The 144,179-nt window shown below is 39.6% G+C and overlaps 1 protein-coding gene across 3 annotated transcripts; it reads left to right on the top strand.

Annotated features, from left to right (window-relative positions):
• Window positions 1-28,642: 28,642 nt before the first annotated feature.
• LOC125080471 (ATP-dependent translocase ABCB1) lies at window positions 28,643-138,772 on the top strand. 3 transcript variants are annotated; one of them, XM_047694335.1, is made up of 28 exons: window positions 28,644-28,820; window positions 29,192-29,262; window positions 35,625-35,676; window positions 47,661-47,832; window positions 61,069-61,120; window positions 63,531-63,722; window positions 64,130-64,301; window positions 74,422-74,546; window positions 83,626-83,797; window positions 86,112-86,225; window positions 86,369-86,479; window positions 87,134-87,259; window positions 87,370-87,573; window positions 87,903-88,073; window positions 95,996-96,157; window positions 96,978-97,160; window positions 98,284-98,430; window positions 100,685-100,792; window positions 105,538-105,615; window positions 108,476-108,559; window positions 115,160-115,363; window positions 122,091-122,191; window positions 123,424-123,564; window positions 126,992-127,148; window positions 127,641-127,838; window positions 134,369-134,575; window positions 136,992-137,138; window positions 138,175-138,772. In XM_047694335.1, the coding sequence occupies exons 2-28, from the start codon at window positions 29,198-29,200 to the stop codon at window positions 138,376-138,378; spliced, it is 3,849 nt and encodes a 1,282-aa protein (XP_047550291.1). In that variant the 5' UTR covers window positions 28,644-28,820; window positions 29,192-29,197; the 3' UTR covers window positions 138,379-138,772. The 3 variants fall into 3 exon arrangements, with proteins under 3 accessions (XP_047550293.1, XP_047550291.1, XP_047550292.1); XM_047694337.1 differs by lacking the exon at window positions 115,160-115,363 and having other exon boundaries at window positions 28,643-28,820; XM_047694336.1 differs by lacking the exon at window positions 28,644-28,820 and having other exon boundaries at window positions 29,192-29,261; window positions 35,623-35,676.
• The last annotated feature ends 5,407 nt before the right edge of the window (window positions 138,773-144,179 follow it).

Below are 144,179 nucleotides of genomic sequence, written 5' to 3'. Positions count from 1 at the left end.
ACAAACCATAAGTGACTCTTAATCTCACAAAACAAACTGAGGGTTGATGGGGGGAGGGGGTTGGGAGAGGGGGTGGGGTTATGGATATCGGGGAGGGTATGTGCTATGGTGAGTGTTGTGAAGTGTGTAAACCTGGCGATTCGCAGACCTGTACCCCTGGGGACAAAAATATATGTTTATAAAGCTGTTAAAAAAAAAAAAAAAAGAAAGAAAGAAAGGATGAATCCCCAAGTTTTGTAGTAACATGGACGGGACTGGAAGAGATTATGCTGAGTGAAATAAGTCAAGCAGAGAGAGTCAATTATCACATGGTTTCACTTATTTGTGGAGCATAACAAATAGCATGGAGGACAAGGGGAGATGGAGAGGAGAAGGGAGTTGAGGGAAATTGGAAGGGGAGGTGAACCATGAGAGACTATGGACTCTGAAAAACGATCTGAGAATTTTGAGGGGGTGGGGGGTGGGAGGTTGGGGGCACCAGGTGGTGGGTATTGTAGAGGGCACGATTTGCATGGAGCACTGGGTGTGGTGCAAAAATAATGAATACTGTTATGCTGAAAAAAATAAAAAAAAATTAAATACCAAAAAAAAAAAAAAAAAAATCTACTCTTCTTAAAGTGTCTCATACTTACTTGTAGCAATAGCCATAGTGATACAAATCACACTTCCATTTACTATGAACATACTTATTAACAAAGCCAAACACAAGGTTAATTGTTAGGCTCTCCCTCAATGCTCTCTTCGGTAATCTCAGTATCCTTCATCCCTACCAGTCAGCTTTTGTAGATCTGTACTTTCTGTGGTCTATATTGAAAAATCATTTTTTCCCAATATAAAATTAGATTAAACATATCTTTTCAAATTAACAACCTTGGAAATTCTGACATGAGCACTTGCCCTTCTCCTTCCTCCTTTGATCACTTCTACAATCTTTTCGGGATTGTCTTCAAAATAAATGGAGAATCTGAACATTTCTCATTACCTCCACTGCCACTCCTCTGGACTGACTTGCTGCTTCTGCCTTTGGCCTCCAATAGTTTCAATTCAACTGGGCAGGCAATGATGGTTATGTTACTGCTCTGCTCGAAACTTTCCAAGGGTTTTCTCTCTCACTCCAAGTGAAAGGCCCTATGGAATCTAATTATATTTCACTCTTAATTCTATGACATGGTATTCTACTACTCATGCCCCTTGGTCACTCTGCTCTGGCCACACTGGCTTCCTATTGCTCCTTGGACATTCCAGGCATGCCTTGGGGCCTTAGGGCCTTTATTCTGCTGTACACCACATGCCCCCAACAGGAACAGGGCCCATTCTCTTTCTTCCTTCAGTCACCTGCTCAGCGAGGCATCCTGATAGCCTATTTGAATCACAAACCCCGTTCTTTGGAATTCCCATTTTTTTTCACTGTTTTGTCTGTCTCTGTAACAGCTATCCCCATCTTAATACTATATATTTTCCACTCATCTATTTGTTCCTTTTCTATCTCTTCTCACTAATACAAAAAAATTTCACTAGTACAAAAATTTTTGTGTTTTGTTCATGGATATAGAACAGTATTTGAGGAGGAGGGTATGTGCTATGGTGAGTGCTGTGAAGTGTGTAAACCTGGTGATTCACAGACCTGTACCCCTGGGGCTAATAATACATTATATGTTAATAAAAAATAAAAAATTTAAAAAAAGAACAGTATTTGACATTTGATAGTTGTTCAGTCATGACTTTTTGAGTCAGTGAAATCCTCAACTTTCTTTTCCTCCTTTTCTCCCCCTTTTTTTTTTTCATTCACTCATCATTTATTGATTGTATTCTGGGTATTTTGCTGGTGTTACAAAAATAATAAGGCAACATCTTCCCTCGAAGTGCTTGGACTGTGATAGGCAGTTGAGAGTCATCGAAATGTGTTAGAGTACCCAGGTTAGATTTGTTTTTCTATCAACTTTAAAAAGGTCTGGTGCACTATGGAATTTGAAAGGGAGAGGATTGAGATTCTCAATTGAAGGCCTTCTTCATTTCTAGGCCTCCCGTTACTTCCATGGAGTGAATGCACAGCCCAACCTTATTCATTCATTAAGTCAACCAATATAGATGAAGCCCCTATTCTGGGCACAGGCTTAGTGGGATTATAGAAATAGACATGACACAGAGCTCTTTCCTTAACAAATTTACTGTGTAACCAGAGAGATAAGAAACAAACCAGCAATACTAATAAAAGGTGAAACCAATAGTATAATTGTTGTAAATATCTAAACTGGCTGACTTTTAACACATGTCAGTTTGCTTTATTTTAGATTGCAATACTCCTCTTACTTAAGATTCACCTTGAGAAATATCGTTATTTGATCTGACGCTTTGCAATGCAAGGTCATGCGTGAATTTTGAAATGCCATAAACTAGGAAATGTTGTAAGCTACAGTACATAAATATTAGTCAGGTTTTTTTTTCTTTCATCATATCATAATTTTATTTTTTGGTTTGGGGTAAAGAACTAACTTTATAAAGTAAAAGAAATATTAGAGTATCTAGAATAGTTTGGTTAAAATAGTGAGCAAGTAAATAGAGGATATTAGATATTATCACGAAGCCAAAGGATAGAAATAGAAGTCAAGTTTTTACAGGTTAGTAAACAGAAATAAAGCTTTCAAAAAAAAAAAAAAAAAGGAAAGAAAGAAAGCTTTCAAAGTTGGCAATTTCCCATTTCAGAGCTAATATTAGATTGAAAGAAATTCAAATTTTATTTGAGGGTAGAATATTTAAAATAAAGTTGCTGTAATGTAATTCAGATAACTCTGGGAAATAAATTACAAAAACATAAAAAATAAGAGAAGAAAAATAGAAAAGAAAGTTTATTGGGAATAGTTGTGTTTGAAGTGTTTGCTCTGTTCTTAAGAGCTGTAATGAAGTTTTCCTACTGAACCTGGATATCAGATTTTCCTCTGATGGCTCAATTTTAAAACCTACATGTAATGACTCAGAATAAAAATATACCAAATACCTTAAAGCACAGAAAGCAAGATATATTCAATATATGTGGAAGTATTGATGAGGAAAATGGAAACAATTAGTACAGCCATGAAAGCCTATTGTTTTTGTAAGTGCTGGAAGAACCCGGTGGAGACCCGTTCATGTGAGGAATATCCTCACTCAAGGTGCCTCTTTGCCCCTAGGGACAAATAACTCTCCACTGTGCACCTAGACATAAGATATTTGATATTTCATTTAAAATGAAAGCTAATGTAATAATTTCCACATATCCTCATTTACTGTGTCCATAAAGCTTGACATGCCTACAGGTAGAACCCTCAAATTTAGTCTTATATTTCAATAACTCAGAATAAATTTTCAAAGGGTACATGTCTCCTAAAACATTTGTTACCTATGTTTTCCATAATATATATTGTACTAAATTTAACTATAAAAAAGAAATCTTATTACATGACAAGACTTTATTTATTCTACTAATTGTGAATTTCTTAAAGCTAAGTGCAAATTTGTATTCCTTTTTATCTGCCACAAAAATCTGTGCCACAGAGCACAATGCTTTGCACATAACACAGAATCAAATATTTATATAGAAAAACTGACATTAAATAGACTTTCAAAAATACACTGACTCTTCATTTTAAATAATAGTCCCTTATATTCTGGTAGTACTTTACAAAATTCAAAAGCTAAAGCACAAGTTTTTCTTTCAGTATGGTTTTACTTCAAGTTGTCATATTTATAGAAATATATCAGACACCTCATAAAATAATAGCACATGCTTATTTTTTAATTTTGAAAGATATTCACTTTTTCTTTACCCAAATATTCAGGGCTTTTTCCTGTGCAAATATTATCATACAATTGTAATCATATGCTAAAAACAATTCTATATCCTGTGTTTTTTACTTACTTGTATGGCAAACTCTTGCTATGTTATTTCAGAGTCCTTTTGTGTCTGAAAGTGGTCATAAACCATTTTCTTTGTATCTTTATTATAGGATAATTAATTAATTTCCAGTATATTACTTGTAATTCAAATAGTACTGTGATAATCACCATTGTCATAAAGGTGATTATTTAAAAAAAACTTTTTTATAATTAACATATAATGTATTATTTGCTTAAGGGATACAGGTCTGTGAATCATCAGTCTTACACATCTCACAGCACTCACCATAGCACATACCCTCCCCAGAGTCCATAACCCAGCCACCCTATACCTCCCCCCAACCCCTCAATAACCCTCAGTTTGTTTGGTATGTCTCTTTCCCTGGTCCCATTTTGTTTCATTTTTTTTTCTCCCTACCCTTCATGCCCCCTGTCCTGCCTCTCAAATTCCTCATTTCAGAGAGATCATATTATACTGGTCTTTCTCTGATTGACTTATTTCACTTAGCATAATACCTTCTAGTTCCATCCATGTTGTTGCAAACGGCAGGATTTCAGGGGTTTTGGTGGTTGCATAGTATTCCATTTTATATATATATATATATACACACACACACACACACCATTTCTTCTTTATCCATTCATCTATTGATGGACATCTAGGTTCTTTTCATAGTTTGTGTATATATATATATATATATATATATACACACACACACACACCATTTCTTCTTTATCCATTCATCTGTTGATGGACATCTAGGTTCTTTTCATAGTTTGAAAACTATGAACATTGTGGACATTGCTGCTATAAACATTCAGGTGCATGTGCCCCTTCAGATAACTACATTTGTATCTTTAGGGTAAATACCCAGTAGTGCGATTGCATTAACTTTTTGAGGAAACTCCGTGCTGTTTTTCAGAGTGGCTGTACCATCTCGCATTCCCACTAACAGTGTAGGAGAGTTCCCCTTTCTCCTCATCCTTGCCAACATCTGTCGTTTCCTGACTTGTTAATTTTAGCCATTCTGAATGGTGTGAGGTGGTATCTCACTGTGGTTGTCATTTATATTATCCTGATGCCGAGTGATGTTGACCACTTTTTCGTGTGTCTGTCGGCCATCTGGATGTCTTCCTTGCAGAAATGTGCCCATTTCTTGATTGGATTACTTCTTCTTTGGGTGTTGAGTTTGATAAGTTCTTTACAGATTTTGGATACTAGCCCTTTACCTGATATGTCATTTGCAAGTATCTTCCCCCATTCTTTTGGTTGTCTTTTGTTTTGTTGACTGTTTCCTTTGCTGTGCAAAAGCGTTTGATATTGATGGAGTCCCAATAGTTCATTTTTGCCCTTGCTTCTCTTGCCTTTGGCGATGCTTCTAGGAAGAAGTTGCTGTGGCTGAGGTCAAAGAGGTTGCTGCCTGTGTTCTCCTCAAGGATTTGGATGGATTTCTGTCTCACATTGAGATCTCTCATCCATTTTGAGTCTCTTTTTGTGTGTGGTGTAAGGAAATGGTCCAGTTTCATTCTTCTGCATGTGGCTGTCCAATTTTCCCAGCACCATTTGTTGAAGAGACTATCTTTTTTCCATTGGACATTATTTCCTGCTTTGTCAAAGATTAGTTGACCATAGAGTTGAGGGTCTATTTCTGGGCTCTCTATTCTATTCTGTTGAGCTATGTGTCTGTTTTTGTGCCAGTACCATATTGTCTTGATAATTACAGCTTTGTAATAGAGCTTGAAGTCTGGAATTGTGATGCCACCAACTTTGGCTTTCTTTTTCAACAGTCCTCTGGCTATTCAGCGTCTTTTCTGGTTCCATATAAATTTTAGAATTATTTGTTCCATTTCTTTGAAAAAAATTGATGGTATTTTGATAGGGATTGCATTAAATGTGTAGATTGCTTTAAGTAGCATAGACATTTTCACAATATTTGTTCTTCCAATCCATAAGCATGGAATGTTTTTCCATTTTTTTGTGTGTTTCTCAATTTCCTTCATGAGTACTTTATAGTTTTCTGAGTACAGATTCTTTGCCTCTTTGGTTAGGTTTATTCCTAGGTATCTTACAGTTTTGGGTGCAATTGTAAATGGGATCAACTCCTTAATTTCTCTTTCTTCTGTTCTTGCTGTTGGTGTATAGAAATGCAATTCATTTCTGGGCATTGATTTTATATCTGGACACTCTACTGAGTTCCTGTATAAGTTCTAGCAGTTTTGGAGTGGAGTCTCTTGGGATTTCCCCATCAAGTATCATATCATCTGCAAAGAGTGAGAGTTTGACTTCTTTGCCAATTTGGATGCCTTTAATTTCTTTTTGTTGTCTGATTGCTGAGGCTAGGACTTCTAGTACTATGTTGAATAGCAGTGGGGATAGTGGACAGCCCTGCCATGTTCCTGACCTTAGGGGAAAAGCTCTCAGTTTTTCCCCATTGAGAATGATATTCGTTGTGGGTTTTTCACAGATGGCTTTTATGATATTGCAGTATGTACACTCTATTCCTACACTGTGGAGAGTTTTGATGAAGAAAGGATGCTGTGCTTTGTCAAATGCTTTTTCAGCATCTATTGAGAGTATCATATGGTTCTTGTTCTTTCTTTTATTAATATATTATATCACATTGATTTGCAGATGTTGAACCAATCTTGCAGCTCAGGAATAAATCCCACTTGGTCGTGGTGGAATAATCCAGTACATTACATTAAAATTAAAATAGTACAATAAATAAATAAATAAATAAATAAATAAATAAATAAAAACAAAAACAAAAAAATTAAAACAGTACATTAAAATAATGTACTGTTGGATCCTATTGGCTAGTATTTTGGTGAGAATTTATGTGTCTGTGTTCATCAAAGATATTGGTCTGTAATTCTCCTTTTTGATGGGGTCTTTGTCTGGTTTGGGGATCAAGGTAATGCTCACCTCATACAATGAGTTGGGAAGTTTTCCTTCCATTTCAATTTTTTGGGAACAGTTTCAGGAGAATAGGTATTAATTCTTCTTTAAATGTTTGGTGGAATTTCCCTGGGAAAGGGACAGTAGGCTCTAGTTTGTTGGGAGATTTTTGATGACTCCCTCTTCAATGTCCTTACTGGTTGTGGGTCTGTTCAGGTTTTTTATTTCTTCCTGGTTCAGTTTTGGTAGTTTATACATCTCTAGGAATGCACCCATTTCTTCCAGAATGTCAAATTTGCTGGCATATAGTTGCTCATAATATGTTCTTATGATTGTTTGTATTTCTTTGGTGTTGGTTGTGATCTCTCCTCTTTCATTTATGATTTTATTAATTTGGGTCCTTTCTCTTTTCTTCTTGATAAGTCTGGCCAGGTGTTTATCAATCTTATTAATTCTTTCAAAGAACCAGCTCCTAGTTTCATTGGTTTGTTCTACTGTTATTTTGGTTTCTATTTCATTGATTTCTGCTCTGATCTTTATTATTTCTTTTCTCCTGCTGGGTATAGGCTTTCTTTGCTGTTCTTTCTCCAGTTCCTTTAGGTGTAGGGTTAGGTTGTGTACTTGAGACCTGTCTAGTTTCTTGAGAAAGGCTTTTATTGCTATATACTTTCCTCTCAGGACTGCCTTTGTTGTGTCCCAAAGATTTTGAACAGTTGTGTTTTTCACTTGTTTCCATGAATTTTTTCAATTCTTCTTTAGTTTCCAGGTTGACCCATTCATTCTTTAGAAGGATGTTCTTTAGTCTCAATGTATTTGGGTTCTTTCCAACTTTCCTCTTGTGGTTGAATTCTAGCTTCAGAGAATTGTGGTCTGAAACTATGCAGGGAATGATCCCAATCTTTTGGTACCAGTTGAGACCTGATTTGTGACCCAGGATGTGATCTATTCTGGAGAATGTTCCATGTGCACTAGAGAAGAATGTGCATTCTATTGCTTTGGTATCAGATGTTTTAAATATATCTGTGATGTCCATCTGGTCCAGTGTGTCATTTAAAGCCTTTATTTCTTTGTTGATCTTTTGCTTAGATGATCTGTCCATTTTAGTGAGGGGGGTGTTAAAGTCCCCTACTATTATTGTATTATTGTCAATGTGTTTCTTTAATTTTGTTATTAATTGGTTTATATAACTGGCTGCTCCCATGTTAGGGGCATAGATATTTAAAATTGTTAGCTCTTGTTGGACAGACCCTTTAAGTATGATATAGTGTCCTTCCTCATCTCTTATTATAGTCTTTGGCTTAAAATCTAATTGATCTGATATAAGGATTGCCACCCCAGGTTTCTTTTCCATTAGCATGGTAAAATTGTTTTCCACCCCCTCACTTTAAATCTGGAGGTGTATTTGGGTCTAAAATGAGTCTCTTGCAGACAGCATATTGATGTGCCTTATTTTTTTATCCATCCTGATACCCTGTGTCTTTTGATTGGGGCATTTAGCCCATTTACATTCAGGGTAACTATTGAAAGATATGAATTTACTGTCATTGTATTGCCTGTAAGGTGACTGTTGCTGTATATTGTCTCTGTTCCTTTCTGGTCTATTACTTTTAGGCTCTCTCTTGGCTTAGAGGACCCCTTTCAATATTTCCTGTAGGGCTGGTTTGGTGTTTTCAAATTCTTTTAGTTTTTGTTTGTTCTGGAGATTTTTATCTCTCCTTCTATTTTCAAAGACAGCCTAGCTGGATATAGTATCCTTGGCTGCATATTTTTCTCATTTAGTGTTCTGAATATATTATGTCAGCCAGTTCTTTCTGGCCTGTGAGGTCTCTGTGGATAGGTCTTTTGCCAATCTAATATTTCTACTGTTGTATGTTAGAGGTCTCTTGTCCTCAGCTGCTTTCAGGATTTTCTCTTTGTCACTCAGACTTGTAAGTTTTACTATTAGATGATGGGGTGTGGCCCTATTTTTATTGATTTTGAGGAGGGTTCTCTGTGCCTCCTGGATTTTGATGCTTGTTCCCTTTACTAAATTAGGGAAATTCTCTGTTATAATTTGCTCCAATATACCTTTTGCCCCTTTCTCTCTTTCTTCTTCTTCTGGAATCCCAATTATTCTAATATTGTTTTGTCTTATGGTATCACTTATTTCTCGAATTCTCCCCTCATGACCCAGTAGTTATTTATCTGTCTTTTTCTCAGCTCTTTATTCTCCATCATTTGATCTTCTATATCACTAATTCTCTCTTCTGCCTCATTTATCCTAGCAGTAAAAGCCTCCTTTTTTGATTGCACCTCATTAATAGCTTTTTAAATTTCAGCTTGGTTAGATTTTAGTTATTTTATTTTTCCAGAAAGGGATTTTATTTCTCTAGAACGGGGTGCTCTAGTATCTTCTATGCTTTTTCAAGCCCAGCTAGCACCTTGAAAATCCTCATTCTGAGCTCTAGTTCTGACATATTACTAATGTCCATACTGATTAGGTCCCTAGCCTTTGGTACTGCCTCTTGTTCTTTTTTTTTTTTTTTTTTTTTTTTTGGTGAGTTTTTCCACCTTGTCATTTTATCCAGATTAGAATACCTGAATGAGAAAACAAAATACTAAAAGGGTAGCAACGACCCCAGAAAAATATATGCTAACCAAATCAGAAGAGACCTGAATCTTGGGGGAGAAGAATGGAGGGAAAAAAAAAAAAAAATATATATATATATATATATATATATATATATATATGTGTGTGTGTGTGTGTGTGTGTACATATGTTATATATATATATACATATATATATATATATATATGTATATAGACTGGTGAATGGAATAGAGCCACACATGTGACTTTGGGTGTGTTTTGGTCTGTTAGAAGAAATTGCCTCCCAAAATTTATAAAAAAAGGAAAACTTATGTATATACAAAGTAAGGGTAAACACAATGAAGGGATGGAATATGACCGTAAAGATGAAAGTTAAAGAAGATTCTAATAAAGGATTTGATAAGATAAGAAGTTGGTTGAAAAAAGAAGAAAAAAAAAAGAAGAAAGAATGTGGTCAGGGTGGAGACTAGAACAAAGCCATGCGCTAGATTTAGGGTATATTTTGATCTATTAGAAGAAACTGTATCCCAAAATTTTAAAGAAAGAAAAATGTATATATGTACAAAAAATAAGGTCAAATACAATGAAGGGATAGAATATGACTATAACAATGAAAATTAAAAAGATTTTTTAAAAAGGCATTGGTAAGATAATTTAAAAATGTTAAAATGGGAAAGAGGAAAAATTTTTTAAAAACAGAAAAAGAAAAAATAAAATTTAAAAAATTTAACTTTTAAAGAGTAAAGAATCATGGGAAAATGCCATGAATTCTATATGCTGTATTCCCGTAGCTCTGAAGTTTTGCAGTTCTCATTAATCGGTGAACTTGGTCTTGGCTGGATGTTCTTGTTGACCTTCTGGGGGAGGGACCTGTTGTAGTGATTCTCAACTGTCTTTGCCCAAGGTGGAATTGCATAACCCTTGCCAGGGGCCAGGAATGATCTGTTCAGGTTTTCTCTCAGTATCTTTGTTCCTTGAATGCTTTCTGTACAGCTTTGGAGTAGAATGAAGATGGCAGCCTCCCAATCTCCAACACAGAGGAGCAGAGAGCTTGGGGCCCCATTCCTCAGTGCACCCTCAGAGAAAAGCAATCAATCCCTTCCATCTCCCCGGTCTCTGTCCACACTCCATTCTCACCTGGCAGGTGACCAAGCATTTCTATCTCTGGAGCAGGGCCCCACTTGGAGTCTCCAAACCCAGCATATTCCTGCTGTGTGCCACCCTGCCACTCCTCCCGGAGGAGGAAGGAGGGGGTCTCTCTGAATCTGCCACTTGTGGGGTCTCTGGTTGAAGAGCAGTGGCCCAACTGTGCTTTGGATCACAGTTGAAGGTAACCCTGAATGCAGAGCTCACTCCTCAGCTCTGTCTCTGTAGCCGGCTTACCTGCTCTGATACTTTGGTGCTCTGCCACACTCAGACACCCCTGGTGTTCTTGTGACTCCATGGGTTGTGAGACCACACTGTCCCCATGAGGGCCTCACCACCTGCTTCACTTCTGGAGTGACATCCCTCAGTGAAGCAAACTTCTAAAAGTTCCAATTTTGTGCTCTGCTGCTCTACTGCTTGCTGGGAGCCAGCCCCTCCCATCAAGGTCTATCTTCCTGTATGTCACCTCAGATTCACTCTCCACACATCCTACCTTCCAGTAAGTGGTAGCTTTTCTGTTCCTAGAATTGTTGTTCTTCTTCTCTTTGATCTCCTGTTGTTTGTAGGTGTTCAGAATGGTTTGATAACTATGTAGCTGAACTCCTGGTGATGCCTAGGTCTCTTACTTCACCATCTTGCTCCCAAACCAAAACACATTGTTTTGTATTTAAAATAACTTTTCTAAAACCATTATCTAGGCATCTAATTACTAGAACAGATATTAATACTTGTAAGGGTTTTTTTTTTTGGCTTTGTTTTTTAAGATTTATTTATTTATTTGACAGGGAAAAACTGGGGGTAGGGAGGAGGGCAGAGGAAAAGGGAGTCTTAAGCATATTTTTCATTGAGCATAGAGCTTGATGTGGGGTTTGATCACAACCCTGAGATCCTGACCTGAGCCAAAACCAAGAGTCAGACACTTACCTGACTGTACCACCCAAGGATCCCACTTGTAAGGTTTTTGTTTTAGTTGTTGCTATTGTTGTTGTTTTTTAAAGATTTTATTTATTTATTTGACATACAGAGACCACAAGTAGGCAGAGAGGCAGAGAGAGAGGGGGAAGCAGGCTCTCCGCTGAACAGAGAGCCTGATGTGTGGCTCAATCCCAGGACCCTGAGATCATGACCCCAGCCGAAGGCAGAGGCTCAACCCACTGAGCCACCCAGGTACCCCGTTGTTGTTTTTTAAAGCCAAATTGTTTTCTAAGAAGTTTATATTAATTTGCAAATACAATGGCAATGCTAGGGCTCCTAAGGGGCTCAGTAGGTTAAGCATATGATTCTTGATTTCAGCTCAGGTCATGCTCTTGGGGATGTGAGATCCAGCTCCACTTCAGGCTCCATGCTCGGCAGGGAATCTGCTTGTTCCTCTCTCTCTTCTTGCCCTTCCCTCCCCATTCTCTCTCTCTCTCTCTCAAATAAATAAAATCTTAGGAAAAAAAATAAGAACAAATACAATGGCAATGCATAAAAATGCATGTTTCACCACACCTTACCAGTTAGGTATTACTTTTAAAAAATATTTCCATAGAGGACAAGCAAAAACAAAACAACAACAAAAAGGCCAAGTTATTGTTACTAAGTACCAACTATCATTTTGCACTTGGGTTGAATATTTCCATCTTTTAAAATGTTTAATTTTGTTTCGCCAAGAGCCACATGCCATGTGTCTACACAATGCTTTCTCAGCACTTTAAAGTCATTAATTTTCTTTATGCTTTAAAGCACATGTACAAAATAACCTTGGTAGGTGGTATGTGGTAAAAATCTAAATGGATTTATTTTTACATAAATAGCAATTGCTCAAATATAATTTATTGAATTCATCATTACTTGTACTGGTTCTTTTACTATATGGTATTTTCTAATATACAACAGAGTTAATTTTGGAGTCACCAAGCTGTTCTCTTCTGATTATTCAATTTGTGCCTCTATTGTCTTTTGGCACCACAAAGAAAATAAAACATTAATTTTTTTAAATGCTTCTCTGAAATTCTTTGATCTTTGCAGAGGTTGGTTTTTGGTTTTGTGCACATGTTACAAATAAAAGAATCAGGACATGAAGTTTCATGAGAAATCATTTTTGATTTATGAGTTTGCATTAAAAATGTTACAGAGATATATATGAATCATGTGTAGTTATGCATATAATGAATTATCTTTATTGAAGAAAATTATATCACTTGGGAGGTTTTTAGATACTCTTGTATGATCAAGATTTGTGACCCATATTGGAAGGAGTTCCCTACTCTTTGCCACCACATACTATGCCCTGGTAATCTGATCCCAAAGGAAATACATTATTTTAAAGTTTTTTATAGAATTTTGTTCTCTGAGTTCTGGGAACTCTGTGACAACAGGATTTGACAAATATTTATTGAGCAATTGCACTGAACACTCTAGATATAAAGATAAACGAGTTAGTCCTTTCTCTCAAAGGAACTTCTAGTGCATTTGAAGAAAGGAAATAAAAATAATGACTAATATTTATTGAGCTACAAGTCAGATGTTTTTCACACAATTCTGACACAAGCAGGCTATGATTATATTCATTTTAAAGAAGGGGAAATGAAGATTCAGTGAAGTTAAAAGGCTGTATGATACCACAGTCAGGGAGTGACAAAATAGAAATTTGCATCCAGAATCCTATACAGAAATTTGAATTCTAGAATCGATTTATTGAACCACCTCTTCATGCTTCTTCAGGTTCAGAACAACATTACATGTTTAAGAAACAGAATTGAGATTTTTCAGACAACTAGTGTACTACTTAAGGGCATCTTTTTTTTGAGAACCCGTATTTCCATGTTTGATTTTTTTTTCCCCTAAGTAAACCACAGAAGTTAATACTAAATGTAACTATATCAGAGTTTGAGAGGATAAATATTTGAGGTGCATTGTTGTGTTGTTGGAAGGAGAACTTAAAATGGTCTCCATCAAGGTGACAAGGAAATCAATCTGAGTTCATGAAAACTTCAAGCCAACATGAACCTGTGATTGTTATGTATTTCCAAGTTTCTTAAAGGTAAAATTAGGACTAACAAAACCAATAGGCTATAGTATATTTGAATGATTGATGAGTGATTTTCAGAGCTAGTTTCTGGATGACATGATACTCAGGGTACATAGCCTTGGGACATGGGAAGATTGGTAATTAAATCCAGAAAGGTGTTGTCAGAGTCTCTATGAGTGGAGTGTGTGTGAGAAGAGTTTTAGTACTGCTACAGTCTGGGAGTAATGCATGGAAACTTAGTCGAGAATGATTTGTACAATTCCAAGTATTTCTTCATGTCTTCTTGACTAAAAGAGTATCATATATGATGATCCTAGGATGGTGAAGAAACAACAGTATCCTACTTTAATGGTTTTGTCATTTTTAAATATTTTCTTCTACAATTTAGAAAGGGTGGATACAAAACAAAATCCTGGAGAGTTAATCCCTAGTGGATCGAGGTGTTAATTTGACCAGAATATCCTTCCTAGATTTCTTCATCCATAGTGGTAGTGTCATGGCAGTGTTTGTAAGTAGCAGTGAGAAATTTCTATTATAAGAACCTTAATCTTACAATTAAACTTCATGAAAATTTGCCTTATCTGTTCTGATGCGGCAGTTCAAATCAATATATAAATTAAAAGTTAAATTTTAAGAAAGAAAAAATGCCCCTTTTCTTTCTCAAGTCTTCTCCATCAAGGCAGTTACAGGATTTATGCAGTTATTGCAGTTAAAGGAAGCAAAGGAAGTGTCTGGAAAAATGGGAATAATTGGGGTAATGAGGAAAGACATAGCATGGGAAGGTATGAACGCATATGTTTTAGGATCTTTTCTTCCCTCCACATTCTGACATTCCATAAGCCTGTAATTTTTAATAATGAGTTGATAGAAGACAATGGCTTTACATAATACAATATTCAGTGAATATTATCACTGTTATCACTGTCCTAAACATGGTGTTTAAGAAGGAAAACTTCAGCCAAAAGCATAGACCTTTTCTCAAAGTAGATTAACAGTTACTATGATTTCTTAAAAAGAAAGTTAATGACAAGTTATTCTACACTCAATGAAATGAGAACATTGTCTTTCTAGCTGACTTTCTGTATTCAGGTTGTCACTGAATATCTTATCTTTTAGATATCTTAGAGCTTATAGAAGTGCTAAAACAATCTGTTTTAAGCATTGATCTAAGAGATAATACTCAGACACCATAAAATTGTTAAATTGAGATGTATTTGTTTATAGAACATCATTTAGTTATAAAAGGTATGTATCCATCACTTAGTTTCTATACAAAAAACTCACATACTACTTCAAACCCTAAAGATGGAAGATGTCCAAATCTAATGACAAAATATTAACAAAGTATTAGCATTTCTGAATATAATTAAAACAACATGTAATAAACCCAAATATCAAATCTCCATAAATCCAAGAATTTCAGACATGATTGAACCAATTTTTTAAAAAATACCATTGTGTTATTTCCTTCCTAGTCTCAAGAGGTGGGAATCTTTCTGAGAATGATATATGAGGGTAGTCATGCTGTTTGCCAGCTAAAACCTTGTAATATTGTTCTACAAATGTGGAATGAGGATTGAAAAACAAGTGTACCCAGTGGGATATAATGAGGGGAAAATGAGGGGAATTAGCAGTGGTATTAACTTAGTCATTTTTTCATTCAGCAAATATTTATGGAGTGCACACTGTGCTTTATTTGCTGGGAAACAGAAGAATAAAGCACAGATAAACTGTGCTTATAGAGCTCACATGTGAATGTGAAAGGCACATTTTGTAATGAGCAAAAATTTCAATTGTGATGTGAGAGAAGTACAAGACACCTCATTAACTAATATCAAGGTGACATACTAACCAGGAAGCATAGGGATCATTTCCTGTAGGAAGTGATTTTTACCCTAAGCCAGAAGAATGAACCCATGTTAGTAAGGTGATGAATGGTGTGTGTGTGTATGTGTTCGTGCACACACATGTTGCGCCTTTGGGAGGAGTGGAAGTGGGTACAGAAAGACTGTGTCAGGAGTCTAGGCAGTAGGAACACTGGTCACAGCAAAGCTCCAGGGAGTTGCCAAAAGACCAGCATGGCTGGACCCTGAAGGAGTAAAGAAAGAAGCAGCCTGAGTCTAGAAAACTGAGCAAAAAAGCCAGATCATGGAGGGTCTTCACAATGGAACCTGAGGGTGATGGGAAACCATTGCAAGTCTTACCCAGCAGTGTAACATTGTCATATGGGCATTTTTTTTTAAAGATTTTATTTATTTGACAGAGATCACAAGCAGGCAGAGAAGGAGAGAGGAGGAACCAGGCTCACCGCTGAGCAGAGAGCCCGACGCGGGGCTCGATCCCAGGACCCTGAGATCATGACCCGAGCTGAAGGCAGAGGCTTAACCCACTGAGCCACCCAGGTACCCCCATATGTGCATTTTTACAAGTTGGTTTGGCTGCTGTGTGGGGAGTGGATTAGAAAGGATCTAGAATGGAATTGGGAAAACTAGTTAGGAAGTCCTGATAGTGGCCTAAGTAAGAAAGAATAGTGTTTATAGTGGTTCTGACAAGGTTATTTTCACTGTTGAGAAGAAGTTGGATTTGGGAACTGGACAGAGAAAGCAGGGGTTCCAAGGATGACTTCTGTCCACCCCAGGTTTCTGACACAAAGTAAATGCTGTGTTTTGAGATGTGCTCACTGAAAGAGAAAACAACTTGGGGACAGGATCAAAATTTTAGTGCTCAGCGTGAGATCTCTTGGCTATTCCAGGTGGCAATTTCCACAGAATGAGGTTTAGAATTTACTATCTTTAATGGTAAAAAGATGATGGGGGATGAGGAAAATCTGATTACAGAATAGTAAGAAGGTTTGCCTTTGCCATATGATGAAATTATAATATAGCTGGCTTGGACGAGCACTATTTGATTTTGATGCAGAAATGCATAGTAATCAATAAAATAAAAGGCACAAAGCTAGAAATGATAGCAGAATATTATTTACAAACTCAATTGTCGGTTCCCAGAAAAAAGTACTGTAGTATCAATGGCCAATTAGTTAACTACAATGTCATGGCATGCCATATCACACAAAAGACATAGGACAATCAAATATTTGGCAGAATTATAGAATACCTCACTGGGAAGGACTAATGCAAGGAAAACTAAAAGATAACAACCAGACTTCATCATGCAAAGATCACACAATAAGTTTTATTTTTTTTATGTTACTGTGGTTAGCATCATCCCTTCAATTTATGTGGCAATATTGAAGGTGTTTTCATAGTTCTTCTTATTAGTAGTTACAATAAAAATGCAACTTGTAGTAACTGATTTTTTTCCTCTTTTTCTAAGTATTGAACCATGAAATAAACCTCAGGCCCAAAATTTTAGAAAATTGGACTGCAGACATATTAAGGCAAATAAAGAGAATGCACTCTGGAATTGATAGTCCTTTTCCTGGGTCCTGAAGAATGGTAATTAAAACATTCTGACTCATCAAAGGCAAAAACAAAATTAAAATGAGGGGAACTCTACTCAAATGTGAAGTAAAACAGCTAGAAAATATGAATGTCCCTGTCTCCCTAACATGAATCTGAATCCTCACTGTTAGAACCCCCTCTCAATACCTTAGAAAGAACAGCAAACTCAGTGTCAGGAAACCTGTGTTGCTGGCTTGACCCTCCTTCTAACTGATTGTGTGGCCTTGGTCAAGTTTCTTAGCATTTTATTTTTTATTTTTATTATTTTTTTAGAATTTTATTTATTTATTTGATGGAGAGAGAGAGTACACAAGCAGGGGGAGCAGCAGAGGGAGAGGGAGAAGCAGTCTCTCCACTGAGCAGGGAGCCCGAGGTGGGACTTGATCCCAGGACCCTGGGATCACAACCTAAGCAGAAGAAAGACACTTAAATGACTGAGCCACCTAGGCAATCCAGTTTCTTAGCATTTTAGAGACCAGGTGTAACAAAGGAACTTCAGACGATGACCTCTACATTCTCATAAACCTGAATATCCATGAATCTAGAAACACCGGAACATGAGAATTACCCTCCAGTGAAACCATTTTACGGAAATAATTTTAAAAGTTAATATTCGAGGATTTCCAAGAGCTTAACTGCTTACTGAAATCTTTCCTCATTTCTAGCTTGTCTTCGCTCAAATGAGGTCATCCTACTTAAAATTGCGATCTTTCCCGGACCAGCACACCTGGTCTCCTTCCTCTGATCTGTTTTCTTCCATAGCACTGTTCACATTGTAACATACTAAATCACTTATTTTGTTTCATACTTTTGCCAATCTGCCTACTCCCATCATCAAACATAAATTCTGCCTGGGTAGGGATTTTTTGTTTGTTTTGTTCATGGATGCATGCCAACCTAGAATAGCACATGACATATAGCAGGTGCTTAAATGCTAGTGTTGAATGAATGATTGAGTGAATTCCCAATATAAATTTAAAATGAAACGTTCCTTCAATTGGGTTATAATTGTAAAAGCACATCTAACCAACCATAAACTGGTCTATTAGCACAAAACTTTCACATATGGAAGTATATTTTAAGTAGATTTGAGATTTGACCTATGAAATAATACAAACCTTAAAAAAAAAAAATGAGTGAACACCAGCTCATTGAACTGATATGACCTTGTTCCCAGGAGAGAGTTCATTTCAGATTAGACAAGTTCAAAGTCAATGAATCATAAAACAATTAAAAAATCAAAAAGGAAATGACTTTTTTTAAGCGAACTCTGCAAATTCAAAAACCATTCAAGGACATGTTATTATTTTTATGTCAGAAATTCCTCTGTGCTGATGTGTCAGGGCAAAAGATTTGGCTGTTAAGTAAGACAATGATTAAATAGACACTATATACCAGGATTGATCTAACCCAATAAATATTGCGCTTCAAAGAAATTTCCCTTTAGGAATAATCTTTAGAACAAATTTACCAAGCAGAAAATTGGGCTCATTCCCTGATAGCAATAACTCATTTTTCAACTGAAACTTCTCTTAAGTAAGTCCCTCGCTAGTCTATTAATAATAACAATAATGAAGAGAACAATAGAAGTAAATGCTAAGAACTTACACATCCGGGGACTAAGCGAACTGCTCTACATTCACGATCTCATTTTATAATTGAGGAATTTCACTTGCCGTGAGAATAAATTTATGATTCAATGTCAAATGATCCAAACTTAAACTCAAACTGTTTAATGGCAAAGGCCACGTTCTTTGCTGCAACGCTAGCTTGTCTCTTGTTTCTAAAACTTAAAACTTTCACTAAATGGCAGAATTTGCTACTATTGAGGACATTCAAAACATATTTTTGCAGACTCTGAAGACAAATTTTTTTTTAAAAAGCTCAAATGTCATTATTTCTTGGCAGGCATCACTGAAATTGGTTTGTAGCTTCCGTGGGTGTTGACATTGAAAAGGATAGTGATCATTTTAGATGTGGAAGTTCAGTTTTGTTTGTAAAAAAGCAAATACAAAACAATTGCCCTGTACACTAAAATTACAGTAATAGTCTTCACCCCTAAAAATACACACACACACACACACACACACACACACCCCTTGATGGACTTTGTGCCCATTTATCTTTATATCGTCAGCATCTATCAGAGCATCTGCCACATAGTATTTGCTGTTTGCTCCCTACTAAACAGCAAACGCCACTGAGAGAAGGATGAACGCCACCAAAGTCCAGGATCCTGGACCTACTTCCTTAACCCCACCAGCATGCTTTATACAATATTTCATTTAATTGTTTTTCTTTGTAAAATTAATATACTTTTAAAAATGTAAATTATAGTTAATTTGTGGGGTGCCTGGGTGGCTCAGTTAAGCATCTGGCTTCAGCTCAGGGTCCTGGGATCAAGTCCCACATCAGGCTCCCTACTCAGTGGGGAGTCGGCTTCTCCCTCTACTCCTCCTCCCCACTCATGTTCTCTCTCTCTCTCTCAAATAAATAAATAAATCTTATAAAAATAAATTCTAGTTATCATACAGTATAATATGAGTTTCAGACATAAAATATAGTGATTCGACACTTCCATACAACACCTGGTGCTCCTGACAAGTGCATGCCTTAATCTCCATCATTTATTTCCCCCATCGTCCCACCCTTTCCCCTCCGGTAACGTCAGTTTGTTCTCTACAGTTAAGAGTCTGTTTCTTGGTTTGCATCTCTCTCTCTTCTTCCCCTTTGCTAATTTGTTTTAATAAAGAAAATCGGGAAAACAGAAAAGCATAAAAGAAAAAACTGACCTACCTTCCATCATTAAAAAAAAAAAAACAAACTCACAAAAAAACATTCTGTACATTTTCATATATTCACATTTCATATATATTTTATATATTATAACAATTGATTTGCTTTACATAGTTAATGTCATGCTGTTGCAATTTTCCCCTGCCCTTTTCCTTGAATATTAACATATGTATTTTTGATTGTTATCATAAATTCTTGTGAGCACATTTTATATTACACTTTCTTTAAGTGAACATATCATAATTTATTCAACCACTCACATGTGGTTATGTACTTAGGTCACTTCTCATTTTACACTGTTATCAAATAAAGCAGCAATGAACATCCTTCTGCCTGATTTTTTTTTCTGTACTTTGGATTATTTCTTTAGGACAAATTTCCTAAAACTGAATTGAGTCGAACGTATTTGAGGTATATATTACCACATCGTTTCCTTACTCATTTTTATAGTTTTCACTTCCTACCTGGTTTACTTCACTTTTGTGAACACTTGATAGTCTCATTTTTTTCAAAAAGTTTTTGCTGTTTTGTTTTTTATTTTTATTTATTTATTTTTAAGATTTTATTTATTTATTTGACAGAGATCAAAAGTAGGCACAGAGAGAGAGAGAGAGAGGGAGAAGCAGGCTTCTTGCTGAGCAGAGAGCCTGATGCGGGGCTTGAATCCAGGATCCTGAGATCATGACCTGAGCCAAAGGCAGAGGCTTAACCCACTGAGCCACCCAGGCGCCCCTTAATTTGCTTTTTAAATAGTTGCTGGGGCACCTGGGTGGCTCAGTGGGTTATGCCTCTGCCTTCAGCTCAGGTCATGATGTCAGGGTCCTGGGATCGAGTCCCCCATCGGGCTCCCTGCTGATCAAGGAGCCTGCTTCCCCCTCTCCCTCTGCTGCTCCCCCTGCTTGTGCTCTCCTTCTCTCACTCTCTTGTCAAATAAATAAATTCTTTAAAAATAAATAAATAAATAAATAGTTGGTGTGGGCATTTCACTCCATCTTTCTTTTTTCACCAGTGTGCTGCTGCCTTTTTCGTGCAAATTGCCTTTTTGTCTTTTGCCTGGTTCTCTATCAGCCTTTGAATTTTCCTATCAGTTTATATGAGCTCTTACTATACTAAGAATATTAACTCATTATGATATTTATAATGAATAGCCATTTGGTTAGTTGTTGCCTTTAAATTTGAATTTCTTCAATATAATTTTCATGTTCTTCTTTTTAGCTTTATTTAAAACAATTACATATAATTATTTCCATATCATTGTTTTCTTTTAATGCCCGTCACTAGCCCTTTCTTGTCATGACATTTGTTCTTGAGTTCTTAATTTTTATTCTTGTCTTGGTAGTTCATAGATCATCTTTGTTAGCATATCTGAGTAAAAATCCTAGTTACTCAATACTAAACACTTTCCAAGTCTTACTTGATTTACTTCTTACATAAACCTAGGTGGATTCTCTTATTGTCTCCATTTTCAGGAGGGAGAAGTCAAGGTTTTGAGAGTCTGAGTAACCTATTGTCCAAAGCCACTCGGCTGATAAATGATGAGGTTGGAATTCAAATCCTCCTGAGCCTCACTTCATTCTTACCTTCCCCTTCATCCTACTCCTTTTCCTCTCTCCCATTAATTCTGTAATTCAAAAACCTCTTCTTGTGCTATTATGGTAGATTCATTTTTTAAGAGAAAACCATGACTCACTCAGTTTTAAGGCTGGTAGAGACTATAGAACTCTCAAAGGACCCTAATGGTAACTCAGGCAGTTAGCCTGCAGATCTAAATCCTGTAAAACTGTCTCTGACATCAGACTCCCAATGCTTAATATTTTCAACAAGCATTTATTAAACCTTTATTTTGTGTAGGTTGTTGTACTGCTAAAATATTTTAAAAGTTCTAATTATAAATGACATTAACAATAAATGTCAAATAAGAGCTATAGATAATGAGCAGCAGGATTAGAGAGAAGTAGAAATCACTTCTGGCCGGTATAGGCAGAGAAGGATTCATAGAGGGGTAAAATTCAGGCTTCTATTTGCCACTTACTGACACCTGACTCAATAATTTATTTTTAAGTCAGTTTATTATCCTGGTCACTATTTCCATGTTATAGCTTTAAAAAAATTTTTTTTAATTTTTATTAACATATAATGTATTATTAGCTCCAGGGGTACAAGTCATGTTGTAGCTTTGACTAAATAACATTACCAGAAATAAACTCTTTGGGAAAGGATAGAGTCTGTTAAGTGTTTAGTTTTTTGCTTTTTTATTTTTGTTTTGTTGTTTTTAGAGCCGTGGGGATGAGGAGAGGATAGATCGAGAGGGAGGGAGAATCTTAAGCAGGTTCCAGGCCCAGCACAGAGCCTGACACAGGGCTCGATCTCATGGCTCTAAGACCATGACCTGAGCCAAAGCCAGCGGCTGGACATTTAACTAATTGAGCCACCCCGATGCCCTTGCTTTTGTTTTTTTAAGTGCACGTGTGCATAGAAGCTATCTGAGATAATCCAACGTGTTCACACACAGGCATTCAATTCCCTTGTCATTAAGACAGTCACATATTTTTCATACATAAAAAAGCAATTGCTCCTAAGTGGGTGGAGAATATATTCACCCTTTATTGTTATTGCCACAACTGAATCATTTGTCTTGATCTTTGGACTGGAAATTTCAGGTATATTCTTTCTCTGACTCAGGTCAATTAAGTTCATTGACACAAACTTTTATTTCTTCTTTCACAATATTGAACTTTCAACTTAGACTCAGATTGGTGAAATAGAGGACAAGGAGAAATAGGGGACATGAATTATTGGAGAGATCAGGGAAAGAAACACACGATTTATAACAAAAGAGGGATGGGAAGAAACTTCTGAAGAATTAAGAATTCCCTTCTTAGGAGAAGAAGGGAAAGTAGGTGAAAGCATAAAAGACAAATTTTAAGAGAAGCTTGGGAAAATAATAAAGGGTTAAAGGAGCTAGGATACAAATATTTATCTGAAAATACCACCAGAGAGCCTGCACTTCCTTCACAACACATTTTTACTCAAAGCTTGTTAATTAATAGAAACACATGTAATGGATTTTTTTGTTCAGGCAGAATGCTAAGCTTTTGAAAATTTCACATTTAAGAAATATAAACATTTACTTACAACACATTTGCTGATATTAAAAAGGAAAGAGTTAGAATTAAAATTTACTTGTGCATTGTTTAATAGGCTGTGAGATAAGGAGAACTAATGAGAGTAGCTAAAATACTGTAGGCCTTCCACATCTAATATGTAATATTTCAGTGCACCAGGAGAAACTCGCTGTTTATGGGACTTAATTAACATGGCAAAGTACTTTTCACTTGTAAGATTGAGTTGTTTGGTAGATCCTGGCATATTTGTTTTGCTTGAGGTAGGGTAGAAAGGTATATTTCTGAAGGGGTTCATGTTATTTGGAAGGCAAACAGTTTCAAAGAAAATAAGTCATCTAGCCTGATGATGTTTTAATGGAATCCTCACTATTAGAAAAGCACTATACCGACCCCTATTCAAACAAACAAGTAAAACACATAATCCCAGCCCATCTGGGCCAGCAGAACATCTACCAATAAAATAACCTGCAATCTCCCTGAAGGCAGAATATAATGTTTAAGTCATTCGTCACTATAATTAACACAATGTTTGGCATTCAGCATGCACTCAGAAATGTTTGTGGAATACATGTTGACTGAACTGAAGCCCAGATCTATGAAGAAACAATCCAATAAGTGTAATTATAATAAGTGTAATTATTTTCAAATATTTAGAAACATTTTAAGGTGCATACAATTTAAAAACAATGTTCTATCTTAGAATCAAAAACTTTTATATAATTTTATACTTAGTCCACACATTCCTGAGTCAAGTGGCTCATTTATTTTTTTCATTCATTTATTTGACATTTATTTCATGAGCATTTACCAAGATGCTTTAAGCAATATAGCGTGCTATATTAGTAAAGATCTGAAAAAAAAGGAAATGAGTCATGCTGTACAACTGTCTTAGGGGAAGAGAGTTTTCAGCAGAGGTAATGGTATGTGCAAACGCCTTGAGGTGGGAGCATACTTTCATGTTCAAAGAACAGTGGCTGATGAGGGGCACCTGCATGGCTCAGTTGGTTAAGCAGGTGCCTTCGGCTCAGGTCATGATCCCAGGAGTCATGATCCCAGGAGTCATGATCCCAGGAACCTGGTATCTAGCTCCTCCTTGGACTCCCTGCTCAGTAGATGCCTGCTTCTCTCCCTCTCCCTCTGCATGCACCACCACCCCCCGCCCCACCCACCCCCACCCCCGCCTTGATCGTACTTTCTCTTAAACAAATAAATAAAGTCTTTGGGGGGAAAAAAGAATAGAAGCTGATGAGAGACACCCGAGTGACTCAGCCGGTTAAGCCTCCCATTCCCGGTTTCAGTTCAGGTCATGATCTCGGGGTTGTGGGATGATCAGCCCCCGTGGGGCTCCGCACTCAGTGAGGAGCTGGCTTCCCCTCTCCCTCTGCCCCTTCCCATGCTGGCTCGTGCACGTGCACGCGCACACACTCTCTTTCTCTCTCAAATACATAAATAAATCTTAAAAAAAAACACAACAAAGCCAGAAAACAAAGAGCAGAGGCTGATGAGACTGGAACAGAATGAGGGAAGAATAATAGGAGAAGAGATTAGAAGTGAGAGGAAGCCGGATCACACAGAGACTACAGACCATGAGAAATATTTTGTATTTTAGTCTGAGTAAGAGAGGAAACCATGGGCTAGTGACAGAATTTGACTTGACTTAGTCTCTAGCAGTAGAACTTGGGGATGAGAGGGTGGAGCAAGACTGTTAAATAGGAGTCAACGTAGAAGTAGAAAGACCAGTTTTGAAGTTATTGCAGTATTCAGTATTCATGGTGACAGATGCAAGGGGCAGTGACCATGAAGGTGTACAATGTTATTCATACCTGGATTTCCTTTCTCTGTCACTCTACTGAAAGCAATAGAGAATAAATAAATGTAGCTACGTACATGAGTGCTAAAGAGTGCTAAGGAAAGGTAAAAATCAATCGAGAAGGAGTATTATTATAAATGCATAACAACTGTTGAGTATTTGGGGCTATTTTGGGTGATGTACTAGCCTTTTAAATACACAGATCGCCTAATCTTTCCATGACACCATACAGTACCATTATTATCCCCTCTCTCACAAAGACATGACTGAAGGACAGAGAAGTTAAGTAACCCATTCAAACTTATGCAACAGAACAGCAGAAATGGAACTGAATCTGTTTTTCTGACTCTAAATCCCAAAGTGTTTAGTGGAGTCAGATACTGAAGATGGTAACTGTTGTAAATCAATTTAGTTGCAGATTTACATGTGGAAAGATTTCCACTGAGGATGAAGAGAGTCAATCATCTGAGGCTGAAATGGAACAAATGTGTATGTATGTATGTATGTATGTATGTATGTACGTGTATATGTATGTTATGTACGTACTGGGGGTAAGGGAGAGACTAGAAAGAAGTGAGGTAGATGAAGATGGTCCCAAAGCTGGTGGAAAGTCTTAGATATGCTATAGGAGGTGGTACAGAGCCATTGCAGGTTTTCTAAGAAAGTGTCATAGATGAAAATGTCTCATGGGGCCTCAAAAGGCAGTGCAAACAAGTGCACTATAATAGTGTACTGCAATGTAGACTCGTGATTAAGAGTGTAATTAGGGGGGCTGGACTGCTTTCCAGAGCTGAGTCAGCTGCTTACCAATCAGGTAACTATGTGAAAATAAAGCAAATCTCAATTTCTTCCCTGTAAAATGGGAGCAACAAGTCATAGTCCCTATTTCATAGGATTCTGGTGATGATCCCACAAGTTCATCTCTTTCAAGTGCTTGGGCAGTTCCTGGTACATGGCCAGTGCTTAGTATATGTTAGCCAGTATTATTAATCCCACAGGGTGTGCAGGGACACAAACACTGAGTGCTGGGAGAACAGAGACAAGCTGGTGGAAGGACTGCATGCCGGTGGAGGACAGGAAGGTGCAGAATTATGGAGAGGCACACTTCTAAAAGGAAAAGTAGCTGCTTGTTTGAAGCTGTGTGAGGGAAGACTTGGGTTTCCCTGGAAATCAAGGAAGCTTGAGAAGGAACTGCCAAGTTCAGCTGTTAGATATTACCAGGAGTACTGGGAAGAAATGTCTGACATTTTAAAGAAGGCAAAACTGCAGCTCAGAAGTAGCTAGAATAGTCCTTTGCTTTAGGTCCATCATATTGTAGATCTATATTTTCATGGCAGTGGAGTGAAAAAAACTCAAAGATATATATATATATATATATATATATATGAAAAAGAGAGCTTTGTTAAAAACTCTCTGGACTACAGATGTCCATCAACAGATGAATGGATTAAGATATGAGGTTTTATGTATATGACATATATATAATGGAATATTAGTCATCAAAAGGAATGAAATCTTGCCATTTGCAATGATGTGGATGGAATTAGAAGGTATTATGCTGAGCGAAGTTAGTCAGAGAAAGACAAATACCATATGATTTCACTCATATGTGGAATTTAAGAAACAATACAGATGAACATAGGGGAAGAGAAGGAAAAATAAAATAATATAAAAACAAGAGGGAGGTAAACCATAAGAGTCTCTTAACTACAGGGAACAGGGTTGCTGGAGAGGAGCTGGAGGAGTAACTGGGTGATGAGCATAAAGGAGGGCACTTGAGGTAATGAGCACTAGGTGTCATATGCAAATGATGAATTTAGTAAGACTAAATTCTATGCCTAAAATTAATAATACACTTAAAAATGAAAAAAAAACTAATAATATACTACATGTTGACTAAATTGAATTTAGATTAAACATTTTTTTTAAATTTAAAAATTAAAAAATATCCTCTCTGGGCTATTCCTTAAAGTACTTATGTTCTTGATAGAGGTTTTCACTTGAAGCTCAAGCCTGTAGACATAATATTACCATAATATTATACTTTAAAAAAATATCCTGCATTGTTTTAGGGAGGATTTAAGGCCATTTCCATGGATACATAAAATATAAGAAGACCACATAAGCTAAAGGTGGGACAAAGTAAAACAACAGTGGAAACAGAGAACAGAATCATGAATCAAATTAAAAATGGATGTGAAAAAGATGAAAGCTTTATACATTTACTCCAGGTGGACCACAGGGTTGGTGATAGGCCTTTAACCAGTGAACCCATGTTGTCACGTGCATATCCAATTACAACATAGAGAAAATTTGTAGCCTGGTAGAAAATCTAATTTAAAGCTTGCAAAGAAACTTGACTGTATGGCTAAGAAAAAAAAAATCAATTCAGAGGATATTTGGTAAAAGGTGAAAGATTTATACAATCTAAAGAGAAACCGGAGTATGGCATGGAATATTTGGAATAGAAGATGGAAAGAAAATTAGGGCTTTGAAGTATGATTTTCCTTTTTTTTTTTTTAAAAATATTTTATTTATTTATTTGACAGAGAGAGATCACAAGTAGACAGAGAGGCAGGCAGAGAGAGAGAGAGGAGGAAGCAGGCTCCCTGCCGAGCAGAGAGCCGAATGTGGGGCTCGATCCCAGGATCCTGGGATCATGACTTGAGCCGAAGGCAGAGGCTTTAACCCACTGAGCCACCCAGGCGCCCCTGAAGTATGATTTTCTTAAAGAAGGTAGAAAAAGTACACTATGCAATTAAATAGGTTTTCTTCTTTTAAATTTTTGCAGCTGGCTGAGAGGCACAGGTGTAGGTCAGAGAATGAAGGCTAAAGGTGACAAAAACATTTATTTCCCCTAGGCTTATAAGAAGAAAAGCTCTTGGGGCGCCTGGGTGGCTCAGTGGGTTAAGCCGCTGCCTTCGGCTCAGGTCATGATCCCAGGTCCTGGGTTTGAGCCCCACATAGGGCTTTCTGCTCAGCAGGGAGCCTGCTTCCTCCTCTCTCTCTGCCTGCCTCTCTGCTTACTTGTGATTTCTCTCTGTCAAATAAATAAAATCTTAAAAAAAAAAAGAAGAAAAGCTCTTATGTGAGTTAACACTGCTTTATGAATTCTTCCTGTGAAGATTGCACTTACTTTTCATCAACGTGAGAAAAAAACAGTGGACAAGAAAAAATAGTAAACGGTAGCAGTAAATATGGAATTAGATTTCAACTAAAGTAATATGCTAACGTACGACACTTTTTAAAAATAATCCGAATTAAAATATCAGGTTAGAAATGCCTTGGGGAAAACGTGGGCATTGATCTGATGGCTAAAACCTGTAAAGGTCACATACTTCTAAATATTAATTTTACTCTGAAATGTCCGTTTTCTATTTACTTACTTCAAAAATCTTCCTCTCTCCTTCCGTTTATCTTCAAATAAAAGATGAACAGCTACACCTCAGAAACCGCCAAACATAGTGAAGAAAGACTTGGGAGAAAATTTTCACCTGGCTTTTTTCCAGGTGCTGCTAGAAAGCAAAGTTTAACTTGCCTTAACTACAGAATGGACGAGGTCAGAGATTGTTTTATCAACGGTATTAGATGCAATGGCAAAGAAAATTTCTATTATCTACTCGAGACCCATGGAAGTAATTGGGTTTCATCAAGAAATTGATGAATATAAATATTTCCATGGATATGGAGCGTTATGTAGACATGTAGAGATATGACTCTATAAATGTGTAGTGTCCCCCATGATCCAGCTGATACGCATTTCTCTCGTGGTTCTTCTACTGAAGAGCAAGAGAAAGGAGAGGACATTCCTCCCGCAAATCCAGCCCGTTTACGTAACTCGTTTTGCAATCAGCATTAAGGCTAGCACGGCCCAGAGCAAGCCAGAGTGATGAGGCTGATTGGTTGCGCACAGGAGCGCCAGGGTGTGGGCTGTGCGCTCTCGCCTCACTCCCAGGGACGCAGGAAACCCGGGCGCATTCGAGCAGCCGCTCCTCCCGGCTATAAGAAGCCGAGTCCGTTCGTTGTTCGTGTCTGACCGGTTTTTCCTTTACAATCTCAATTCTTCCAAAATTGACATCTTGGTGGATGGTCCGAAGGAAAGCCCGAGGTAGGGGCGAGCGAAGCTGAGGGCCAGATGGGGACAAGTTCGCAGGAAGGGTCGGGCTCCCCAATTTCCTGAGTTGGGTCTCCGTGGGAGAAGGGCTTCGGAGAGGAGGGAGGGGAAGATTCCTCTTAGCAAGTCCCCTGGGACGCTCCTGGAGCACCCCAGCCCGGCGCGGTCCGGAGAGCGGGTTTCCCAGCCAGCCGCAGGTGCGCGGGACAACATCACCGCCCCGAGAGGAGCCCGGACCGAGAGCCCCGGAGGCGTCGGCCAAAGTCCAGGATGCGCCGAAGCCCTCCAGCTGCCAGCGTGGACTATTGTCACCTCCGCCTCCTGCGGGTTCCCCATCTGACCCATGGCCTGTGGTTTCTCCTCAGGTCACAATGGATCCTGAAGGTGGCCGTAATGGAAGAGCAGAGAAGAACTTCTTGAAAATGGGCAAAAAAAGGTAGCCAGTTGTTTCACTTTCATACTGTGCGTGGCTTGAGAAATTTGGGAGATGGATTTCTAGTCTCCAGCTCTGAAATAAAAGAAGATGGTATTTTTAACCTTAAACGCAAATGGTTTTTCTGCAGAAGTTCACTGGCTGAGCGGAGGACAGCGTTTACGCATTCCCACGGCTTTGGCGAGTTTCTTTCTCAGCCTTCCTGCCCCTGACACGCCACTGCTCTCACATCCTTTTCTGTGGTTCATGAACTTTCTGCTTTATGAGCGCTGTTGCTCGCCCACGTCCCCGGACATGTGCTGCTTGTGCTCTGCTCCGTGGTCCAGTCTCTTGCTTCCGGTAAAACAAACATTCTGGTCACAGAAACATTGCATGTTTGTGGCATGGCAGATGGGACAGAAAGCCAAAAACCACATGTAGGAGTTAAACGTGGGTTTTTGTTGATGTTGTTGTTGTTTTAAAGGAAATGCATATCTGACACTTGTAGAATAAATTCTGAAAAAAGAAGACTGCAGGATCAAGGAAGCTGCTAGCCTCGTGTGTAATCATTGGTAATGGAACCACATAGGGAAATGTTAAGTAAATTTTGATCACAGTGTCCATACAGGAAATTTTAAACTTTGCTCCATAGGTTCATTCTTAGTTGTAAATTGTAATAATTAAAAAAAACTAAAAGAAGTTAGTATATTATTATTAGGAACCAAGCTTTTCAATGTAAAAGAAAAATATAAGTAGGGACAGCAAAGAAGGTTTTAACAACAATATTAAATTTGAACTGTACTTCAGTATGAACTCACGAGTTTTTTAAAATAGTTCACTTTCTATCCACTGAAGGGGACAGTAGCAGTGAGTACACTTAGTGCCAGATCTTGGTTTCTGAATACCATTCCTCACTAAATGGAAGCTGTACTCCCTGGAGAAATGGCTAATTATTACAACCATGTATGTTGGGATTGGGGGGGGCACATACAAAAATGAACCTGGACTATTTTGTTGTTCAAAAAGAACACAAGAGCTGGTTTCACTGTACTTGATTGTGAAATACTGTATACAGTATAGTCCATGAATCTTTAATAAAATTCTGAAATGAAGAGGAAAACAAAAAAGGTGGGAAAAGGTAGTGAGAATAAAGGAATATTTTTTGCAGAAAAATGCCAGCTAACTTATTGGAACTTGCATTGTTATCACTGACTAGGCAAGTGTTGTTATGGATCTCAAACCATTTGGAGAAAAGTTGTATCTAAGAATTATCCCAACTGTTTGCTAGGCAAAAAGAAAGTGAGGATTTTCAGTGGAGAGATTTTTGCAGTTAGCGATCTTAACCTAGTGATCAGATCTAGTATCACTCATAGTGGAGTCCTGTGTTAGTGACAGGACACCACCTAGGAAGTATGTTTGCAAAAACATTTTGGTCTGAACCCTGTCAAGCTTCTAGACTGATGCTGTCCAATAGAAATATAATGTAAGCCCCATTTGTAATTGTTAATTTGCTAGTAGTAACATTAAAAAACTAAAAAAGAAACAAGTGAAATTAATTTTGAAAGTATGTTCTAAAGAAGCTGGAATATCTAAAATATTTCTATATGTAATCAGAATTATTAATAATACAGTTTACATTCTCTTTTTCATACCAAGTTCTCAAATCAGCTGTGCATTTTATACTTACACACATCCCAATTTGGACTCAGTTTGACACTGACCTATCCAGATGCGGGTCAGTCTACAAAACATCTTATTACTATAAAAAGTCAATGTGGTTGGAGGCAGCAGAAGGACTTCTAGATTTAAAAAAAGAGACTGGGGCGCCTGGGTGGCTCAGTGGGTTAAAGCCTCTGCCTTTAGCTCGGGTCATGATCCCAGGGTCTTGGGATGGAGCCCCACATCAGGCTCTCTGCTCAGTGGGGAGCCTGCTTCCCCCTCTCTGTGCCTGCCTCTCTGCCTACTTGTGAGCTCTTTCTGTCAAATAAATAAAATCTTTTAAAAAAAAGATAGAAAAGAGATAAAGAGACAAAACCATCCAATATCATATGTGAACCTTGATTATATCTAAGTTCAAAATCAGAAAAGGAAAAACCTATAGAAAACATTCTTAGGAAATTTGACAGTAGATTGGATATTAGTTGATATAAAAATTGCTATTTTCTGAAATGTGAAAATGGTAGGAAAATGTGAAGTGCCACGATGTTTGCAAGTTACTTTCAAATGGCTCAGCAAAATATTAATGATGATAATGTGTACTTACTTACACAGATAAAGAACATATGGTCAAAATGTGAACAATTGTTGAGTCTAGGTGAATTTTGTGTGGGTAGTCATTATCAGTGTTTTTTTTTTCAATTTTTCTATTTTAAAGTTTTCCTAATGAAAATATTCATATACACAAAAGGAAAAAACCTCTGCATAGTGGAAGGGAGATATTGCTTTTTTTGTTTTTAGGTTGTTTGTTTTGTTTGATACCTTAAAGAACTATGTCCTTAATATACAACCACTTAGGGGGTGCGCCTGGGTGGCTCAGTCCTTAAGTATCTGCCTTTGGCTCAGGTCATGATTCCAGGGTCCTGGAATTGGGCTTCACACTGGGCGTCCCTGCTCAGCAGGGAGCCAGCTTCTCCCTCTGCCCCTACTTGTGTTACCTCTCTTGCTGTGTCTTTCTCTGTCAAACAAATAAATAAAATATTTTTTAAAAAATACTCAACCACTTAGGGATATTGGAGTAAGAAGTACTGAGGTTACGTGGAAGGAGATGGTAAAGACATGTGTTGGAGCCTGCTCATACCTTCATTTTATTATTGCTTCTTACCATGCCTATAGACTTCTTTTAAACACAAAATTGTGGGTTTTTTAGGTGAGAAATTCTTACTAAGCTGTGTTCATCATCACTGATTTTAATTATTCTCGGTATAACCATATATTTTCCCCTAGTCTTATTGAGATATAATTGACATACAGCACTATGTAAATTTAAGGTATACAGCTTTATGGTGTGACTTATGTATATTGTGAAATGATTATCACACTATGTTTAGTTAACATCTAGCATCTCATACACATACAATAAAAAAAAAAGCGAAAAAGACTTTTTTCTGCTTGTGATTAGAACTCTTAGGATCTACTCATAACAACTTTCCTATGTATCATATGGCACTGTTGACTTTACTCATCCTGATGTACTTTACATCACTGGGACAGCCTTATCTTTGCAACTTTGGATCAAATTCTTCTCGTCTCCACGCCCTGTCAGCCTCTGATAACCACAAATCTTATCTCTTGTTCTGTGAGTTTTTTTTTTTAACTATATGTTCTAATTTGGAATTAAAAGGAAGCATGTGGCTTTGCTAATATGTATATTGGTTGGGTGATAGTATCATTTGGAATCTATGTATTTCTAAAGGTCTGATAAGAGACTTGCTTTTTATAAGTCCTGCGTTTCAAGCTGATGAGGATAAATTAATGATCTAGTAGGGATGAGATATCAATGTGGAAATGTATTTCTATATAATGCAGTATCCTAGAAGTCTGAGGTTGCCCTGAATAGTAGCTTAATGTTTAGGGGACAGGCTTTTCCGTTTAAACTTGGCTTTGTTCCAGCTGTGTGACCTTGGGCAAGTTCCTGAACTCTCTTCACCTGCAGTTTTCTCAGCTCTGACAGAAGGACAAAAATGTGCCTGCCTCACAGAGATTGAGATAAGATTAAATGAGAATGGGTATGGGAAGTGTTTACTTAGCCAGTATTTGAAATATTATAAAATTTCCAGAGTAGGAGCAGTTTTAGAGAATGAAAAAATAAATAAAAGGCTTGGAGCTAAAATTCAATTATGTGTGACTGCTTTTTTCCTCTCATCCTGGTTCCAGAGATACTGAAACCATGCTTTATTGGGAATAGGGTGGGACCAATTCTGAAGAGTTATGTTTGTGTATTTTGTGTGTTTTCATGTCCGTCTAACATCACTTTAAAGCCAAATATGGAGTAAGCTGTGGATTTTTTTTTTCCTTTAGAAGTCTCTTCAATTCTTTGACCTCGCTTAGAGTAAAGAACAAAGACAAAGACGAATTTACTTTTGAACTTGAAAATCTGTATGAAAATCATGTAATTCTTCTCTGGAATAGTCTTTAGTTTGCACATATGAAAATAAAGAGGCAGAGGCTGCTTTCGGTCAGTTGGCTTTCATGTTCTAGGTGGCTGTTACACAGAGTGGAAAACAGCTTATAGCTAGAGTCATTTGAATCTGGGCTCAAAGTAGTAATCAGCCTTCTTATTCCTGAGGACAGCTTTCTGACAGTTTACAGACCATCTTTTTTGATCATAGCTTTTCTAGATTGAATTTATTGCCTTAATGGTACATTTAGGGCTCCAGATTTCCTTTCAGAATTAGATTGACTGATAGAGAATGATTTAATTACCTTTCTTCTTAGGTTAGTTTATGCCCAGCTTCTGATTGCCACCACTCTCCATTCGTAGAAAGACTGAGGATAATATGTAGGTAGTATATCTATGTAGATAGAATATCTACTGCTAGCATTGCTTAGATGATGATTAAGAGAATTAACTCTGGAGAATATGAGTGATTTTCTAATTACAGGTCTTCCTTAACTTAGGTATTTCCCCCAGCCCCATTTTGTTAGTTAAAAATATCGTAAGTTGATGTGATCAAGGAAGGCCTTGACTGTGACCAGAAGGCAGCAGACATAAAGACCAAGCCTCCAGGAGGCTCTGTGGAGCCAGATGGCAACAGAGGAGCAGCCAGACTTGAGCAGAATGCAACGGCGGTGGGGGGAGACGGGGCGCGGGGCATTACAGGCTATGCTCTTCCCTCAAACCAGTCAACAACAGTCAAGTGCAGCCCTGGGGCCCAGTGGGAGAGTGCAGGGCTTGGGTCTAGCTCACAATCACTTCCCCTCTCGGAATCTTGGCTGCCTTAAGTCTCAAATGAAAGTTATACAGCAGAGCTCCTTTTTATCTGTAATGAGCTCTCAACACTTTGCTTTTTGCTGTTCTAGTATTAATTGTTACCCCCATTAAGGTCTAACAGGCTGGGGATGCTTTGTAAAGGGTCTTCTCTCCTGATAAAAGGAACAACATAAAAAAGAAATGCTGTCAAAATATTAGATAGGCCTTTTACAACCCAAACCCATAGTCAGCATCTTATGATTAGCATTTATGTGTTCAATAATACTTACTGACCATCTGCTCGACAGAAGGCACAGGGCTGAACTAGAACTAAAGGATAATCAAGAGAGACTTGGTCCCTAACCTCTGAAACTTTCAGTGAGGCAAGAGCCAAAGAGAGCACCTTTCTCTCTTCTCCTGCAAGACACTGCCCTTTACAATGTCCAGTGTCAAATGGCTGGATCCTACATAATCCAAATTTCTCTTAATCACTAAATCTTCTACCTACAAATACATCTTAAAAAAAAAAATCATAAGTTGAAAATGCCTTTCATACACCTAACCTATTGAACATCATAGTTTAGCCTAGCCTACCCTACATGTGCTCAGAACACTTACATTAGCCTATAGTTGGGCAAAATCATCTAACGAAAAGCCCGTTTTGTAACAAAGTGTTGAATATCTCATGTAATTTACTGAATACTGTACTGAAAAACAGCATGGTTGTATGGGTACAGAATGATTTTAAGTGTATGGGTTGTTTACCCTTTTGATCTCATGGCTGACGGGGAGCTGTCAGTCACTGCTTCTGCCCAGCATCGAGAGAGTGCTGTACTGCATATTGGTAGCCCAGGGAAAACATCCAGCTTCCTTACCGGAAGTAGATGCATAACCCTTTCTCAGCATCCAAAAGTCAAACCATTGTACATTGGAGACTGTAGAATGAAAACAGTAAGTTCTCTTATGTTCTTATTATTTTTAAAGGTTTTATTCGTTTGAGAGAAAGAGCACAAGCAGGAGGGTGGGGCAGAGGGAGAGGGAGAAGCACACTCCCCGTTGAGCAGGCAGCCCAACACAGGGCTTGATTCCAGGACCCCGGGATTATAACCTGAGCCAAAATCAAATGTTTAACCATCCAAGCCTCCCAAGCATCCTAGTATTATTTTTAATAATTGCAAAAGTTGTATGTCTGTGGATTCATCATAGAAAATTAGGAAATACCAAAGGTGCAAAGAAGAAAATATTTTGATAGAAATCTCAATACCCAGTGATAATCACATATACAGATTTCTAAAATACATGTAAATATTTTTAAACTTCATAAATGGGATCATACTATTAACATATGTTTTTATGGAATAATATAGATGTGTTTCTTTGTCTTATTTGTTATTAAATATAGGATCTATGTTCATTTGGTCATTTAAAAATCTATGTAATTTTAATAGTTTTGTGTAATCCTATTACTATTTTTCAGTAAAAAAGAGGAGAAGAAAGAAAAGAAACCAACTGTCAGTATGTTTGCAATGGTGAGTCTGAATTTACTTAGTGATCAGATTGCTTGGGAAATTTGACTTCTTCCCTAGAAAAGAGATATTTCATCTGGTATAATAATTGTCTTGGAGCATATCTTAATGAAAAGGTGAAATGAATAGGTTTAAGTTAGCTTGTTTTCAGTGGAATGCCAGTCATGGAGTATTATGATTGAGCCTCAACAGCTACTCTTCTTGGCCTACATTTCAGTGTTCTGCTAATTTTTTTATGTGGCTTGTGGTCTGTTATCTATGCAAGCACTTTTCCTGTGATTGGTCTCAGCCACTAGGTAGAGTGTGGTTCTAACAGGATACAAGTTTCCTTGTCATCATTGGCTCTCAAATTCTGGCAGGTTTGAGGTCAAAGTCTCAGGCACCCAAGAAACAGAAGTTAGCAATGCATTATTTATGACTATGAACCTAGTACCTATCATCATTTCTCTGTGCTGAATAACTAATAATCTCTAATTTGAAAACCTTTATAAAATTCTTCATCTCATTTTCTGGTTGCATGGTCATTGCTTAGAAATTTTTCTTGTGTCAGATTTGGAATAAGATAGGGATTTAAAGCTGTGGATGGATGATGGTCTCTCTCTACCTGGGTCCTTCTTTTATTCTTTCCCAAGAACCTGTAACACTACTGAACAAACGAAGTCTGGCAGTGAGTACATACTTTATAATTCAGTCATAACACATCAGATGTTTTTTAAAAGTTGGTGGTGGGGGAGGGGTAGGCTGTCTTATAAAGCAGATATTAGCAAATTGACTATAAAATCTTACATGGTCATCTTCTTGCCATAAAGTTGCTCTGGCTATAGTTTCACCTTTTGTCCTATCTCTCCTTTCTTTGGAATATTTTGGGAATGAAACTATATGTTTGGGTCATTCTCAAAAAGACACCGATGGGGGGTGGGGGGTGCCCAAGTGGTTCAGTAGGTTAAATGTCTGATTCTTTATTTCAGCTCAGGTTCATGATCTCAGGGCCTTGGGATTGATCCCCATGTTGGGCTCCATGCTCAGCTCGGAGTCTGCTTGGGATTTTCTTTCTCCCTCTCTCTCTGCTCCTCCCCTGCTCATGCTTGCCCTCTCTTTTTCTCTAAAATAAATAAATCTTAAAAAAAAAAAAAAAAGACTACTCAGGTGACCAAGGGGCAGTTTTTGTTTTATACTTCATTCTTATTTATTAAAAGAATCTTTTATGTTAAAAGATATATATATATATATTTGGTCTATTCCCAAGATTTAATTTCAGTTTTGTCATTTTGAGACCAAAATGTTTGTCTTTTGTGGTTTAGTTTTTATTATTTGTAGCTTAAATTAAAAAAAAAAAGTCTCATTTTTGGGGTGCCTGGGTGGCTCAGTAGGTTAAAGCCTCTGCCTTCAGCTCAGGTCATGATCCCAGGACCCTGGGATCGAGCCCCGCATCGGGGTCTCTGCTTGGCTGGGAGCCTGCTTCCCTTCCTTTCTCTCTGCCTGTCTCTCTGCCTACTTGTGATCTCTGTCTTTCAAATAAATAAAATCTTTAAAAAAAAAAAAGTCTCATTTTAGAACAGATCTAGGGATCTAACAGATCTAGGGACACCTGAATGGCACAGTCATTAAGCCTCTGCCTTCGGCTCAGGTCATGATCTCAGGGTCCTGGGATCCAGCCCCGCATTGAGCTCCCTGCTCAATGAGGAGCCTACTTCTCCCTCTCCCACTCCCCCTGCTTGTGTTCCCTCTCTCACTGTCTCTCTCTGTGTCAAATAAAAAAAAAAAAACTTTTAAAAAAAGAAAATCTAATCTAATATAGAGAGGTAATACTATCAATACAATTTAAGCCACCGAAGAGTAAAAATCTGGAGTTTAAGTGTGAGGGAATAACAGCACATACAATACTATATGCCATGTGTTGTCCTAAGTACATAAAACTCATTTAACTATTACAACTCCCTTTGAGATACATACTACTATTACTCTAATCTTTCAGGTGAAGAAACTGAGTCCAGACATACTAGCTTGCCCACTCGGTACACAACAGGGCCAGGATTCAGACCTGTGAACTTCATGTTCTCAATCACATTGCTCAGGATAGCATACAAGGAATATACTGCAAGCCTTTTGAGGAAGAGTTGTGTTATTTATGTGGCTTTTCCTCATGTCTTTTTCCTGAGGAGCTGACACAGAAAACTGAACTGAACTTGTATGTAAAACTTAAAGACATGAGGACACATTCAGAACTTTTCACAGTATAGTGCTGATGTTATCAGCTAAGACAAAAACTCATGTGTCAGGGCCCCCCCAAGACCCCAGGTTCGATGATTTCACTCAGAAGAGAGACACTCAGGACTCAGCATATTGTCCTACTTATAATACTCATGGCTACGATTTATTACAGCAAAAGGATACAAAGCAAAATCAAAAGGGGAAAAGAAAAGAGCGAGGCAGAAGTCCAGGAGAAACAAGGCATAAGCTCCCCTGAGTCTTTGCCCAGTGGAGTGACACTTAAATTGGGACAACTGTGAAATGCTATCAGACTAGCTCATTAGAAACTCAGCACTCAAAATTTGTGCTAGGGGCTGATCATATAGGCTTGGCATATACCAGAATTCCAGACTCATAGAAGGAAGGCAGGTATTCAGCATAGAACACCTATGCCAAATAATTTGGCCACTTTTATCAGTTAACCCCAACCCCAAATCCAAGTTCTAGATGCCCTCTAGATGCCAGCCTTGAATACAGGTCTTTCGAAACTGCAAGTCTTCAGCTTACAGTATTAACTTCTACTATGAGACTTTTTGGCAGTCTTGAGAAAGTGATCAAAAAGAGGTAGGTGATATTCAAGTTTTTCTACAAGCATTTTTTAAAAATACTGGGCCTTGTTTCAACAGAACAAGAAACATAAAAGTAGAATAAAATCAAGGCAAGTAAGGAAACGGAACAGATGGAAATCAGGACAGGAAAAATACCAGTGGGGCTGTGGTTCCTACACATAGCACTCCTGAAAGATTACATGCTCTTGCCAGAAAGGTGCGGTGGTTTCGACTCTGAACGTTCTACTTCATGCATCTTATTGAAAAACTAATTTTTTAAAATAGATCTATTACCTATCTAGTGCTTCCTCTGTGCCACGGACTTGTTAAGCACAGTGACCCAATAACCTACGAGGTTGCATTGACCTTACACTAGATGATGAAACAGACTCAGACAAGTTAAGCAATCCACTCACAGTCACAGATTTACGTAGCTAGTAAGAGGGCAGGTCCAGAATTTGCCACAATCTGCTTACTCCAGAGCTAGAGGGTTTTTTTTTTTTTTTTTAAAGATTTTATTTATTTATTTGAGACAGAGAGCACGCATGCATAGACAAGCAGTGGGAGGGGCAGAGGGAGAGGGAGAAGCTGAATCCCGACTGAGCAGGGAGCCCGACGCAGGATCCGAGGACCCTGAGATTATGACCTGAGCTGAAGGCAGATGCTTAACCCACGGAGCCACCCAAGTACCCCTCCAGAGCTAGAGCCTTTAACAACTTGAATTATTTATGATAGTTTATGATTGGTTAAGCTTTTATCTGCCTGGAATCAAAGAGTCTTTTTCTTTATGCCATTATCTTCTGGCCACCTGGTCATTCATCATTGGAGACTTTAGCACCAGGCTCAGGGTCTCCCTTTCCGCTCTCAGAGCTCCTACTATCTTGCATAAGTTTTATGGTGTTCTGGATAATGGCTCCTTGACTTTCACAGGTACAATCATCTATTTCCCCCCTTCACACCAGCCATCTGCTTGTACACTTATATCCTTTATTGTGTTTTGAAACTGTTGTGCCCCTGGAGTGACCTATTGGAAGAGCAGCTTAAATCAGTTGGCCATCTCCTTTCTTTTCAACCTGCTCACTATTCTCTCTGGGTATTTGGCCCATTGCCCCACCATTTTTCCAGCAGCCGCTTCTCTTGCTCAAACTAAAAACATCCTTTTACATGTTATCCAAACAGCATCACGGTCTGCTTTCTTGCTTTCTTTCGCCTGATCGTTGTCACACACCTCACAACAGGTATATTCCCAGCCAGAATCCTACCCCTCCTCTTCTCACTGGCTAAGTCAAACCTCTACACTTTTCAAATTTCCCACTTCTCTTCTTCCCCCTTTGGTGGATGAGCTCTTCTTGTATTTCACAAACAGAATATACAAGCCTGTCTCTCCCTGGGTCAGATCCTTCCTCCTTCCTCCTAAGGTAACAGAGGAAGAATCTGGTTCTTTTTTTTTTTTTTTAAGATTTTATTTAGTTATTTGACAGAGATCACAAGTAGGCAGAGAGGCAGGCAGAGAGAGAGAGGAAGGGAAGCAGGCTCTCTGCTGAGCAGAGAGCCCGATGTGGGGCTCGATCCCAGGACCCTGAGACCATGACCCGAGCTGAAGGCAGCGGCTTAACCCACTGAGCCACCCAGGCGCCCCAAGAATCTGGTTCTTAAAACTAATCACTCATCAGGGGCATCTGCATGTCTCTGTCAGTTAAGCACCCGACTCTTGATTTCAGCTCAGCTCATGATCTCAGGGGCGTGAGATCAAGTCCCATGTCAAGCTCTGTGCTGAGTGTGGAGCCTGCTGAAGATTCTTTCCCTCTCACTCTGCCCCTCCCCACCCCCACACTCTCTCACACTCTCTTAAAAAAAAAAAAAGTAACTCACCCATTTGTACCTTGAGTCCCACATCCTCTGCCTTCTCAAGGACTTTACATTACTATTATTATTATCCTTTCTCTTCTGTATCTACAGTCTCTCCCTCCCTTCTGGGTCTTTCCCGTTGGCATTTACATGGGAGGTGTCTTCACTTTCCCCAACAGCATCCTTCAAGCCACTCCTCTCTTGCTTGCTTCGCACACAGGCCTGCCTTTACTTGTGTTAGTTTTACTTTGCATTCATCTCTTAACATATTATAACTTGGCTTCTGTTCCTACCGCTCACCAAAGTCAGTAGACATGTGTTGATTCCATCTTGACTTTTTAAGTAGTGCTTGATCTCTCCACCATGCTCATCTCTTGGTGTCCATGATGCGATAATCTGCTGATTTTGCTCTTATCTCTCTTTAAATTTTTTTTTAAGATTTTGTTTATTTATTTGACAAAGAGCATGAGCAGGGGGAGGGGCAAAGGGAGAGGGAGAAGCAGGCTCCCCACTGAGCAAGGACACCCCACCCCACCCTCGTGACCCGCCCCCCTCCCCGGCCAGGATCATGACCTGAGTCAAAGTCAGACATTTAACTGACTGAGCCACCCAGACACTCCTCTCTTATGTCTTTTGTTCTTTTGTCCTCTTAGTTTGTGAGGTTAAGGTTCTTGAACCCACGACTCAGTAATGGAGTGGACGTTTTCATACTTTCTTTTTTTTTTTTTTAATTGTGTTATGTTAGTCACCATAGAGTACATCATTAGTTTTTGATGTAGTATTCCATGATTTATTGTTTGCATATAATACCCAGCATTCCATGCGAACTGTGGCCTCCTTAATACTCACCACCAGGTTCACCCATCCCCCTACCCCCTCCCTTCCAAAACTCTTGTTTGTTTCCCGGTGTCCATAGTCTCTCATAGTTCATCTCCCACTCCGATTCTCCCCCTTCACTTTTCCTCTTCTCCTAATGCCCTGCATGCTATTCTTTATGTTCCACAAATAAGTGAAACCATATGATAATTGACTTTCTTTGTTTGACTTATTTCACTTAGCATAATCTCCTTTCACATAGACATTTCCAAATTCATGCAAAACTTTACCTGTTTCAGTTTCATTCCACACAGTTTTAGTATCTTCTATCCATTTGCAGTGGTTTCCTTTACCATTTGTAGTTACTTTTGTTCCTCCATTGAGGACGTTGGCATGTAATTGCTTCTACTTCTCTCACTTATGCTCTCATCATTCTTCTCGTTGGGTAACCTTAATAATGACTCCTTGGCCTGATGTTCTTTGACCTTTTCAGTTCCAGCAGCCTTCACTCCTGCTCTAGTAAATTATACTTGTGAACACGGACCTTGGGTTTATCACCTGGGAGGACTTCCATCTAAGAAGCTATAAACTCAAAGGTGTCAGTCTTCAACTTTTCAGCCTCAATATTTGATTCCTTTTGTCTTTGTTATCCTTTTTGGACTTTGTGTACTTATTTACTATTGCTTTTGTAATAAAGCATCACGAATTTAGTGTCTTAAAACAACACAAATTTATTACCTTATAGTTCTGGGACCCGAAGTCTCACTGGGCTAAAATCAAGGTGTCAATAGAGCAGGATCCCTTCTGGAGACTCAAGATAGAATGCTTCCTTCCCCCCTCTCAGTTTCTAGAGACTGCCTGCCCTCCTAGACTTAAGGCCTCTTCCTGCATCCCTCCAACCTCTTCAGTCATCATTTTTCCTGCTGAGTCTGAACCCAACCCACCCCCCACTCCCTCTTATAAGTATCCTTGTTTTTACATTTGGTCCACTTGGATAATACAGGATCTATAATACAGGCCCTATCTCAAGATCCTTAGTATCTGTAAAGTCCCTTTTACCATGTAAGGAAACATTCATAGTTTCCTGGGATTAGCATATGGACCTGTTAATGGAGCAGGGGCATTATTCTGCCTACCACACCTGGTCAAGGCTTTGCTCTCTCAACCACTCTCTATTGCTGGTCCCCTTACTCCATTTCTGCTCTTCTGAAAGCCATTCTATCCATGGTAGCCACATAAAATCTTCTCAGTTCCTGCCTTTCCTTTGTATTTAGTTGGGAAGTTTAGAGTAAAACCCAGACTCATTCATCTGGCTGGAAAGGCCCTGTGTAATCTGTCCTCTGGCTCATCTCTGATCTCATTGCAGACAAATCTCCTGTACTCTGTCCTTGCCACAGTGATCATTCTGTTTGGTCCTTGAGATATACAGAGCTTTTGTTCACCACAGGACCTTTGCATTTGCTTTTCCTGCCTGAAATGTTCTGTCTCCAGATCATCAAGAAACTAACTATATCCTTCCTGTCATTGAGGTCTTAGCTCAGATGTTGTCTTCTCAGAGAGGCAGTCCCTAACCAGGCAGGCTAAGCCAGCTGACTCTGTTGTCATTGGGGTCTAAGCTCTATGAGGGAGGGAGTTTTTGTATGTTTTCTTTACTAGGTACTTACATACTGAGTGAATATTGAATACATCAATCCCCCCTCTTACTATTTGCATTTGAGTGTATACTTTATGAGGACAGGGAGCTTGTCTTTTTCACTGTTGTTGCGAGTACCTAGAACCAAACATGAGCCTTACTAGTTTCTTAACAAATAATCTTTCGAACGTTGAATGAATGAATAAATTAATGGATTCATTGACTTCTTTCTCCAACCCAGGCACCATGGTAAGTCAAGTTAACCATCAAGCCTGCTGAATATTACCTAACCCACTCGCCTTTATGTATCAGCCTTCCTTCTACATAGTTTTGGGTGCAGGCCTCCTCTCTTTCTTATCAATATCTAGCCAAACATCTTACATTTCCTTATATTTGAAGGGCTCTGATTATAATTAGTTTAAGCCTCTGTCTTACATTTTACCTGATGTATCACAACATTTTTTTCGTTTCCTTCACTGTAAACTACTGAACAGTCGTATTAATTTTTACATTTCCTAAACCTGTAACAGTACCTGCTTATATTATATTGTGTGCCTAATTAAAGTTTATTTCTTATTTTCATCCTCACAACCACCATGTGAGGCTTGCTGCCTATATGAATATTTTCCTCATTTTGTAAATGTAGATACTGAGGTATTATTAAGAGATTATTTTCCCCAAACTTCCCTTCCTATTAAGTGATAGAACTAGACATTAAACTGAGGCCCTTGTGCTACTCAGTCTTATGTTACTACTTTCCTCAAATCTTCTTATTACTTTGTCTCCAGAAATCAATCTTGCCTCCTGTCACAAATAAACATGAGGTTCTGAGCTCTGTCTGCTTTGTCCTTGTTCTTGGAAACGTGTTTGTTTCTGTGCCTACTCTTAGCTTGTTCCTTCTAGCTTGAGATGAAGCTCAAGCTTTGCCTGTTTAAGAACCATTCTCCCTTTACCAAGTTTTATTGTGAATACTTTCAGATATATGGAAAAGTAGAACAATAAAAGTCACGCTCATATACCCATTGTCTGTATCTAACAACTGTTAACATTTTGCCTCCCATTTCACCTGAAATCATAGATTTTGTGATGTTTCTTGCATAGCTGCCTGTTGACACACCTCAAAATTTTTCCTACATGACATTTTCTTATAAAACATAACACAATGTTCAATTTAATAAAGCGAGTACTAATTCCTTAATATTATGTAATGTCCAGTTCACGTTCAAATATTTCCTGTTATCTCTGAAAAGAAATGTCTTTTACAATTGATTTGTTTAAAAGAGGATCTAGTCAGTGACAACACTTAGATATTGTGTTTTCCAAGTCTAGAAGCTTTCTTGTTCAAAATGACATTGGCATGCTGAAAAGACTATACTGTTTGTCCTGTAGAATGCCTCATCTTCTAGACTCTTTTTATTGCTTTCCTATGGCATCATTTCACTTGTTCTTCTGTGGCTTACATTTTTAATATTCTGAAAATTATAAATACATTCACATTACATATTTTGCGGTAAGAAGATTGTGTGGGGGATGCTGTGTGCTTCGTGTCTCATCATATCTGGAAATATCAAATGTCAGAATATTTGACTTCTCTACAATACTAAATTTGATCACTTGGTTAAGGTGATGACATAGTGAACCCTTCCATTGTGAAAGGACTTGTACCCCCTTGAAGCTATGAGTGATGCTGGGGCATCGTGGGGGTATCTTGTTTACCCATTAGATATAAGATCCACTAATGATCCATCTACTCAAGTTCTTGAAACTTTTTTTTTCCTTGTTCTGTAGGATGTTGCCCAATTCAGTTTCCTTCCTGTTTTTTCACCAGTCACCACTGTGACTGATGTACCTGTAAACATGTGTGAGACTTCATTAACTAGTCTATCCTCGATGTTGCTTTCCTGTTGGGTGTCCACTCTCTTGCTTTTCCTTTTGTCCCGGGATCATCAAAAGGACAGTCAACATGCTGTCTCAATTACTTCATTTTCAAATTATTCTTAACCCCAGTCACTCTTTTTCTCTTCCTGGATGATCTTATCCAACTTGCATGACTTCTGCTATATACGCTAGTAGCATGAAACTGCGTTCCAAACTCAGAATTCCTTCCATGAGCGTTCTCGGATAGCATTTCCAGGATGAGCCATCAAATAGCGCAAAAAGAAATTTCCTGTGTCCCTTCCCTCCATCTTGTCTCCTCTGGTTTGCCCTTGCTCGGTGAAGGGTGCTTCTTTGTCAGTCAGCTTTTTATTACTGCTTCTACACCACATACCCCCTCTTCTCTGAGCATACTGCTCTGACGCCTGTTCTTTTTGGTTGGAACGCCTTCTTTCTTGCTTCTGAACACAGGCCAAACTTTCAAGCCTGGGAAGATGAAAAACCTCCTCTGTGGGGCTTTTCCACAAAGAAGGAAATGACCATTCGCTCTGTTTTATGTCTGCTTTACCGCATACACTACGCTGTCTTAGCGTGCAGTATATAGATTGCATATACTTCTTTGCTTGGCCTTCCTTCTCCTTTTTGAGCACTTTGACAGCAAGACTTACACCTTTGGTATTTATCTGTCTTTTATTAGTCATTGGGTAGGCATTGAGTAAATATTTATATTCATGGCCTGCTTGTTTTTATTATGGTCAGTGACTAGTTTTGGTAGTAAAAGATCCTGTGGGAGTGGTGATGAGAGAAATCTTTGTATATCAACTATTTTCTCTTCCTCTACTAAGGAATATGATATTTTATCCACTTTAAAGGAGTCTCTAAGAGAAAATAAATGGCTTCTGTCCATCTCTTTCTCCTTATTTATGTGTTTTTTTAAAAAATTTTATTTATTTATTTGAGAGAAAGAGAGACAAGGTGAGAGAGAGCATGAGAGGGGAGAAGGTCAGAGGGAGAAGCAGACTCCCATGGAGCTGGGAGCCCGGTGTGGGACTTGATCCCAGGACTCTGGGATCATGACCTGAGCTGAAGGCAGTCAGTCGCCTAACCAAGGCACCCCTTATTTATGTTTTTTTTTTGAAGAGGTAGATGAATGCTTAGTTAAGACAAAGTAAATAATGACAAAATTTAGCCTGTGTTTCAGTGAAATATGAAAGAAGGGCCAAAAAACACATTTTCCCTGTTTTAATTTATAAAGAAGAGGATGTTATTGATTATGGATATGTCATTAACTCAAATTTGAGCTTGCTTTATTACATTTCTAAGAGCTAGAAATGTTTTTTAAAATATTTATTTCTTTAAGAGATAGAAAGAGAGAGGCCTTTGTGCTCTGCCTCTGTTGGGGTAGAGGTTGAGAATCTTCACGCATTGCAGGGCTCAATCTCAAAACCCATGAGATCATGACCTGATCTGAAACCAAGAGTCAGATGCTTAACTGACTGAGTCACCCAGGTATCCCTAGAAAAAGTTTGAATGCAAAGACCTAAGTATATATTAGATATTCTTCTTCCACCAAACTTGAATTTTTGCTAATTTTTTTAAAAAGATTTATTTATTTATTTGAAAGAGAGAGAAAATATGTGGGAGAGGCAGAGGGAGAGAATCTTCAAACAGACTCCACACTGAGCACGGAGTCTGACACAGAGCTTGATCTCACGACCCTGAGATCATGATCTGAACCAAAACCAAGAGTTGAACGCTTAACCAATCCACCTAGGCACCCTGAATTTTTGCTAATTTTAAAGCTCAGCTTTACGAATGCTTTCCTACTTCATGAACTGCTGGTCACTACTGCCAAGAACTGTTCTGCTCTTTATTTTTCCACTTGTCAATTCTGTATGTATTCCTAGTTGTTACTACTGTAAGTTCCTTTTTAGCTAACTTTAAGATTGGCTTCGGTCTCCTTGTCTCAAATCTTTCTGCTGATGTGTCTTTTATGTTGCCTGATCTTGATTTTTATTTTGGTTTAGGTTCCCTGCCTAGACCTGTGATTCTTTTTTTATCCGCTTTCCTCTAGATTACAAACCTGCTGACTCTACCCCATGCATCCACAGGACAATCCCCTGCATTGGGGTTTATCCACAAACCCCCACAGAATGCTTCATCTGTTTTCTTTCATTTGGTTGTGTTTCAGTCCTTAACTAGTTCCTTGAATAATATGGCAGAAGTATTGATTTCTTCTCAAGTGGACTGCCACAGAGCCTTGAGCTCATTCCCCTTACTGTCTGTTCTCATCACTTTCTGGATCCAGAGAAGTCTGTCTTTATTTTTGACCTGCCTGTGATTAAAGAGATTATGCACATCTACATTGGTCAGGCATTATGTCCATATTCTGCCTTTTAAGGAAATCTCTTTTTGGGAAGCATGCATATAACGGATTCTTCCTTTCTCCTTCCTTCTTACTATTGAGGCCTGATTGTATTCAGATAAATTTACCTTCATACTAATTTCATTATGTGGCAGATCTTTTACTCAAGCAATTTTCAAAAAGCAGCAAAATACTTCCTTAGTGGTAGCCTCAGAGGGGACTTTGACAGTCAAAATTTGTCTTGGTTAAAAAAAAAATTGGGATGAAAAGTGGTTTCTACCCTTGGAAATCAGAAGAACAAATACATATTTTTATAGTTGTACCTTTAAAGACTTTTACAATTTTCCAGAATGTCCCATCCCTCTCGTCAAACCTCATATATAAGAAAAGAAGACAAACTGAGTCCAATATGAAGAAGTAGGTCAGAACTCAGTAGAAGAGTCAAATGCCCATTTAGAATTAGGCTATTATAATTGTTCAGGTTGGACCAGGATGGTAGTAGTAGTAGAAATAAGATTGTTAGGATTGTTAGAAATGAGAAATGTTAGGATTTTGTATGTATTTGGAAAGTAGAGCAAACTATCCGTAAAACTGTGCTAATTGTTCCTCTTCTTTACATTTCCTTTTTTTTTTTTTTTTTTTTTTTTTTTAGTTTCGCTACTCAAATTGGCTTGATAAGTTGTATATGTTGATGGGGACAATGGCTGCCATCATCCATGGAGCTGCACTCCCCCTCATGATGCTGGTGTTTGGAGACATGATAGATAGCTTTGCAAATGCAGGAATTCCAGGAAACATAACTTTCATAAACACAACTAATGGAAGTAAGTATTATTTGCAGCACTGATTTTATTGGAAACTTAAAAATCTGTCACTTAAAAACAATGTTTAGCTCTTAGTAAATATACTAGTGGGTTTATCTGTGTGGAAGTTGGAGGGATCTGAGCTACAGTTCCTATTGGTAGTTGGTACCAATTGGTAATTGGTAGTTTGAGAAGATAATATTCACAAGCATCAAAATCCACGTTGGAAGTGCTGGCAGAGATATGTAGAAAAAGATAGCTCTGTTAAGTCAGAAAAATCCCAGGAAGTTTCAGGAAGAGGTAAAAAACAAAACAAAAAAACCCCCACCTAATCTAGACATCAAATGATAAGTAGGAATCAGTCATGAGATTCTTTGACATGATAGATATGGGTGTCAGAGATAGGAGTCCAGGATGATTCTAAAATGTGTAGCCTGAGGAGCAGAATAGACTGGATGCAGTTACTATCAAGAAAGACAAAAAAAAAAAAAAAAAAGACAGTAGGTTTGGGCAGTAAATACCAGAAACTTAACTTTGGGTATTGTCACAGGTTGGGCTCCTTGGAGAAATATGGCCAAGAGAAGTTTGTGTGTGTGTGTGTGTGTGTGTGGGTGTGTGTGTGTGTGTGTGTGTGTTAGGATGGAAGAAATAATAGCTTGTTTGTATGCTAGTAGAAATGATCCAAAAGATAGAGAAAAAAAAATGATGCTTTGAGAGTGAGGGAAGAGAGTTGTCAAGTTGTCCTTGACAAAGGATGGAATATAATGCCCCAAAGGAATACTTGATTTAGGTAGAATCACGGATAAACTTATCCACTGTAATGGGTAGAAATGGAGAACATGTGAGTGCCAGCGCCCAGAGCTGACTTGAGGCGGAGGTGAGAATTTGTGGAAGTTTTCTTGGGATTACTTCAATTTGCTCAGTGAAGTGAGAAATAAGACACTTGGCTGATAAAGGAAAGAGATCTAAAACAGTCTTCCAAGAGAGCAGGAAAGAGACTGAACCATTGAAAAGATTTGGGTGCCATACATACTCTCACATTCACAGTTGACTGAGGAGGAACTGGTTGATATCTCTGAGCTCTCAAGTCACCTTTGGTCAAGCCTAAATTGATTTAAACTCAGCTTCCCAAAGACTTACAACCTGGTGTGCGCTCAAGTGGTAGAGCTTTTGAAAATGTCTGTTTGAGAATACATTTGACAATACATGGATATTCACATAGCTTTTTCAATTTTTAGTCTCTGATGAATGTTATGAATCTTTTCCCCCAAAATGTGCGTATAAATATTCATACCGATTTGGGGTATTTATAGATCCTTTGATACCTGTCAGTGGTCCTAGGAACCCCATTTTTGTAATTCTGAAGAATGCATTGTTTACCTTGAGGCTGGCTTACTTGAGTTCTGTGAATGCAGATAGGAGTTGGGCCAGAAAATTTTAGAGTATGTTTGAGCTATGTAAAATTCCTTTGTATTTATTATGTCCTTTTATGGCATTCAGAAGGAGCTGCCAAAAAATGCATCTTGGAATTGGCCCCTTTCTTTTATACCATTCACCCAAAGGAAGTTCACAGTGCTAGGTTTATTGGTTCCTCTGCATGCTGTATCTGGCAATATTCTTTGGAGTTAGTTTTCCTAACACATTATAGTGGAAGAATCAAATCTTTAGTACTCTGGTAGCCCAGCAGTTCTTACGTGTACATCTGTGCCCATTCATTTTGGTTTAAGATTTTATTTATTTTTTATTTTTTTTTATTTTTTTGAGAGAGAGAGCATACAAGAGGAGGGTAGAGGGAGAAGCAGATTCCCGCTGAGCAGGGAGCCCAATGTGGGACTTGATCCCAGGTCCCTGAGATCATAACCTGAGCTGAAGGCAGACACTTAACCCACTGAGCCACCCAGATGCCCCCATCTGTGCCCATGCTGATTCTCAACTACTGTAATGTCCAGTGGCCTTTTTTAAAAAACTGCATTAAGATTTTTTTAAAAGATTTTATTTATTTATTTGACACACACAGAAAGATCACAAGTAGGCAGAGAGGCAGGCAGAGAGAGAGGAGGAAGCAGGCTCCCTGCTGAGGAGAGTCTGATGTGGGACTCGATTCCAGGACCCTGAAACCATGACCCGAGCCGAAGGCAGAGGCTTTAACCCATTGAACCACCCAGGCGCCCCAAGATTTTCATACACTATATTTTCATTACCCAGATATTATCTCTTACTTTATGTAATAGATTTCTTTAAGTGGGAGTACTAATTATGACTCTGTCTACCTCCTGCAGATATGATGAGATGGACAGTAATCAGACTCATTTATCTAATAAGCATGCATGAGTTCCCAGACAGTGGTCCAGGTGCAGAGACTGGCTCCCTGAGAGGCCTGTGTGTCTGCCTACTTGTCGCGGCCGGCGCAACAAATCAACCAGGAATGTGAGGGTAAAAGGATGGTGAAAAGAAATTAAGAGACAAAGAGATGGGGGCAGGAGGAGCACTGAGGAGGATGTCCAACAGTGCCGATTTTATTCCACATCTATTAAGCATTTATAAGGCAGACCACAATAGAAGGAGTAATACATCAGTATCTAGTCAGATAGCCGCAAGTTCCTATAACAAGTTTACATTAACTACAAACAAATCTTGTGATGCCAGGTAATCACGGCTAATGCCATTAGCTACTATTGATACAAGAAGTTACAATCAACCAGGGAGTGGGTTATGGGAGGTACAGGAACAACAAGGACCAACTAAGAATTCATGACTCTGACCACATTGTTCCCTTCTGTAGAGAGAGCGTGTGGGAAGTCACATAGGAGAGCGCAGGACACGTAGCACAGACCCTTCCTCAGTGTTACTCAACTTTCCTGTCCTTACCCCCCTATCAAGGCGTCCGGACTTTAAAGGAGACACAAGTCAGGGCCTGGTTTGATCCACGACTCCAACCATGCCGTAGTCTCCAACACCTACTGATCAGTCTCCCAGACTGGAGAATGGCTGCATGGGTGGTCACAGCAGGCTCCTTCACAGATGCCTGCAATACGTGTTTTCCAGCTGGGGTTGTAGTTGACGTTGCATTCCTCTCCTGTACTCCCCCTTTAACTCACTCTTCTAATCTTGGGAAAGCTTTGAACTATGCTTCTATCAGGCTCTTAGGAGGTACCGTATTTAACTGTTAGGAAGCAGGCTCTGGAGTTGGACTGCCTGGCCCCAAGCCCCCCTACCTTCACCATTTTTTAGTTTTGAGCTTTGGGGGATTTCTTCATACTCTAATTTCCTTATCTATAAAAATGTTGACTTTTTAATGTTCTTTTACATAGAACATATTTCTATGTAGAACATATTTCATGGAGTGGTTGTGAAAATTAAATGGATTCATCATTTAAGGCTCAAAGAACAGGGCCTAGTTTATAAAAAGCACTCAGTAAATGGTCATTACCATGGTCATGTCATCAGTAAACTCATGCTTCCATGTTCTTCACAGAAAACCTGCATAACTTCCAGTGATGATGTGGTTCTTTATATCATTTCATCTTTACAGAACTCTGTGACACTTAATTTTTATATTGTTTAAAGCTTGAGACATATCTAGAGTTACTCAGTCCTTGTTATAGATGTGGATAGTTGTACATTTCAGCGGCATTTCCTTAGTAACTGTGAACCACTAGCCATGCCTTTCTGAGAAGGCAAGGTCCTCAAACGATGGCCCAGGGGTCAAATCTGGACTGTTGCCTAATTTTTTTTTTTAAGATTTTATATTTATTTGACAGATAGAGATCACAAGTAGGCAGAGAGGCAGGCAGTGAGAGAGGGAGGGAAGCAGGCTCCCCGCTGAGCAGAAAGCCGATGTGGGGCTTGATCCCAGGACCCTGAGATCATGACCTGAGCCGAAGGCAGCAGCTTAACCCACTGAGCCACCCAGGCGCCCAAGATAATATATGTATATTTTTTAAGATTTTATTTATTTATTTGACAGAGAGAGAGATCACCAGTAGGCAGAGAGGGGGAAGAAGTCTCCCTGCTGAGCAGAGAGCCCATTGCGGGGCTCGATCCCAGGATCCTGAGATCATGACCTGAGCCAAAGGCAGAGGCTTAAGTCACTGAACCACCCAGGCGCCCCTATTGCCTAATTTTGTAATGCTTGTGAGCTAAAGGATGGTTTTCTATTTTTAAATCATTGGGGAAAAAAAAAAGAAGAATAATATTTTGTGACACAGGATAATTATATAAAATTGAAATTTCAGTATCTGCAAATAAAATTTTAATAGAATACAGCTATGCCCATTCATTTGCATATTTTTGGTGGCTTCTTTAACACTCCTCTGGTACAGTAGAATTGTTGTGACAGAGACCATATGGTCTCCAAAGCCTAAAGTATTTACCTTCTGACTCTTTCCAGTAAAGGATCACCAGTCCCTGAGGTCAGGCACTGAATGGGGGGTTATTATCTTCAATTGTTCAATCTGTAAACTTGTGCTAAACTGTTCCATATGCCAGGCACAGTACATGTCTTAAGTATTCATTCCCACCCCCCAAGAGACTTAGTGGAGTGGGAGGAATGAATACATGAACCCACAAATGTGGGTATTAGTGCTGTGATAAAGAGATATACAAAATACCTGGGAAAGGAGAAGGGCACCTGACTCCATATATAAGAATCATAGGAGGGGTCCAAGAGGAGGTGATAACCAGATTTGATCAGCATCGTACCTCTCTCCTGCACAAAATAAACATGTTCTATGTAACAAGTGAAATTCCTCTAAAATAAATATTGAGGAAAAAATAAGTTACTATCCTTCTCTCAGCACCACCCCTTATTGCCACTACCCTGCTATATATCCTCCCATGTGTTTCCAAAAGCAGTGTGCAATCTCTACTGCAATTTTTAGTCAGGGACACTCAGTTCCCTGTCGCTCACCTGCTTGTCTGCAGATTGCTGTTTCCAGATAACAAATCATTTGTGGGGACAGCCTCAAAGGCTTTGATGCTGGGCCTAGAGATGAGAGCAAATGAGCTCCCTGATGTTTCTGGAGGCAGAGCCAGTCTCCTGGACTCCCAGGACCCTGACACTCTGACCTTTCTTCTTTTGCCCTCCCACTGTAAAACCTCATTACCTCTCCATGGGGGTAGACTAAGGAACAGAACCTCCTTGTTGGACAAGAAGTATTCCTTAGGTAGAGGAGACTTGGATTTGCTAAGGCTTTTAAAGCCTGAGGGTTTCACAGTAAACATTGGATTTAACCAGACAGCTCTTAAAACAAAGTGAACAGGTCCCTCTCTGCTGCTACAGTAAACCCCTGCAAGAGGTCTTTCTTTTCTGCCAATGTCTTGTCCTGATAATCAGACATGGGCCTTTGTCCTGCTCTTTTTGCTGTGGACCTGATTTCTTGACACCCTACTCCCATCTGTCTTTATCTTGTTTTTAGAATTTGCCTTTGCCTGAAAATCCAGGCCTGGGGAACTCTCTAGTCTTGTTGTACAACTTTGCTGAACAAAACTTAACCACCGCTGAATTTCTGTGATATTCCGTGAGTTCTCATCTTCCTCAGGAGACTGTCAACTTTCTGGAAATGCCCAGATAAAGACGATTGTGATTTTAGACATGTGTTGAAGGTGACAGGTTGGGTACAACTGTAAATGACAACCAGGCAGTTGAAGAAATCAGACTGAATCTTGGCCTTCAGAAAAGGACTAGAGAGTTGACAATATTTGAGTGGAAGGGATGTTAAACCTCCTGGGATAGGATGTAGAGAAACGTAGAAAGGGTGAGAGCCTTAAGCCTTGAGAAAAGACTCCATCGTTTACAATAACTAAAACTAACGTTTACTGAGCATTTAAGATGTGTGGGCGCTCTTCTTAGTACATTACATGTATGGACTTCTTTATTCTTGACAGATTAGGAAAGGGGTCCAGCAGGTTGAGTAAATTTAAATTGCCTCTGGTCATAGAGCTGGTAATGAGGATTCGAGCCCAGGCAGACTGGTCCCAAGCCCAAGCACTGGAGGAGACAGAGGGACACACAGAAAGGAAAATGCTAAAGATAACATGCTGATCCAGAAATTAAGGGACATGGAGGTATTTTCCATGCCTTGTGGTGGTTATCAGCCCTAGGTACTCGTTCAACACACACTTGATTACTTATTCTCTCTAATGCTTCCATTTATGATACATCCACACTGATGGCTTTTTTCTTTCTCCATAACTATATTATGGTTGGTTCTATTTTGTCTCCTCCACACTGGTGGCCAAGGAATGGAGAAAATGTAAGTCACTCAAAATCTAGTATAGTTTCATAATTCAGACAAAAAGGGGGAAATGTGGAAAGAGCTTACTTTCATATTTATCATTTCAATTCCCCTGCTCTAAAACTCATGAGGAACATGAAAACATCATCTGTATTTTGCTGCTTTAACTATGAGTGAATAAATCATGTACAGATCTTGAGTATGTGTTTTAAGACTTTCACGTACACAAAAAACATTGCCCTGTGTGCCCTCAAGGCCAGCATTTTGTATGCTCCAAAGTAGAATGATATAGATAATATTTGAATTCTAAGTATTTCGTAAAAATTTCCATAGTGGATCTTTTTTCTTGCATTTGCTCAAGGCTTTCCTCTGCCCCTAACCATTTCACTAGAAAAATCCTTAGAGCTTAATTTCTGGAAAATTGAGTATCCAATGTTGATAACATATTTGGAAGTATACTTTCAGCTTGGCATTTTTTGAAGTTTGTATTAATGTTAAAGATATGGCTAGTATTTCTAGAATAGTAGTAGAATGTAGCCAGATTTTTTGTGTGTGTGATTATTAGGAGAATGCTTTTCAAGCCAAAAAGTAGATTAGCTACCATGTCATCTCTACAATTTATAGTAAAGACAACATTAAAAAAGATATGTAGATGATATTTGACCTATTTCTGATCCTTAAAAAATGGAATGAACCTAATGAAAGATTGAATCATGGGATTTCATAGGCAAAAAGAGGCCTAGAACTTGGCCCAAACCCATAATTTTATAGCTATAGAAGGCAAGACCAAGGAAGTTGAAGCCATGTAAACACAATGGAATTGCTTGCCAGTTTTCAGAGCTACCTTTTAGTCTGATATTTTGTCAACTCTACTACTAGTGGTTTCAAACTCTGCCAAAAATTGTGGTAGACAATTTTTCACTTGGTGTTTTCCCTATGATGACATCCTGTACATTTGCTTATAGGTATGTCAGGCAAGGCAGCCATGAGATGTAGCTCTTCAGGCCAGGGATGTGAAGAAAGCACGCCTGAGGAGAGTGTGGCTCCCGGAGTCACCTGTCCCCTGCACTAAGCCCAGCCTCACTGAGCGGCAGGCTCTAGCCTGGGCCAGTGCTGGAGGGATTGATCATCTAGGTAAAAGGCCCAAATTTCGCTTGCATGTGGTTGACGGAGCTTCCTGCACAGGAAGACTGGAAGGACTGGGCTCCTAGTGTTCTTGAGCTAGAATGCCCCTTGTGGCTCATCTAATCACACTGCCTCCCACCACCACTGGGTATATAATGTCTCTCATGGAACATCTTCTTCATGGAGAGCCTTCCTTGGTTGAAAGAGGTGGGAGGGGAGCTCAGAGCCAGGATCTCTGCTCATTGTCTGCTCTGCTACCACCCGCCACAGTGCTGAGCTCACTCCACATAGAGTCCACCAGAAATATCTCTGGCTACAACCTGTGTGCAGAGCCATCCTCGTCACCGCTGATGTGACTCTAACTTTCTAACTCCACTTTGCCCAGCTGCATCCAGTTCTTCACAAGCTGTCACTGTGAGCTTTTACAAACCCAAGTCAGGTCACAGCTCTCCCAGTGGTTTTCTGTTGCATGGAATAAATAGAAACTCCTTTCATGGGCCAGTATGGCTCCCGTGACCTTGCCCACTCCTGCCCATCAGTCTCGTTGCTTACCCCATCCGCAGCAGCCTTCTCTCTGTTCTCTGAGTGTTCCCTTTTTCTTCCTGGCTTGGGTTGTTGCAGAAACTGCCCATCTCTCTGTAAGGGCTTAACTTTCACTTCTCCCTCAGAAAGACCTTTTGTCTCTAACCCACCTGAAAGTCACTATAGCATTACTGCTTGTCTCAACAAGATTTATTACTTAAAAATTACCTTGTGGATTTATTGGATTACTTCTTTATTACAGCTTGTCAAGTGGGAAGAAAGGCATCGGGGGCAGGGAGAGAGGAAGTTCCTGGGAAAAACTATCTTAGAAATTTCAGCATTGGAGGTTTGGGCCTGAGAGTAAAAGCATTTCCTGTTTGTGCAGAAATCCAATAAGATTAGAACAAAATGGATTTCTCATGCTAGGTTGTGTCCCTGGTGTCTGAAATAGTGCCTAACATGAAAGCTCTGTGGCAGATGGGTTCTGAAAATCTCTTATAATACACTCTCCTTTTCCCTTAGGAAAATTGCAAAACATATTTATGTCTCATACTTTTATTCATACTGTTCTTAAGTGTTCAGTAGGTAAAATTATGAAACATACTGAGATATTTGTGTCAGATAAAAATGCAATGTAGTGTGATCCTTAAATAGCATAGAGTCTTTGGTCATGGTGGTGGGCACTACTCAGTTGTGGTTTCTTTGAAGTCTTGCTTGGGTAGTAAGGTGCTGGTTTAGTCTATCTTTTTAATCTTATATGAGGCACTTATATACAAAATAGAATGATTGGATGGAATATTTGCGCAGTCGTCTGCATGTGTGGTGGCTTTGTGAAACCACTTGTAAACCTTTGGGACAAGCTAGGTTACAGCAGGTAGAGCAGGGTATTGAGGAGACAAAGAAGACTATGGGAGTTCATTTTTGCAGTGGCCATGCCAGTGGGCATGGGAGGCAGAGATAGATACCGATCCCCTTAGTTCTAGCATTGACTTAGTAAATTGAGTCAGGTGTCAGTTACTCTGGAGTTCTCTGACAAGGTGAGTCACTCTACTAGGAGTAAGCCATTGGAGACGTGGTCTTATTTGAACATATTCATGGAGAAGGAATCGTTATCAGAAGGGGAAAAAAATGTGGTAAAAGGCATTACTGGTAGAGAAAGGAGAATGAATGGAAGCTTGGAGGAAGAAAGTTGTCATCACTTCTCGGCTGAATCTCAGGGTGTGGAAAATATTCTTCACTCTAAAAGGGTGGATCTCAGCCTAATGACATTTAATCAAAATACTTTGTCATGGTCTGTGTACTCTCCAGTCCCCAAGGACAAATGCTTCAGGAACAGAGAAACCAAGACATTAAACCTCAGACATTATTATTATTATTATTTAATGCTGCAACAAACCTCCCTCCAGACAGTGACTACACAGTGCCCTAGTGCTGAAATGAGAAAGGTGTGGGGGTAAAGAAAATGTTTGGAAAATAATTCATTGACCTTTCAAAAATGTTATCCTGTCAGATATATTGTGACAAGGTTGAAAAGGTGCTAATATGACATGTTACGGATCTTGGACTTTATCCTTGATGTAATAAACACATACACACACACACACACACACACACACACACAGTGTGTGTGTGTGTGTGTGTGTATTTGACAGAGTGAGAGCATGGGGGAGGTAGGGACAGAGGGAGAGGGAAGGAGAGCATCTCAAGTAGACTCCACACCCATTATGGAGCCTAATGCAGTGCTCAACCCCACAACCCTGAGATCATGACCTGAGCCCAAATCAAGAGACAGACACTTAACTGACTGAGTCACCCAGGCGCCCCAGCATGGTTATATTTTTGTTGGCAAAAATAAAATCTGATGACAATGTGAAGACCTGATTGAGTAGAAAAACAAGTTAGGATCTCTTATTAGAGGAGAGGAATGGGATGACGGGGCCCTGAACCAGAGCACTGACCCTGAGGAAGGAGAGGATTTGAATAGCTGCAGTCCGGATATGGGAATCCCTACAGCTGTGGAAGTGGTTGAAGTCACCCTGGGAGTGTGCATGGAAGTCTGGGAAACACCAGCTTGTAGGGAGAGGGAGAACATGAGAAATCAGTGAATGACACTAAAAGGCATCACAGTCATGGAGGAACCAGGAGAAGGAGATTCTGGAAGCCAGAGGAGGAGAAAGTGGTCAAGAGTCTGAGCAAGTATTTTATTAAAACAAAAGGCACACTTAAATCTTTGGCTTTCCTGTACTCATTATTTGGTTGATATTGTTAGGTGTGTATACACACACACACACACACACACACACACACACACACATAAACACACACATGTTATACAGAGAGTTTCTGGCTTTTCCTACTGAAAAACAGTATTAATTTTTGGATACTATTTAAGCATTCTTCCTTATAACTATTGGATTGGGCGTAACCCTTGAGATCCATACAAGTAAATAGTAATTGGACCGTATGATCTCTCAGGTCATTTCAGCTTGAAAGTTTTGATTTTGTGAGGCACATGGGTGGCTCACTCACTTGAGCATCCGGCTCTTGGTTTTGGCTTGGGTCATGATCTCAGGGTTGTGGGATCCAGCCTCGTGTCAGGCTCTGCCCTCAGCAGGGTGTCCACTTGAAGATTCTCTCCCTCTGCCCATCCCTCCACTTATGCACATGCTCACTTGCTCTCTCCAAAATAAATCTTTTTAAAGTTTTGACTTTGTGAAGGCAATGCCTAACAAAGGATGAGCATTTTGTGAGAAGCTCATAGAAGCAGGGAAAATCTCTGGGCCAGAGCACTTTTAATTAATAAGATTTGATTGGAGAAAAAGAAAGTTGGTTGGAGGGAGTCCAGAGAATGTAACATTGTTATTTCATTAGTCAGTAGCAATTATCTCTGTCAGATGATTTGAATGCCTCATTGTTATTCTGACTGGCACAGTTTTATACAACTGAAGCACAAGTAGAAGGCACTTGGTGCTGAGGTTAGAGTCTGATGACTACATTTCTGTATGTATATACATACACATATACATATATTCGTATATGAGAGATACATATGTACATACATCTATTTATTTTATGATATCATACATACACATGTGTGAGTGTATGTATGTGTTGTACAAAAACATGAAGGAGTCAGTTTTGACCTTTCACATAATTTCTTGCTTTTCGAGCAGTCTAAAGTGACTATGGACCTAGAAGCCACCATTTGTTTAAATTCTCTTTGTTCCTTACCTCTAGAATTGAGAAAACTGATAGCAGCAGTGAATAGACAGATTTAGAGCTAGATTTGAGTTTGTCTTGCTTTGGTATTAATACACGCTAGCAACAATACCAGTTAGAAGCATTTCCTGGCTAGATGGAAAAGATTGAAAATCCCTAATGAGAGATCTTCTTAGACTCCTGTTTTAGAAGATCTTATGTGGAGATCTTTTTCTCATGTAGAGAAAAATCCTCACCCAGCTAGCTATTTAATATTTTGTCCTCGAAAATACAGAGCAGAAGCAATCTCATAGCTGATTTAAAAAATCCGTCCGGACACACGTATTCTTGCTTTACCGAAGGCAATACGGACAGAAAGTGTTCTGGGCTATGTGCTTTGAGCCGTCGTCTCTGCATCTTTCTATTACTTTCTTACTTTCTGTATTACCCCTAAATGTAAATTCCCCGGGGTTCTGTGCTTGCTCACCCTCTTCTCATTACCCCCCAGCCCTGTCCTCGCCGGTAAGGAGAGATGGCTTTTTTCTTTCCTGAATTTATCTATGGCCTCTAGCACATGACTCCTGAATCATTCAGACCAGAGCTCTCTCCAGAACAGGAACTCTAGAGTCTAAATAGTTATTAGACATCTTCAGTTGAATGTTCTAGATACCACAGAATAAAAATCTTCAGAACTGAACCAATAATCTTCTCACATCCGACCAGATCTGCTATTTTTTTTCCCCCTGACTTCTTATTTCCCACAGTGATACCACTGCTCTCCAGATGCTTAGGCTTGAGGTCTTGATTGTTTGCACAGCAGTTGCTAGAACCTGTAACTTCTCTTTCTCTGAATCTTAAGGGTACTCTCCTTCTTTTCTGTTCTCATTTAGACCCTCTGTGCTTATGTCACTGTAATAGCTTACATTGTTCAATCTCTTCCTAGTCCAGGTAATCATGCATTTCTAGCAGGTAAGTCATCCCAGACCCATCTCTAATCATGTCCTCTTCTGCTCAAACTGCTGAGTGACTACTAGTTTGATACACGTTACCTGTGGGGCCCAGATGATCTTTCCAGCCACATACCCACCTTCTCCCATCCCCACAACATACCCCAGCCAAACTGGCTTCCTCCCTTTTCAAACGTCAATGTGGACTTCTGTCCTCATTGCTCCCTTTGCCAGAAAATCTTTTACTCCTCTTTCCCATGCCTGTCAAAATCAGACTCCTCTGAATGAGGCCCTCTCATGACCTAACTTTTGAAATGACTATAGGATTTAAAGTGTGCATCCCCATTGGCCCAGCAACCTTGATTGTGATAATTTGTCCTACAAAAATATATACCATACATTCCTCTATAATATACCTATGTGGGTATGTGTAATACAGCATTGCCTGTAACAGTGAAAGGTTGGAAAGAAATGAAATAGACACAACTTTGAAAATATGGAGATACACGTTCATACCCACAGATTGACAGAAAATTGGCCACTGATTGTGGGCTGTGATTTTTCTTTTAAAAGAAGCATGTGTATGTATTTATGTGTGAGTAGACATACATATAGAAAAGAAACTGAAAAAATACACACCAAAATATTGAACAGAAGTGTGTGTCTGTGTGTGTGTGTGTGTGTGTGTGTGTGTGTTGGGTGGGCAGTGTTGAGGTTTTAATGTACCTTGTCTAAAAATGATGACATCTGCTAATCTTGCATGATGAGCTTGGTGGTGCTTATTACATAAACTTTTGTGTTTTATATTTTTTAAATAAAAATGAAAGCTGGAAAAATGCAGTGTTAGATTTAAATGCTAAGTGCTTTAATGTCGAGTATGCAGTGGTATTTAATTATCAGGATAGAGGTCTTAGAAAAGAGTTTCTCTGTGTCATCTCAGAGTAGTATTTCATAAAATATTTTAATTCATGGATGCCAGTATTCCAGCTGACACACTGCTTCTTAATAAATGTGGTTTTCTTCTTGCAATTAAGTCTGTGTGTGGTTGCACGTGTCCAGCAGTGAAGAATTTGAATGGATGCCATAAGGCTTACACATAGTTAGAATATCAGTTTGACCTATTTTTGTCTAAATTATTAAGTGACACAAGTTTGAGTCATTTTTACATACTTATTTTTAATGGAGAACAAAGAGACATAATGGTATATGTTTGTTTTGTGGTGATCTAGGTAATCCAAATGAGCCATCTTTCATCAACATTCTGGAGGCGGAAATGACCACGTAATTAGACATTTTCCTTACTATTGTTAAGCTTTTCTTTTCTTTTTTTTTTTTTTTAAAGATTTTATTTATTTATTTGACAGAGAGAAATCACAAGTAGGCAGAGAGGCAGGCAGAAAGAGAGGAGGAAGCAGGCTCCCTGCTGAGCAGAAAGCCCGATGTGGGGCTTGAACCCAGGACCTGGGATCATGACCTGAGCCGAAGGCAGGGGCTTAACCCACTGAGCCACCCAGGCGCCCCTGTTAAGCTTTTCTGTATCCAACTGTAGCATTGTATTTTTGTAGCATAAAATTTTACCTTATTATAATAAAGAGTCAGACTTTTTTTTTTTTTAAAGATTTTATTTATTTATTTGACAGACAGAAATCACAAGTAGGCAGAGAGGCAGGCAGAGAGAGAGAGGGAGAAGCAGGCTTCCCGCTGCACAGAGAGCCCGATGCGGGGCTCGATCCCAGGACCCTGGGATCATGACCTGAGCTGAAGGCAGAGGCTTTAACCCACTGAGCCACCCAGGCGCCCCAAGAGTCAGACTTTTAAGAATAATACCATTGTTAGTTTTCTAGGAGGATACAATGTAAATTTTTTTACTTTTTAAGAAATGAATTTGCGGTGTGAGCTGTAGTCAAGATTGAGCCTAAATTATATATATATATATATATATATATATATATATATATATATATGCATTGTAAGTATAGAATATCATAATAGGGAAATTAAAGGAGTTCAAAGTAGCTTTTTAAAAATGTAGTTAAATTAAGAATCACATGTTTACAATGACTTTGTAATTATTAGCTTGCTTCCTGGGTTTTTTTAGTCAAGATATGATGAGATCAGTCAACATAATTTTTTCCTTAACACAGCATCAGATTCTAAACAATGAAATAAAACATCCCAGAATAAATATAGTCCCTCTGACCTTCATTCACCCTGGGAAGCTTTTGTTAATGATTTATATATCTCGAAGTTTGTTCCCCAAAACAGCTTATAAGAAATATCCAAAGGTACTAGTTGGTTAATCAGAAGGTAATGATTCCACATTATCCTGTAAATGATCTGTTAGATCTGAAGAAAATAGAGATTCTTGATCATATTTTGAAAGATGAGAAGAAATATTCCTATGGAGAGGCATTTTTTTATATTGAGATGGAAGTGTCTTGTGATAATCTTACAAATACTTAAATATAAATATGTTTTCTTTGAATTAATGTGGACTGATGGTTTAGAATACATTAACTCCTTCTTAAGCATTCTGCTTGCTAAGTGGGGTTTTTTTTGAGCCATTTCTTTCTATGTTGCTTAACACTTGGATAATAATTAATTATTGAGCTGTCTATTAACTATAATTTAGTATTCTCATTACCTCATCCCAGATAAATGCTTTGTAATCACAAGGGATAACCTGGGGGAGATATGTTTACCAAGATGCCTGCTGGTTGAACACCCTGTTGCGAATAGTAATCTCCGTGATTATGTTGTTACATAATCATTTTTACAACTTCTGTGTAAGTTGCTTTTTATTGGAGGGTGGCAAGTAATGAACTTGTAAAGATAGGAATATTGGAATCCCATATTTCATTTCAGAATATTTGTCTTTAACCTAAAAATGAACTCGCTTAGTAAGGTGCAAGACTTGTTTGTTTTTTTAAAAAAATAAAGACTCTGAGCAAAGAAACATAAGTTCACCATTTCTAGATGATCAAGGGTCTAGTTTAGAAGATGGTCAAATTTTTTATTGTTCGAAGCATGCTACTTGATTCATTAAGCATTTTAGGGTAACTCACAAAGGCTAGTTGGGCAGATGATGTAAAAATACTTTTTATTTGACTTCTGTGTTCTGCCAGAAGGCCAGGGGACCATTTCCATCTCTGGGCTCCACTTTCTGACAGGTTCTGTCACTTCTTTCTATTCTCCAATGTGCAGAAACACCTCAAAGAGCTCATCAACCCATCCCGAGGCAATCTGAGTAGACAGGAATACAGCGGTAGGTCTTACTCCGTGCTCTGATGCTTCAAGGCATCACATGAGCCTTTCCTAGTAACTGGCATATCCTCTGAAGCTTACTGGGTGCCCAGCACTGGCCGAAGTGCATGGCACGCACTGCTGCCTTCCTACTCTTATCTGCATTTCACTGCAGATAAGAAATTAAAAGACTGAGCTTTAGGAAGGTCAAGGCACTTGCCCAGGATGATAGAGCAGTGAAGTGAAGGGCTGGGGTTTGAGCCAAAGCAGAAGCCACAACCCCACTCTACTGGTGTAGATGCAGTTGGAGGCCACCCACCAATTCTGCCTGTCACTACCCCTTCTAATTTAAGGATGGTAAGGCAGCTAGGTGAATGAAAACATATGTCTGTGGGGACAGCCGTGGCGATTGGAAAACTGTCTGTGGAGAGTTCTCATTGCTTTGCAGGTATGCCTATTATTACAGTGGGATCGGGGCTGGAGTGCTGGTGGCTGCTTACATCCAGGTGTCCTTCTGGTGCCTGGCTGCTGGAAGACAGATACTCACGATTAGGAAACAGTTTTTTCACGCTATCATGCGACAGGAGATTGGCTGGTTTGATGTCCATGACGTGGGGGAGCTTAACACCCGGCTCACGGAGTAAGTACCCGCTCTTACATTTAACTCAGACATGGTTCTTATTCTTCCTTAAATGAAAAGAGAGGTTGTCAGATCTGTTCAGAGATATAAGTGCATAACTCAGAAGTCATTATGAGACTGAATTCCTTCTGAGCAGCAACCATGCCTCATACATCCTTTGGTCCCTACCACCCTGGCAGGGCATGAGGACATTTGCATGACTAGCAATGAATGAGGGAGACCTGCCAGACTCAGAAAGTCATCTGAGAGCAGTGCAGGAGAGCAACAACATGATGTTTTCTGAGGAAGTTTCTGAGCAGAATCCTGGATGGAAACCAATTGCCCCACGCTCAGAACATAACAGCGAAATGGATTCAGTTCTAATTCGCAATTCTCGTGTTTACTTCTAACACTGTCTGTTCTTTTAGTGATGTCTCCAAAATCAACGAAGGAATTGGTGACAAAATTGGAATGTTCTTTCAGTCAATAGCAACATTTTTCATCGGTTTTATAGTGGGATTTACACGTGGTTGGAAGCTAACCCTTGTGATCTTGGCCATCAGTCCTGTTCTTGGACTGTCAGCTGCTATCTGGGCAAAGGTGAGTAAAGCATGTAAATCCAGATTTTATACTGTCCCCACTACACCTCCCCCCATGGTGGAAGGCTGTTTTTATTTCATATGGTGACCCAGACTATATACTTGATACTTGGTTTTATTTTATTTTATTATTTTTTTTTTATTTAAGTTCAAGTTAGTTAACATATAGTGTAGTATTGGTTTCAGGAGTAGAATTTAGTGATTTATCACTTATACCACAAGTGGCCTTATTAATGCCCATCACCCATTTAGTGCATCCCTCCCTCCCCTCCCCTCCAGCAACTCTCTATTTGTTCTCTACAGTTAAGTCCCTTATGATTTGTCTCCCTCTTTGTTTTTATTTTACTTTTCCTTCCCTTCCCCTATATTCATTTATTTTGTTTCTTAAATTCCGTATGTGAGTGAAATCATATGATATTTGTCTTTCTTTGACTGATTTATTTCTCTTAGCATAATCCGCTCTGGCTCTATCCACGTCATTGCAAATGGCAAGATTTTGTTCTTTTTGGTGGTTGAGTAATATTCCAGTGTATGTATATATGTATACACTCACACACACAGAAACACACCAATTCTTTATCCATTCATCAGTAGATGGACATTTGGGCTCTTTATAATTAGGCTGTTGTTGATAGTGCTGGCTGTAAACATTGGGGTGCATATGCTCCCTTCAAATCAGTATTTTTGTACCCTTTGGGTACCTACTTGGTAGTGCAATTGCTGGATCATGGGCTAGTACTATTTTTGAATCTCTGAGGAACCTCCACACTGTTTTCTAGAGTTGTTGCATCAGTTTGCACTCCCACCAACAGCTCAAAAGTGTTCTCCTTTCTCTACATCTTTGCCAATGTCTGTTGTTTCCTGAGTTGCTAATTTTAGCCATTCTGACCAATAGTATCTCATTGTGGTTTTGGACTTGTATTTCCCTAGTGATGAGTGATGCTGAGTATTTTTTCATGTGTCTTTTAGCCACTTGTATATCTTCTTTGGAAAAATATCTTTTCATGTCTTCTGTCCTCTTCTTAGCTGGATTATTTATTTTTTGGTTGTTCATTTTCATGAGCTCTTTATAGATTTGGATCCTAGCCCTTTATCTGATATGTCATTTGTAAATGTCTTCTCCCATTCCAGAGGCTCCCTTTTAGTTTTGTTGATTTTTTTCCTTCACTGTGCAGAAGCTTATTATCTTGATGAAGTCCCAGTACTTCATTTTTGCTTTTGTTTCCCTTGCCTCCAGAGACATGTCTAATACGAAGTTGCTGCAGCCAAGGTCAGTTTGCTGCCTGTGTTCTCCTCGAGGATTTGGAAGGATCCCTGTCTCACATTTGGGTCTTTCATCCATTTTGAGTCTATTTTCGTGTGTGACATAAGGAAATGGTCCAGTTCCATTCTTCTGCACATGGCTGTCCAATTTTCCTAACACTGTTTAAGAAACTTTTTTTTTCCATTGGATATTCTTTCCTGCTTTGTTAAGGATCCCTTGACCATAGAGTTGAGGGTCCATTTCTGGAGTGTCTGTTATGTTCCATTGATCTATGTGTCTGTTGTTGTACCAGGGCCATGCTGTCTTGATGATGACAGCTTTGTAAAGAGCTTGAGGCCTGGGATTGTAATGCCTCCTGCTTTTCTTTTCTTTTTCAACATTCCTTTGCCTACTCAGGGTCTTTTTTGGTTTCATACAAATTTAAGGATTGTTTATTCTAGTTCTGTGAAAAACACTGGTGGCATTTTGGTATTTTGATCAGGATTGCATTCAATGTGAAGATTGCTTTGGGTAATACAGACATTATAACAATATTTGTTCTTCTAATCCCTGAGCCTGGAATGTTTTTCCATTTCTTTGTGTCTTCAATTTCTTTCATAGGTGTTCTATAGTTTTCAGTACAGATGTTTTACCTCTTTGATTAGATTTATTCCTAGGAATCTTCTGGTTTTTTGTGCAATTGTAAATGGGATTGATACCTTGATTTCTCTTTCTACTGCTTCACTATTTATGTATAGAAATGCAACAGATTTCTGTATGTTGATTTTATATCCTGCAACTTGGCTGAATTTGTGTGTCAGTTCTAGCAATTTTTTGTTGGAGTCTTTTGGGTTTTCTACAGAGAAAATCATAGTCATCTATGAATAATGAAAGCTTGACCTCTTCCTGGCCAATTTGGGTCCCTTTTATTTCTTTTTGTTATCTGATTGTTGAGGCTAGGACTTCCAGTACTATGTTGAACAATAGTGGTGAGAGTGGACATCCCTGTTGTGTTCCTGATCTTAGAGGAAAAGCTCCCAGTTTTTCTGGTTTTTCCCCATTGATGATGATATTAGCTGTGGGTCTTTCATATATGGCCTTTCTGATGTCATGGTATGTTCTTCTATCCCCACTTTCTTGAGGGTTTTTATCAAGAAAGGATGCTGTATTTTGTCATATGTGTTTTCTGTACTTATTGAAAGGATCCTTTCTAATATTTTTTTGATTTTTTAATTTTTAATTTTTAATTTTTTATTAACATATAATGTCTTATTAGCCCCAGGGGTACAGGTCTGTGAATTGCCAGGTTTACACACTTCACAGCACTCACCACAGCACATACCTTCCCCAGTGTCCATAACCCAACCACCCTCTCCTTGCCCCCTCCCCACGGCAACCCTCAGTTTGTTTTGTGAGATTAAGAGTCTCTTATGGTTTGTCTCCCTCCCAATCCCATCTTGTTTCACTTTTTCCTTCAGATCCTTTCTAATATTCATGTGGTCTTTCATATTGATTGATTTGCAGATATTGAACTATCCCTGAAGCCCAGGAATAAATCTCACTTGATTGTGGGGAATAATTCTTTCATTGTACTGTTGAATCCAGTATGCTAATATCTTGTTGAGAATTCTTGTATCCATGTTCATCAGGGATATTGGTCTGTAATTCTCCTTTTTAGTGGGATCTTTGGTTTTGGAATCAAGGTAATGCTGGCCTCATAGAATGAGATTGGAAGTTTTCCTTCCATTTCTATTATTTTGGAACAGTTTCAGAAGGGTATTAACTCTTCTTTAAATATTTGGTCAGCCCCCTACACTCTTGTTTCTTGGGGGATTTTTTTTTTCTAATAGTGATCTTATATTTGAAGAATCTCTTTTTTTTAAATTTTTTTAATTTTTTTAAATTTTTTTTTCAGCGTAACACCACACCCAGTGCTTGTTTTTGCACCACACCCAGTGTTCCATGCAATCCGTGCCCTCTCTAACACCCACCACCTGGTTCCCCCAACCTCCTATCCCCCACCGCTTCAAACCCCTCAGATTGTTTTTCAGAGTCCATAGTTTCTCATGGTTCACCTCCCCTTCCAATTTCCCCCAACTCCCTTCTCCTCTCTAACTCCCCTTGTCCTCCATGCTATTTGTTATGCTCCACAAATAAGTGAAACCATATGATAATTGACTCTCTCTGCTTGACTTATTTCACTCAGCATAATCTCTTCCAGTCCCGTCCATGTTGCTACAAAAGTTGGGTATTCATCCTTTCTGATGGAGGCATAATACTCCATAGTGTATATGGGCCACATCTTCCTTACCCATTCGTCCGTTGAAGGGCATCTTGGTTCTTTCCACAGTTTGGTGACCGTGGCCATTGCTGCTATAAACATTGGGGTACAGATGGCCCTTCTTTTCACTACATCTGTATCTTTGTGGTAAATACCCAGTAGTGCAATTGCAGGGTCATAGGGATTTTTGATTACTGATTCAGTTTCTTTGCTGATTATGGGTCTGTTCAAGTTTTGTATTTCTTCCTGTTTCAGTTTTGGTAGTTGGTATGTTTCTAGGAATTTTTCTATCTCTTCCTGATTGTCCAATTTGTTGTTGGCATAGAGATGCTCATAATATTCTTTGAAATTGTTTGTATTTCTGCAGTGTTGGTTGTGATCTCTCCTCTCTCATTTGTAATTTTATTCGTTTGTCCTTTCTCTTTTCTTTTTGATAATCTATCAAAAAATTTATCAATTTTGTTAATTCTTTGAAAGAACCAGCTTCTAGTTTCATTGATCTGTTCTACCAGGTTTTTAAAAAAATTTTATGTCATTTGTTTCTGCTCTAATATTTATTGCAGCATTTTTTATTTTGGTCTGACTCATTTTTAGGTCTTCATCTCTGCAGCAAGTGTTTCTATGGTGTCCTCTATACTTCTTTTAAGCCCAGCTAATATTCTTTTTTTTTTCTTTTTTAAGATTTTGTTTATTTATATGACAGACAGAGATCACAAGTCGGCAGAGGGGCAGGCAGAGGGAGAGGGGGAAGCAGGCTCCCTGCTGAACAGAGAGCCCGATGTGGGGCTCGATCCCAGGACCCTGAGATAATGACCTGAGCCGAAGGCAGAGGCTTTAACCCACTGAGCCACCCAGGCACCCCCCAGCTAGTATTCCTATGATTATTTTTCTAAATTCTTGTTCAGATAGATTCCTTACATCTGTTCTGAGAAACTCCCTGGTTCTGGTTTCTTCTTGATCTTCTGGGGAGAGTTCTTCCATCTTGTCACTTTGTAGGTTTCCTGTTCCTGAGAGTAATGCTCTATTAAGAAGCAATCATACACTGTCCAGGGTCTGGTGCATTAGGAGGTGTTTGTGGTGTATGCTGTGTGCACTGCTGTTGTGTTTTGGCTGCTTTTTCTCATAGGTCTGTCCTCTGTAGAGTTCCTCTTTGGACAGTGGGGTCTATTTGGAACTTTAACTAGGTGTGTTTTGATTTATTTGTTAAAATAAGCTATTTAGGGAAATGTCCAGGAAAACTGCAGCAAAGCCCCATCCTCAGCTGGTCAGCTCCATGAGGTCCTCCCTGGGGACGTGGTCCAAATTGTCCCGAGGCTGTAGGAGCACCTTAATACTTGGTTTTATTTATTTATTTGTTTTTAAAGAATTTATTTATTTATTTGAAGAGAGAGACACAGCAAGAGAGGGAACACAAGCAGGGGAAGTGGGAGAGGGAGAAGTGGGCTTCTGCCAAGTAGAGAGTCTGATGCGGGGCTCCATCCCAGGACACTCGGATCATGACCCTAGCTGAAGGCAGCTGCTTAATGACTGAGCCACCCAGGCATAAATCCTTTGTTCAAAATCAGTGGGAATAAGTGCCTGTCAACTCCCTAAGTCCTACCCCTGTCTGGACTCCATGGTGTCCTGGATCATGTGGTTATTTGAGAAAGGGTTCAGCTAGAAAGAAGTAGCTCTCATATCTCATCGCCTGACTTCATATAAAAGGCATGCTTGACTCTTTTTTTTTTTTTTAACATTTTATGTATTTCCTTGAGAGAGAGAGAGGCCAAGCAAAAGAGAGAGAGTACAAGCAGGGGAGAGGGGCAGTGGAATAGGGGTAGAGGGAGAGGGAGAAATGGGTTCCCTGCTGAGCAGTGAGACCCACGAGGGGCTCAGTCCCAGGACTCTGGGATCATGACCTAGCAAAAGGCAGGCATTTGCTAACTGAGCCACCCAGGGGCCCGAAGGCACACCCAACTCTTTTTTTTTTTTTTTTAAGATTTTTTATTTATGGGGCGCCTGGGTGGCTCAGTGGGTTAAGCCGCTGCCTTCGGCTCAGGTCATAATCTCAGGGTCCTGGGATCGAGCCCCGCGTCGGGCTCTCTGCTCAGCGGGGAGCCTGCTTCCTCCTCTCTCTCTGCCTGCCTCTCTGCCTACTTGTGATTTCTCTCTGTCAGATAAATAAATAAAATCTTTAAAAAAAAGATTTTTTATTTATTTCTGTGTCAGAGAAAGAGAGAGAGGGGAGAGCACAAGCAGGGGGAGTAGCAGACAGAGGGAGAAGCAGACTCCTTGCTGAGCAAGGAGCCCGATGTGGGACTCAACCCCAGGACCCCGGGATCATGATCTGAGCCAAAGGCTGATGCTTAACTGACTGAGCCACCCAGATGTTCAGGCACGCTCTACTCTTAAAGAGCTGTGTGCTTTGTAGAAAATCCCATATTCACAGAGATTTAAGTTCACTGAACAACATATATGTCCCGTTCAACTAACATTGATTTTAAGGTTTTTTTTTAGGTTTCATTTAATTTGTAAATTGATTTAACGGTTCTGTCAGTGTTATAAATGGTTCTCTAGTGTTTAACATATTTAAATCTATTGGTATGAAAATTTTGAAGAAATAGATACTTTCTAGTCCCTGTGCACGTATATCCAAGCCTGCAGTTTTTACTCCCAATCACAAAGGCAAAGGAGTATCATTGGCCCTCCCCACCTCTGCATGCAGGTCTCTGATGATCTTATAAAACTTATTTTCCCTTTCAAGGCTGGGTGCGGTATTCATTTTAAATTGATTTGATGTAAGAGCGCATGGCAGTAGAGATTGGTCAAGTTTGTAGTTTCTGTTGCGTTTACCACAACTTAGAGAAAGCACTACAAACTCCTTTGGCCAAAACATAAGATACTGGTGGGCCAACCGTAGTCAAGCCTAACATAAAATAAATCAGATGGTAAATATTAAGTTGTAAAAATTTTACCCTGTAGGAATGGATATTATTTTGATATTACAAATAGTAACTACCATTTATTGAGCATTAATATGTCAGGAAAGTATGTATTATCCTTCTGAAATGTAGGTATTATTTTATTTAACACAGGAAGAAATTGAGGTTCTGAGGACTTGTTTAATTTGCTGAGAGCAACAACATGTAAATGATAATCTTGATGGTTAAACAGCATTTCTCTATTAGCTGAAATACTTGGCAAAATCTTGTGTGTTAATTGATTTTTCTGTATACTGGAACATCAAGCAAGTCAGGTGACAAACTCTTCATGTCAGTATTTATTAAAGAACTATTTAATATGTATTGATGTCTGTTCTAGTTAAGTTAGGAAAATAGAAAGTTAATCTTTTAGTAACTATGTATTGCTTCAGATACTATTTATTTAATAAAAGGAGCCACAGGCTTATGGCTGGAGACCTCAGTTTTAATCCTCACTCTGCCATGAAGTTTTGGTGTGCTTTCAAACTAATTTCATAAGTTCTCTGGTTAGCAGTCATGATAAAAAAGAAATGTGGCCCAGTCTGGAAGCTTCTTTGTCCCTGTGAGGCCGAGGCTCTGCTCTCTAACAAGGGCAAGAAGGAGGAACGGGAAGGAACCCAGTCACAGCAAGGTTTCTTGTCCAGTAAGCAGCCTCAGATGAGTGTGCTCTCCACCCAGAGCCAGGGCAGCAGCTAGAGGGCACAGGCAAGGGGAACCACCACACACTGCCTCCACTGAGAGAGATGGCCAGTAGTCTAACCTTCTAGAATGTATTTCCACTCCCTCAGGTGGCAGAAACAGAGGCCATTACGAGTGCTAGCAGCTTGAGATACACCATGCTAACCAAAATAACACACAAAGCCTCTGAACAGGAAACTGCCACTGGAAACACAGCTCACAAAAGTAGGCCAGGAATTTCAGGCTAAGCCCATACAAGGTAACCACTTGTTAAAAGTTAAAGATTTAAACAGGACCTTTTCTCCTAACATACCAGACAAAATGTCCAGGATACAGTAAAATATCACTTGCCATACAAAGAACCAAGAAAAGCACAGCTTCAATGAGAAAAAAAAGCAAAAAACAAACCCAAAAAACCAAGAAACAAAAAACAATGAACTGACACACTGAGATAAATCACATATTAGAATTATTGGACATGGATTTTATAAACAGCCACCATAAAAATGCTTCATGAATCAATTACACATTCTCTCGAAATAAAAGAAAAAAAATAGGCAATATCAGCAGTGAAGTAGAAAGTCTAAAAACAAGGTGAAATAAAATGAGAAAACAGAAGGATACAACAGCAAAACTTGGGGTCTCGGTCTCCCTGAGTGGTCATGATAGACCACTTAAAAGAGAATCTGTACCTGGAGAGAGAACTTCGGAATTCATTGAACTCTGAAACAGAAAACGAAAAGAGCTTCAGGGACCTGTGGAACAATAGCAGAAATTCCAACATTTGTCACCAGTGGAGTCTCAAAAGAAGAGGAGAAAGAGAGGCAGGTGGAAGGAGTATTGAAACTAACCCTAAATTAAAACAGATCTAAGCCTTCAGTCCAAGAAAATAATATGCCAAAAGGGCACATTTGGGGTGGCAAATTCTGCTTCCTTTGAGTTGTTTTGAGACATCAGGCAGGTCTAGTGCATAACTGGGTTATTGCTTTGGGTACTAAAGGTAGGTACATGTGGCACCATATTTGCACATAGAACATGATTAATAAATGCTCATTGCCTTCACCCACCTATTCTTCTTACTGGGCGAGGGTCTTTGCCTGATTTCCTGCATGCCAAACACGGACACCACTTTTGTGGCAGAGAGAAAGGGTTTTATTACAGGATGCCAAACAAGGAGGTGAAAATTTCTCAAATCTGCCTCCCTGAAGGGCTGTCTTGCGGTGTATTTAAGGTTAAGGGATTAAGATATCTCAGGGTACTTAGGTTGGATGGAATAAGCTGAATGGATCTAAGGAAAAGGAGAAGTGTCCTCCTTTTCAAGCATGTGCATTCAGGAATCCTGCCTTCTCATGGGACACATGTTCATTAAATGTCAGCCTGAGAATGACAGGGGTGGAGGTGGGGAGACTGCGGGGTGCATTATCAAAGAGGTTCCTTTTTTCACTTTTGACCTCTTTTGTGCCTCCTGTAAGAATTCTTCCCGAGTTGCTCTCATCTCAGCTGGTCTTACCAGTGGTCTGTCAACTTCTGCATAACAGGCTCCTAAGGCAATCAGATTAACCACAGTTTCCTCACAGTAGTCACACATTTGTTAACTCAACATCGAGTTTCATTCTTAAATCTGTCACAGCTCTTTTTATGTTAACACACAGCAAAAGAAAAGTGCTGTTAAAATCAAAACAACTTTGTGCTTTTTACTGATACTCCTTGTATAAATGAGTCTGCAAATGCCTCTAAATTACCTATTGAAAGAGTGTAATACTGGGTGCCTGGGTGGCTCAGTGGGTTAAAGCCTCTGCCTTCAGCTCAGGCATGATCCCAGGGTCCTGGGATCTAGCCCTGCATAGGGCTCTCTGCTCAGCAGGGAGCCTGCTTCTTCCTGCCTCTCTGCCTACTTGTTATCTCTGTCCATTAAATAAATAAAATCTTTTTTTAAAAAAATTGTAATACTGTTTAATTCAAACTTTATTACTAATCGCTTGCATGTAACCCTTTAGTGTCTGACTTGACATAGGCATTCCAGGGACAAATAGTAACAGAGTCCTTTGCCTGTGCTAGTTGATCCCATTTTCACAACAGGGCCCTCCAGGAGCACATTCATACGTCAGTGCCTGGTTGAAGATCAAGAGAAGTTCACGCTCCTTCCTGTCCGTTAATTCAGGCTTTGCCACCATATGGACTCAGCTTTGAATCTTAGCTATTTCACTCATTAGCAAATTAGTTTAACTTTTTCGCCTCTTCATTTCCTTATATACAGAGTGGGGAAAAATAATACCTACCTCACTGTGCAGCTGAGAAGAGTAAATGAGATCCCGTGTATAGAATCCACCCAGGACTGTTCCACAGAATAAATGCTCAGGAACCAAGCAGAAGGATCATGGAGTGAGCATAAAATAAAGATCTCCCTGGTGGCTGAGGACACTGTTTTGCTCAAGAGCACCAGCAAAGGGGAACTCTTTCCTTCCTCTGGCCGCCGGGGAAACCTTCTTGAAATCGAAGTACCGCTCTGTGCTTGATCCTCTGCATTTTTCTGGTCTCCCACCTTGACACTTCCAATCCAGAGAGCAATTAGCAATTGCTGTGTTCAGCTCATACTGTCTTTCCTTTATGTAATTAATGCCTTTTTTCTCATTTTGTTTATGATTATCCTATATACCTCCTTTTCTGAACTTGAAGATCTCCCCAAAGCCCCAGTTTTATTTCTTCAGATGAAGATCCATGAGGAAGTTGGTGAGAAAATAAAAACGTTTAAATATTGCATACCATCTCAGTCCAGAAAGAATTTGAGGTGCTAACAGTGTGACTATGTGTACTTAGAACATCATGACCAGAGATGAATGAAAGGCAGACTTTATTCTATACATACGTTAACATACACGGATCATTGGTGTATATACTTGTTTTTATTTTACAAAAGATAAAAAATTTTTAAGTGATCTGAAATTGCATTTTTCAACAGATACTGTCTTCGTTTACTGATAAAGAACTCTTGGCATATGCAAAAGCTGGAGCAGTAGCTGAAGAGGTCTTAGCAGCCATCAGAACTGTGATTGCTTTTGGAGGACAAGAGAAAGAACTTGAAAGGTTTGAGTTTTTTATTTTAAGTTGCTAGTAATTTTAAATTGTTTCATCATATATGGCCTTCAAATTGATAGTATTAAGTATAAGGGTGTGTGGGTGTGTATGTGTATTTTTAAGTAGCTTCCAGGATATTATACAGCTTAGCTAATATTCTGGAAAAGTTGTAATAATCTTCTTATATTTGCTAATTCAAAAGATTTTCTAGAATGTTCTAGATGGGTAGTGAAAATAAAATAGTTTCTTTTTTTAGTTATTTTTATTAACATATAATGTATTATTTGCCCTAGGGTACAGGTCTGTGAATCATCAGGCTTAAACATTTCATAGTACTCATCATAGCACATACCCTCCCCAGTGTCCATAACCCAGCCACCCTCTCCCTACCACCCCACCCCCAGCAACCCTCAGTTTGTTTTTGAGATTAAGAGTTTCTTATGGTTGTCTCCTTCCTGATCCCATCTTGTTTTATTTTTTCCTTCCCTACCCCCACAACCTCCCGCCCTGCCTCTCAAATTTCTCATATCAGGGAGATCATATGATAATTGTCTTTCTCTGATTGACTTGTTTTGCTCAGCATAATACCCTCTAGTTCCATCCATGTCATCGCAAATGGCAAGATTTCATTTCTTTTGATGGCTGCATAGTATTCCTGTGTGTGTGTGTGTGTGTATCACTTCTTCTGTGTGTGTGTGTGTATACACATACGTATATATGTATGTGTATATATATAATATATATATTATATATGTATGTGCATACATACACACACATATATGTGTGTATGTATGTATGTGTGTATATATATGTGTGTGTGTGTGTGTGTGTATGTATATATATATAAAACTTCTTCTTTATCCATTCATCTGTTGATGGACATCTAGGTTCTTTCCATAGTTTGGCTATTGTGGACATTGCTGCTATAAACATTTGGGTGCATGTACCCCTTCAGATCACTACATTTGTATCTTTAGGGAAAATACCCAGTAGTTCGAATGCTGGGTCATGGGGTAGCTCTATTTTTAACTTTTTGAGGAACCTCCATGTTTTCCAGAGTGGCTGTACCAGCTTATTCCCACCAACAGTGTAGGAGGGTTCCCCTTTCTCCGCATCCTCGCCAACATCTGTTATTTCCTGACTTGTTAATAAAATAGTTTCTTAAGGCTGAAACATATTTGATATCTGATGATAATTTTTCCCCATTAAGTCAATTCATGGTTCTCTAACACTAAATGAACATTTTGTATAAGATTAAGGGTTACTTTTTTAAAAATTATTTTTTGTTACTTTTTAAAAAACTTAACATAAAATATATTACGTGTTTCAGGGGTACAGTCTGTGATTCATCAGTCTTATACAATTCACAGCATTCACCATAGCACATACCCTCCACATGTCCATCACCCAACCACCCCATCCCTTCCACCCTCCTCTCCTCCAGCAACCCACAGTTTGTTTCCTGAGATTAAGAGTCTCTTATGGCTTGTCTCCCTCTCTGGTTTCATCTTGTTTCATTCTCCCCCTTCCCCTATGATCCTCTGTCTTGTTTCTCAAATTCCTTATATCAGTGAGATCATATGATAATCGTCTTTCTCTGATTGACTTATTTCGCTTAACATGATAGCCTCTAGTTCCATCTACCTCATTGCAAATGGCATGATTTCATTTCTTTTGATGGCTGCATAGTATTCCATTGTATATCTATACCACATCTTCTTTATACATTCATCTGTTGATGGACATCTAGGCTTTTTCCATAGTTTAGCTGTTGTGGACATTGCTGCTATAAATGTTAGGGTGCACATGCCCCTTCGGATCACTACCTTTGGGGATACAATTTTTTCAAAGATTTTATTTATTTATTTGAGAGAGAAAGAGAGAGCACACAGAAGTAGAATGGAAGAGAGAAGCAGACTCCCTGCTGAGTGGATAGCCCGATGTGGGGCTTGATCCCAGAACCCTGAGATCATGACCTGAGCCGAAGGCAGATGGTTAACCGACTGAGTCACCCAGGTGCCCCTCTAAGGATACATTTTATTCTGTAGTTTTTTTCTCCTCTTGCTGGGGCTCCTCATCAGTAGGGTTGTGCTCCATGATTTGGAAGACAAAAATATAACTAAAAAGCACATCTGTACAACAATTCAAAATCTTTATTATGTGTTGCTTAGTATTTTTTTTTTAGAACTGTCCCCTTTTATTAAATTTCTGGGAGTGTCAATGGTTAATTTAGGGCAATATGTAATATTCATCAGATCCATTGATTTCTAAACAGTGACAGACTTTATTGAATATATGTGATAATTGATATATGTTATAATCTGTTATATATATATATATATAATATGTTATAATCTGATATAGTATTTTAATGTTATGAATATACGAGTATTTGGATATTAGGAAACACTAAACTATTTTGTTTGGAACATTATACATTGTTGGTAGAGCCATAAGGAAAATAAGGACATTTTGATAAGTCAGAATGATAGTTACCCTTGGGGAGAGGAGGTGTGGGTAATAAGAGTGAGACACATAGTGGGGGTTTCTGTAGTTGTGGTCGTATTCTATTTCTTGACCTCAGTTGTGGTCAGCTGAGTGACATGGTGTTCACTGCATAATTATTTTTTATACTGTACCTGTGTGTTTTTAGTATACTTCTGTTCATATGATATATTTCATACCCACAAAGGTGTCCTCTGAGAATAATTTGTGATGGCTAAGCTCCATAGTTCAAAGGAGAGTAATAACTATGTTCTCTGTCAGTTCCTTGCTTTTGCCTTAAAATATTTCTGACAAATAAAATGAGAAATCTTGCTTAAGGGTCAGGCAAGCATCCAATCAAATATAGTCCTTCCTCTTTGGAAGTTAAATTCTTTCAAGGTGGGGGAGGGGAAGGGTAAAGACAACCGCAGATAACAAACTATCTAATATACCAGCTGGGCAAATGTTATTTGGGGATATAAAATATTCTTTTAGAGTCATAGAGGGTACTATTTAGAGAGGTGATTCAGAGACGTCTTCTCTGAATAGTTAATCTTTGAGCAAACAGATAATGAAGTTTTGAACTCAGATTCTTTTCCAGTTTTTCTCAGTGGAAAGGTAGACCAGAGAAAGACTATATCCACCAACATCGGGTGACAAATTAAATTTTCTACTTCTGCCTAGTTTCTGATTTCCTTATAGAAATGAAAACCTCTGGCCTCACCCTCAGGTACACTTAGGGCCTGAGTTTATTAAACTGTGAATGAGAGAGTGCGCTCTCTCCAAAACTGAGGATTTCACATTAAAAATGAATCTTAGTCCAATGAAACCATTAGGGTGTCCAGTAAAAGCAATGAAAAATTGCTGAAAATTAATTAAGCATCCAAAATAAGAATTTAGAAAAAGAACAGCGGAATAAAAGAAGTATAAGGAGGGAATAATAAATAACTGAATAGAAAATAAATGTAAGAAAGCAGAAGACTTAACAAATCCCTAAACCAATTCTTCAAAAAGAAAAATAACCAAGCATTTTGCAAATTTAATCAAGAATTTAAAAATGAATAAATAAGGACAAATTGCTACAAATTAAAAAAAAACTATTTTTAAGAAGTACAGGTTTATACCAATAAATTTTAAAACCCTAATGAAATAGATAATATCCTAGAAAAATATAGGCTTAAACTCTTACTTTGGAGGAAGAAAACTTGAGTAGATCTACAGTCACTAGAAGAATTGAATCCAAAGTTCCATGTTCTGCCCTTACATGCACAGCAAAACCCACAGAGTCCACAGAATTTTATAGACAAGTTCTCCCAAAACTTCAAGAAAGAGATGAAGCTATGTTATAGAAATTGTTTCAGAGAATGGGAAAAATATATATAGAGAGAAAGTTGTGAATTCATCTTATGAGGCCAGTGTAACTTTGAAGCTACAATCAGGCAGATATATGAGAAAGGAAAATTATTAAGCAGTTTTACCTAAAACATAGATGCAAAGGGTTTACATAAATTATTAGCTAAACAAATCCATGTGAAAATATCATAAGATTAAAAAAAAATCTTGAACTTACTAGCTTTCTCCCATGAGTGCAAAGATGGTTTAACATCAGGAAATCTATTAATATAGTTAAGCACATTAAGAGATTGAAAGGAAGAAATGTTTTGTATTGATGGGTGGGGGAGAAGCATTAATTACATATGATTTATGACAAAAACTCAAAGCTAGGAGTAAGAATTTTCTTAATATAAAGTATAAATCAGAGATACATAAGGGAACATCATACTTAAGGTGCAACATGCAAAGCATTCCTTAAAATAATGAATGAAATGAGTATATCTGCTAGCATTTTTTCCTATTTAGTGTTATCCAGTAGATAACACCCACTGGAACAAATAAGAGTAATAAAAATAAAACAAAAAAGGTGGAAGACTTAGGCGATCTGAAGAGAGGGGGCTCAGTTGGTTGAGCATCTGCCTTTGGCTCATGTCCTGATCCCAGAGTCCTGGGATCAAGCCCCACATGGGGCTCCCTCCTCAGTGGGAAGCCTGCTTCTCCCCCTGCTTGTGTTCCCTCTTTCTTTCTGTCTCTGTCAAATAAGTAATAAATAAAATCTTTTTTAAAAAGTAAAAAAGAAGAGCTAGAAGGGTTGGAAAACAAGAAGGAAAATTGTCATTATTCACAGGTGGTATGATTGTATGCACAGAAATTCCAGTATATTCTGCAGCTTAACAATGCTCAGTGAGCTCTCTGGGCATCTAATCACAATTCAGAGAAAAATCCTGTGAAACCAGCAATGAATGATAAGATAATAAACAGAATTCCATTGATTCTAAGGTGCACATTTTTCTCTCATGATGCTGAAATTAAGATAAATCCTACAATCAGTGCCATCTTAGAATTGCCATGAATCTGGGTTGAAATTGATTCTTATTGGCAGGATTTGCATTTGCTTCTGCCATTCCCTGGGGATGGTATTGACCTGAGACCACCTGACATGAAATTCTTTGCCTAGCAATTTTTGAACCACACCAGGAGTGTGAATTTATAGTTCAGACCTGCGTGAGTATCATCTGTGGTTCAAATTCTCAGGGAGTTGTTTTCTCCTCCCTTTACTTGAAGCCAGGGTTGAGATGTACGAGTTCCCCTGCAGTCACTCTCCCTGGGGTATGTGCTTATTATACTGAGGCTATAGCCCTTTGGGTCCCAGCTGGAGATGGAGTGTCCTACTAAATTCCTTAGTGCTACATAAAATAATAGAATAACACTAACTCCTCCCAATTAATGATGTCCTAAATTTGATGAATATGATAATTTTAAAAGGAGATTATTATTAGCAATAAAAATTATTATTATGTATGGGATATAACATTAGTAAGGAGGGAAAAGACATCATGGAAGTTAAGTCCAGGCTTCAGAAATTACATAAATCTGATCATTTTAGTTCAGTAAAAGTTTAAATGAATGAAGGCTTTTTTTTTTTTTCCTGAAGAAGATGGGGATTAAATTTTTATTTGGGGATTAAATTTTAATTCTAAGAACAAGCAAATTAGGGGCACCTGGGTGGCTCAGTGGGTTAAAGCCTCTGCCTTCAGCTCGGGTCATGATCCCAGGGTCTTGGGATGGAGCCCCACAACAGGCTCTCTGCTCAGCGGGGAGCCTGATTCCTCTCTCTCTGCCTGCCTCTCTGCCTACTTGTGATCTCTATCTGTCAAATAAATAAATAAATCTTAAAAAAAAAAAAAAAAACATGTCCCAGAGATATAAAAAAAAAAAAAAAGACTAAGCAAATGGGCACATCTAACTGTATTCCGAGATTGATTTCATGTGTGGCATCATTTCTTCAGAAGATATTAGTTATTGGGATATGTCTTTGAAAGGATATTCTACCCTGGCAAATTGGAAATCAGTTTTGTCTTTAAAGTAAGAGTAGATTCAGGACTACGACATGCTGGCCTCATTTTTTTTCCAGTTGGCCATGTCTTGGAAGTTCATTCATTCAGCAGATGGGGCCAGTGTCTACTACATGTACTGTACTATACTCTGGGTTTTCAATAGTTAATTGAAAATAGAAGAACTTTTCCCTCTAAGGATCCTTAGTCCAAAGAATAAGTTGGAGAAAAAGGGAAGAGAGGAAAGTAGAAAGGAAGATGAGAAAGAAATCACTCAAGAAATTAATGAAATTATCAGCTTTTTAAAATATGCAATGAAAGAATCAAGTAGTATGCTGATAAGGTTGAGGAGGGAAATTTTACTTTATTTTTTGTTGTTTAATTTTTTAAAGATTTTTATTTATTTATTTGACAGAGAGAATCACATGTAGGCAGAGAAGCAGGCAGAGAGAGAGGAGGAAGCAGGCTCCCTGCTGAGCAGAGAGCCCAATGTGGGATTCGATCTCAGGACCCTGAGATCATGACCTGAGCCGAAGGAAGAGGCTTAACCCACTGAGCCACCCAGGCGCCCCAGAAATTTTACTTTAAATATGGCAGATGGGGAGGTCTCTCTGACAAGGTTTCATCTAGGCCGAGACTTGAAGGAAGAAGAAGAGCCTACCCTGGTGGGATTAGGGATGAAAAAGTCTTCCAGATTTCCAGAGGTGGCAAAGTTCGGTATGTTCTAAAAAATAACATAAGGCTTGTATGCCTGGAGCTAAGTTGAGTGAGGAGAGATGTAGAAGAGAGGCTGTTGAAGGCAGTGGGGGCCATGAAAGAATTAGGATTTGACTCCAAGGGCACAGGAAAGTGGTTGAGGGTCTTAAACAAAGGAATGATGTTTTAAGATCATTTCTATCTGTGATTGGTTTGGTGAATGTAGGAGAGCAGTTAAAAAAATAGATAGATAGATAGATAGATAGATAGATAGATAGATAGATAGATAGATAAGGCAAGGAGACCGGTGGAAAGGCTGCTGTTGTAGCCTGGCTGAAAAGTCTTTTACAGTGGCCTGACATGGACTACAGGCAGGAGAGGCGGCATAGGTACCTAGATTTCAGATGTAATTTGGAAGCAGGATTGCTAAAATTATTCTTAGGCCAAATGCAAGCCTTCAGTTTTCTTTTTAGTTCTTTCCCTCCCTTTCTCTGCTTTTGCATGGACAAGTAATTAAGGTCTTAGTCTTTCTCTTACAATTAACAGGTGTAGGAGGAAGTTGGCTCTCTTGGAATGGAAATCTAACCAGAATTTAAAATGAGTTCAATTCCATAGTATAAGAATAGCTTTATTCTCCTTGATTTTAAAATGATATTTTTCTCCCTTGTGTATATCTTACCTCTTTGTATTGATTTCTCTGCTTAACTAAAATTGTTTTTTGCTCTTATGAGTGGTTGTTTGTATCACTAATAAATATTTTTCAAAATATATAAGAATTTTTTTCCCTAAATATCAGTGCTTTTGTTATATATCTTTAATCCATTTTAGGAACTGTGACTTTAATTACCATTCTCATACTAACACTTTTAATGGGTAGGTGATTTTAATATCTGGTTTTATAGTGTGGTATTTTTATCAAAACATAAATCAATAAGTCTGTATAAAAGTAGTATCATTGATGTCTCCTTCCTCCTTACCTTCTTCCTTTTCCCATTTATCTTGTATCTAAATTATTTTCTTCCTTGTTGCTTCTTCCTCTGAAACTGTTTCTTCTGGCTGCATGGTACAACAACATATCAGTGAAATGAGTTCTGCATTAGTCTCGGTAAGCAAGAACTAATAGAAAAGTAATTAACAAGAACTAACAGTAAAGGTGTGAGTCATATGCATTAAAGTTCCTTATTTGTAATTACTTATTGTTGATGCCTCCTTATACCTTTTGCCTCAGGTCAACTCAAAAAGTGGGAAATAAACAACCATTGAAGCACCTTAGTCAAAAATAATTTTTTTACACTAAGATTATAACTGGCAAGTTAGGAATACATGCTTTTACAGAGAGAAATTCTAATAGTGTGTTACTATTTTATCACTTTAAATTTCTGTTTAAATTTGGTCTGTTAGTGGGTAGAGTAGTCATGTACGTTTCATTTGGCAGACTTTGAACTGGTAGAGTAACTAGGTAAAAAAAAGTCACCAAGGCAAGAAAGAGTGCATGCCTTGACCTGAACAGAGCTCGATCTCTGTTGTACATTCCAACTCAGGGAGTGAATCCCCCAACAAAAATAATATAATACTACCCATTTGTATAGTCATGCTTTTATAGGTCAAAGACCTCAAAATACTAATTTTATATGGAAGTAAGTTCTTTCTACAGTTTATGAACTTCTGCTTTCCACAAGGCAATGGTCTGAGTTCCCAGGGAGATGTGATTAAGAGGATAAAGACAGGTTTAAGACTGTTATAATCTGTCCTATTTCTCTAATAATTTTACCTTGATTCTATATTTACAAAGATTCTTCTTAAGAGAAGAGACTTGGAGATAAACTAATGGGGCCCACATTAAAAAAAAAAAAGAATCTTCCTTACGTTTCAGTGATTTATAGGCTTTGTGTTGAGCACTTTCTAGCCTTACATCTGCTTCTTATTATTAAACTTAAAAGGCATGCAGATTTTATTTATTTATTTTTTAAAGATTTTATTTATTTATTTGACAGAGAGATCACAAGCAGGCAGAGAGGCAGGCAGAGAGAGGAGGAAGCAGGCTCCCTGTTGAGCAGAGATCCCGATGCCGGGGCTCGATCGCAGGACTCTGAGATCATGACCTGAGCCGAAGGCAGCGGCTTAACCCACTGAGCCACCCAGGCGCCCGGCATGCAGATTTTAAAACATTTTTGTAGCTTCTCTTTTGTCTCGCCTATGGAATAATACAAGTTCTGGAAGTTTACTAAACATTATTTCACATATTTCACTATTGCTGAGGCCAGGGAAGAAATTTTAGAATACTTTCCCCCAGGTTATTTAATCTCTGTAGATAAGTAAGCCTAAATTTACTCTTCTATAGGAAGGGATTACAGTAGTGCTAACACCATAGGGTCAATGCATGAACAAAAGGAGAAAATACATGTTAAGCACCTCCCACAGGGTTGGGCACATTCTAAGTACTTAATAACCATCATGCTGTCTTGGCTCATTTCATATGATTTATGAGTAGATGTGATAGTTTTTGTTACTTCTCCCAGGTACAACAAAAACTTAGAAGAAGCTAAAAGAATTGGGATCAAGAAAGCTATCACGGCCAACATTTCTATTGGTGCTGCTTTCCTGTTGATCTATGCATCATATGCTCTGGCATTCTGGTATGGGACCTCCTTGGTCCTCTCCCATGAATATACTATTGGAAAAGTACTCACTGTAAGTGATGTTATTTTAAGAAATGAGTCTCCTGTAAAAATTGCAATGAAGTTGAGTGGTGTTGGCTTGAGTGATGTTAGAGAATGGGTATTGAAGAACTATTGAATAATACAAAGAGCTATGTACTACTAGATTAAAAAGTGGAAAGGAAATTACATGTATTGAGTGTCTTTTTTGCAGATCCCTTGCACAGTTTGTCTTGCAGCCTAAATAATGTTAACGTCACTAATCTCTATAGCATGAACTCTCATTTGTTGAGATGATTTCTTTGTGGCAGGCTCAATGGTAAGCATTTCATTTTTTATTTTCTGATTGACTAGTCACAATGACAAATGGCAAAATACACCATTTGTCTGTTTTTCAAATTCTTTTGAATGACAGCTAGTCCATCCTTGGAAAGTTATGGAAATATTATTACTCTTCCTTGAAGCATATTCTTTTTCTTTTTTTTTAAATATTTTATTTATTTATTCGACAGAGAGAGGGATCACAAGTAGGCAGAGAGGCAGACAGAGAGAGAGAGAGAGAGGAGGGGAAGCAGGCTTCCTGCTGAGCAGAGAGCCCGATGCGGGGCTCGATCCCAGGACCCTGGGATCATGACCTGAGCCGAAGCCAGAGGCTTAACCCACTGAGCCACCCAGGCACCCCCCTTGAAGGATATTCTATTTGGAGGTTCTCTGCCTTATAGAAATTTACAGAAGCACAGAAAGCTTGTCATTTGAGCTATCCTCTTTTATTTAAAAATGGTGAAAGAGTTAATAAACCAAGCTCAATCTGTATCATGATCTAAGAAAGTACATACTGTTAGAAGAGTCACTCAATTCCTTTGTCATAGGCTGAACACAAGTATATTGTTGGTGACCGTATTTTGTTGAGTCCCTTAAAACACTTCCCTTTTTTTTTTTTTTAAGATTTCATTCTTTTTTTTTTTTTTTTAAAGATTTTATTTATTTGACAGAGAGAAAGAGAGAGATCACAAGGAGGCAGAGAGGCAGGCAGAGAGAGAGGAGGAAGCAGGCTCCCCGCTGAGCAGAGAGCCCGATGTGGGGCTCGATCCCAGGACCCTGGGATCATGACCTGAGCTGAAGGCAGAGGCTTTAACCCACTGAGCCACCCAGGTGCCCCGAAACACTTCCCTTTTTTAGGAACCAGGTTTTTAATGTGGCTATAATAAATGTGTTGTCCAAAATGTGCAAGACTATTTACTTAAGAATGGCTTTTACCAAAAGCCTTCATTAGGATAGTAATGCTATTGGTGAGCCTAGGTTGGAATAAGAAATGTGTTCTACTTCCTTGTGATGTAGATACGCAGTTTCAATTTTTGTTTTCACTGATCCCAGAACGGCTTCACAAACTGGAAGCATGCAGAATATGAGTAAGAGCTTGGGATTTGAAGTCAGGCTGACTTGGCTCAAATTCCAGCCACTTATTATTCCAGCCACGTAGACTTTTCAAGTTTCTGCTACCTCTTTTGCCAAAAGGAAATGGCAGGAATACTTTGCCATAACTTTGAATGTAGTTGTAAGTTCCAACTGAGAAACTGAATGAAGAATCACTTAGCAAAATTTCTTCTGTATAAATTATAGGTAATTCCTGTGTGATTTAGAAAGAAATGAATAGTGATATTAGTTCTCTGTAACCCTGAAGAAAAACAACTTCATTTGGGCAAAATGAAAAAAAAAAAAAACAAAACCTATTTATCAGACCTCAGAGAGTACACAGTCTGGTAGAAGGAAAGAAGACAACCTGATCAAGATATAATGTTCTAGATGTGTGCTTTCTCATTTATAACATATTTTCGTATGTACAGTTTCACTCTAAGGTTTCCAGGTCAGGAAAACAGATGGAGTCCTGCCTAGTTTGGCAAATGAAGAAATCAAAGCCTGGAGACACTAGGAGAATTCCCTGAAGACATATAGCCAGTTAGGGCTTATCCAGAATTTGGACCTTGGTTTCTTGACACTCATTTTGATGTTTGTTTGTTTTATGCCCTGCTGATGATCTAAACCCAAATAACTAGCCATTAAATAAATATATATTCTATTATATTCTCGTTCCATGGAACTTGTTCCATTGCTTCACTGAGCAAGTAAGACTAATCCTGTATTGTCAATCAAAAAGATTTAAACTTTTAAAATGTTTTTAACACCCAGGACTCTCTAAGTTGGCTTGCCACTTTAAAAGCGAATTAGCAAATGATGATAATAATAATAATAATAATAATAATAATAATTAACTATGTTAGAAGAAAGATGTATGTACAAAATTGTAATAAATGCTAAGTAACTTGATGATTTTCCTTCACATCCCTCAGGTCTTCTTTTCTGTATTAATCGGGGCTTTTAGTATTGGACAGACATCTCCAAGCATTGAAGCATTTGCAAACGCAAGAGGAGCCGCTTACGAAATCTTCAAGATAATTGACAGTGTAAGTCTGGGCTAGCCATTTATCCATGCCAAAGTTTCTCTAATTAAAAGTCAATTTCTTTATTGCTTTATCCCACTCTCCACAAATGTCACTAAAGATAGCCGGTGTAACCTAGTCATCTTCTGAAACTGTGTTCTGTTTAGAAGCCAAGCATTGACAGCTATTCAATGAATGGACATAAACCAGATAATATTAAGGGAAATTTGGAATTCAAAAATGTTCACTTCAGTTACCCATCTCGAAAGGAAGTTAAGGTACGGTGATACCTGATTCATCAGTGATTCAACCATGGATTGGAGGAAGGGTTTCTGATACTTTATTTTAGTGACTTTTTTTTTTAAATGTATATGTGCCCCTAGTTTTGACTTGAACTGTCAGTTCACAGTCCCGGGATCTGTGCATTGCCCTTATGTTTATTTCTCATTTGTCCTGTTAGATTTTTTTTTAAATTTATTTTTATTATTATTATTTTTTAAAGATTTTATTCATTTATTTGACAGACAGACATCACAAGTAGACAGAGAGGCAGGCAGAGAGAGAGAGAGAGAGAGAGGAGGAAGCAGGCTCCCAGCTGGGCACAGAGCCCGATGCGGGGCTCAATCCCAGGACACTGGGATTATGACCTGAGCCAAAGGCAGAGACTTTAACCCACTGAGCCACCCAGGTGCCCCTATTTTTATTATTTTTAAAGACATCTCTTATTTTATTTTTAATTTATTTTTTTCTCACCATAGCACATACCCTCCCCAGTGTCCATCACCCGGCCACCGCATCCCTCTCACGCCCCTCCCCTCCAGCAACCCTCAGTTTGTTCCTGGGATGAAGAGTCTATTATGGTCTGTCTCCCTCTCTGGTTTCATCTTGTTTCATTTTTCCCTCCCTTCCCCTGTGATCCTCTGCCCTGTTAGGTCTTGAAGGGCCTCAACTTGACGGTGGAGAGCGGGCAGACAGTGGCGCTGGTCGGGAACAGTGGCTGTGGGAAAAGCACAACGGTGCAGCTAATGCAAAGGCTCTACGACCCCACAGACGGCACGGTGAGGCGGCTCATGCCAAAAGCGATGGTTCGGCGACCAGCGGTTACCCCGGGCCCATCTCATGTTCCAAATTGGCAATGCACGGAACTCACGCTTACTTTTTATTTCAGGTCTGTATTGATGGACAGGACATTAGGGCCATCAATGTAAGGTACCTTCGGGAAATTATTGGTGTGGTGAGTCAGGAACCTGTGCTGTTTGCCACCACGATAGCTGAAAACATTCGCTATGGCCGTGAGAATGTCACCATGGAAGAGATTGAGAAAGCTGTTAAGGAAGCCAACGCCTATGACTTTATCATGAAACTACCCAATGTAAGTCCTTCTCGATCACTGCCATGCTGGAGGTTCAAAGATTGGAATGCCAGCCTAATGCAGAAGAAGTTGGGAATCCACTATGCATTAGAGGAAACTCCTAAGAAGAGAAATCACGATGACTTCAGATTTTAAAGCTTGATCTAGCACCATCAATTCCTAGTAGGCATATTGATAAAAATTGGGGTTGGTTATTGCCGAGTTTTAAAGGAACTGGATCATATTGCCTGTGGGTTGTTTATGGGATTACTTCCCATCTTAAAATGTAGCTGACAGCTTGTTGTTTTGCTAACTGCCCCCCCCCCCCCACTTTATTTTCTGTGTTGTAGAAATTTGACACCCTGGTTGGAGAGAGAGGGGCCCAGCTGAGTGGCGGACAGAAGCAGAGGATCGCCATCGCTCGGGCCCTGGTTCGAAACCCCAAGATCCTCCTGCTGGACGAGGCCACGTCAGCCCTGGACACTGAAAGCGAAGCAGTGGTTCAGGTGGCCCTGGATAAGGTCTGTGAGCCTCAATTAAAACCAACCTAATTTGTAAGCATAGGGACATCCCTCTGTTAATTCTCCTTGAAAATTATTTTTTTAAAGATGTTATTTATTGATTTGACAGAGAGCGAGATCACAAGTAGGCAGAGAAGCAGGCAGGGTGGGGGAAGCAGGCTCCCCACTGAGCAGAGAGCCCATTGCGGGGCTCGATCTCAGGACCCTGCGATCATGACCTGAGCCAAAGGCAGGGGCTTAACCAACTGAGCCACCCAGGCGCCCCTTGAAAATTATTTTTTTTTAAAAAAAAGGACATTTCTCATGGCTCCTAACATGATCCTGTCAAGTTTCAAAATCACATCTCCAGTCCTCTTTGAATCTGTTCATTTCTATTTATTTCTCCATTTTTTTTTTTTTTAGGTAGAAATGAATAAACTTTCACTGAGAAAAACTTGCAAAATTTTAAAATTAAACAACGAGGTAGAGAGATTCAAATGAAAATTGGTCTTCGTTGTGATCTTGAAAACTTGGCTGTAGAGATAACCTCATTATTTAGGTTTTCTATTTTTGCTGTTGTCAATAAGAGGAAAATATAATGAAGGTTCACATTTAATTTTCAAGATGTTAAATACCCACTGAAGATCCTATAGGAAATGACCAAAATCTCTTGTCCTTGGGAAAGGGGAAGATAATTGATGTTGGAAACTTACGTGGGCCATGAAATGTCCTTGTCTGTCAACAGAGTCTGACCTTCCTGCAGTCCTTGATTTCACATGTCTCATTCCCCACATCAGATTTGAGAGCTTACACTGTGCTGGGCACTGTTTGCTTGGTCTCTGGCATGTATTGGTAATAATTTTTTTTTTTAAGTTTATTTATTTATTTATTTATTTGACAGAGAGAGATCACAAGTAGACAGAGAGGCAGGCAGAGAGAGAGAGAGAGGGAAGCAGGCTCCCTGCTGAGCAGAGAGCCCGATGCGGGACTCCATCCCAGGACCCTGAGATCATGACCTGAGCCGAAGGCAGCGGCTTAACCCACTGAGCCACCCAGGCGCCCTGTATTGGATAATTAGCCTAGCTCTGTGAGGACAAGGAATATGAAAATCTCTAAAGTTTTTAATTAAATTCCAGTTTGTTAACATACAGTATAATATTAGTGTCAGCTGTCAATATAGTGGTTGAACACTTTTTTTTGAGTATTGAGTTTTGTAAGTTCTTATTTTGGACACTAACTCTTCAACAGATACGTCATTTGCAAATATCTTCTTCCATTCAGTAGGTTGCCTTTTAGTTTTGTTGAATATTTCCTTCACTGTACAAAAGTTTTTATTTTTATGAAGTCCCAATAGTTTATTTTTTATTTTGTTTCCCTTGCCTGAGGAGAAATACCTAGAAAGAAATTGCTGCAGCTGATGTTATCTTTAACATCTTTTACTACCTGTGTTTTCCTCTAGGATTTTTATGGTTTCAGGTCTCACATTTAGGTCTTTAATCCATTTTGAATTTATTTTTGTGTATGCTGCAAGAAAGTGGTCAAGTTTGATTCTTTTGCATGTTGCTATCCAGTTTTCCCAACACCATTTATTGGAGACTTTTTCCCAGGGGATGTTCTTTCCTGCTTGACCAAGACCAGCTGACCATATAGTTGTGGGTTTCTTTCTTTCCTTTTCTTTTTTTCAGCTAATGCCTTTTTAATCATTGCATTATTTAAATGCCTTTAAATAGGTTGTATTTTTTTGAATTGACATATTATGTATTATTTGCTTCAGGGGTACGGGTCTGTGAATTTTCTTTTTGTTATCTGATTGCTGAGGCTAGGACTTCCAGTAAGTACTATCTTGAACAACAGTAGTGAGAGTGGATATCCCTGTTGTGTTCCTGACCTTAGAGGAAAAGCTCTGTTTTTCCCCATTGAGGATGATATTAACTGTGGGTCTTTCACAGATGGCCTTTGTGATGTTGAAGTATGTTCCCTCTAAACCTACTTTGTTCAGGGTTTTTATCATCAATGAATGTTGTCCTTTGTCTGAAGCTTTTTGCTGTGTCCATTGAAATGAAATGAAATGGTTATCTTTTCTTTTGTTAATGTGGTGTATCATGTTGATTGATTTGAGAATATTGAGCAACACTTGCAACCCAGGAATAAATCTCTAGTAATTGTGGTGAGTGATTTTTTTAATATATTGCTGGATTTGGTTTGCTAGTATTTTATTGAGAAGTTTTGCATCTCTGCTCATCATATTGGTCTGTAGTTCTCTTTTTTAGTGGAGTTTCGATCTGGTTTCAGTATCAGGTTAATGCTGGCCTCATAGAATGAATTAGGAAGTTTTCCCTCCTTTTCTGTTTTTTGGAATAGTTTGAGAAGAATTGGTATTAACTCTTTTTTAAATGTTTGGTATAAGTTCCTCTGAAGCCATCTGGCCCTAGATTTTGTTTTTTGAGGTGTTTCAATTACTGATTTGATTTCTTTGCTGTTATGGGTCTGTTCAAGTTTTCAACTTCTTCTTTCAGTTTTGGTAGTTTTTATGTTTCTAGGAATTTATCCATTTCTTCCAAGTTGTCCAGTTTGCTGGTGTATAGTTTTTCATCATATTCACTTATAATTGTTTGTATTTCTGTGGTGCTTGGTTTTTTTTTTTTTTTTTTTTTCTGTCGGTGATTTTATTTATTTGGGTCTTTTCTATCTTTTTTTTTTTTTTATAAGTTTTGCTAGTGGTTTATCAGTTTTATTAGTTTTTTCAAAGAACCAGCTCCTGGTTTCACTGACCTATTCTATTGTTTTTTTTTTTGTTTTTTGTTTTTTTTGTTTATTTATTTACTTATTTTTTAGTCTCTATATCATTTATTTCAGCTCTAGTCTTTGTTATTTCCTTCTTTCTCCTGGCTCTGGGCTTCATTTGTTGTTCTTTTTCTAGTTTCTTTAGGTATAATGTTAGGTTGTTTATTGAGATTTTTTTTTTTTGCTTCTTGACATAGACCTGTATTCCTATATAGTTCCCTCTTAAGACTTCTTTTGCTGTATCCCAAAGGTATTGGACTGTTTTGTTTTCATTTTCATTTGTTTCCATGAGTTTTTTTTTAATTTCTTCTTTGATTTCCTTGTTGACTCATTCATTCTCTAGTAGCATGTTGTTTAACCTCCATGTATTTGTAGTCTTTCCAAATTTTTTCTTGTGGTTGATTACTAGTTTCATTATGCATGGCCAGAAAAGGTGTATGGTATGATTTCCTCTTTTTGTATTTGTTGAGGCCTGTTGTGTTGCCTAATATGTGATCTGTTTGGGAAAATATCCCATGTGCACTTAAAAAGAATATATATTCTGCTGTGTTAGGATAGAATGTTCTGAATACATCTGTTAAGTCCACCTGGTCCAGTGTGTCATTCGAAGCCACTGTTTCCTTGTTGACTTTCTGCTTGCGTGATCTGTCCATTGATGTAAGTGGGATGTTAAAGTTCCCCTACTATTATTGTGTTATCAATTAGTACTTTTATATTATATGTAATATATATATATTATGTATATATATGTATATATATGTGTATATGTGTGTATATATATATGTCTATATATTATGTATATAGATATTATATGTAATATATATATATTTTGTGTGTGTGTGCTGCCTTGTTGAGTACATAGATATTTATAGTTGTTATATCTTTTTGTTGGAATGTCTTCTTTATGATTATAGAATGCCCTTCATTGTCTCTTTTTGTTTGTTTGTTTTAAAGTCTAGTTTATCCAATGTAAGTATTTACTTTGGCTTTCTTTTGACATCCATTTGCATGATAAATGTTTCTCCATCCCTTCACTTTCAATCTGTAGGTATCTTTGGGTCTAAAATGAGTCTCTTAGAGGCAGTATAAAGATGGGTCTTGTATTTTTATCCGTTCTGATACGCTATGTCTTTTGATTATTTAGTCCATTTATATTCAAAGTAATTATGGATAGGTTTGTATTTGTTTTCATTTTATTACTTGCTTTGTCATTATTTGTAGAGATTTTCTCTGACCCTTTCTTGTCTTTGTCACTTTTGGTCTCTCCACACTCAAAGAATCCCCTTTAATATTTCTTGCAGGGCTCATTTTAGTGATCACAAACTCCTCTAGTTTTTGTTTGGCATATTTCTTGACACTGCTTCTATTCTGAATGGTAGCCTTGCTGGATAGGGTATTTTTGGTTGCAGATTTTTCCTATCCAGCACCTAGAATATATAATGCCACTCCCTTCTGGCTTGCCAAGTTTTTGTTGAGAGAGCTCCAGCTAACTTTATGGATTTTCCCTTGTAAGTTAAGGATTTCTTTTGTCTTGCCACCTTTAAGATTTTTTTTAATCACTATATTTCACAAATTTAGTTACAATAAGTCTTTGTGTTGGCCTGCTTTTGTTGATTTTGATGGAAGTTCTCTGTTCCTTCTGGATCTGAACATCTGTCTCATTCCCAGATTAGGGAAGCTTTCTGCTATGGTTTCTTGAAATAAATTTTCTGCCCCCTTTTCTCTCTCTCCTTCTTCTAGGACTCCTGTAATATGGATGTTATTATGATTGATGGAATCACCGAGTTCCCTCAGTCTATTCTCATGTTCCGTAATTTTTCTTTCTCTCTTTTGTTCAGCTTCATTATTTTCCATTATTTTGTCTTTTAGGTCACTAATTCATTCCTCTGCTTCTCCCAGTCTGCTGTTCATTGCATCATACCTGTTTCCAAACTTGCAAACTTTATTGCATTCTTCATCTCTAATTCTTTTTTAACTCTCTTATCTCTTTGGTAAGGGTCTCCCTGATGTCTTCTATTCTTTTCTCAATCCCAGTGAGTGTCCTTATGATTGTTGCTTTAAATTATCCATCAGGAATGTTACTTATCTGTGTTTTGCTTAATTCTCAGGCCATGGCTTTGACTTATTCTCTCATTTCAGATAAATTCCTCCATCTTGACATTTTGTCTAAGTCTCTGCCTTCTTTTATGTGCTACAAAAGCCATTTATGTTGCCTGCTTCCAGAAGATAATGGCTTTATGAAGAATAGGTCATGTAGTATCCAGGGCTTGGTGCTTCAGGGAGTGTCAATGATGTGTGCTGTGTGCACTCTGCTGTTGTGTTTTGGTTGCTCTGTCCTTAAGGCCAGTCATTTGCAGAGGCTCTGCTTGCCTGCTGTAGGTAGTGTTTGGTCCCTGGCCTGAATGTGGTGAGTTTTAGCTAGGGGTGCTCTTGTCTGCTTGTGAAATGAGACCTGACACCAACTCTACCAGAACTGAGGCCTGGTAGAACTCACTGGTCAGGAGATAGGGAGTGGGCAGGGTTTTGTGCTGGTCTTCTGGAGGAGGGGCTTACCATGCTCCCTCTGAGGCCAGCATGACTTAGAAGGCAGTCCCTCCAGAGCACAGGAGGGTGGGGCTTGGTTTAAGCAAATTAGGCAGCCATTGTCTGAGCTGAGCTGCTTTCCTTAGGTGACTGGTGCTGTGTTTATGCTGAGGGGTGGGGAAGGGAAATGGTGCCAGCCAGCTCCTTTGTTCCCAAATAGGTGTCTCCTCCAACAGTGCCTCTCAGGGATATGCTTTGCAAAGAGTGAATAATATCCCCCAGTGTACCCCACCCATTTTTCAGGTCATGGTTTCCATGCTATCTACTCCCAGGTTATTTGTCTGCCTTCTTTCCAGGACCAGCGTGGTGGCCCCCAAGCTTTATCCCAGCCAACCTACTGGCCTTTAAAACTCTAGGCTTTAAGCCCTGATGGTTGCAGGAATTCACAAAATCCAGCCCATCTTGCTTCCCAAGCCAGTGGCTTTGGGGAAATATTCTGCATGTGAGTTCCCTATGTGTTCCTCTCTCTCTGTCTTTCTCCTTCTCTCACACATGCCCTTTTCCACCACTGTGGCACTGTTTCTCCCTAAACCACATCTCCTAACTCCCTGTCTTCTTAGTGAGGCCTCCTCTCTCTCCTTAGTTGTGGAGTTTGTTCTTTCAGTCTTCAGGTGGATTTCTCAGGTATCTAGGATGATATGATAGTTACCTAGTTGTGTTTGTGGGAGGAGATGGACCTAGGGTCCTCCTACTTTACCATCTTCCTCTCCAGAATGTGAAGACCTTTTAACCCAGAAGTGCCCTGAGTAGAAATGTGACAGTAGAATTCAAAGATGAACTCATATTTGTTCCAGCTTTCCCCTTCCCTAATAACAAAATGACACTGGATGTTCCTTTAAACATCCTGTCAATGTGTTTAATAGATTGTTGAGGAAGGCAAAAGCAAGTTACTAAAAACGGAGTGAACCAAAATAGAGGCAGATGGGATTGTGGCTGCGATTTCTCCCTTCACTTTGCTTATCTGCACTTTACCTCTGTGTTTCCTTATTATTCTACAGTGGAAATATGTATTAAATTATAAATAAAAATGATTTTAAAGGTTGTACTAAAGATACTTCTTTAGGAGCACCTAGGTGGTTCAGTTGGTTGAGCATCTGACTCTTGATTTCAGCTCAGGTCATGATCCCAGGGTCCTGGGACCGAGCCCCCGCATCAGGCTCTCTGCTCAGCAGGGAGCCTGCTTCCCCCTCTCTCTCTGCCTGTCTCTCTGCCTACTTGTGATCTCTCTGTCAAATAAATAAATAAAATCTTTAAAAAACAAAAAAACAACAACTCAAGATTCCCTCTCTCTCCCTCTACCCTCCCCACCCACCCCAAAATACATTAACTCTTAAAAAATATTTTTCCTTTAGGGCATAAACTTTGGGGGGAGAATTCCAAATGCCCCCCTTTTCTTAAAAACATCCAAAGAATTGATTCATTATCTTCTCTAACTTCTAGTTGCTACCACCTAATTTTTCTACATGTATTGTTTTCTTCTTATTAGAGTTTTCCACGTCTCTTCTTTATATTGATCCTAATAACCTTGTATTGTTAGTTTGAGGATTTTATTGCTAGTTCCTGGAGAGAGACAAAGTCAAAAAGTCAAAGCCTTGGGGAAAGTTACAGAGGTGAAAGAAATCTCAGAATGTTCTGTTTCCATATTAAACTCTTTTGACCTCTTTCATATTAAACAAAAATGACACCAAGTACTTAAAAACATTTGCATAGCTCTTCAATTTTTCCATAATGCATCTACCTAGGAATAAGTAGCATTACAATAACTAATATTGTATACATATCACATGCTTTGTGTATGTTATATTATTTGGTCATCACAACTACTTGAAGAAATCAGTATTAATATTATCTCCATTTTATATGAGCCTCACACAGGTTAAAAGATTTGGATAAAATTGTGGAATTCATAAATGGCAGAGCTAAGATTTGAGGTCAGATCAGTTTGGCACTGAAGACTGGACTTTGCTGCCTCACACTGATTGTCCATCTTAATCATCTAGAAGTTCCGTGAAATGGGACACCAGGAGTCCCCAGACTGATGGTGTCTAGTCTGTACCCATACCACACACTGGCTTGGGTCTGCTCTGATTGGCCAGTGCCTGGACTATAGCTTTTTTTATTTTGGATAAGCCCCTGATTATTATTATAAACTCAGGCTGATAGAGGTTGAGTAAAATTCTTAGAAGTTTATTAATATGTGACTATCAAATCTGTGTTCATTTATTATAATATTATTAAATATTATATTATTAATAATATTAATCATCAATATAACCATATAATTATAATAATCATATAATTGTATGATTACAAAATTATTAATATTAATTATTAATAATTAATGTTAATGGTTGATATTATTTAATATTATTAAAATTATATTATAATTTTATTGTAATAAAACATCATTTAAAACCATGATCTGTTGACTAAACATCTACTGAAGCCAGAGATGACCTTATATAGCTTAGATGGTTTTACAGTATCCAAGGCATCGGCATTCAGTAAATATAAATTGAATGAATTTTTGTCTGTAATTGTCCTTGTATTCAAAAAACTAATTTTTCTCTCTTTAGGCCAGAAAAGGCCGGACCACCATTGTGATAGCTCATCGTTTGTCTACAGTTCGTAATGCTGATGTCATTGCTGGCTTTGATGATGGAGTCATTGTGGAGAAAGGAAATCATGATGAACTCATGAAAGAGAAGGGCATTTATTTCAAACTTGTCACAATGCAGGTATAGTCCAAGTCTAGAGTTTTCCTGAAATATCTCAAGTACAAACTGATTTGTTGTGTTTAGTACTACAAGTAAATGTTACTTTACTTGATTATCTTGATAGGTGAGAAAAATACTTAGGGAATTCAGACCAGATTTTTCTTCCCATTGAAAGGGAGCGGAAATAAAGAAGGATAATTGGAGAAAATTAAAAGTTTAAAAAGGTTTAAAAGTCATCTATCTACTGTAGTAGCCACTGGCCTCATGTGGCTATTGAATACTTCAGTGACAATTATTCTGAATTGAAGTGTTTTAAATAGAAAATGCATCCCAGATTTCAAAGACGTGGTACAAAAGAAGAATGCAAAAGATCTCAGTAAGTTTTTACAATGATTACATGTTGAAATGCTAATATCTTAGATACAGTAGGTTAAATAAAATGCAGAGTAAAAATGGATTTTTCTCTTGCATTTTTTAATGTGGCTACTGAGAAAATTTTAAATGATAAATGTGGGTCACAGAATGGCATGCGCCATATTTCCGTTGATAGCGCTGGCCCAAAGCAAATATTATTGAGCCCCAAAACACCCAGAAAAAGGAGATGACAAGGTACTATACGAGGAAGGGATGTCATGTTATTTCAGCATATTCAGTGGCAATCCCCCTTTAGCGGGTTTAATTTTCAAATGTACCACCCATTTACACACAACCCCACACCCCGAGCAGCAGTTTAACTTTGTCCTTTCCTACAGTGATGTAAATTACCAACTTCCTTGATAGCTGTAATTTTTATTTATTTTTTGAACCTAACCTTTTTGTGCTTATTTCTTATTTATTTTAGACAAGAGGAAATGAAATTGAATTAGAAAATGCAATTAGTGAATCCAAAAGTGAAATTGATGCCTTGGAAATGCCTCCAAAAGACTCAGGATCCAGTTTAATAAGGAGAAGATCAACTCGCAAGAGTATACATGCCCAGAGTATACAAGGCCAGGACAGAAAGCTTGGGACAGAAGAGGACTTGGTACGGAGAGGATGTAGAGTTAGTTATGTCTTCAGTCCTCCCTCTGGGCTAGCTCTGGGGTAGCAGGAGTGGGAATAAAAAAGGGTTCTGTAGAATCCTCCTGTCCTATTCCCAAAATGTTCCACAAACCAAAATCTCAAAATTTTAGACTTCAGGTTATAATTCATGAATGAAAATTTATAAGACAAGAATTTTAGAATTAGAACTTATAATGTAAAGATTTTTTTTAAAAGATTTTATTTATTTATTTGGCAGACAGAGATCACAAACAGGCAGAGAATCAGGCAGAGAGAGAGGAGGAAGCAGGCTCCCTGCCGCAGAGAGCCTGATGCGAGGCTCGATCCCAGGACCCTGGGATCATGACATGAGCCAAAGGCAGAGGCTTTAACCCACTGAGCTACCCAGGTGCCCAAGATTTTTTTAAAGATTTACTTATTTCTTAATGCCGGCACTCATGCACAGGGAAGGGGTGGGCCGGAGGGAGGAGGACTGAGGGAGATGGAGAAGCAGACTCCCTGCTGAGTGCAGAGCCGGACACAGGGCTTGATCTCAAGACCCTGAGATCATGACCTGAGCCAAAATCAAGAGCTGGATGCTTAACCGACTGAGCCATTCAGGGGCCTCTGTGATATAAAGAGATTCTAATGGGTCTTCAAATGTGGACACTTCTCTTCTTTTATCTGTACTTGTAAATACTCCAAATATCAGGTAAGTGTTAAATGTTCGTGGAAGTATCATTTATTTCTTAAACTATAAAAGAGCAATATAATAGAATCTGTCAGTACTTTTTAAAAAATTAAATAACGATCAACTCATAAACAGGAATAAGATACCTTCCTTTAAAAATTTTGGTAGAGGGGCACATGGGTGGCTCAGTCGGTTAAGCATCTGCCTTCAGCTGGCATCAAGCCCTGCATCCAGCTTTCTGCTCAGCAAGGCAGTCTGCTTCTCGCTCTCCCTCTCCCCCTGCGCATTTTCTCTCTCTCAATCGCTCTCTCTCTCAAATAAATAAATAAAATCTTTTTAAAAGATTTGGTACATACCGAAGGACTGTGTCTCATTAAATTGATAAAAAGTATCAATTCTTTTTATAAATAGCTTGTTGTATTATTTTGCTTTCCAGAATGAAAATGTACCTCCAGTTTCCTTCTGGAGGATTCTGAAGCTGAATATAACTGAATGGCCTTATTTTGTGGTTGGTATATTTTGTGCTATCATAAATGGAGGCCTGCAACCAGCCTTTTCAGTAATATTCTCAAGGATTATAGGGGTAAGTGTTTATGTTCATTTTCTGGATTTATCTGTGAGTCCTGAGTAAAGAATGAGCTGTTTCTATTTGTAGCTGCATACATAAGCCACAAAAAATACTGTACCTTCTTATGAAACTTAGCAACTTGAGGATGTAAGTCTGCTTTGGGATAGGAAGGCTAATTTTTCAAGCCTGCCTTTGTCCCTGCAGTTAGTTGCTCTCTTAGGGCCTAGGTTCCTGAAGTAGTCTATGATATGGACCTCACCTGAGTGTCTCACCTGCCGTCAATGGGCTCTGAGTAAACATCATGAAAAGTCCTATCCCTGGTGCACAGAGAGAGTTCAAGGTGTGTTTGTCAGACTGACTGGAGACAGAACTGTGGTGTGACATACGCACTCGTCAGGGTGTGAGCAGGCCTGGCACGCTGCCTCTGTAAGATGTCCATCCCACTTGTTCAGATGAAAACAAAAAGGAATGGATTCCGAAAGATTGATGTATGTTGGTTGTATCTGCTTTTAATGATGACTTTTTTAACAATAAAGCCACTGCCCAGGCAGGAATGCTCTCTGTTTTGTGGTAGATGTTCAGATAGCAAGCTGAGGATACCCTTGCCATAATGGCTAAAAACATTACAGAGAAAGGAGTTGCTCCCTGCATGGAAGAGGCCAAACACGAACTTCTGATGTACCAAAAAATACACAAATGTGCAGGTCTCCCCGTGCCTGGCTAACTGACTTCTCTTTGGTATTCGTATGTTCCATGTAGTCATTCAATAAATATTTTTGCAGAGATGGCTCTGTGCCACATACTGTTCCAGGTGTTTAAAAAAAAATGCCAAGAGGGAGATAAAGTGTTTGATAGCATGGAGCATATGTTCTAGGACAGGGGTTAGCAGACTTTTTCTATAAAGGGTAAGGGAGTAAACAGTTTAGATTTTGGGCACCATATGGTCTCCATTGCAAATATTTAGCTCTACTGTTGGAGTGTAGAAGCACCCATAGTGCAGAAACAAATGAACATGGCACTATTCTGTGGAAGCTTTATAGAAACATTTGGCCGGTGGTCCCCAGGGAACTGATTCCTGGTCTAGTATTTGTGGTATAGGCAGAGAGATAGACAGTGGCATCATCAGAAAAAAAAAAAAAAAAAAAGGAAGTGGACTCATTAGGAATGGGTTTGGCTGTGTGTAACAAAAACTCAACCGAAGGATTTTATATTGTCTTCATTCCTCATGTCATGGTAAGTCTGGAAGCAAGTGACCCAGGGCTAGCACACAGACTCCTAGATATTGGTTAGGCAACCAGTCATCCACCCCGTTGAAGGTTTGTAACACAGGGTTTAAGGTTGTGGGCTCTAAGTTAGATGGCTCAGGTTTAAATCTTGGGGTCAACACTTGCCAGCTGTGTTATCTTGAACAAGTTAATTAACCTCTCTGTGCCTCTGTGTAAAGTCATGATAATAAATGTTAGGAGGTGATTGTGAGGATAAAAAGAATGGTACACATGAATTTGTATAGAATAATATCTATCACAGGATAAGAGCTTACTGACTGTTAGCTATTTTGGGGTGGAATTTTTTTTTTTTTCCTATAAAAAGGATAAAGTTTACTGGGTTGGGTTAGGAATGTAGCTCTGTTACAGACAATTTTGGCCCATTATGGAGGAAGTTGTTTGTTTTCTTTCCCTGTGAAGTAGTTTTTCTCTGTGTTCTCTAAGCCCAAGACATCATATTAGCTTTCTTACCATCTCTGGAAAGATCTCCATGTGTGGTGCTGGGTCAGCTGACTGTCTAAACTGCCCATCCTACAAAAGAGGCTGGCTCAAGGAGGCTCCTTTCTTACATAGGGTGTGGGTTCAGTGAATGACTGCCTCTCTCTGGTTTACCAAAATGGCATTGACAGATTTCTCTCTAGCTTGCAATGTCCAAATTGTAAAACAACAAATTGCCATACAATGTAGTTTCCCACCAAAAGAGGACAGTATTTATTCTCATTTCTACTTTACGTATCTGGTATGGCCTTGTGGCACTCATTACTCTAAGAGGAAGTATACACAGAAAAAGTATTGGGTCCTTTAGGAGCAACAGACCCATTCTTCGCCCTTAAGGAAGACAAAGTTTGCACACCTTTAGGTTTGGCATTAGGGAAACCAGCCCTGACTTCCATTATACTAAGCCTATCTTGACCCCCAAATATTGTGCTTGATGGGAAATGGGTCAGACCCAGAATGACTTCCTTAGTCTTTGAACTGAAAACCTGTAAATATTTTCTCAACAGGTTTTTACCAGAGATGAGGACCCTGAAACAAGAAGACAGAATAGTAATATGTTTTCTTTATTGTTTCTAGTCCTTGGAATTATTTCTTTTATTACATTCTTTCTTCAGGTAAGTGTCTGCGTTTTCACTTTGTTCATTTTCGGGAATGCATTCTTGTTCAGCTGGGGAAATTTCTAAACACTTATGTAATTTGCTCTATTAATTGGACTACTAGCATCCAAGTTTCTTTGACATATTTAGAACAAAAACGATTTGGGGCACCCGGGTGGCTCAGTCACAGGCATCCAACTCTTGATTTTAGCTCAGGGTCGTGGGATCGAGCCCCAACTCAGGTACTATGCTGGGCATGGAACCTACTTAATTGTCTCTCCCTTTCCCTCTGCCCCTTCCCCCCACTCACACACTTTCTCTCTCGTCAACAAACAAATGAATAAATAAGTAAAATTTTAAAAATAAAAGTATTTTAAAACAAAGATGTTTCGCTTCCACTGGAGCACTTGCTTACCTTCTCCCCCCCCCACCACCACCTCTCCCAAATGAAATATTAATGAAATCAGAGGGAAGAAGGTGTTTGATCTAATCTGATGATTAGACATGAAAACTGGGGACTCAAAAATGGAATTCAGGGGAATCCTGGGCTTGAGCCTGGATATAAGTACTGCCAGTTGGTTTAAATCCTCAACATGTCTTGGTATATCCTGAAAACAACAAAAAGCGAGACATGGTAAGCAAGTTGCACCGATCCAAAAAAATGTTTGAAGAGTTTTTCATTCACCTTTTGCTAAAGGAGAAGGAACATTTTTAATGATGGAAGAATGTCGGCCCTAAACAGAAACTGTAGACCCTTTTGTTAAGAGTCAGATTTTACAGCTGCACATCATTTGGGTGAAACAATTGCAAAGAAATTCAGAGCTCTAAAAGTTGAATGCGGTAAGGTGAAGTTTGAGTATGCTTTGCACCAGTTCCTAATTTTGTGGTTTCAGGCAAATAAATAATGTACACTAAGCCTCGATTTCCTCATCTGTAAAATAGGAATGTTAGTACCTTCCTCTTGATGATTAAAATGAATAATGTGACCAGTGTCATATGTCCTTTCCGTGTCTGGAGAGGAGCCTTGGAGCAGGCGGCCAGGCAGCTGTCTGGCAGAGCCGGGCGGTGGAGCAGCAATGTTCGCGCATGCCCAGAGGCCTCTGGTGCTCTGGGCAGGCGCGTCCCCATAGGCAAGGGAGCCATGGCCAGCACTGAGGTCGTTTTCTTCCCAGAAGGAATTCATAAGGACCATCCTCTTCCTAGCCCCAGCTGGAGCTTTGACTCATGAAGAAAAGTGAAGACATCTCTTGGAAACGTCTTCATGTAAATGTAAATCTACTTGAAAGATCACGACTTCAAAATCTTTTTCTCCTGACACAAAGCTTATAAAAGAAGAGCAAATGTCATAGACCCAGCTCTTTCCCAGAAGCCTTGAGGAGGGCCTAGCGGCTTTGAATGCACAATGTTTCATAATCAGAAAGGCTAGTTTGTGTATCGTAAGGAGGTTCTTATATGCAAGGAACTCCTGGATTCCCTCCTGGAGGTGCCATTGCAACCACGATTGATGCTACTGTTGGTGTGTCTATGATTATAGCTGGAGGAGTCGTCAAGACTGCCGGTCTCAACATCAGTTTTAAAACGCCTTTCCCCCTTTGTTCTGATGTGATAAATAGCCAACTGGATAAAGTTGAAGGAAGGAAATTGTTTCCTGTAATGTTTGAAACATGGAAGAGAGGACTCTATCCTCAGAAGCAAGAAGCTTATTTGTAAAGCTGGATCCTGAAAAAAGTTTGACCTTGAAGAGCTTCTGGTCCATCCTACACCAATCTGTTAGGCTGTCTTTCCTCCAGAAGAAGCTGTTGTCCCCAGGCAAGCTCTACTTACTTGCTGTTGAGTCCCCCAGAGGGTAAAGCCTGCTAACAGCCACCTTCCTGAACTCATCTTCCAAATACAACTCCAGGAGCCAATTCCACCTTCTAAACTTTTTAACACAGAAGCACTCCCTGGGAAAGTGCCAACAGATCTTTGTGTCTTTTTAGGACAAGTGTCTGGTTCATGGGTTTGAACGGGCTCCTTAAGGTTGCACAAGCATGATGTCTGCCCCATTGCAGACTGGAGACACAATGCCTATTGAAAGGTTCTTTTGTGTTTTGTTTTGTTTTGTTTTAAGATTTTATTTATTCATTTGAGAGGTAATAAGAGAGAGAGAGCACGAGAGGAGGGAGGGTCAGAGGGAGAAGACTCCCCACCAAACAGGGAGCCCAACGCAGGACTTGATCCCCAGACTCCAGGATCATGACCTGAGCTGAAAGCAGTTGCTTAACCAACTGAGCCACCCAAGTTCCTGCATATTGGAAGTTTTACCACAAACTTAGATATGCCAGAAAAATCGAAGGAAGGAATAATGTGTGTGTGTGTATTACAAATTACAAAGCTAGCTTTATTGTATCCAAACAAATCTTTTTGACTACAGTAGGAAACACAACTAGTTCCTATAGGAATGGATATCTCATATCTGGCTTCTAGGAATTAAACAACCGCACCATTAAAAAGAAGAAGAAAAAGAAGGAGAAGAAAGAAAAAGAAAGAAAAAGAAGAAAAAGGAATCATGTGATCATGTTCCCAGGCCTGTGGGAGGCAGTAGCAAACACTCAGTTACTTATTGAAGGAATAGATATTAGCCATGTGTAATTTTTTAAGATAAAATTCTGAATAGGCCTCTATATTTAATTGTTGTAGGCATGTATTAATTTTTTATATAGACAGAAAGGGTTTGGTTTTTTTTTTTTACCTTATAAGAAGTACAAAAGAAAAATGACTGAATGAACTCTTTCTTTACTAAGCACTTAAAAACTCATTGGGTAATTTGGGCTAAGCATTACAGAATGCTTTACCTGAATGGAAGATTACTGTAGCAACTCTTAATGCCATAGAATGTAAAGATTCGTGAGTGTGTAGTTGGTTGAGGGATTTTGAGGGCGGTAGGCTTTGAGCTGCTCCCTTCAACTCTGGAGATTTGAACTGGGAAAGCAAAGGCAGGGAAGGCAGTTCCCTTTGTAAAGTGATGATGCTTGGGGAGACAGGAGTCTGACTTGCCTAGCAAAACTCCGTGGAAACAGGCTCTAATATAGGACCTCAGAACTACAGAGATGGCACAGTGGCCAACAACATTAGAGTCCCTACCCCTGATTTGGAAACAAAAGGAGGGAGCTCTGTGGGTGATAAGATTTCAGGCTCTGGGTTCCCATTCTAGTTAGGATTCTCATAACCCCAGATTCACAGTCCACCTCTGCCACCTTACATTTGGGTCCTTTGGCAACTAAACCTCAGTTTCTTTTGTAAAGTAGTGATTTTACAGTTGTCCTAAAGGTGACATTCTTCCATCACTAAAAGCATTGTTCTATGTATACATACAGGTATTTTATATAAACTTACAGTGTCAGGCTAAGCACTGAACAACTAGGTCTCGACAAAAATAGTAATATTCCTGTAGTGAGCAAGATAATTCACATTTTATTCAGTCTAGTAAGAGAAACCTCAGTCTGGCCATTTCTAAGTCAATTAAACTGTTCTAGTAATTTCAGGCTTTAATTCAATGAATCTAGCATTTCTCCCTTTCCTCCTCCTCCTGGGTCAGTGTCTCTGTTAGCAGAGGGGTGCAGGGGGATGGTCTGTGGGTATCACCTGCCTGCCTGCTTCATGCTGGCAACTGGTATGGCCTGCGGCCTTCAGTTATATGGTCCTACCAGGCTGTCCCCCTTTATCGAACCACTCTGAAGAATTAGCTCTTTCTTCACTTATGCTCTTTGCCTCTGTTTCTTCCCTCTCTCAGTAATGCTCATGTGCTAGCTGGGGCCACAGAGGAGCTATAACTGCCCTTTTCCACCTCTCTGATTCTGTAGGGAATGGGGTTGTTATTAGGGCCTCTCCTCTTCTGATGCGCAATGGGCTATTTCCACTCTGCTTCCCCCATGCCATTGTGTGGCGGCCCTTATCTGTAGACTCTCACTTCCCGGAGCTCCAGAAGGACAGGGAGCATTGCTTCTTCCTGGTCCTGTATCCCCACATGCATTGGGATGAGGGTTCTGTTGCCCTTCCTCCCCAGATGTGGCCAGGCATGGGAGCACACTCACATGGGACTCTATTTCCCAGAGGAACTCCTCCCTCCTCCCAGACGTGGAAGGTTAGATTCTTGGGGGAAGGAGAGGGCCAGGGCAGAAAATTCTCTCTTCGTCAGCCTTCTTGCCCAGCTTGTTTTGCTCCAAGACTTTAGCTTTTTTTTTTTTTTTTTTTAACTTGGAAACTAGGAATTTGCTATCTTTGTTCCCTGCTTCCTTTATGGCTGGGGTGACTAAATATTTCTGTTTTCCCAGACGACACCTCAGGTCCTGGTATATCTCTTAACAGCATCCTTTTGGCATTTTCAGTGTGTCCTGGTTTGGATGACACATAATACAGCCATCCTTCTTCGAGTGCCTCTGCCTTAGAAACAACTTGAGCTTCCTGGGTGACAGACCCCGGCTCCCCGGGAGAAATAACAGGGATAGGAGTCAGGAGAAAGAAACATACTTCCTAATAAATCTCTCATCATCCTGCCAGTAATGGGGGAGTAATGATTTCAAAACTGGGCTCTCCTGGCCCCACCCACCAGTGTGGCTCTGTACCATGGAACACAGTGACCGAAACATAGCCAAGCCTGACATCAGGCTTTCTGACATGGTCTCGTGTCCTCTCAGCAGTGACATCCGGGCTCCCGACCTCTGTGTCATCAGTGTCAGGGTCTCTGATAGGTCTCCTTTCTTGTGGCGTGTTCTCATTCACAGGGCTTCATGTTTGGCAAAGCCGGGGAGATCCTCACCAAGCGACTCCGGTACATGGTTTTCAGATCGATGCTGAGACAGGTATGTCTGCTGAGGACTGAGCCTGGGCTGGGCGGACTTCCCTGCTTGTACATGTGGCCTCATGGAGTGGGAGTGCAGTTAGGTTACTCAGAGCGAACTCCTGTGGTGGTCTTCACTTCGTCTCCCCTCAGAGATGCCGCTGGACCACCCCCCAGGTCTGGCTCAGAGGCCCTGCTGTCTGCTGTGGGCAGGACAAGGAATGGGATGGCCCCAGACGGTCCCCAGAGCAGGTTCACCACCAGCCTTTCTCATGGCAACTGGAGGCAGAGTAGGCAGTACCCCTCATCCCTTTTCTCTCTTTCTTCCCTTCTTTCCCCTGAGAAACTCAAGACATTCATTTTTCTGCCCACTAAGGGATGTCACCTGAACCCTGTCTTTCCACAAAGCAAAATGTATCCCCTCTCCCTGGTTTCTTTGCTGGGGTTAGTTGGACACAGTAATTTACACTGTAGTCTAACAAGCTTAATGGAATGCCTCTCACATTTCAGATCTTCAACACCCCAGCAACAGGCAGAGGCAAATGTTTTCCTAGGGAAAGGGGGAGGGGGCTTCTGGGAATGTCACCCAAAGCAGCCCAGTTCAAAGAGAAAGTTTCTCTAACAATCCTGAAAATTTCGTATGTGATTTTATAACTCTCCATTTTAAAATCACTGATCCTTTGCCAGTGAATAAAATGAGGTTCCAGAAGGATGTCCTGGACATGCCAGGGGTGCTGGAACCCTGGCTGAGAAGCACAGGTTGCCACATTAGGATTTCTCAATGACATACACCTTTTCCTGGCTGTCTTTGCTTCCTCCATCCTTTCCCACCCCTGCCACCATGACTTAAAAAGCATGTTTGTGGGAATTGCTTGCAGTGACTGACAGAGCCAGGACTGACTTGAATGAGTGACAGAAAACTATTTGATGGGGGCCCTGTCCTAGGACACTGAGTCAAACCATAATTATAACTGAGATTCCATTTAGGAGGCTGATCTTGGTCTAGAGCCAAATGCCCCATTACCGTCCCAGCCCCCAGGCTGACTCCTGAGTCTATTATACTTCGGAAGCTGAGCTGATGGTTTGTGTAATGCCCTCTCTACAAATTATTAAGCCTGGCAAATACATATGAAGACCTCCTGCTTCAGAGCCATAATACGAAGAATTGTCAGACATTCATACCGCAACAGTCCCTGTATTTAAGGAAGTTATATGCCACTGGAAGAGGCATTTTAACACAGCAATTTTAAAAAAGCAAAGTGATGCATGCTATAATAACTTGTAACACTTTCTTGATTCTTAAATATTTGGGGAAAATATGATAGATATTGCTTTAATTGCAAATCATCAGTATGGATAAAAGGACCATAGTTATTTTTATTATGGATATAAATTCATACTACAAATTCACAATCTTTTTAGTACTTATGTACTTAAAAAGGTAAATGGACTAATGGCTAATAACACATGAAAAAATGCTATCCATCACTTGGAATCAAGGAAGTACAAATCAAAACCTCAATGAGATAATACACCAGTCAGAATGGTTAAAATTAACAAGTCAGAAAACAACAGATGTTGGAGGTTGTGGAGAAAAGGGAGCCCTCTTACACTGTTGGTGAGAATGCAAGCTGGTGCACCCACTCTGGAAAACAACATGGAGGTTCCTCAAACAGTTAAAAATAGAGCTACCCTACAGAATTGCACCACTGGGTATTTACCCCAAAGATATAAATGTTATGATCCAAAGGGGCACATGCACCCCAATGTTTATAGCAGCAATGTCCACAATAGCCAAACTATGGAAAGAGCCCAGATGTCCATCAACAGATGAATGGATAAAGAAGATGTGGTGTATACACACACACACACACACACACACACACACACACACTCTGGTATATTAATCAGCCCTCAAAAATTGAAATCCTGCCATTTGCAACGACATGGATGGAAGTAAAGGGTATTATGTTAAGTGAAATAAGTCAGTCAGAGAAATCCAGTTATCAAATTCACTTACTTGTGGAATTTAAGAAACAAAACCAGATCATAGTGGAAGGGAGGGAAAAATAAGATGAAATCAGACAGGGAGACAAACCATAAAAGATTCTTAATCATAGGAAACAAACTGAGGGTTGGTGAGAGGGGGATGGGAGGATAAGGTAACTGGGTGATATTAAGGGAGGCATGTGATATAATGAGCACTGGGTATTGTATAAGACTGATGAATCACAGGGCGCCTGGGTGGCTCAGTGAGTTAAGCCGCTGTCTTTGGCTCAGGTCATGATCTCAGGATCCTGGGATCAAGCCCCGCATCGGGCTCTCTGCTCAGCAGGGAGCTTGCTTCCCTTCCTCTCTCTCTGCCTGCCTCTCTGTCTACTTGTGATCTCTCTCTGTCAAAGAAATAAATAAAATCTTAAAAAAAAAAAAAGACTGATGAATCACTGCTCTCTACCTCTGAAACTAATAATATGCTATATGTTAATTGAATTTAAATAAAAGTAAATTTAAAAAATTAAAAGGTGAATGGCTTTATCAAAAAAAATCCTATTTTGTGTTAATCTTAAATTTCAACCTAAATTTCTTTTGTTGATTTTTTAAACCCAATTTATTTATTCTGCCCTGAACTCCAGTTATCTAAACTGCTTATTCAGCCTCTCTATTTGGGTGTCTAAGTAGCAGGCACTCAGAAAATTATTTTGACAAATGAAATTACTTATGTGTTTGTCTGTTAAGTCCCTTTCTTGTCTATCGAGTGTCAAATCCTGAGTGTGAAATGCAAGGGGTATAAATGATAACCATCCTGATCTTGTCCTTGCCCTTGGAGCTAAGGGTCTTATAAGTAGAGCTTTAAGATAATAAAATCTTTTTCTGTGCCACAGGATGTGAGCTGGTTTGATGACCCTAAAAACACCACTGGAGCATTGACAACTAGGCTTGCCAATGACGCTGCTCAAGTTAAAGGGGTATGTACCTTCTCTCTGCTGGTGTTAGTCTTAGTTGGCCATTTTGGATCTCCACATGGAATTAATTTTCCCATTTTCGGTGTTCTCGTTATCACTAAAACGTTATATAAATATTTAACACAATAAATCATTGGCCTCATAGCGAAAATGTTAACCACTTAAACATTGTATACTGTATAACAGTGTATATATAATTTACAAGCTTTCTTTTGTTGTTTTGTTGTTTACTTTCTTTTGTTTTGTTGTTTACTACTTGTTTTCTTTTGTTGTTATGTTGTTAGTCATATTATTTACAGGATACACATGGAAGGATAATTATTTAGAAAAGGAAGTATTTATCAGCATATCATGCAAAATCAGTCTGTTTTGGGTTTGGTTAATCAACAGAGAACTAATTGCTACTGAAAAAAGAATGCAGTTTCTGTATACATGTTTAGGAGTACTGCAGTTTAGAAGAGAGGAAAGAAAAATCTAAAAGCAGGTTGAGGGGCATTCAGGTGACTCAGTTGGTTAAGCATCAGACTCTTGATTTCAGTTCAGGGCATGCCATCAGGGTCTGAGATCAAGTCCCACATCGGGCTCCCCACTAGGCTGGCCTGGGGTCTGCTTAAGATTCTCTCTCTCTCTCTCTCCCTCTAGACCTCCTTGCCCACCCTGCTCATGCATGTGCACTCGCTCTCTCTCTCTCTCTCTCAAAAAAAAAAAAAATATATATATATATATATAGTAATAATAATAAAAATAAAAACAGGTTGAAAGAAATGAGAAGCACATTAAAACATTAAAGCAGTGGTAGAAGGAACAACTTCATCAGGTTGTAAAGCTCAAATTTTACTAGTACATGACTCTCTTTAACTGCTCAACTAGAAACAGTTGAACCAGGAGGTTTTGATTTGTTCAGGAAGTGACAGTTTCTTTTACACTGTAACTACTGATAGCAAAAATCCACAAGATGATATAGGATTTGAAAAAAAAAAAAAAAAGCATGTGATGTCTGCCGTGCCTTTCCCTCCCTTGAACCTTATTAATCTTTTAGTCTTTCTTTAAGGTAGCTCTATATTAAAGTTTCTTCTATCAAATACAGGGGGCTTCCGTAAGACTAAATTAGGTTATGAATGTGTAAGCGTGCAGAGTTTTAAATTACAACGTAAATCTTGTGACTTTTTAAAATGCAGATTTCTTTGCTTAAAACACACAAATCAATGAATATGGAGGTTTAGATCAAGTTGTATAGAACCTATCAGGGCCACATATGCACTACTTGAAATAACTTTGAACTTTATAAAGCAGGCAACAACCTGGCCTTCTGGTGTCTACACCGCATGCCAGGATCATCATTAAAAATAACTATGGGAAAAAAAATAACAGCAGGATGTATAGGTAAGGGCTTTCAGGCCTCAGTGATATGGTGGTATATGCAAGAGGCCTGAATGAGGGAAAGGTACTAGCCCTGTAGATATATAGAGAGGAATGTTCTAAACAGAAGGATCAGCAAGTGCTAAGGCCCTGAGGCTGGAGCATTTCCATAACCGTTCTAAGAACAGTAAAGAGAATAGTATGGCTACAGTAAAGTAAGTGAAAGGAAGAGGCATAAGAATTGAGATCTGCATTATATCTGGAAATAGATGGGAAATCATTGTAGGGTTTTGGACATAGAAGCGATGGGATCCGAAAGTTTATTTGTTTGTTTATTTGTTTGTTTTTAAGATTTTGTTTATTTATGACAGAGCACAAGCAGGGGGAGTGGCAGGCAGAGGGAGAGGGAAAAGCAGGCTCCCTGCTGAGAGGGGGTAGCCTGATCAGGGTCTCAATCCCAGGTCCCCAGGATCATGATCACAGCTGAAGGCAGTCGTTTAACCAACTGAGCCACCCAGGCGCCCCTTGGGATCTGAAAGTTTTAAAGGCTGCTGTATGACTAGGCTGAAGGGGGCAAGGGTGGAGGCAGGGACTGTATTGCCATAGTCGGGGTGGGAGGATAACATTTTACACTGGAGTGGTCATCATGAAGGGCACAAAAAGTAATCAGATTCAGGACATAGTTTGAAGGTACAGCCAACAGAATTTATTGGTTATATGTGGGGTATAAGAGAACGGGAATATAGAATGTCTCCATAATTTTTGACCAGCATCACTTTAAAAAATGGAACTGTGGGGCACCTGGGTGGCTCGTTGGTTAAGTGGCTGCCTTCAGCTCAGTCCATGATCCCAAGGTCCTGGGATCGGGCCCCACATCAGGCTCCCTGCTCAGCAGAGAGCCTGCTTCTCCCCACCTCTCTCTGCCTGCCGCTCTGCCTGTTTGTGCTCTCCCTATATCTCTCTGCCAAATAAATAAAAATCTTTATCAAAAAAATGGAGTTGCTTTTTAATGAAACTGGGAGTCTGTCAAAAGAACAGATTTGAGGGAGAGTTGAGAGTTCCTTTTGGAACATGGAATGTTTGAGATGTCCAATGAGATGTCCGAGTGGAGATACCAAGAAGGCAGATTAGATGCACAGGTCTGGAGCTGAGTACAGACGTCTGGTCTGGAAATAGACATTTGGAGATTTTTCAGTGCATTGATGGCTTGTAAACCAGGGGACTGGGTTAATAGACAAGGAAACATATGCAGCTAGAGAGCATGGAAAGTGCTGGGCCATGAGGTCCGGGCTATGAGAATGCACCTGCAAAGAAGACTGGAAGACTAGGAAGGAGCAGCCAGTGAGGGTCCTAGAGCAGTGTCCTAGAAACAACATGGGAAAAGTGTTTTCAGGAATAGCATTCAAGGATGTCAGATACCGCTAATAAGCTCACAAGGTGATGGAACATCTTACCATGCTCCAGCCTCTAGAAGGTGCTGATGGAAAAAAAAAAAAAAAAAGAAGGTGCCATGGTTCTGACAAGAACTGTTTCAAGGTGTGGTGGGAGCAAAACCTGCTGGAAGGCGGATCAAGAGAAAGGAGAAAAGAGGACAAACACCATTAGATACATTATTAAAGGACTTCTTGGGAAATGGAGGAGAGAAGTGGGTGGTAGGTAAAAGACATAAAGCATCAGTCTCTATTTTTTTTAATTTAACTTGGCAGGAGAATCAGTCAGTGAGCTTGGGGTCAATCCGTTTTGCTCCCTCCCTTCAAGAGTGAGTCTTTGGCGATCAGGCTCAGTGCGGACACAGTGCGTCCTCAAATTTCTGAAATCCAAGTTTCCCTAGTTAAACTTTGCTGCCCTCCCTTTAGCATGCCTTTCACAGAGACCTGGTTGAATGTGCTCTTGTGCTCACAGGGACTCACACGTCCCATACCTCGTTGGGTGTGGAGGACACAGCCTGGAGTAAATGCTGACTCCATCCCGGTGGCAGAACCCTGAGCAGGTGCAGTGTGAGCATTGTGTGCTGGCTGTCCTCCTTCCCTCCTCTGAAATTCCTCTGGGGTGATGGCCTGTCCTAAGCCGTGGTCCTATCTTGTATCTCTAAGACTGGTGGCCAGGCCTGTCCCTCTCCTGTCGTTTGTGAGCTCCTCAGCCCCTGGAGCTCTGGGAGCCCCGGATTGCCTGCTGGTGTTGACCTGCTGCTTTTCATTGGTATCTTCGAACTCACACTCTGATGGCCCCACTAGCCTGCACACCCCTGTGTGAGCCACCGGTTCAGAAGTGTTCTCCAGAACTTCGATCAATAGCTAAGGACCAGAGAAGAGGAAACGAGTAGGTCTGTGAGCGCCGTCAGAGGCAGAAAAGTCTGACGTAGCCGTTACCACAGGTTGGTGGAGACAGGACAGTTGTATCCACTTAATGCTACCAGCTGACCTGTTCATGTTGGGGCAGATGTGTGTAGGTGTGTAAATACACATACAGCTATATGCATGCATATACATATTTTCACTTATATTTACCTGTATATGTGTGTGTGTGTGTGTGTGTTTGTATCTCTATTCCACAGTGGGAAGTAGTGAAATTAATTTTTTATATCAAAAAATACCCAAGGGAAGACATACTGTCAAAAATCATTCTACCCAAGGCAGGGCTAATTCAAGTTTGTGCATATATAGTTATTGATAATGTTTATCTAGGTTAAATGTTCTTCATATTTAACTTGACCATCAAGGAAACATGTTCTTGGATGTATTTCTGAGTCAGAAGCATGTTCTGCTAGAAAGAAATCAGGAGGAAATAATCTCAGCATTTTGCATATGAAATAGCTTTAAAGTTTTATTTTGGTTTTAGGACTAGAATTCTGCAGGGGAAAAAAAGCAAATGAGAGCCATGTACAGATCAAAAGCCACTATGTATTTAAGGTTTTTTATGTCCCCAGGAGAAGGTGGTTGAGGGGAAGATGAAGTTATAAATGTTTCTAATTTCAGAAAGAGGCTCAGGAAATAGGCTTTTTTTTTTTTTTTTCCCAGTAAGCATAAGTGTTTTAAATTAGATTTCAAGCAATATGGTCATGTTTGGAGGAGGAAATAAATATCAGGGCAGGGAGTAACAAGGAAGAATGGGCAGAAAAATGAGAAGAGGAAGTGAGATAGAATTACTTGAAAGTACAGCGGGTAGAGAGGTAATGAGGGGTCTTGATGGGTTTCAAGTGTTGGGCTGTTTTTGTCTCCCCCTATTTCAAGCTTGGGCTGTGGTTTTTGGGAGTGTTATCTTCTCTCAGTTCTACTTTTTGAAATGAAAATTACCAGGCTATTACTAATCTATGCTGTCCCATTCATTGTGATCCCCAGAACTCTAGAGTCCTACTCTGTGTGATGACTAGAGGTGGAACAGTGTTAGTCTTCAGCATAAGGAACAGTAACCAGCACCATGACTTCAAGTGCTAACTCAAGTTAAACCGAGGAGTATAATCTCCCCACACCCCAAAGCCTGAGGTTCTTGATCTTTTCTTCACCTTTCATGTACATGAGAGAAGAATTTGTCCTCTCTGATCCATTTTACTTATTTTCATGACCTTGACTGCCATCTAGACTTGAATATTCCTATGTCTGGAAGGTTATTGTGCTAGAATCGTTCACTTGCTGTGAGCTTGGTGGATGTTCTGAGCACTTCTCACAGTCAGTAGCTGTGGGAAGTGAGTTCTGGCTAGGACTCGTAGATTCTGAGAGCAGGAGCAGTTTACATTGTCCCCATGCCATGGACTCTGTCCGGGTTGTAACCTTTGACTTTTGGTTGGAAATGCACAAATGCAGAGACCTGGCTCTGAAATCTACTTCATTTTTTGACATAAACCAAATTTGGTTAAGCATCCCTTCGATAGAAACTCAGCAGCTGCATCAAATAGAAATGTTCCATTATTCATGCTGTCTGGCGCAATTCCTGGTATAGAATTTAATGTACAGAGGCTCCTAGTAGTTGTAATACCGTTGCCCCCTAATTCCTGGTCTGGTATTTATATCATGTAGGTGTTGAATGATTTCAGAGGGTTGATACTGGAGTGATGGAGAAGGGGGTACACAGAGGAGGATGTGACCAGTCTGGACTTTACTGCATTGGAATCTACACCTGAGTCTGGCCCTGATCAGGCAGAGAGAATTTTGGGAGTAGAAAAAACCTGGGCCATTCCCAGATCTGGGCACCAGAGCCGGACTTTGGAAGGGATTGAGGGCTTGGGTGTTTTTAAGGTAGAGAAGTACGGTATGGAATAGTGGACTGAATTGACTTTATAGTTTGACTTCTGGCTTTAGAGCTGGAAGTCACTGCATGCTACTGAAAGTCATACTCCAGGCCCCCTCTGGCATTCACACTAAAGTCTCTAACGCCTGCTTAATACCCTAAATTAAATTCCGTAATTTTCAGCTCTGTGTAGTTTTTCCAAATCAACTGCAGGTTAAATTAAACCCAATAAGCATCTCAAATAGGCCCAGATATATTTGGATTCCTTAATGACATATATTAGACTTAACTTTGAGTAGCTATGCATCTAACATTGGAAATCTTCAACATTTCCAGTGTAACTGTCGGATTATTTATCTTGTTTATTTATTTTTTAAAAGATTTTATTCATTTATTTGACAGAGAAAGAGAGAGCAAGAGAGGGAACACAAGCAGGGAGGATGAGAGAGGGAGAAGCAGCTTCCTGCTGAGCAGGGAGCCCAGCCCGGGGCTCGATCCTTAGACCCTGGGATCATGACCTGAGCCGAAGGCAGATGCTTAACGACTGAGCCACCCAGGAGCCCCTTTTATCTTGTTTATTTAAAGAGCTTGCTTTAGTGATCATGGTTTCATTGATTAATGAAAATTTTCTTGGTATTAAAAGTTAGAAGAGAGGGGTGCCTGGGTGGCTCATTTGGTTAAACGTCCAACTCTTGAACTCAGCTCAGGTCTTGATCTCAGGGTCGTGAGTTCAAGCCCCGTACTGGCATGGAGCCTACTTAAAAAAAATTGGAAGAGATAGAAATATGTAACTTAACTCTGAATTATTGATCTTCTTTCAGTATTTACTCTGATGTCATGGAAATTTTCATTTTCGAAACCAGATAAACTTACGAGTAAAACTTTCCCTTTTATTTTGTAAGTGAGAAGATAATAGAATTTCATGAAGCTGAAGTCATAATCCTGAGGAAAATATAGGCATGGGTTTTAAAGAGAACATGAAAGCATTTCTCTAATTTGTTTTGTGTTTTTATTTTGTAGGCTATAGGTTCCAGGCTTGCTGTAATTACCCAGAATATAGCAAATCTTGGGACAGGCATTATTATATCCTTAATCTATGGCTGGCAGTTAACACTTTTACTCTTAGCCATCGTACCCATCATTGCAATAGCGGGAGTTGTTGAAATGAAAATGTTGTCTGGACAAGCACTGAAAGATAAGAAAGAACTGGAAGGTGCTGGGAAGGTGAGTCAACCTAAATATAAATGCTGATCTGAAAGAGTGAAATATTCTAATCAGTGTCCTTCTGTCACTCGCTGCTATTCACTATGCTCAGAGAATGTTTTTATACCCAGTCCTTAAAGCAGTCTCACTTGACCGGAGGAAAATTGGAAACTGAAGAAAAGAAGCCCAACGAAGTCTGAGGCTCACAGCCTGACAACTGATTTTATTAGGCTTTCATTGTTTCAGACCATTGTCCGCATGCTCTTCCTCTATGCCCTCTCTCCGCACCCCTTCACTCTGTCCTTCTTTCCCTTAAGCAAGCTGAAATCTGTTCCTTTATTGAGGAAAGCAGCCCCATTTTATTACGTGTGATGGGGGGGTGGTTAAAATATGGAGAAGTCCTAGAGGTATTTATTCTGTCAGGCTTAAACATTTTATTTATTTATTTGAGAGAAGAGAGAGACAGTGAGAGAGAGCATGAGCGAGGAGAAGGTCAGAGGGAGAAGCAGACTCCCCGTGGAGCTGGGAGCCTGATGCGGGACTCGATCCCGGGACTCCAGGATCATGACCTGAGCTGAAGGCAGTCGCTTAACCAACTGAGCCACCCAGGCGCCCTTCTGTCAGGCTTAAATTATTAGCATTCTTTTCTTTTTATCATGCCTCCTGCTGGCATCTTATTTCTGTTTATCTTTACCCTACTACGGGTAGTGTGGCTCCTATTACTACTTCTTCTTCTTCTCTTTCCTCTCCTTCTCTTCCTACATACTTGTTTACTTGTTGTTGTTGTTGTTTTGAAAGAAGTGCTTTTATGGCATTTACTGTGTTTCCTTGGCAATGCTTTACTCCTCATTGTCACCCTAAGAAGTTGGCTTTATTATTCATTCCTTTTTCAGCTGAAGCTGAGGCACAGGTGGGTCGTGCCCCCAGTGCCTTAGACCTGATAAGCCTCATAACCAGGATCCAAAGTTGTGCCTCTGTGAAGAAGCAGAGAGGTCTGCTGATGGCCAAATAAATCTGATAGCACGTGGTTTGTATCACTGCAGAAATAGAAGTAGTCAGAGCATGACGGACCCCCAAAACTGGGTAGGGATACATCTATTAGTAGACCCTCCAGGGTTACTAAGAGTCAGGGCAGGGACCCAGAAAGATCCAGTGGCTCTGGCTCTCTAGGCCATGTGTCTGAGGTACTTTGTTTCAGGACCAGGCACCACACCAGAGAATAATGAATGATGTAGTGGGTACTTCTTCATGGAGGTTAATCACCACTGACACTTTGTCCTCTACCTCCCAGCCATCTCCTCAGACTTTTTATCCTGTTTCCTTAGGATTCCTTCACGAATTCCATTGGACGAATTCCATTTAGTGTTTTAATTCCATTTTAAATTTAATTTTAAAATTTTAAATTCCCATTTAAATTTAATTTTAAATTCCATTTAGTGTTTCCTAACTAGTGTCTATGGGAGAAAGGTCTCATGTGAGGCTCCCCTTCAGGCCATTGGAGCCCCAGTCCCAAGCTTCAACAGGACCAAGCTGACCCACCGGCATCTGGTTGTGGGCTGGACCTTGTCACATTGGTCCCTATCAGAGGACATGTTCTGTGAACAATCACCTCATTTAATACTCCACTGTCTTGTTTTTCCTCCTGTGGTGTTGACTTTTCATGTGAGAGGATGGAAAAATCTAGGACAAAATGTGTAGAATGTGTAGAATGTATTAGTATTTAGGAATATCATCATTTCCTGAGGTGTTCAAAATGTCCCAGAAAGGAGCCTTAAGTTGTTCAGAGGAAGAAGGTGATCAAGATTCTCAATTATAAGGTAATTTGTTAGACATCACAGGTTAGCACTTCTAAAGTGGATCCCAAGATTCCTTGGGATCCCAAGGAAACTCAGATTTAAGACTCTTGGAGAGGGGCGCTTGGGTGGCTCAGAGGGTTAAAGCCTCTGCCTTAGGCTCAGGTCATGATCCCAGGGTCCTGGGATCGAGCCTCGCATTGGGCTCTCTCCTTGGTGGGGAGCCTGCTTCCTCCTCTCTCTCTCTGCCTGCCTCTCTGCCTACTTGTGATCTCTCTTTCTGTCGAATAAATAAATAAAATCTTAAAAAAAAAAAAAAAAGACTCTGGGAGACCTGTCCCGGGGGCAAGGAAAGGGGGCAGGTAGACCTGGATATGTGTGAATGTGGCAGTTTCACTGAGCAGAGGTTGAGAAGTGAGATACAGGCTCTGATGCAGGGGTGTTTCATGAGACTGGCAAGAACACGTAGGGAAAGTGGTGTTTTCAAGACCATCTTGTCTGTGTAGTTTTGAAAATCAACTCTGAAAGCTCCTCATTCCCAGGTTACCATTTACTGAATATTTAATATATGTCAGGCATCATGCAAGGAGCTCTGCGTGCATTTTCTCCTTTGATACTCAATTACTTTTTGGAATTCTTCTTACTAGTTGATAAAACCCAAGGTTCATAGAAGTCGGGTAACTTCCCCAAATCACAAAGCAATAGTTCTAACTGATCTCCCTGCTCCCACTCCTTCCCTTCTTGTCCACCCATTTTCTACATTCTTCTCACAGAAGCCACCCTGATCTCTTACAAACACAAGAACACACTAACCAGTTACCAACTTAAAACCCTCTGGTGGATTCTGATCACACTGGGAAGAAAAGATCAACTTTTTATCCTAGTTGATAAGACTCTGCATGATCCCCCTCCCCCCACCCCAACATCTTCTCTGAGTGAGTCTTTCATGACTCTCTCCCATGCCCACCCCATTCTGGCCTCATGGGCTGCCTTTCAATTCCTGGAACATTCCAAGCTGGCTCCCTCTGATCTTCCCATGCCTGGTTCCTTTATATTATTCAGATCTCAGCATTATTACCTCTTTGGTGAGGTCTTTCCTGACCCCTGAATTCTCAGCACTTGTTGTTTGTCTGCTATTTCTTTGTTTATTGAATAGTGGACTGTCTTCCGTACTAAGGCATAAGCTCCATGGGGACCAACACTGTTGGTTTGCCCTTACAGAGACAGAGCAGGGCCAGGATTCCAGAGCAAGACCGTGTTGGGGGCAGCCTGCTCATAACCTCTACCCTGCCTGAGCTCTGCAGATTTCTGTCACATTATTATTGACTAGTGAACATCTTAATAAAATAGGTGCTTTTTCCTTTTCAGAAATAAAAGCCATAATCAAACCTCAGTTTATTTGAGGATAGGAAGAGAAGTGAGAGGAGGGTTTTTTTTTTCTTTCTAGGAAAAAAAAAAATATATATATATATATATATACATATACATATATGTATATATATATATTTATTGCTTTCTTCAAAATTATTTTGTTCACGATGGCTACTGAAGGAAACTCAATGCTATTTACTCTTCTCATATTAGGGTTCTCTTTTCTTGGAGTGCCTGGATGGCTCACTCTGTAGCATCTGAGTCTTGCTTTCCACTCAAGTGGTGATCTCATGGGTTGTGAGAAGTATCCCCAAGTTGGGCTCTGTGTTGGGTGGGGAGTCTGCCTAAGATTCTCCCTCTCCCTCTGCCCTACCCCTGCTCTCTCTCTATATATATCCCTCAAATAAATAAATAAACTTTGAAAAAAAGTTCTCTCTCTTCGTAGTGGTTTCCTGAGTTTCTATTTAAAACTCTTGGAGAAAACGAAGCTGTGAGGATGCAGAGTACTCATTAAGCCTTTTCTTAATTGCTTCATCATGAGGCAAGATGAAGATGGTTGTGAAGTGATTACTTTATGATTTTACTCACTATGTGAGGTCTGTGACTCATAAACTCACTTGTATTGGGCTTTTTACACCCTCTATGAAGTGACCACATTTACAGACCATTTGGTTTTTAAAAAACAAAACACACCTGACTTAGAAAATGGTGCACAGAAAATATTTCTTAGAAACCACATTGAAATTTACAGTAGAATCTGTTTTCAGCAGACATTTTTTTAAATTGTTGAATTTCCTTACTAACATGAAGAACCTTTCCGTTTGTTTGGAGCATTATCATTGAAAATATTTCTAACATGGTTCTGAACAAGGGTTGTGTGCAGATATGGCTAGAGGTGAATTTGTTCTTCTAATTTTTTGTTTTCTGCACTTTGAGGATTTTCTGAAATAAATGTATATTATTTTCATAGTGTGTACAGATTTTTTAAAAATTATATTTATTTATTTGACAGAGCACAAGTAGGCAGAGTAGCAGGCAGAGGGAGAGGGAGAGGTAGGCTCCCTCCTGAGTAAGGAGCCTAACACGGGGCTCAGTCCCAGGACCCTGGGATCATGACCTGAGCCAAAGGCAGTTGTTTAACTGACTGAGCCACCCAGGTGGCCCGTGTGTACAGATTTTTATAAAATTTTTTGACATGAATTGAATCTGGACATTTTCCTCTTTGTCAGTAGTTTATGGTAAACATAGTTCAATATTCTTGGCCTAATTGGGTCAGAGAATAATATTTTTAACTTTATTTTTTTTAAAAGATTTTATTTATTTATTTGACAGCGATCACAAGTAGGCAGAGAGGCAGGCAGAGGCAGGGGGGGAGCAGGCTCCCTGCGGAGCGGAGAGCCGGATGTGGGGCTTGATCCCAGGACCCTGAGATCATGACCTGAACCGAAGGCAGCAGCTTAACCCACTGAGCCACCCAGGCACCCCTTAACTTTATTTTTTAAATAAGTTTTTGTTTTTAAGTATACGGTCTTACTGTTTTTCTTCTAATAGCTCTTTGAATTACTCTTTTAAAAACTGACTTATGTTGTATCAAATGTTTGCATTTCTCTTTGAAATTAGGTATTTGGTATAGGATTTAGTAAGAAGTAAGGTTTCATGTTTATGATTTTCAAGCTGTTAATCATTCAATTGTAAATGAATGTGTCTTTATTGGATCACTTCTGACCATGGGGCACTTGGATGGCTCAGTCTGTTAAAGCATCTGACTCTTGATTGCAGCTCAGATCTTGATCTCAGAGTCATGAGATTGAGCCCGATGTCAGGCTCCACGCTGGGCATGGAGCCTGCTTAAGATTCTCTCTCTCTCGCTCTCCCTCTGCCCCTCTCCTGGCTCTTAAAAAAAAAAAAAAAAAATCTGTTGTGACCAGTGTACAGGCCAGAGAAAGGAAGAACATCTTCATAGAAGAATAATTTCCCTTACTGCCTGATTCATAATTTAGATTTACAGAGTTAAAAGCTATTTTTCTTAGAATTATAGAGTTAAAAGGGACTTTAAGACACTCTTGCCCATCTCCCTCATTTTACGTATGAGGAGACCAAGAGAGATTTCAAAGTCTCATGGCTGATACAGGCTGAAATCTCATTTTGTGCACTGGAATTTTTCAGGTTTTCCACAGCCCTTTACCTAGACTCTAAAAGGATATATTTGTCCTAATTACAAAGACTGGTTGGAAGTTGCATTCAATTAAAAAAATAACTGGGAGAAACTTTCTGGAAAACAAATGGATAATATGTGCTATGTTCCTTAAAAATTTGTTTATTCCCTTTGACTAATAATTTCACCTTTAAGAACTTCTCTCAAGGAGCGCCTGGGTGGCTCAGTGGGTTAAAGCCTCTGCTTTCCGCTTAGGTCATGGTCCCAGGGTCCTGGGATCGAGCCCCACATCGGGTTCTCTGCTCAACAGGGAGCCTGCTTCCCTCTCTCTCTGTCTGCCTGCTTCTCTGCCTACTTGTGATCCCTGTCTGTCAAATAAATAAAATCTTTTAAAAAAAAAATTATCTCAAGAAAATAATTTACTTTGGAGAAAGGTTTATGTGTAAGGATGTTTATCACAGCATTGTTTTTATTTTTTTTTTAAGATTTTATTTATTTATTTATTTATTTATTTATTTATTTATTTATTTGACAGAGAGACACACAGTGAGAGAGGGAACACAAGCAGGGGGAGTGGGAGAGAGAGAAGCACACTTCCCACCAGGCAGGGAGCCTGATGCAGGGCTTGATCCCAGGACCCTGGGATCATGACCTGAGCCAAAGGCAAACACTTAACAACTGAGCCACCGTGGCTCCCCACACAGCATTGTTTTTAATAGGAAAAGGATGGAAAAACTTGTTCAACCATAAAGGAATGCTTAACTGGTTGGGATATTATGTGGCCCATTAAAAATCTCATTATTAAATTGTATTTAATGACCTTGGAAAATGCTCTTGATATTTGTTAAGGTAAAAAAATAATGACGCAAAAGCCAAAAAAAGAAATTGGTCCCAATTTTCCTAAGTACTTATAGGCTTAGAAAAAAACAACATATAAGCTAATATGCAAAATACACATGTATGGAGATTTTTACTCATTTTTTAATCTTTTCAGTATTTTCCAAATATTCCTCAGTTGTCATGAATGATAATTATAATGAGAAAAATATGAACATCGCATTTAAAATATATATAAAATAATCATAAACCTAAAATGTGACCATCGTGGAAGAAAGAACACTGCAATAGTTGTAAAATACTGAGTTCTCAGGGGAATTCTGCCTCTGTAAAGAAAGCTCTGGCTTTAGCTAAGTGTCCTCATCTGTTTAAGCCTTAGCTTCTCTCTCTATAAAGAGGAGACTGAATCAGCCAATCTTCCTTCCAGATCTAAAATTTGATTTAGTATATTAGTTTTCTTTCTCATAGGGAAGAAGCTCATGGGTCATAAAAAATAATACATAATAATAAAACTAATTTATTACTCTTTTTTTTGGCATTCACACTAATCACCACGTTCATTCACCTCTGGGCCTGGGGCTCTTTTTTACAGATTGCTACTGAAGCAATCGAAAACTTCCGAACTGTTGTTTCTTTGACCCGGGAACAGAAGTTTGAATACATGTATGCACAGAGTTTGCAAGTCCCGTACAGGTAATAACCACTGAAGAGTGGGAGGGGAGTGTGGGGAGGTTTATTTTGTTTTTAGAAAGATTACTTTGGCCAGAAGGTAGGGAACAAGTGGAGAAGTTACTAGAAGGGAACCAGCTGGGAAGCACTTGTAATTATCCAGGAGACCAATCACAAGACCCTGACCTCTCAGAAGTAGATCCTGTAACAGTGGGTAACTGATGGGAAGCAGAGGGGGAGAACAGATAGAGAATAACTCTCTGACGTCAGGTTTGGGTGATGACCCTATTATTTGCTCTCAGTGGGGATGAGTTCTCTATACAACATGAAATTTGATGTATCTGTGGGACCTGGGTAGAGGGGGTGATGCTTCCTGAATATGCCTTTCCTTCCTCTCTTGAGGCTTCTCTAGTGGAGAACTTTGGTATTTCCTTTAATGCACTTATCCAGTGACGGTTCTAAGCAGTCAGCCCAACCTCTCTGAGTCTCTTACACAGTAAAAGGAGAGAGTTAGACTTGATTGATGGGTTTTCAAACTTTTTTTAAAATAAGTCTTTTTTTCTGAAGATCTTTTCATTTGAACTCCCAATATATGAAACAGATGGAAATGGAGTTGACCTGGTTGAGGCCAAGGTAGGAGGCCCACAGGGCTGCCCGCTCACCAGCCTGTGCTTACCTCCATATCACCTGAGTCACAGGGCTCAGAAAATCCACCAACATTTACGCCATTGTGATGCCTTCTCTTACTTACCCAGAGAGTTCAGTGCTTCCTCCTTTCTTCCCCTAACATGTTTTTTATATGGTACCTGCATTGCATAATTGAATCAACAGTCAACTTGACTGGTGGGTCCCCAAGGGCAAGAATATGACTGACTGTTCTCTGTCACCCAGCATGGTCGCTGCAGCTTGTAGGTATTGGGTAAATGTGTGTTGAATGAATGTTGACTCTAGATTGCATATATTTTATACATCCAAAAGTGGAAGGAAAGGGAAGGAACTTCCATTTATGAATCCCTAACAGAACCTTCATGTTTTCCTTGGCTTATTTTAACTTTACCTCAACACTTTCAGGTATAGTTAATCCTTCATTAGGCAGTTTCCTAAAATTTCACAAGTAGAAAAGTGAGCACCAATCCTACGTTTTTGGAAACTGAACCCATTTTTATCTGCCATGCCCCATGGCTGATCTAGCAAAGGTTATGTTTTAAGGACTGAGCAATGAAAGTCAAGTAAGTTTCATAACATCTTCTTTTCAGAAACTCTTTGAGGAAAGCACACATCTTCGGGATCTCATTTTCCATCACCCAGGCAATGATGTATTTTTCCTACGCCGGCTGTTTCCGGTTTGGTGCCTACCTGGTGGCCAACGGGTTCATGAACTTTCCGGATGTTCTGTTGTAAGTATCGGGTTAATATTGGCAATTGAACTCTAGAAATATAACTGAGGTAAACATACTTCATGCCTGGATAGAAAACCTTACTGGGAAGCTTCATGAAGAGATCCTGGTGATTCAGAAGGTGAAATCTTGCCCAAGTCTGTGTATTATCACAGAAGTACCCCCATTTCTTTTGGGGAATCAGTGACTGTCCCTTCCCCAGTGCTGACCCATACATTGGCCTTTCTGAATCTGTGGCTCAGTGGGGGTAGTGATTCAATGAGGGGTTCCCAGGAGGTTTTGGCGTTTGGGAAGAAGCCTAACCCTGCACCAAGGGTTTGGATCCTTATAACGAAATTTCTGAACAGACAAGCTAAAGAGCAAGTGTGGGACCCTGAGCTCTGCAAGCCCTGGGAGTTTCTAGAATACATTTGCTTTCCTTGACACAAGAAGAGCTGAAGGTAAGAGCTGAAGAAATTCAGAAATGACAAAGGAAAAGCTAGACTGGGATTTGTGCTCCATTGCTATGAAGGCAGAAAATCGTTCCTCCGTCAGGGAAAGACAGACCTGAACTTAATTATACTTCTGAAATACTCAGATGTGCAGTTGGGTAGTGAAAAGTATGTATAATCTTTCTGGGCACCTAGATTTGGTGATGGGTGAGACTCTGTCCTTTGATAGAATACCGTCATTAGTGGTAGGACAGTTTTACATTTAAACCAGAATCCTCTAAACCTGCTTATCTAAGGAGTTGAGGTAATGGTTTCATTCTGTTTAGACATTTGCTTGTGTATGCATTATGGCTTGCTCAGGATGACCTCAGCAGAGGATTTAAAATTTCTCCCTAATATCTCTGTCTGACAAATGATATGCAGGAGCTATTTATGACTTGGACCAAAAGATCAAAACCAAGCATCATTGTCATTGGGACTTCAATTAGATAATTATTTGATATATTGTTTCACTTCAAGGTAAGGCATCGAATTGATGGAAGTTGCTGACACATGGGCATTTAGATTGAGAGGATCAATCTTTCGAGTAAAGGAAGGGAGAGACCTGTCTGAAGATTAGTCCATTTGTAAAGATCTTATAAGAGTAAATAATGACAAGCCGGAGATTAACCATTTGTATAATTTTCTAGAGCCCAGAGGAGATGTGACAGTATTCTTCTGGGCGGGTTCCCAAGTACTGTGTTAGTTCCAGGCCCACTGTTTATTTTTTTTTTTAAGATTTTATTTATTTATTTGACAGAGACAGACACATTTGACAGAGAGAGAGAGAGAACACAAGCAGGGTGAGTGGGAAAGGGAGAAGCAGGCTTCCCGCCAAGCAGGGAGCCTGATGCAGGGCTTGATCCCAGGACCCTGGGATCATGACCTGAGCCCAAGGGAGATGCTTAACGACTGAGCCACCCAGGTGCTCTCAGGCCCACTATTTAGAAAGGCATATGGAAGTAGCCAAATTATGGAAACAGCCCAAGTGCCCCTTGGCCGATGCATGGATAAAGAAGAAGAGACATGTATATGTAATAGAATATTACTCAGCCATAAAAAGAATGAAATATTGCTTTTTGAATGATAAGGATGGAGCCAGAGAGTATGATGCTAAGCAAAGAAAAAAGTCAGAGTAAGACAAACACCATACGATTTCACTCACCTGTGGAATTAAAAAAATAAAACAGATGAAAACCAGGGGAGCGGGGGAGAAGAGGGGCAAATCAAGAAACAGACTTAACCACGGAGAACAAAATAATGGTTAGCTGAGGGGAGGTGGGTGGGGGGATGGGTGAAGTAGACGGTGGGGATTAAGGAGCACACTTGTGATGAGCACTCAGTATTGTTTGGAAGTGTTGAATCAGTATATTCTACACTTGAGACTAATAGTACACTGTATATTAACTACATGGATTTTAAATAAAAACTTGGAAAGGAAAAAATCATTTAAAAATAAAAATAAGGCATGTGGAGAAATGTGTCCAGAGGAGGGCAACTGGAGTGTCAAGAGGGAAAGGATTTACCAAAGAAGTAAAGGGCCTTTTTGACAATATTCCAGTTAAGGGCTGGATTATGCAAAAAGATGGACATTTTTCTTCCATTTGAAAAAGAACTTTTTAACAATAGACTTAATCAAACTTGCTACTTTCTAAAACGAAGGATGGAAGCCGACTTAGGAAAAGTCGCTCAGGGAACAAACTTTGAGAACTGGACTTGATATCCTGTAGAGTCCTTCCCAGCTTTAAGCTGCTGTGATTCCCATGCCATAGGTTAAGCATGGGGATTGCATCTTGAGAGCAGCATGAGACCTGTCTCTATAAGGAGCTCATTCTGCTGTACAGCTCCCATGTTTTCTAAGAACCCAAGGTAATTTCAGCACCACTGCCCATATCTGTTGTTTTTTTTAATAGCTGACTCCCAATGTTACATTAGTTTCAGGTGTGCAGCATAATGATTCAGCTTCTCTGTACATTATGCTATGCTCACCACTAGTTCAACTACCATCCCTTACCATACAAGGCTATTACAATATCATTGAACTGGATTCCCTATGTTGTACCTTTTATTCTCATGACTTATTCATTCCCTAACTGGAAGCCTGTCTCTCCCACTCCCCTTCACCCATTTTGCCCCCCCCACCCACCCACTGCCCCTCTGGCAACCATCAGTTTGTTCTCTGATTTATAGATCTAATTCTGCTCTTTGTTTATCCATTCGTATTTTTTTATTCCACGTGAGTGAAATCATATGGCCCTTGTCTTTTTCAATCTTATTCCACTTAATTTAATATCCTCTCGGTCTGTCCACGTTGTCGCAAATGGCTACACCCCTTATTGATTGCCACAGTCACACTGCTTACCAACCAGCCGCTAAGCCCCAGTGACATGGAATAATAAGCATTCGTATTTGCGCAAGGTCTGTGGGTCAGCTGGGCAGTTCTCCTGAGCTGGGGTAGACAGCAGATCTCAGCCAGTCTCATCCATGTGTGCAGAAGACTACAGGCTAGTTGGCTGGAGCCCACACAGCTTGCCTCCATCTGTGCCTTGTCCTCTAGCAGGCTAGCTGGGCTTGTGGTAGTGTCAGAGAGAGAAGGTACACTGAGCCCCCTGAGTCATAGGCTTAGAACTGGCAACAGTCATTTCCACCACATCCTGTTGGCCAAAGCAAGTCATAGGCCAACTCGGATTCAAAGGCTAGGAAAATGAATTCCCGTTCTTAAATGGAGGAGCTGCCAAGTCACATTACTAGAAGGTGAGGTGAGAGAAACAGATGAAAAATGGGGCTATTTTACAGTGTATTACACTGACATAAACTATATGAGGACAAGTGTCTATTGGTTTTATTTTTTAACTTCTGTCTTTCACCGTTTGTGGGAATGCTCTGTGGTTGTAGAACGGTAAGCTGTCTAGCATTATAATCCAAACTCTGCGCATGCTTCGTCTGTGTTTTTGCAGGGTATTCTCAGCTATTGTCTTTGGTGCCATGGCAGTGGGGCAGGTCAGTTCATTTGCTCCTGACTATGCCAAAGCCAAAGTATCAGCAGCCCACGTCATCATGATCATCGAAAAAACCCCTCTGATTGACAGCTACAGCACAGGAGGCCTCCAGCCGGTGAGTCTGATGTTTTGATGGTTAAGATAGATTCCTAACTGATGAGTGGAAGTATTCTAAGAGGAAATTTAATAAAATCTGTGGGTTTTTTTTTAATTTGCTGGGAATAAAAAGAAACTGTCTAAATCATGAGGTCATTTTAGTAAATGCTAATCATTTATGTTAACATCCAGTACTTTTGTATAACAAGGCTACAAAGAGATAGACTATCCAATTTATAAGCAAATCCTGTTTACCAGGTTTTATTATATGTAGGTTAATGTATTCTTGGGGAACATGTCTGAGTTAGCATATTTGTGTTGCATTAACAATCCCTGCTATAAAACCCCTGACTCTTTTCCATCTTATCGATTGCATTCTGAGAGTAACAGCTGCAGCGTCATTGTAATACAAGTTCACTGTCTTTGGACACCTGGTGGTAGAGGGGTTTCTCTGTACTGTGAGTTTTCAGGATTGCCATAATTACCTTTATTGTCACTGTTCTGATTTTAGAATACGTTGGAAGGAAACGTGACATTTAATGAAGTCGTGTTCAACTATCCCACTCGACCAGACATCCCCGTGCTGCAGGGGCTGAGCCTCGAGGTGAAGAAGGGCCAGACGCTGGCGCTGGTGGGCAGCAGCGGCTGTGGGAAGAGCACGGTGGTCCAGCTCCTTGAGCGGTTTTATGACCCCTTGGCTGGTACAGTGGTGAGCATACTTTCTTTCTCACCTCCTTACTTTAACTTTTTTTTAATCATCTAAATGCCTGCATGTATGTAACTCTTGACTATAGGCCACAGTTTTTCCAACCCTTGAACAACAGTCTCCCTGAAAGTCTTACATCCTACATACGGGCTCCAAGCTGTGTCTGCTTTCCCAGGCCGCTTCTCCGGGCTCTCTCTCAAACTGTCCCACCACTCTCCTTCGTGAGTGGCCTTTTTATCACCCTCCCCCTTCCCCTGGCTAGGCTTCCGCTTACACAAGATCTAGCAAAGAACTTAAGTAGCCGGAAAGATAGAGGAGGGGGAGAGGTGCCAAGAGAGACAGTAACGTGGGAACCAAGGATGGGGTATGTTTCAAGAAGGAGAAAGTAGAGTCCGCAATGACAGATCCTGTGGACAGGTAGGAAGATGAAGACTGAAAAGACATGATAGGATTTGACAATGAATGGACTACCTGTGACATTTTTAAGTGTTCTCAGCGAAGAGGGGTTTGGTGGGAATGCATTTAGCTTGGCTGAGGCATGGTAAGAAGGGGAGATGGAGACTGAGTGCAGACTATCTAGAGGATCAAAGGTGAAAGAAAGATGATTAAGAACAGCAGTGTGAGCGGGGAGGCAGAGTCCGGGGAGATGGTCAGGACGGGGAAAGCTGGAACATTTTTATGGCTGAGGATGAGATAAAATCATTGAGAGGGTATTGAAACACGTTTTAAGGAAAAAAAGGAAAGTGAGATCAACAACTTTAGGGACCAGATAAAGAATATAGAGGGATTCCCTTTTTCTCATGAACTAAAAGAATAAATGAAGGGTCACATTTATTCATTCAACATTCAACAAATGTTTAATGAGTGCTTGTCAGACACTATCTTAGGTCCTGAGGATGAGATAGGAGTCATAAAGGGAGTGGTAAAATTTTAAATGACTACAAGAGAGAATAGGAAAGAATTAAATTAGGAAGGAATAGAAGAAATTTTTATTATGTGAGAATTATTGGTTGTACTCAGAGGTGCTATTAAAAATATTTAACAGGGGGCGCCTGGGTGGCTCAGTGGGTTAAAGCCTCTGTCTTCGGCTCAGGTCATGATCCCAGAGTCCTGGGATTGAGCCCCGCATTGGGCTCTCTGCTCAGCAGGGAGCCTGCTTCCTCCCCTCTCTCTCTGCCTGCCTCTCTGTCTGCTTGTGATCTCTGTCTGTCAAATAAATTAAAAAAAAATTAAAAAAATATTTAACAGTAAGGGCATCCAGGTAGCTGAGTTGGTTAAGCATCCGATTCTTGATTTTGGTGCAGGTCATGATCTCAAGGTCATGAGATCAAGCCCTACATCAGGTTCCATGCTGAGTGGGGAATCAACTTAAGATTCTCTCTCTCTATCCCTTCCCCACACCTCCCTTTCTTTAAAAAACAAAACAAAACAAAACTACTAGAATTTCATGCACACTGACCAAACAGAATGGATACCTGTTCCATATAGTCTTATTGGTGCCTCAGCTCCATATGGACCCCACTTGCATTAAGGACGGTTGTGAAAATAGAGCTTTCAGCCTGTAGTCCAGGGCCCTTTTTAAATTCAGTCATACTTAGCCATAAATGTTTTTTCAGTTGTATTCTACTCAGTCTGTTTCTTAACAGCTACATGAACTTTGTCTCTTATTTTTACTTTCTTGTTTTACATTTTCTGTGGATTCTGATTTTATGCTTCAATTTTGCTGTTAAAGTTTGAGCAGGGAACTCTAAAGGAAGAGACAAAGGAAGCAATTATAGAGGGAAATGTTAGCTCTTAGACACTGATTAGGACCCTTAACAGATGTTGAGTAAGCAGTGTATTAAATGTTGAGCTCTAATGAATTATAGGTTATGATGTCTGCACTCAAAGACTTTACCTGAAGAGATGAGACATATACTTCCATGAGTTATATAAAAGAACATAGGTCTAGAGCTGGCTCTTAAGGGACCAGTAGAGCTGATTGCCTGAGGGTGAAAGACTGAGCAGTCAAGATGTCATTTGATGCAAGAGACAAAGTGAGGGTTGCTGGAGGGATGGTGGGTCGGGGGATGGGGTAACTGGGTGATGGACATTAAAGAGGGCATGTGATGTAATGAGTACTGGGTATTGTATAAGATTGATGAATCACTGACCTCTACCTCTGAAGCCGGTAATACATTATGTGTTAATTAATTGAATTTAAATTAAAAAAAATAATTAAAAAAAAACCCTAAGCAAAAATTAGAAAAATAAATTTGAAGTGGAAAAAGAAAAAGGATAATGTGAGCTGTGGCTGGTAGGTGATTTGCTCCCAATATCCATATAGCTTATTTTGGCTGAAATAGCAGACTTAATGAGAGCTGTGATTCTTAAACTTTTAAATTATAATCCATTTAGGAAAAGCAAAAAACAAACAATCTCACAACCTCCCCACTGCACTCATAGTCACCTCTGTTAGTTTGGCTACTAAAGAGAATCAGCCTAGGCCTTCCAGATTTTGTGCAGTGCCTCTTGCTGGTAGAACCACAGTTACTTTCAGAACCAGAAGAGAGTCTGGGAAACAGTCGTTAGCCTTCCACTCCCTTCATATATGGAAAAGCAGAGAAGAATATGGAAATGAATACCAAGTGCACAGGGCAATAACCATCTCAATACAACACTGAAAACACAAGGAAAACAATGTGTCCTTGTCTATTGTAGAAACACTGTTATCAGCTCCTGTACATTTGTGCTAGGGCTTTGAAGTCCTGCCAAGTGGTACATAGCAGCCAGAATTGTAGCGGAAGTGTCCTCAAGAAGCACGAACAAATGTGCCAAGTTTTGCATATCAATTAGTAACCCTTAATAACCCAATCTGTAGGTGACTAGTAGTTAGTTCTCCTTGCCGTGTAAACATGAACATGGATCAGGGCATGATTGCTCATAAGAACTGAAGAAGGATGTGACCATGAGGTCTGGAAGTCCTCATGACTGTTGGTGGGCCTTGAATGATACTTTGAGTCATGGTAACTGGAGCTGTGGTTCTCAGAACAACTGAAGAACATAGCCAGCCTGGCTCATTCCATTCCGTCAGGATCTGGCCTATTAATTTTTACAATTTCCCCAGATGACTCTGATGGCAGCCATCATCTGAGAACCACTGAACTGATAAATTTGAAAGGTGTAGATTAACCTGTGGAGAGTCTTTAAAAATGAAGCTACTGAGTTGTACACCGGGGGCATTCCAAGTTTTGTGGGGCCGGCAGGTTGTACGTTTTTAGGGACTCTACCTAAGAAAAATACAAAATTATGAATGCAAAATTAGGTACAAAAGTGAATATTTACTTCTAATAAAACAAATCACAACAAAATAGTGAAACCTTAAAGATTCAAATACTTTTTCTCATTTATTTATTTGAGTGAGAGAGACCATGTGCACAAGAGAGAGCACAAGTTCAAGGAGTAGGAGAGGGAGAAGCAGACTCGGTGCTGAGCATTGGGGGTGCTTGGGGCTCCATCCCAGGACCCCAGGATCATGACCTGAACGGAGGGCAGACGCCTCACCGACGGAGCCCCCCCAGGTGCCGCTCAGGTCCCTTTCCTCTATAGGCCGATACGTAAATACTCACCCGGAAGAGTTTCCTGACTGCAGCCTGGCCTCCCTCCCACCCTGAACACAGTTCAGCCCCCAGCAATTACCTGCAATTCGGGACTCTAGAAGCTGAACTTCATTACCTTCACTGTTAAATTGCCTCTGCTCTTAGTCTTCCCCGACCTTTCCTGTCTCCCCTCTCTGGTCTAGCACACCCACAATCATCAGAAGCCTGTTGTCATAGTCTGGGTATTACTGGGTGGGCACCTGAGCTAACATGGGGGCTTTCCTCTGTGATGGAGGGCAGAGATCATCTTTCAATTATAAGGCACTTGAGTTACCAAAACCCAACTTAAAGTATAAAAATTCAACCCCAGGTTCCGTAGTTACTGTGTGATCTTGTGTAAGTCACTTAACTTTGCTCATTTTTTTAATCTGTAAAATGGAGATTAAAACCACACCTACCCCAGGGGTGCCTAGGTGGCTTGGTCAATTGTGTGTCTGACTCTTGGTTTTGGCTCAGGTCAGGATCTCAGGGGTGGTGAGATAGAACCCCCACCCTCCGCTGTCCCCCCTACCCCGGGTCACTCAGCATGGAGTCCACTTGGGTTTTTCTCTCATGCACCTCCCCCCACTCCCCACATACTCACTTTCTCTTTCCAAAATAAATAAATCTTAAAAAAAAAAAAAAACCACAAAACACAGCTATCTTACTAGGGGTGTTGTGAAGATTAAAAAAGAGAATGCCTGAGTCAGGCTTATCACAGGACCTATAATCCAGTCAGTGCTCAGTAATTTATATCTGTAATCATGATTTCAGAGTACATATAGCAGAATACTATGTATTTACCTTTTGATTATGCTAATGAAGACAGCAGTACATTTAGCAATCTAAAACAAGATAGTAATTTAACCTGGTTTTACCTTATTATTACCAAGGCGTTGAATTTCCTGGTTAAGTTTTATTTAGGTCAGTATCTCTTGAACAGTGTTTCCCGATCCCCCAAAGTTCCTTGGTCTTCCCTCAGACCATCACCTGTGCCTCAGCCAAAGAGCCTCTGCTTTGGTCTCTTTTACATCTGGGCTTCTAAACATGTTTTCTCCACAGAAAGGATGCTTCAGTTAACACAGGCTTTAAGAATTTTCAATTCCAGTGTATCATGTGGGGCTGAGGAGGACCAAGAGTGTTACTGTATTCAGCATGATAAAGGAACTCATTAAAATTTGGTGGGATCATTGAAATTTGCCTAATGATATTAGTTAGGCAGTGTCTGTTTTCCTGCCAGCAGCATAAGCTTGGAGAAAATTAAGCTACTCCTTTCCTGAAATTTCCATTTCTCAAGTACAGTGTTCCATCTCACAAGATCTGCTGTTGTGCCACATTCTTGTATGGTTTTTACTGCCTCTCTCTACCCTCTACTTCCCACTTCACTTAACACTGTGAGGAAGCCTAGAACATAGAAGCTGAAATAGTCTCCATGGCAACTGGGCTGGGTACTAAGAAGGTCATGACTGTGTTTCCTATCCCTACACTTGCCAGCTTCACAAACAGAAGCCATTTTCCTGCAGTAGAGATTGTACCTGCCAGCTATCTCCCAGGGGCACCCAGTCAGGCACATGAGATCCAGAGGGTGTATATAGCATGGTAGACCCTCACTAGCACTACAGGAAGCTGAGTCACTTGCTTCTCCAGAGGGAATGACTAGCTATCTCACTTAAATACCAGAGTTCTCTTGCAAAGTCAATCTTTGGTGCAGACATATGTGCATCTGAGCAAGGCTGGAAGGAGCACTCCTCAGGCTCCTGCAGGGTAACCCAGGGAGCCAGGTTACCAGAGAGGAGACAGCTTCCGCTTCCCACTCCTTTGGCCCAACACGGTAGATGTCTGCTATCATTTCGTCCGCCCAGCCTTCGTCCCTCCACTGTAGTTTCAATTACAGTGACACGGAGTTACCAGCCTCTGATGGTCTTGGGACACATACCCAGTGACCAGCACTGTGCTGGGTGGGGTCTAGGCAGGATCTCATGCAGTACCTAGTTCTAGGAGTTTAGGAATTATTATCATAATTCCCATTTTACCCACAAAGAAACACTCAGAGACATTAATTCATTTTTTTCAAGATCAACAACTACTTAGAGATCCAGCAGCCACCTTCCCACACTTCTTTTCCATTTAACTGTTGTACCCCGCTCTTCCGAAACCTGATTCTGAGAAGCCTGACCTGTAAACCTATCGTGTGCTCACAGTAGTTACTGATTTCCAGTCTAATCTCGGCTACTTTTCTTATGAAAAACTGATACATAAGAATAAGGGTGCTGACAAATTTTGTGGTATAAAACAGCATAAACTTAGTATCTTACAAATTCTGGAAGCAGATGTCTAGAATGGATTTCGGCAAGCTAACATCAAAGTGTCACCGGGATGGCGTTCCTTCTGCAGGCTCTCGGGGACCCTTTTCTTCTTCTAGCTCCTGGCCCCTCCCTCAGTCTTCAAAGCCAACAATGACTAATTGAGTCTCGGTCCTATTGCCCCACTCTGATACTGTCCTGTCTCCCTCTTGAATAGTGAAGGGCTCTCATGATTACATTGGGCCCACCTGGATCATCCAAGATCATCTTATTTTGAGATCAGCTGATGAGCAACCTTGTACCTTAATTCCCTTTGCCATGGGATGTAACATTCAGAGGTTTTGTGGATTAGACTATGGGTATCTTGGGAGTGGGGGGTTTATCCTGCTTATCACGTGTATATGGGAACCCAGGGTTCAAACAGAAGGAACGTGACAGTTCATCAGAGTGTAAAACTATGACCTAGTTCAGTTAACTTTGACAGTCCAAACTCAACAATAACAAAAATGTCCCACAGTAATTTGGCAATTTTAGTGTATGAGATTAAGGATACCAATTTTGCTAAATTAAAAATGTGCCGGTCCTGAAGTTACCTATGAACTCTCATTTTCAGCTGATTGACGGCGAGGAGATAAAGAACCTGAATGTCCAATGGCTCCGAGCCCACCTGGGCATTGTGTCCCAGGAGCCCATCCTGTTCGACTGCAGCATTGCGGAGAACATCGCCTACGGAGACAACAGCCGGGTCGTGTCACAGGAAGAGATTGTGCAGGCAGCCAAGGAGGCCAACATACACCCCTTCATTGAGACACTCCCTGATGTAAGTCTTTCTCTAAAATAGGAGCCTATGGCAGCCTCCCTGGTCTGCACTTGGATTTCTAAAGGGCTGGTTTTCCAAAGGTGAAGAGAAGGGAGCAACCAAAATACACACCTGTGTACGTCTTGCCACACTTCCTATCCCCATTTGATACTGTGTTTGCCTGTTCACCCGGCTGGCTTCCCTGGTGAGCAAGCCTGACCGAGAAGGACATATATGGAGGAAGCCTTTCCCTCTGAGTCTCACTCAGTACAGCACCCACAGAAGCAGAAACAGCCCCTCTGCCCCCATTTCTTTCCCGACCTTCCTTATGCCTCCTTGCTGCTCTCCCCCAAGCTGCAAACCTACCTCTGAGGAGTTAGGCCAGGCAGGGGAACTGAACCCAGGTCAGAAAGAAGGCTCTCCCTGAATAGAGCTGAGCCCTTGGTGTGACTGTGTTACTATGTAATCTCTCATCATTGCACATTTCATGGTCCCCAGGCTCTGCTTAGAGGGCGGATTCTTGAAACCTTCCATGGGGCTCCCTGAGCTGTTGTCAATGGATGCCCTCTGAATTCTTCCTGGGAAGTTACATAAAAGGAATCTCTTGCCCTTTCTTAAGCCCCTTAGGTTAGGTACTGCATTTTGAAGTCACCTTGACCTGGCTTGTCTGTACTGTCTCCCATTATCACTAGTTTCTTTATCATAAGGAAGCACCCCTCAAAAATAAAGCTCAGTAGCCTCAAACCAGCAGGGAAGGCAGTTTCCTTATGGGGAAAGATGGAAATACCAGCTCTTTCCCAGACTTCCTTTTCTTGAGGCTCTTCCTGTGATATCTGCTGCCCCCACATCATAGACCCCCCGGGGGAGGAATTGTCCCTCTCCCCTTCTTCTAAGCTTCATGCCCCGCTATGGATGATCGGTCTTTCCCAAGGCTAGAAAACTTGAAAGATACAGCTTCAATCCCCTTTACTGGTTACTGTCTTCCTTCAGAGTCACAGCCCTGCCTTACCTGCTACAGCAGGATCATAGGGTCTCAGTGCAACCTGGAAACCCCTGCCCTCACATGGGACACACAGCACTCCTGCCTCCTGAGGCGCCTGCGGCTCTGGGGTCCTTGGACTCCACCCGCTGGGGGAGAGCTCAGTCTGACTGCCCTTGAACTAGGGCAACCAGATATAGCCAACGAAAATAGGCAGTCCTACATAGAACATGAATATTTTTTAAAATATTTTATTTATTTGACAGAGAGAGAGATCACAAGTAGGCAGAGAGACAGGCAGAGAGAGAGGGGGAAGCAGGCTCCCTGCTGAGCAGAGAGCCCGATGTAGGGCTTGATCTGACTTGAACTGAAGGCAGAGGCTTAACCCACTGAGCCACCCAGGTGCCCCACAGAACATGGATTTTTAAGTGAAACTCTGGGGGTCAGAATCAGAGCCCAGGATTTGACCTAAATTCCAGCCTAACAAGGAGCTGAAAATTATGATAGTATTGCCTTCTAGGTTACACATGCTGTCACATCTTGTTCCTGCTCTCTCCTACATGTCCTTTTAACTCCTGTCCCTATCATTCTATTGAGTAGTTAATGACAGTTATCTACTGTGGGACACAATATGTGAAGAACTTTGGGAGAACTCTAAAGTCACAAAAATTAAACCAGGAGATTTAGGTTAGCTTTAAGGTTAGATATCAAGATGGAATTCCTTAGCATCCATTAAGATTTTTGAAGTGTTTTGAGATTTATAAAAACAGATACTGGAAGGTTAGCTAGCATCCCAAGAAATGGCTTCCCTTCCTGACTTCAGTGCAGAGAGCACCACCTGCTGGTTGTAAGTAAAATGAGTTTCATTTATTGCATAGCCCATTTTAAGTCAGATTTCCTTCCTTGAACCAAACTTTGTCCCAAATATAACGAAACCAGAAGACTGGAAGAGACTAACATTGTAACAGTATTCTTTGCCATAAAGATATTGACTTGTTTACACTAAAACATAGCTTCTCAGACCTAAATGTCTATTTTCTTTTTCTTTAATTGTTTTTAAAGATTTTTATTTATTTGAGAGAGAGAGAGAGAGAGAGAGACAGCACATGTGAGAGCAGGAGCAGGAGCAGAGGGAGAGGAAGAAGCAGACTCCCCCCTGAACAGGTTGTGTGGGGCAGGGCTCCATCCCAGGACCCCAGGATCATAACTGAGCCGAAGGCAGAGGCTTAACCCACTGAGCCACCCAGGTGCCCCCCAAATGTCTATTTTCAAGACGAGAGATCAAATCTGCCATTGAGAGCTACATTTTTGGTGTATAATCCTCTGTGAGTCCATTCTTAACTTCTGAACCGAAACATTTTTGTGTGTTTATGGAAGCTGTTATCCTCTTTTCTGTGGACAAACTCTTTTTTAGGATTGTTAGTTCTGTGTCTCCTAATAACAAAACCCTCTTCACAGAAATACAACACCAGAGTAGGAGACAAAGGAACCCAGCTCTCTGGAGGCCAGAAGCAACGCATTGCCATAGCTCGTGCCCTTGTTCGGCAGCCTCACATTTTACTTCTGGATGAAGCTACGTCAGCTCTGGATACAGAAAGTGAAAAGGTACACATTTATTTATTTATTTGTTTATTTTTAAAAGATTTTATTTACTTGACAGAGACAGCGAGAGAGGGCACACAAGCCGGGGGAGTGGGAGAGGGAGAACAGGCTTCCCACGGAACAGGGAGCCCTTGGTGGGGCTTGATCCCCGGACTTTGGGATCAGGACCTGAGGCAAAGGCTGATACTTAATGACAGAGCCACCCAGGTGCCCCGAAAAGGTACGAATTTAAATCAGATTAATTACCCTTGATCTGGTTGTCTTTAAATGCTTCTGTCTTCCATGGTAGAGAATAAAATTCAGCCAAGCTATGTTGATTGTTACTTACATCAGCTTTCCGCAGAATGTGGATACCTTCTCCTGCTGTGATTCAAGAACCCTAAGACAAAATAGGGGAAATTAGTCTTGTAGCACCCAGGCTCCAAAAAAATAATCCTGGATCACTTTGTATTGACCGAAGACACCGTGTTCAGGGGCCACTTTCCCATTTCCACCAGTGGCATCTCTCCAGCAACTGTATGAAGAAGTGGGAGGTTAATGCAGTATAAAAACTGACTCTACCTTAAGATAAATATTAGTAATCATTTTCAGTTTGAGAAAAAGTTGGCTCTTCAGGTATCTGAAAGACATATTAATTCTGAGACATCCCCGATCTTTACTAAAATCCCAAAATTCAAGGAGGCTGTGTTCAGCCTGTGCTCGGTCTCCCTGGATTTGCTGTAGAGCTGGACGGACTGGAGGGCCGCGCTGAAGGATGTTGTGTGGGTGGGTACACCAGTACATGTTTTCAAATGATGAATGCACAGACCGTATTTATTGTCATAACTCCGAGAATAGATGTTTTCTGCCTCAGAACTAATCCAGTCTAGGAGTCCCTTATCTTCTGAGATGACACATTCCTTGCTTTATCAATTCTGTGATATTTCATGGATACGGTCATTAAAGAAGGACCTCTTGTTGGAAGATTGTGAGCCTTGTGATGGAGAAGGAAAGGAGAGGCCTGTTTTTATCAGAATTAATTTATGTGGTTATTGATCAGGTTGTCCAAGAAGCCCTGGACAAAGCCAGAGAAGGCCGCACCTGCATCGTGATCGCGCACCGCCTGTCCACCATCCAGAATGCAGACTTAATAGTGGTGTTTCAGAACGGCAAGGTCAAGGAGCACGGCACGCATCAACAGCTGCTGGCTCAGAAAGGCATCTACTTTTCCATGGTCAGTGTCCAGGCTGGAGCAAAGCGCTAGTGAACTGTGACCGTAGCAGCTGTTAAATATTTTCTAATATTTGTGTAAAACATGGCATTTAATCAAAATTAAAAAGTGAGCACTTACTGGAAAAACTCCTGTAGAATTATTTGTTTAACATTTCCTACTGCAACCAAAGATCATTCCACCAAGTTCAGAGTCTGCAGACTTTAAGATTAAAGGAACCAGAAGAAACATCATCAAATGGACAAAAATACTGGCATTAATTGCATTCTAAAACTTACAGAATAATTCAAAGTAGATTTTGTTAATAAATTGTATAGTTTTTGTTTATTTGTAACTTACTGCCTGGCTGAAAGATGACAGAAGTGGCAAAAAGTACTGAATGTTTGCATCAAGTGCTATAATAAAACTAAACTTTTATATGACCAGAGTCATCTTGTCTAAAATGCTTGTAAATACATCATCTCCCAGTTGGAATATTAAAGATTATTTCTGCATTTAAAGAATAAAAAGACTGCTTTTAAAACTTCCATTAATTTTTGTGAGAATGGTTGAATAGTGTAAATAATTCCCATTGTACACGTCTTTTCACAGTTGGTCCTATGGAACCACCAGTCTTCATTCTTTGCGGACGTGATCCTGCTGGTTCTTGTGTTTTCACATTATGATGGCTCTCAAACCAACCACACACATCAGTATGGAATTCTAGGGGCTGGGGTGAGGCTCAGGGTGTGAAGTAGTGAAGTGTATACTCCGATGTACTTCAAATATTTTGCCTTGCACTTATAAAGGGCTCTTACAGGATTTTAATATTTCTGCACTTTAAAAAATATAATAACTATTTCTCTGTTTTGATAATCATTTCCCCAGTAATTGGTCTCTTCCAAAGCTAACCCTTCTGATGGCAGATATATACAAGCATAATGAAAAAAGAAAATACCACAAAGAAGGATACTGTGGCCACAAAAGAAAAAAAAAATAACCCCAAAAGCACTACAAACAAGATTGAAAGACAAAATCTGGTAGTAGTATTTGCCATATTTATCTAAACAATTGATACCCTTATGGTCCAAAGAATTTTAAAAGAAAAAAAAAATGCTATCACCTCCAAAGAAAAATGGGCAAAGAACATGATCAGGTAATTCCCAAAGAAGAAATACATTAGAAAAAAGAAGAAGAAGAAGAAGTGCACAATCTTGATAATGAAAGAAATGTAGATTAAAAGAAAATACTTTGGAGGAGTAATAGCAGCCTCGTGGTGATATAAGATGTCCCTTGCTTTTGTCCTCCCCCAAACAACAACAATTTATCATCCATCCACAGACAGAAATGCCTCTGGGGGAGCTATGGGATACAACCCCGTAAGCCAAGCGTCCTGAGAAAAGTCTCACCCACTTGTGTGTTGGGTAATAGGCATATAGACCTTGGTCCTGGCTATGGACCCTAGGCCCTCTCAACCCCCTAGAAAACACTGTTAGACCATAACCCATGGATGAAAGAGCCTTTGTAGAAGCCCAGGAGTCCAGAGGAGAAGTTCCAGGGAAAAAAAAATTAAAGCGAAAAATACTAATTTAATGCATTGGAGAGGGTAAGAGGAACAGCTTGACTTGACTTGTACCACTCCTCTCCCAAGGCAACACAGCTGAGGGCCCAAGAGAGATCTTAGCTCCTTCTCTTTTGGAAGGAGGTGAAAGCATGAATCTGTACCTGGCTTTCCCAGCTGTGCAGAATGCTGCCGAAGAGGTGTATTTTCCTCATCCGGAGTACTGAATCTTGAGCTGCATGACTTCAGGGGGTGGGGAGAAGAAACTGGGTGAGCAGCAGACAAGACTCTCAGAGGGCACTGAAAAGATACAGATCCTACTGATTGTGTCATGGACTCTACCAAGAAATTTAGCTGCAAGCCACACGGAATATGTTGCCTGTAGCTCCCTACAACTGGCCCATGGAGTATCCCAATGCTCAGTGTTCTTCACTCATACACATATATCTTCTGCCCAGTCCTGGGACTGGTTCTTGTACAAGTTCGCAATGATGGTGGTAAGGGCAAGACTTGGCAGACAGCTAGTGGTGAGCACACACAGGAGGCTGGCTCCAGTCTGTGGGGCAAAGAGCGGCCACAAACATGAGCTTCCTTGCTATTTGTGGTAAAACAGAAGGAAGGCAGTCACTACATGGCCCAGTGTGGAGTCAAGAGACAGCACATAAGCTTAAGATCTCTGCCAATATGGGGAGCAAGAAGTGTGGATCAGTTGTATTCATAGAGGGTCTGATGAAACCTGCAAGTTACTAGCAGAGCTGATGGAAGATATTTCTCTTCTGAGAATAGCGGTCACTTCAGTGAATAAAACCTGAAGTGACCGCTACTTCACATGGGAAGACAGCAATGTAAAACTTCATGGAACATGAAAAAATCAGGGAAGTGTGACACCATCAGTGGATCACAGTAGTTTTCCAGTAACTGACTCCACAACATGCAGCTCTCTGATTTATCTGGTAAAGAATTCAAAATAGCTGTTTTAAGGAAACTTGGTGAACTTCGAGATAACACAGAGAATTCAGCAAAATGAGAAGTTTAACAAAGAGGAAATTTTAAAAAAAGAAATACAGTTCTGGAACTGAAGAATATAATGAATGAAATGAAAAATGTAATAGAGATTCAGAAGAGTCTGTGAGACGGGAGACAACTTTGGGATAATCTAGTCGAAGGAGAACAACAAAGAATGGAAAAGAGTGGGTAAAGCCTATGTGATCCGTGGAATACCATCAAAAGAAGCAGTTTCTGAATTATTGGAGTCACAGAAGAAGAGAAGGAGAAGGGGGCAGAAAACCTACTGAAAGAAATAATGGCTAAGGACATCCCAAGCCTGGGAAGAAACTGGATATTCAAGTTCGCAAAGCACCACATTAAATCAATTTAGGTTCCCTTCAACACACATTATAATTAAACTTTCAAAAATTAAAGACAAAGACTCTTAAAAGTAACAAGAGATTTCTGCAACTGGGCACCCAGCTGTAGCTAGTATTTAAAACTACCTTCTTACGCTGCCCATCTCTATTCCCTTTGTGCTCAGCAGGCACTCAGCTGGCTAATCACGAGTTTGAGTGATTTCTGCTACTGTATATTTTAATTATAGCAAAAACATTGAATATGAAATTTATCCTCTTAACACATTTTTAAGTGTACAATTAGGTATTATTAACTATAAGAATTATGTTGTACAGCAGATGTTAAACATATTCATTTAGCATAACTGAAAACTTTTTTTTAATTGAAAATTTGTCATTGAATATTTAACCATTTCCCTCCCCCCAACTCACTCGCAAGCACCATTCCTTTTTTTATTAATTATTTTTATTAACATATAATGTAGTATTTGCCCCAGGGGTACAGGTCTGTGAATCGTCAGGCTTACACACTTCACAGCACTGTTGTTGTTATTAGTATTTATTCTTTATTTTGTTATGAATATGCATATGTATTAAATTCTTTGTTTTCTTGCCTTTTTAATCACTTGATCATATAATCAGTATTAACTTTTCATCATAGTACTTAAATTACAGGTTATCAAGGAGAAGTATAAACATCACTCAAGGACTTCCCATCCTCTTCTGGGGAGAGAATTAATAGTTTTTAATAACAGTCACAGAATAGATGCATCATGCTAGACAGAAGTGTGACTTTGTTATTGTCTTTATTAGGAGATTAAGTATGATTTAAGGAGAAGTGTATGAGTGCCAAATTGATAATGAATCTAGTGTGATGGTAAATTTTATGTGTCAACTTGGATAGAATGCAATCCCCAACTGTTTGATCAAGCACCATTCCAAATGGTACTCTGTATTTATTTTAGCTGTGATTAATATTTAAATCAACAAAATTTGAGTTGGCATTTACATTCTAGTGGAAGAAGATAATAAATAACAAACAACTAGATAAACTATTACACAGCTAATCATATTATTGAAAAGAGTAACAAGAGAAAAAAATAAAAGCTTATAAGGGACCCCTATATGGCTATCCTTGGGTTTCTCAGCAGGAACCTTGTAGGCCAGGAAAGAGTGGGCTGATACATCGTTCCAAGTGCTGGGGAGGGGGGAAATCCTGGCCAACCAAGAATACGCTGTCTGGCAAAGATCTTCAGAAAAGGAGAGAGAGTCTCCCAAACAAACAAAAACTGAGGAAATTCACCACTACTAGAACTGCCTTATAAGAAATGCTGAAGGGAGGGGTGCCTGGGTGTCTCAGTCATGGAAAATCATCAGTTCACACAGGAAGACAGCAAGAGAGAAAGAAACAAGGAAATGACAAAACAGCCAGAAACCATAAGATGACATTGTAAGTTCTGTCAATAATTACTCAGTGTAAATTGATTGAATTCTCTAATCAAAAGGAATAGAGAGTTTGGATGGATAACAAATCAAGACCCAACTATATGCTCCTATAAGAGACCCACTTCAGCTTTAAAGATACACGTAGGCTAAAAGTGAAGAGATGGAAAAAATATTCCATGCAAGAAGAAAGCAGGAGTACCTGTCCTTATATCAGACAAAATGGACTCTAAGCCACAAACAGTGATAAAAGCAAAGAAGGTCCTTATATAATGATAAAGGAGTCAATTCTTTAAAAAGATAAGACAATTGTAAATATATATGCATCCAACAACAGAGCATCTAATATATTAAGCAAAATACTAAGAGATCTGAAGGGAGAAATAGACAATAATACAATAATAGCAGGAGACTTCAGACAATGCTAGAGGACTTCAGGCTCCCACTTTCAATAGTGGATAAATCATGCAGACAGAAGATCAACAAAGAAATGTTCAAAACCAAATGGGTTAACAGATATGTAGAGATCATTCCATCCAATAACAACTGAATATACATTCTTCTTAAGTACGCACAGGACATTCTCCAGGATAGGTCATGTGATAGGTCACAAGTCATAGCAAATTTAAGAAGAATGAAATCATACCAAGTATCTTTTCCAACTACAATAATATGAAATTTGGCATCAGTAACAGGATTATTCATAATAAGCTAGAAAATTCATAATAATGTAGAAATTAAACAACATGCTCCTCAACAACTATTGAATTAAAGAAGAAATAAAAGTGGAAATCAAAAAATATCTTGAAAGAAGCAAACAAATGAAAGTTGAAACACAACAAACCAAAATCTATGAGATGCAGCCAAAGTAGTTCTAAGACGGAAATTTATGGATATAAATATTAACATTAAGGAAGACCTAGAATAAACTGATTTTATATGTTAAGGAACAAGAAAAAGGAAAACAAGCTAAGCTCAATGTTTGCAACAGGAAGGAAACAAAGAAATGAAATAGAGACCAGAAAAACAATAGAAAAGATTAATGAAACTAAGAGTTGTTTTGTTTTTTTTTTGTTTTGTTTTGTTTTTTTTTTTTTACAGCTTTATAAACATATATTTTTACCCCCAGGGGTACAGGTCTGCGAATCGCCAGGTCTACACACTTCACAACATTCACCATAGCACATACCCTCCCCAATATCCATAACCCCACCCCCTCTCCCAACCCCCTCCCCCCATCAACCCTCAGTTTGTTTTGTGAGATTGAGAGTCACTTATGGTTTGTCTCCCTCCCAATCCCATCTTGTTTCATTTACTCTTCTCCTACCCCCTCAACCCCCCATGTTGCATCTCCTCTCCCTCATATCAGGGAGATCATATGATAGTTGTCTTTCTCCGATTGACTTATTTCGCTAAGCATGATACCCTCTAGTTCCATCCACGTCGTTGCAAATGGCAAGATTTCATATCTTTTGATGGCTGCATAGTATTCCATTGTGTATATA

Source organism: Lutra lutra, chromosome 11 (assembly GCF_902655055.1).
Source record: "Lutra lutra chromosome 11, mLutLut1.2, whole genome shotgun sequence".
NCBI classification, from domain to species: Eukaryota; Metazoa; Chordata; class Mammalia; order Carnivora; family Mustelidae; genus Lutra; species Lutra lutra.
Note: the sequence above shows the minus strand (reverse complement) of the source record. Positions and strands in the feature narration are given on the sequence as shown.

Excerpts from the sequence above, each read along its gene's own strand:
- LOC125080471 (XM_047694335.1), top strand. The coding sequence starts at position 29,198 with ATGGATCCTGAAGGTGGCCGTAATGGAAGAGCAGAGAAGAACTTCTTG. Across the intron at positions 105,616-108,475 it reads TCAGATCGATGCTGAGACAG|GATGTGAGCTGGTTTGATGA; the intron begins GTATGTCTGCTG and ends TCTGTGCCACAG. Across the intron at positions 122,192-123,423 it reads AGTTTGCAAGTCCCGTACAG|AAACTCTTTGAGGAAAGCAC; the intron begins GTAATAACCACT and ends TCTTCTTTTCAG.